This window comes from Cannabis sativa, chromosome 5, assembly GCF_029168945.1.
Source record: "Cannabis sativa cultivar Pink pepper isolate KNU-18-1 chromosome 5, ASM2916894v1, whole genome shotgun sequence".
NCBI lineage: Eukaryota > Viridiplantae > Streptophyta > Magnoliopsida > Rosales > Cannabaceae > Cannabis > Cannabis sativa.
Genome location: NC_083605.1, coordinates 20,274,144 through 20,418,322, shown reverse-complemented (window position 1 = coordinate 20,418,322; position 144,179 = coordinate 20,274,144). Strand labels below are relative to the sequence as shown.

General features: G+C 35.7%; 2 protein-coding genes across 4 annotated transcripts; both read left to right on the top strand.

The window, feature by feature from the left end:
- Nucleotides 1-27,594: 27,594 nt before the first annotated feature.
- Nucleotides 27,595-90,455, top strand: LOC115716062 (DNA-directed RNA polymerase III subunit 2). Of its 3 annotated transcripts, XM_061115495.1 has the most exons (39): nt 27,680-27,929; nt 28,040-28,163; nt 28,253-28,374; nt 28,533-28,625; nt 28,898-28,970; nt 29,056-29,146; nt 29,248-29,300; nt 29,597-29,661; nt 30,269-30,377; nt 30,469-30,579; nt 31,230-31,289; nt 42,043-42,081; nt 42,193-42,243; nt 42,319-42,417; nt 44,492-44,551; nt 44,635-44,727; nt 45,461-45,562; nt 45,943-46,053; nt 46,381-46,497; nt 64,329-64,445; nt 65,060-65,140; nt 66,063-66,167; nt 66,245-66,325; nt 66,414-66,545; nt 66,659-66,703; nt 69,744-69,821; nt 69,887-70,026; nt 70,137-70,227; nt 72,652-72,773; nt 72,859-72,994; nt 73,094-73,224; nt 74,094-74,219; nt 74,316-74,371; nt 74,541-74,675; nt 80,981-81,051; nt 82,272-82,356; nt 82,505-82,608; nt 89,687-89,815; nt 90,085-90,455. In XM_061115495.1, coding segments are annotated over exons 1-39 (3,591 nt in total). In that variant the 5' UTR covers nt 27,680-27,927; the 3' UTR covers nt 90,136-90,455. The 3 variants fall into 3 exon arrangements, with proteins under 3 accessions (XP_030500625.2, XP_060971479.1, XP_060971478.1); XM_030644765.2 differs by lacking the exon at nt 74,541-74,675 and having other exon boundaries at nt 27,595-27,929; XM_061115496.1 differs by lacking the exons at nt 74,094-74,219; nt 74,316-74,371; nt 74,541-74,675; ... (3 more) ...; nt 89,687-89,815; nt 90,085-90,455 and adding an exon at nt 73,314-74,063 and having other exon boundaries at nt 27,679-27,929.
- Nucleotides 90,456-113,833: 23,378 nt separating this feature from the next.
- On the top strand, nt 113,834-120,157 carry LOC115724635 (uncharacterized). The gene is made up of 7 exons (XM_061115494.1): nt 113,834-114,205; nt 114,406-114,560; nt 114,797-115,045; nt 115,482-115,616; nt 116,914-117,096; nt 118,061-118,222; nt 119,568-120,157. The coding sequence occupies exons 1-7, from the start codon at nt 113,881-113,883 to the stop codon at nt 119,952-119,954; spliced, it is 1,596 nt and encodes a 531-aa protein (XP_060971477.1). The 5' UTR covers nt 113,834-113,880; the 3' UTR covers nt 119,955-120,157.
- Nucleotides 120,158-144,179: the final 24,022 nt, after the last annotated feature.

Below are 144,179 nucleotides of genomic sequence, written 5' to 3'. Positions count from 1 at the left end.
TGAGATATGTATTTTTCCCCTTCCCTTTTGTTATTATAGAGTGATAGGGATGGGATCGAGATTTAAAGAGACAATGAGAAGCAGGGTTTGTGGACGTCGGTAAATGTGATGGAGCTTCGTCTGGGATGTTCGCAGAGGTCCGACAATGGAGTTTGGTCAGATTAATTTCTGGGTTTTCGGTTTGGTGAAGATGGAGGTATATTTTTTTTATTAAAAAAGTTTTAATTAATTTCACTATATTAGTTTAATGATTTTTGTACTTTAAATGTGTTTTAACATTATATTTCTTCAACAAAAAATGATTTTTTTATCTAGTTTTCTTTAATTTTTATATATTTAAATGGCTTTTTAATTTTTGTTTTAAATATTTAAATAATATTTTTATTAAAAATAAAAATTAATACATTTTGACCAATGAGAAGATGACAAGTGGACACTTACCTGCCTTTAACGGCCAAGTACCTACTGAACATCCAAAACTCTAACAGAAGGTTTTCTTACCGCCAAAAATATAACTTAGATATTTATCTGCTACTCAAAGTAAAACTTAAGTTTTTTTGCCGCAAATTACTCTTTAATAATTAATTTTGGTACAATTCAAAATAAGAATATTTTTCCTAGTATTAAACTAGAAATTAATAATTAAGCCTTCTCTATAATTAATTATTTATTTCTTGAATTTAATACATTTAATTAAATATCTAAGTTGATTTACATCATGATATTTAAATATTGTTATGTTCATGACATTTAATTAAATAGAAAATTATTTTAAGTTGGAAATTTTTTATAACAACTTAAATTTGAATAATTTTCAAAATATATTTTATTTTATTTTATTAATCTTTTTCCCACAATTTCGAAATTGCATTTCTTAAATGCAGAAATTTCGAATTTTATTTGAAAAATAGATTAAAGTTGAAAATTATTTATTTTGGACCAACTTAAATCAATGATTTTTTCATTTAATGATTAATTAAAATAGATGAACTAAAATATATTATAATTAGAAATTGAATTAATTAGTCAATGAAAGTCTAGATAGTTATTATCTGATTTGCTTAAAGTATTTTTCTAGTATATTTAATTAAATAGAATATTAATATTTAAGTTGATATTCATCATGATATTTAAATATTTGAAATTTTTCTTTAATATTTAATTAAATAGGAAAATTATATTTTTTGTTGTAAATTAATTTTATTAATTAATTTTGGGCCAACATAAAATTAGAATAATTTTTCCAAGATTTATTTTTATTTTATTTTAAAGCATTTTTCGAAAGTAGTATTCTTATAATACTTCATTTTTTTCGAAATGCAATATATATTTATAGAAAAATTAAATTTGAGTTGTAAATTAATTTAAATTAATTTTGAAACAACTTAAATTGAATAATTTTCTAAATATTTATTGGAAATTATTACTAAGATGGAAATAATTCATGTTATTTTCATATCCATCTAAGTATAATTTTATAAATATTAAATTAAAATTTATATTTAGAATTTTTCATTCTAAATTGGAACTTTTAATTAAATAAATATATATTTAAAATAAATTGATTAAAATAAATATTAGAAGAAAATACACTTTAAATAATGAGCTTTATTATTAGGATATTCGATCTCCTTTGTTGGTTTTACATAGCTATTGTTTTAGTGAGTAATCCTCCCTAATGGAGGAACGTTCATTAGCAAGTTAGCGTCGTTTAATCTCGAAAGATAAGTATTCTTGTAAGTTTCTCATATAGTATTGATCACCCTAATGATGGCGACTGTATAAGACTTGCAAGAGTATGAAATAATGGTGGAAGCTCATAAGATAGAATAGCATTGACTCTCGCCTAAATGGGACAACGCTGGATTCCAATCTTGATCGAATAAAAGGTTGCTAGAATGTTTATCATTTTAGATGAGCTGACAACTCTATTCAATGGATGGTATCACTGACTCTCGCCTAAACGGGATACTGATATCAGTTTGTTGAAGACCTTGGAAATTATTTAGGATTGTATGTTTTAGTATTTTCACTTATCATTCCTACTTGCTATTTGATTAATAATTTCTGAATTGTGTATGAATTTATATTGAACCATGTTATTTTCTGTTATTAAATTGTAGTTTAATTTCGAATCTTCATTGTTGGTCTAACTTGGTTTGTTGTTCTAATGGGATAAATCCCTAATGGATTGTCAACATTAGACAAACATAATAGTGTTAGATCTCGAAAGATAAATATTGTAAATGCAACATCTAGTTGTTCATCAATTGATTACCCCTTAGACTAGTATTTACAATATGAAACAAGAAGATTGTATAAATAAGATTACTTTGACTCTCGCTAATCGAAGCATCGTTGGATTCTTATTTAAAAACAAAATTATCCTAATTCCTCTTAGCTTATTCATTTCGAATTACCTCAATAACATATCATTGGATGAATGGTCTATAAATCATTTCATGTCATTCTATATTTTCTCTTAAGAAATTAAATGACGCATATGATAATATTCCCGAAATTCTATCCCAAAATGATATAAATCATCAATCTTAGAAATCTCCTACTTGTATGGGCAAATCAGACTTAGAGTTAAAATTAGTAGTGGTGGTCCAAGAAAGAATTACTCATTATACAGTTACACTTTCACAAGTGTTTAATAACCATTTTTATCAATGGATTCAAACTGTATGTTAGTAAGGAATATGAGTTTAGTATTCTGTGACCAGAATCCACTTGCACTATTCTAAGAACTCTTTGATGTAACTAAACCTAAGTCATCAAAAGATACAACCACATATTTTATAAATCTATGGCATTTGTATCTTGTTCATAATGGTTTTGACAAGATCAATCTCTGCAAAGAGTTAATATGCCAATATCCACTGAAAGTAAGTTCATCTCATTCGCAGATGGATGTACATTCAGGGGTGGATATGAGTTTTTCGTTGTATTCTTAAAACGATCACTCTAGATTTTACCTTATGCAAAAGAAATTTGAAATGTTTAAAAAATTTCATGAATTTCTAGCAATGGTGAAAAACCATTAAGGTAAGTGGTTAAAGATCTTGCGAACTAATAGGGGTGGAGAAATAGTTAGTAGATATGCAGTTCAAAGATCATTAAGTTGATTATTGAATTATATCCAAACTTACCTCCCCAGAAATTTCAAGTTGCATATTGATGATTAGTTACTAGTCGTTGCCTAAATCCTTCTATGGAAATACAATTTCAGAATGATGCAATGGTTGGGTACTTAGTGTAAACTATTACTAGATTCATGGATGATCTAATCGAAATCTTAAGAAAAGATAGAACTGTTAACCATGGTTTGCATGTTTGTTATCTATCCTAAGTGATTAGGGGTGGACCATCCCATAGTCATTAGATAAGAATGTGTTTGTTTAAACAAATACTACTTTTCTAAGAATATGACTAAATCTAAAAATAAAGTAGCAAATAAAGGAGATATTTTTTTTTATTCCAAAAGTGTTCTATCATCTTATTCGACATATGATGATCCCACTGCCTCTGTTGTCTTGACACAACTAAAGAGGTCAATACCATTTAGTTTTCTTAGACACAATTCACGGTACTGTAACGTCCCCGCTTCAAGCCTCCATTGGGTCCTTACACCCACGGAATGAATGACTCTTATACACGAGTACGTCACTCTGGCTGCTTCATGGACCGATGACTGACCCTACAGACCAACACGAGTGTTTCCAGCGTGCTTTGTCCTCACTCGCACGCTTCCTGGGAAAACTTCCCAGGAGGTCACCCATCCTTGAAATTGCTCCATGCCAAGCACGCTTAACTATGGAGTTCTTTCGAGATGGGCTACCGAAAAACAAGATGCACCTTGTTGATATAGGTAATACCAATCAATCCATTTAAGCCCTCTTCAACTGTGTAGTCCCATACCTACACAGTCTCAGAATCATCCCACTTGACCTTCCCCAGGCGGTGTGGGATTGTACAGCTTACCCAGTGTTTCCCCTTACGGATCACGGGACTACTGACTGTCACAATCACCCCCCCTTACGGGGTCCGACGTCCTCGTCGACCACACTTCCGGCTGGGTCAAGGCTCTGATACCATTTGTAACGTCCCCGTTTCTTGTGGTCATTAGAATATGCTCCACCTTTCTTAGATTCTCTCCTGGCAGCATTTTCCTTCCAAATTTTGTTTTCACTCCGCTCCGCCGTAAGAGCCATTTCGACAACTTGAGCATAACTGAATTGACCCCTTGACACAATTTCCACATCTCGAGCAACCATTGGTTTCAGGCCCTCCACAAATCGATGTGCTCGCACTCTATCGGTAGCAGATCTGGAGCGAATTTTGCCAATCTATCAAATTTTTGTGCATACTCAGTCACAGTAAGACTCCCTTGGACTAACCCAGTAAATTCATCGACCTTTGCTGCTAGAACTGCTGAGTTATAATACTTATCATTAAAGACCCTTTTGAAATCGTCCCAGTTCATGGTATCCACATCCTTTGTTTGTTCCACCACCTCCCACCAGATACGAGCATCTTTCCTCAGCATGTAAGATGCACACTTCACTCGGTCATTCCCATCCACCCTTAGCATCTGCAAAATGCTTTCTATGCGACTTATCCACTCCTCAGCCACTACCGGGTCTATGCCTCCCTCAAACTCAGGTGGGTGTTGTTTCCGAAATCTCTCTGCTAACAACTCATGTCTAGCCTCTGTAGCAGGGATATACCACCGCAAACTCGGTGGGTCTCTATTTTCTCGCATCCCGCCTTATTTGACCGGCGGCTCCGGTTGACGTCTCAGCTGACGAAGTTCTTCATCCTGCCTATGAATGATTCCTTCCAGTGCGGCAATGCGCTCTTCCCATCCCTGTGGTGCTTGAGGTGGTTCATTGATCCCTCCATCATCTCGGCCTTGGCCTTGGCCTCGACCTCGACCTCGACCCACTCTAACTGACCTTCTAGGAGGCATTTCTAAACTCCTGAACCACACAAACCAATACACATCAAGATCATTTTGATCATCAATTTTACATGAAAATAATGTTACCCTCTCGCATGCAGAAATTTAAGGCAACTTAATTATAAGTAATAACCACTTACAGTACAGTGAGTCGAGCTCGTCTCATGGCGGTGAACTTTACATGTTAGGGCTAACCACATTCTTTAGGACCGTATTGCTCTGATACCATATGTAACGTCCCCGCTTCAAGCCTCCATTGGGTCCTTACACCCACGTAATGAATGGCTCTTATACACGAGTACGTCACTCTGGCTGCTTCATGGACCGATGACTGACCCTACAGACCAACACGAGTGTTTCCAGCGTGCTTTGTCCTCACTCGCACGCTTCCTGGGAAAACTTCCCAGGAGGTCACCCATCCTTGAAATTGCTCCATGCCAAGCACGCTTAACTATGGAGTTCTTTCGAGATGGGCTACCGAAAAACAAGATGCACCTTGTTGATATAGGTAATACCAATCAATCCATTTAAGCCCTCTTCAACTGTGTAGTCCCATACCTACACAGTCTCAGAATCATCCCACTTGACCTTCCCCAGGCGGTGTGGGATTGTACAGCTTACCCAGTGTTTCCCCTTACGGATCACGGGACTACTGACTGTCACAGTACCTTGTCGTAGTGGGAGGGTTTCTAAGAACTCACCTTATTATGACTTGAAAGACACTAGTGATTAAAATCCATTGTGAGTTTAAACAAGTAATGGATTGTCAAGATAAGAAACTAAGAAGAAAAGCCAATAGAGCTATGGTTTGATCTATTCACATGGAGTAACCTAAAGTTTTCTATTACAAGGACATAAAAGGAGATTTTCGTTAATAAGTCTATTCAATGGACTTAACAAAACTTCCTGTTCCTAGTATTATAGGTTTGAGTTTATCTAAACCTATGGCTCGTGGTATACCTGGTTAATTACTTACTCTAGTGCAAGCAGCTTACTTTAGTAAGATACTGAAGTATTTTCTTTCTAATGGCAATCTATAGAAGCTTCTTAACTTCTAAACATAGATTTTATTTATCTAAGGAAAAGTCTCAACTGTTCCAGAAAAGATAAAGCCATGAAAGAATGTCTTAAATCAACAGTGAGAGGTCTCAGATATGCTTTAGTATGCCTTAGACCATACACCTGTTGTTGAGTGGGAGCAATGAGTAGGTATCAGATTAATCCAGGAAAGGAACATTAGAAGAAAATCAAGTAAATCTTAAGATTAAGAAGAGGAACTATATGTTAGTCAATAAGGGTGTGTTTAAAACTCTTAGACTACACCACATCAGATTTCGAGACTTGCCTTTGTGCTAGAAAGTCTACTGATAAGATGGTGATTACTCTGGGGGTGGAGTAGTGATTTTGGAGAAGTGTAAAAACCTGTCTGAAGTCTCTAGGTCTACCATATGTAGGAAAGGTACTTATTCAGTCTAAGGAAAGTTCTATACATTTGTGGCACCATTCCAACTTGTCTTAACTACTAGTTTTATTTCCTGAATAACCAAAAAGTAGTTGCCAAAAGTATAGAATCCAGCATCCCAAAAGAGTAGACATATAGAGAGGAATTTCACAATATCAAGGATTTTGTGATTAAGGAAGAGTAATGGTGGAGAGAAGGTTGTGGTTAATTCAACCTGTCAGATCCTATTACGAGGAGTTTACTACTACTACACTTGATTTGTATATCAAGGTGTTGAGATTATTTGAAATGGACTTTTTGTTTTATATTAGTCCAAGTGGGAGTTTGTTAGGTTTTGTGCTCTAAATAAAACTCATTTCAATATAATCAGATTTACTTATTAATAAAAATCAGAAATAACATTTTATGTTGCATGCTTCACATGATTTATTTCATGATTATATATATAATGTATGAATTCTATTTAAGTCCAGAACATATGAATTTGTTAAAGATTATAGTGTTGTCAGCACAGTGGAATATAATCTTAATTATATGTTCGAAAGTTTATTCCCTGATTTGTCAGTTCACTGAATTTAGACTGACATGATAATCAGCGATAGGTATTCTTACACCTTGGAAAAGTGTTATGTCCTTTCCAGGGCATTGGCAAAGTTTACCAATATCGGATGTATGGAGTATACATCGAAAGGGACCGATATTGAACTTTGATTAGATATATTAAAATTTACCGTAATATCTATTCAATTCAATATCACTCGTTGATCCTAGATCAAATGATCTTAATCCTGATATGATTAGGTTTGATCTCAAGAGTACTATACATGTTCTTTGATTTGTTAGTTAAGCCTACTTTTGGGTCAGGGTGATACGTACATTTTGGGAACATGATAGTATAGTTAAGTGGGAGCGCTAACATAAATACGGAGTCCATAACTTCTATAGGAATTTAGAAGTGAAACTATGATATCCTTCGAGCTTGGCTAAACAGAGATAAATGGTGGAGATCTCATTTCACTTCGCTAAAATATCATTTATACGGAGCTAAGTGTTTTAAGGATAAAATACATTGAAGGTGTAACGGTAACTTAGTGCCTATTCAATGTAGATCATCTATTAGAGGGTTATGATCAAATTAGGATTATAACAATAGATAACCAGTGACGTATCTATATCGTGCAACATATAAAGCGTTCTGTATGACTGAGAGTGCAATTCCAAGTTCTAAATGTGGATTCAATAAGGAATAAATAAGTTAGGGAATTTACTTGGTAAATTCGGTTTGACTTATTGGAAGCTCGGAAATATAGGCCCATGGTCCCCATACTAGTTGAGACCATATTGCTTGTAAGACTCAGTTAATTGATTTTAATTAAACAATTATAATTCTAAAGTTAGACTGTGTCTACTTTATGAATTTCACTAAGCAAGGGCGAAATTGTAAAGAAAAAGATTCTAGGTTTATTTATTAATTAAGATACTTTAAATTAATAAATATATTAAATGACAATATTATTTAATAATTTTTTTAAAGTTATTAAATAATTAGAATTCGCATTGAAATGGTTAAAATTAGAAAATTGGCATTTTTGAGAAAATGGGAATGAAAAATAACAAAATGGGAAAGTTGCAAAGTTGCAAAGTGATGCCCAATTTCCTTATATGGCCGCCCACTATGCAAAGTGTTTGCCATTTTATTTTTTCCATTATTTTAATGCCATACAATTCTAATCTAAACCTAGAAGGCATTCTATAAATAGAAAGTATTGGCTTCAGGAAACTCATGACTTGCATATTGTTTCTTTTAGAGAAAAGCCTTTGCCGCCCCTCTCTCTCTCTTTTCTTCTCTTCAAATTTTGAAATTCCCTAAGTGATAGAGTAGTGCCCACACACATCAAGTGGTATCTCAATCATCGTGTGTAAGACTGTGAAGAATCCAAACAACAAGAAGGAGAATCAGCATCAAAGGAAGGAGAGAAAGAGATCCAGAGTCAGATCTTGATTATGCTCTGCTACAGAAAGGAATCAAGGGCTAGAGATCTGAATGGAAGGAGTCATTATATTCCGCTGCACCCAATGTAAGGTTTCCTAAACTTTATATGTGTTTATTTCATTGTTTTAGAATTCATATTAGGATATTAATGAAACATACATGGTAGTAAATCTAGATCCTGGTAAAATATTTCCAACAGTATCATCAACTCCCCCTTGTCTTGATGGCAGTCTTGAGCGAAATATCACCAACCTCCTAGTACAATGCGACATACTTAGCCTCCTCCTCCTTGAGTTTGGCACGCACACGCTCCAACTCAGTGTTCAACAAGGAATAATCTTGTTTGAGCTTGACATATGATGATTTGGCAGTCTCTCCTTCCAGTTTCAAGTTCTCCACTTCCTTGCTAAGTCTAGAATGCTCCTTGTTCAAAGCCCTGTTCTTTTGATCAAGCGAAATTGTGTCACACCTCAAGTAGAGGACTGCTTGAATAGCCTACAAAAGATAAGTTGAATTATCATGAATAACACACGAAAATAACTACATATGTGTACATACAAATTCTTTCCAAACTTACTTGGTAAATTGTAGAAACACCGTAATTTGCTCACCCCGCAACTCTGATGCCCCTCAAACACTCTTCATCTCTCGGATGGAGAAGAGCCTCAACATGACCTTCGATAGAAGCAGGGTAAGCTGAAATATTAGAAGAGATGGACAAGTTGATCATACTCTCCTCAATAGACAACACGTTGTCACCCCTCAATGGAGAAGCTGCAACCAGACCATCAGTTGGCAACTGAGAGCCACCGACTTCATGTTCCTTAGCAAGAACTCGAGATTTCGCAACATAACTTGTGGTCTTCTTAGACCTCTTTGCAAGTAAATTAGTCTTACCCCTAGCAACAACATCATTCCCTCCACAAACCTTGAAAGTCATCCTCTTATAGTAACGGTCTGCAAGAAAACGTTCTTCTTCCATTAAATGACGAATCAAAGAGAAGGGACCACTAACCTTCTTTAAAGCTCAGGTCAACAAAAGGATGGGGGGGGGGGGGGGGAGGGGCGCTTGACAACGTTGAGTGAAAAAATACTACCTTCTTGACGTTGCGCACCTCTCCACAAATTTCCAATATAAGATTTATCCAAAACAAGAAGCTTGTTATGGGCTCTATGATTGGAAGGAATAGAGAGCAAGTCGTTAACTCGAGCTTCAGACTAACACCCCCTGCGAGGACATCGAGTGAGCCCCTTACCTACAATGACAAAGAGAAATAGTTAGTATTCATAGACAAATCAAGTATCAAATAAAAAACGACAACGAAATCAACACTCCTCACTCACTTAAGGTTCTCCATGAAGTAGGAACCATATAATCACTCGTTCCAAACAGGTCACCTTTGACAAAATAATATTTCTTCCTTTAACCCCTCTTGTTGCTAGCAACCAACTCTGTTACCCAAGGTTTTTTGTTTGCTCTAAGAGTGAATAGATATTGACCTTTATCTGTATCGTGTTGTTTAAGATAATAACTTGACTTGAAATCTACAAGGTCAACCCTCTTCCCCTTCACTCTAACTAAGACTTCTATACCCAACAATAACCTCCAAGCATTTGGCAAGAGTTGGCTAGGAGCTACCCCATAATAGTCCAACACTTCTTGTACAAATGGAGGGAAATGGAATCGAAAGCCAATCCTAAAAGGAAATTCATACATACAAACCCAATCTCCACTATCCCAATCGAGACGCTCAACGATAGTTGGAAGTCGCATTTGTATAGAAGAATGAATCTCATATTGATGTCGCATGCATAGGATATCGCCCTTAGTCATACTGAACCTCGGGTTGTCCCTCAAAAAGTGAAGGGACCACCCGACATACTCATTCTTGTCACCCTCATAATTATGTACCATTATCGCATACTTAAGAGCTCGAGGCTCTTCATCAATCTTACATACACTCTCATCAAAAACTTCCCCCTCATCATCACTGTCAACTAAAGTGACTTGAGGTAATGGTTGAGCATTAGGGATATCTTCATCACTATCCAACATTAAGTGAGCACCTTCTTCTATAGAAGAAGGTACCCCAATCATTAATGGTGAAGTCACACTTTCCCAAGATCACATGTCACCACTCAACAAGGGTATGGTCACAAACACTAGCAAATATTAATGATCTATGAAAACTCAAAATATACATATGCTATGATATCCAATGATCATACTACGCAACATACAAAAACATTGCATCCATGCTACACATTATTCTTGTATTAAAATTCTTATGGACGTACTATGCATCAAGTTCATACGAAATCCTACAGTCATACCACACCCACTATGCTTATCGAAAAATTCTTGTTACTTCTATACAAAAATTCTATGGTCATACTATGCAATTCATGGATAAGTTCAAAACACAAAAATTCCATTATTTGTTACAAATTCGAATCAAAGCATACAAACACTACACATCTAAGATTATGAATAATATATTGTTCTATGAACACCAAAAATATCAAGAACACCAAGAACACAATGGTGGAGAAAAGGTTATAAACACTTACCAACAAGAGAGACCTTTTAGTTCTTCACCACCTAAAGCTTCCCTCCACACCACTTGAAAATGAGAAGAAGACAAGTGACAAATAAAAACAAGATGGGCCTACTTATGTATTTATATAGTACAATAATGCCATGGAAGAAAAAAAATCTGAATTACAAAAACACAACAAATATCTCACAGCCAACCCATCATATTGCTTGTGCCAATATATCACCAATGATGCTAAGTAAGTTATAAATAGAAGCCAAAATATAAAGGTACATGATATACATGCTTTTGGTGCTATCCACACAAATAAATAGTCAACTAAAAGCTACATTAAATATATGAGGTATATGTACTATTAAATCAAACAAGCATTATGTCTTCACAAGAAGACAAAATTCTATAAACTACATTACTCCCACGTGACATCCATCCCAAAACACCAACCAATTCTACTAGTATTTGGTAATGGGGTGATTTGACACAATGCATTAACTTGTAGTATACTCTAAGTACCCATCTCATACATGCTGCCTTCCACTCAAACATAAAGGGGCACTCATCCCAACTAAACACATGTATATGATTCTCAAAAGGTGACAAGAGAAAGGTCTATGAATAGGAAAAAAGTCTATGATGGGAGATTACTATTTGACACACACATATATATATGTGTGAAATACCTCTTTGACTACAATACTCTACAACCAACTTTCTATAATCAATCTATTATATTATTCATTCACATCAAGTTTAAAACATGAAGTGACAACACATACTCATTTCATTTATATAAACTCTACTATGTGTTGTACTTTTTACTTCTCACACTACACATTAGCAAAAGACAATAATATTTTATATATCCTATGTCATGAGAAGTGGCCATAGATCACAAAAGTTTGTGTCTATAAGTTGGTCTATACAAAAAAGATATTTTGTGGAAACTACCCGTGGTCATCTAATAAGTCTACATAACTATAATATTATATAATATTTTCATAGTCAGCCTCTCTTGTAGCAGATAAACCACTGCCAGTTAAATAATTATAGCTATTGCTAGTACATGGACATACACACAATAAACATTAAATCATACTGTCCATATGAAACTATGCCCATGTACATAGCTCAATCTTCCTTTGTGGCATATATATACATAGAAATTGATACTTTACACAAAGATGAATATATATATATTGGTAGACCAAAAGCCAACTAAGCTTCACATACTTAATCCGCAACAAAATGAGACCCACACCAACGGTCAAGCTTCAATAAAGTTAACCATAAGAATGCTTGATTATACTCCTTATATATACTTATATCACTTGTCCACTCATATACCTAGCTTACACTTAACTTGTATCAGCCATACACAAGGCATCGAACAGGAGTTTATATATACTTATATCACTCATTCACTCATCTCCATTTATTCCCTTGCTCGAATTGTCTCCAACTCTAATTAGCTACAATTTTACGCTGAACAAGATGAGGCACCAACATATTGAAGATAAACAATACACTTATCTTGAAAATCACTAATGTAACAAGCCCTCATCAAAACAAAATTTCTTATAGATATATACAGTCTAACTACTTCAACTTATGTCGGCCCAATCATTCTCGATCTAAAATCACACTACAGGCACTTTGAGTCAATCATGCACGCCTACGAGTAATGCTCTTTAACTTGAGTATAACTCAACTTAAAGAGCAAGGGACAAACTGTAGTGGCCAAAAATTACTCTAAGCCCAACGAAAAGGCCCAACAATCGAAGTACTTACAAAGCCCACTTATAAGTTAGAAACAAGGTACCCGTAAAAGCCCAATGGCTCACATCGGCCACGCCCAATCCATGCCTTTCGGGTCGTACCCATATTCAAATGTCCCCCATAATAAACTTGATCTTAAAGTGTAATATTGGGGTTGACACGTGGAGGAAGAAGAACGTTAAGTTTCCCAACTAACCCACAAAAATAGCGATCCTCCCTAGCATAACGGAGCGAGAATATCAACCCTCTAAGTGATGCATTGATGTGAGGATGCTCATCCAGGAACGAACCTAAAAGATGACGCTCATGTTGGGTTTTGTGCCCTAAATAAAACCCATTTCAATATAATCAGATTTACTAATTAATAAAGATCAAAAATCGCATTTTATGTTGCATGGTTCACATGATTTATTTTATGATTATGCTTAATGTATAAATTCTATTAAGTCCAGAACATATGTATTTGTTCATGATTATAGTGTCGTCAGCACAGTGGAATATAATCATGATTATATGTTCAAAAGTTTAATTCCCTGTTTTGTCAGTTCACTGGATTTAGACTGACATGATAATCAACGATAGGTATACTTACACCTTGGATAAGTGTTATGTCCTTTTCAGAGCATTGGCAAAGTTTACCAGTATCGGATGTATGGAGTATACATTAGAAGGGACCGATATTGATCTTAGATAAGATATCCTAAACTTACCGTTATATCTTTCTAAGTCTATATCAATGATTGATCTTAGGTCTATGGATCTTAATCCTTATATGGTTAGGTTCGATCTCAAGAGTGTTATTTGTGTTCTTTGATTTGTTAGTTAAGCCTACTTTTTAGTCTAGGTGATACGTACATTTTGGGAACATGATTATACAATTGAGTGGGAGCGCTAAACATAGATATGGAATTTATAGCTTCTATTTGGAGATAGAAGTGAAACGATGATTTCCTTCGAGCTTGGCTGAATAGAGATAAATGATTGAGATCTCATTTCAGTAATTATATTAATTTACTGAAATATCATTTATAGGTAGCTAAGTGTTTTAAGGATAAAATACATTGAAGGGTAGAACGGTAAATTTATCCCTATTTAGTGTAGGTCATCTATAGAGGATCATTGACTATTAGGATTGTAACAATGAATAATCATAACGTATCTATATCGTGGTACATATAGAGCGTTCTATATAACTGAGAGTGTATTGAATTCCAAGTTCTATAGTGGTTCAATGAGGAATTAATAAGTTAGGAATTTACTTAGTGAATTCTAGATCTACTTATTGAAAGCTCAGTTACATAGGCCCATGGTCCCCTCACTAGTTGAGATAATACTGTTTGCAGACTCAGTTAATTGATTTTAATTAATCAATTATAATTTTAAAATTAGACTATGTCTTATTTAAAAATTTTCACTAAGCAATGGCTTAATTGTGAAGAAAAGAGGTTTTGGGGTCAATTTGTTAATTAAGAGACTTTGTATGGTCTAATTAATAAATTACATAAATGGAAATTTTATTTAGTAATTAATTATAATTATTAAATAAATAGTTTTGGCATTTATAAGGATTGAATTGGAAAATATGATATTATTGAAAAGAATAATAAGTGGTTGAAATAAAGTGGCAAAATTGTAACTAGAGTTGGTCCACTTATTGTGTACGACCAAGAGGTATTTTTTGCCCAATATTTTATTCTTTTTTAATCCATATATTTCAACCCTAAGCCCTAGTTGAAACACTATAAAAGGAACATGATACTCTCACTCATAATTTTATTTTTCAACTTGACTATTCAACCAAACCTAGATGAGAGAGTTCCTTCTATAGAGATTTCACCTCCTTCATTGTTCTTCTCCACATTCAAACCTTAGTGATGAGTGCCATGCCCACACATAGCAAGTCCAATACTCAATCATAGTGAGTAAGACGGTGGTAACCAAACCCAAAGGAGAGAAAGAGATCCAGGTTCAGATCTTGATAATGCCCTGCTACAGAAAGGAATCAAGGGCTAGAGATCTTGAACGGAAGGAGTCATTATATTTCACTGCAATCAATGTAAGGTTTTCTTAAACCCTTATGTGTTTATTTCATTGTTTTAGAGAATTCATATTTAGGATGTTAATTCAACATACTTGTTAGTAAATCTAGATCTGGTAAAATATTCCCAACAGCTCATCCCTGGAGAAGTGGAGGAAGACCGTTTCTCTAGGGATGGACCACGTTTCAAGAGGTAGTCGTTTTCCTTAAATAATAAAGAGGCCCACACTGGGACTGAGGGGAGGATCGAAGGATATACAAATATTCGCTCACTTTCTATAATTTTACGACAAAACTTATCATTTCTCGACGATCTGACGTACTCTTTCTCATTCCGGTGAGCAAGGTTTGACCGACGATCATCGCATAACCATAGACACATGAAGTATTTATTTATATTTCTTATTTTCTTTTCTACTTCGCACTATAAGTTTATTAACTTGATCGTCAGAGTGCCTTCGACCGGCACCACCCCGGTGTCCTAAGGTTTCATGGTCATCCTTTGTCTTTGTTCCGCAGGTTGTCGGTGCCCACAAACGCTCATTCCAATCATTGTAGATTTTAGCGTCTACAATTATTAATAATTTTTTTTCGTTCAACAACCATAAAAATAGGCATTGGTAAATCGAACAAAGACAATGCGCAATCCATTTATTCTTTATCTCCCTCTACATTTATTACTTTCTTCTCTCATTTATGAATACAAATGGTCACTCTCACTTTATAATTAGCTTCCATGAGATGAAACTCTTAATTTATTCTCTTGTGTGTACTGTTCTGTGTTTTCAACCAAAAAAACACCAATTAAACCCTATGGCTAAGGTTAATTTAGAGATTTAGACTAAACCAATTATTAGATGAGTACAAAATATAAGAATATATAATATATACTTGTTGTTGTTCTTCTTCTTCATTAGGATGAAAACATGGGTGAATAATATTATTCAAGTCAAGATAAAGGTTAACTCAACTCTGTTTGTGTTTTTGAGCTTGTATCTAAGTATTTATTCTCTCATTTAGCTTCAACGACATTTGCTACTAATTTTGGATACTTTTACACTAACCAAGATTCAGTCACTCCCATGTCTCTAGTACTCTAGCACATCTTTATATGACAATAGTTTGATATAATTAATGTGGGTATATATACATTGTATATATGCACAGAGAGAAACAGAAATATGGAGAAGATTGAAAGCCAAAACACAAAAGAAAGAGAGAGTTGACAACCTCTTTAAAATGCAATTATAGTTTCACTTTTCCAATGTGTTAAAGATTTACATTTCGTAATAATTTTAAATAAAAATTCATTCAAATTCAAAAACAATAAAATTAATTAAAAATGTTAAGGAATAGCATCTTTTGCCAATGTGCTGTATTAGCATTATGCCCTCACCAAATTGCAGCTGCTACTGCTGCACACGATTGCAGCCAATTCCTTTTCTCTTTACTGCTGAATTATCACTCGTGTGTTATTTTTGGATTGCTGAGGTGTCACATTTTCTTACCTGTCCTTATCATTGCAATCATTACGAAATCATTTCTGTTAGAATATTTCCTTTGTATTGTTTACAACTGTAAAGAGTCGTTGGATGTATTTCCTTTGTACTTATCTTGTACCAAATTTTCTATAAATGCATTTACTCTGACTCATATTGAAAATGAGCTGAGAATTAATCAAATAGTGAATACCCTATTCTTAACTTGGTATCAGAGCAAGCAAAAGGCCTCTGCCATGTCGACCCCCCAAAACCCTAGAAACGACACTCCAGCTCCCACAATAGCCTCTGAAGGATTTGTTGTACATGGTTCAACAACCAACAGAAATAACACACAACCATTACCGTCACAAAATGTCCATCCTTATCCTCAGCAACTTACAACCATGAATCAACCCTTCAGCTTGAAGCTAGACAGAAACAATTATACTATGTGGAAAACCATGGTTTCCACAATCGTTCGTGGCCATATATTACATGGTCATCTCCTTGACACACAGCCATGTCCCTTGGAATTTTTACTAGTACAAGTCACCACTGCTGATGGAGAAATCAAGGAAGAAACTCAGGTTAACCCCGAGTTTGAACATTGGATCATTAATGATCAACTTCTTATGGGATGGCTTTATAGCTCTATGATTGAGAGCATTGCAACTAAGGTAATGGGGCCTGCCTTAGCTGCAGATATGTGGCATGCCTTGGATAGCCTATATGGAGCTTACTTCATGTAAAAAATGGATGACACTCGCACACTGATTCAAACAGTGAGGAAAGGCTCAACACCTATGGCAGAGTACTTTCGACAAAAGAAAAATTGGGCAGATATACTTGCCTTGGCTGGGGATCCCTACCCTGAAGCACATTTAGTTGCTAATGTTCTTTCTGATCTTGATTTTGAATACAACTTGGCAGGAGCTCCAGGACATTCTCATAAGCTTCGACAGCAAAATCGAGAGGCTTTAAACTCTCAATGTTGTAAACAAAGCATCTGGAGCTATACCACAAGCTAATGTTGCTGCTAAAATTAACTCAGGAAACTCAGGTGGTTGTGGTCGTGGTTTTTAACACCAAAACCATAACTACAGTGGTGGTGGCTGGTTCTCGAATAACTGTGATGATGTAGGAAGGTATAGAGGAAGAGGATGCTCCAATGGTCCAAAACCTACTTGCCAAGTGTGTGGCAAGTATGGTCACTTCGCTGTCGTTTGCTACAACTGCTTTGATGAAAGCTTCATGGGAGAAGATCCTAACAACCCTTAAACTCAAGGCAAAACTAGACAAAACAGTCACAATGCCTTCATTGCCACTTCTGAAATCCTTAAGAATGATGTGTTGTTTGCCGACAGTGGAGCAAGTAGCCACATCACCTCTGAAGCATCTAATCTGAGCCAAAAACAAGAGTACACTGGTAAGGAAATGGTAGCTGTGAGCAATGATAACAAGCTCAGAATTTCTCACATTGGTAATGGTGCGTTAAACACACAAAATGGTGATTATCTTAAGTTAAAAAAGATGCTGCTTGTTCCTAAAATTTTAAAGAATTTAATTAGTGTGTCAAAACTGACTACAAACAATGATGTGCTAATTGAATTTCATTCTAACTATTGTTTGGTGAAGGACAAGGTAACAAAGAGGGTGCTGCTCCAAGGGGTGCTTAGAGATGGCCTATACCAGCTTGTCCAGCCTCATCTTCTTCCAAATTTTGCAGGTTCATCTTCTCCAAAGTCAGAAAACTTTCAGTCCTTTGTTATGTCGACTGTCACCAGTCCTAAGTGTTTGTGTGTAGCTCAGTCTCGAACTAAAAATCATGTTGTGTCTAAAGCCGATGTTTGGCATAGAAGATTGGGACATCCTTCTCTTCGTGTGTTGAGTCTAGTCATGTAACTCTTTCCAAGAATGAAATGAACCACTTCTGTGATGCTTGTCAATTTGGCAAAGCATGTGCTCTTCCCTTTAATCTGTCTCAAAACAAAGCTAGCACTGTGCTTGAACTCATACACACTGATTTATGGGGTCCAGCCCCCATTAACTCGAATACAAATCACAGATATTACATACATTTTATGGACGATTATAGCTAGCTTACCTAGCTATATCCACTCAAGTTCAAAGCTGATGCATTAAGTGCTTCTGTTGAATTCAAAGCCTTGGTAGAAAACAAGTTTGATACCAAAATCAAGTGCATCAGAACCGACTGGGGTGGTGAATATCAACCCTTCACAAATTTGGTTAAAACTCATGGAATTGAGTTTCAACACTCATGCCCACACACATCAAGCCAAAATGGTCGTGCTGAGCGAAAGCGTCGACACATTGTTGAGATGGGACTTACCGTCCTTGCACAAGCAAGCATGCCCTTAAGATATTGGACAGATGCTTTTGCTATTGCTGTGTATCTCATAAATCGACTGCCAACACTAGTTCTGCATAGCATCTCACCATTTGAAGTGCTGTTTGGTAGAAAACCTGACTATAAGTTCTTAAAAGTATTTGGTGTTTCTTGTTTTCCATGCATCTGACCCTACCAATCTCACAAGTTCCAATTCCACTCTATAAAATGTGTTAATATAGGGTATAACAATGCTCATAAAAGCTATGAGTGTCTCACTCCTACTGGTAAAATCTATATCTCATGAAATGTTGTATTTAATGAATTGGAGTTTCCTTTTAAATCGGGTTTCCTCAATAATTATCAAACACCTCCGCCTGTAATTATTCATAGTTCCACCTGGTCTTCTTTGTCTGTACCTCTTACTGATGTTAATGCAGATTCTCCTTCCCTTGGCCAATCTACACTAGCAGATCGAGAAGCACCCTCATCATGTTCCTCTTCATTTCATTGAAATTCTGATGATGTGCCTAATGGGGAGCAATTTTATGACTTTGATTTCTGATGTTGGTACACCTGCACTCACTCAAGCTCCACCACCAGAATTATCCCCTTCTCCTTCACCAAATCCATCACCATCACCTCTGCCACAGCAACAACAACAACAACCTATTGTTCAACCAAAGGTTCCTGTCACTCGTCCCATGGTGACAAGAGCATAAGCATATATATTCAAACCTCGTATCCTTCTCAGTCATGCATTAAATACTGGTGATACTAGTGAACCCATGTTGGGTTTTGTGCCCTAAATAAAACCCATTACAATCTGATTAGTTATCAATTTAGAATTTTGAAGTGATTTATGATTACATGTATGTTACATGTTTATGGTTTAATATATATGTTGGGTTTTGTGCCCTAAATAAAACTCATTTCAATATAATCAGATTTACTTATTAATAAAGATCAAAAAAAACATTTTATGTTGCATGGTTCGCATGATTTATTTCATGATTATATGTATATAATGTATGAATTCTTTTTAAGTCCAGAACATATGAGTTTGTTAAGATTATAGTGTTGTCAGCACAGTGGAATATAATCTTAATTATATGTTCAAAAGTTTATTCCATGATTTGTCAGAACACTGGATTTAGACTGACATGGTATAATCAGCGATAGGTATTCTTACACCTTGGAAAAGTGTTATGTCCTTTCCAAGACATTGGCAAAGTTTACCAGTATCGGATGTATGGAGTATACATCGAAAGGGACCGATATTGAACTTTGATTAGATATATTAAAACTTACAGTAATATCTATTCAATTCAATATCACCTGTTGATCCTAGATCAAATGATCTTAATCCTGATATGGTTAGGTTCAATCTCAAGAGTGTTATCCGTGTTCTTTGATTTGTTAGTTAAGCCTACTTTTGGGTCAAGGTGATACGTACATTTTGGGAACACGGTAGTGCAATTGAGTGGGAGCGCTAACATAAATATGGAATCTATAGCTTCTATCTCGCAAATAGAAAGTAAAAGATGATTTCCTTCGAGCTTAATCAAACGAAAATAAATGGTGGAGATCTCATTTCACTTAGCTGAAATATCATTTATACAGGGTTAAGTGTTTTAAGGATAAAATACATTGAAGGTGTAGCGGTAACAGTAGTGCCTTTTCAATGTAGATCATCTATATAGATGATCATTGATCACATTAGGGTTATAACAATGGATAACTAATGACGTGTCTATATCGTGGAACATATAGAGCGTTCTATATGACTGAGAGTGCAATTCCAAGTTCTAAGTGTGGATTCAATGAGGAATTAATAAGTTAGGGAATTTACTTGGTAAATTCAATTCGACTTATTGGAAGCTCGGTTATATAGACCCATGGTCCCCATAATAGTTGAGACCATACTACTTGTAAGACTCAGTTAATTGACTTTAATTAATCAATTAAAATTCTAAAAGTTAGACTATGTCTACTTTGTGAATTTTCACTAAGTAAGGGTAAAACAGGAAATAGAGAGTTTAAAGGGTATATTTATTAATTGAGAAACTTTGATTAGTTTTTATTAATAAATAAAAAAAATAAATGACAATATATTATTTAATAATTAATTAGTTATTAAATAATTAGATTTGACATTTATGTAGTTGAAAGAGAGAATTGGCAATCTTTGAGAAAATGGGAAACTAGAAATGATGAAATAGGAAAGTTGGAAAAAGTGGAAGGCTTGTGTTTCCTGAATACATGGCCGGCCACCTTTACCCCTATTTCTCATTTTATTTTTCAATTTTAAATGCCAAATAATTCAACTTTAACCCTATGTGGTATTCTATAAATAGAAGGTAAAGGCTTCAGGTTTGTGACACACTTTATTGATTATTTTCTCAAACACTGGCAAGCCGCCACTCTCACTCTTTCTTTCTTCTCTGTTTTCGAAATTCCTTGAGTGATGAGTAGTGCCCACACACATCAAGTGGTATCCCAATCATAGTATGAAAGACTATGGAAATTCTGCATCAAAGAAGGAGAAAAGAAGATCCATATTCAGATCTTGATTATGCTCTGCTACAGAAAGGAATCAAGGGCTAGAGATCTGAATGGAAGGAGTCATATTATTCCGCTGCACCCACTGTAAGGTTTTCTTTACTTTATATGTGTTTATTTTCATTGTTTTAGAATTCATATTAGGTTGTTAATCCAACATACTTGTTAGTAAATCTAGATCCTGTTGGGTTTTATGCCCTAAATAAAACTCATTTCAATATAATCAGATTTACTCATTAATATAGATCAGAAATAACATTTAATGTTGCATGGTTCACATGATTTATTTCATGATTATATGTACATAATGTATAAATTCATCTGAAACCCTTTTCACATACTTGATCCTGTTTATTGTGTCGTCAACACATTGGAAAGTAAACATGACTATGTGAATAAAGTTTCCTAGATTTATCAGACATAGGGTTTTACTGATATGATAATCTACAACAGAGTTTACTTGCATTTGGAGAAGTGTTATGTTCTTTCCAGAGCATTGGTTAAAGTAAAGCTCAGGTTGGATGCATGGAGTATGCATCGGAAGGGACCGATATTGAACTTTGACTTAGATTTATTAAACTTACCGTAATATCTATTCAAGTCAATATCGCCTAGTTGATCCTAGATCAAATGATCTTAATCCTGATATGATTAGGCTCAATCTCGAGAGGCTATTCGTGTTCTTTGATTTGTTAGTTAAGCCTACTTTTAGGTCCGGGTGATACGTACATTTTGGGAACACGGTAGTGCAATTGAGTGGGAGCGCTATCATAAACATGGAATCTATAGCTTCTATCTGGCGAATAGTAAGCAAAGGATGATCTCCTTCGAGCTTGACCAAACGAACATAAATGGTGGAGTACTCATTTCACATAAGCTGAAATGGGTCAAGTGTTTTAAGGATAAAATACATTGTAGGGTGTAACGGTAATCTAATCCCTTTACAATGTAGATCATTCATATAGAGGATCATTGATCAAATTAGGATTACAACAATGGATAACTAATGATGTGTCTATATGGTGGAACATATAGAGCATTCTATATACTGAGAGTGCAATTCTAAGTTCTATGCGTGGATTCAACGAAGAATTAATAAGTTAGTGAATTTTAGTGCTAAATTCTTGATCTACTTATTGGAAGCTCGGTTATATAGACCCATGGTCCCCGCACTAGTTGAGATAATATTGCTTGTAAGACTCATATAATTGGTTTTGATTAATCAATTATAATTCTCAAATTAGACTATGTCTATTTGTGAATTTTTCACTAAGTAAGGGCGAAATTGTAAAGAAAGAGTTTTAGGGGCATATTTGTTAATTGTGATACTTTGTATGGTTCAATTAATAAATATGATAAATGACAATATTATTTTATAATTCTTTATAGTTATTAAATAGTTAGAATTGGCATTTAAATGGTTGAATTAGAAAATTGGCGTTTTTGAGAAAATCATATGCAAAAAAGATAAAACTGCAAAATTGCAAAAAGTGAGGCCCAAATCCACTGTGTAGGGTCGGCCACTTTTGTAGGGTTTTTACCTCTGATATTTTCATTATTTTAATGCCAAATAATTCAAACCTAACCCTAGTGGAATGCTATAAATAGATAGTGAAGGCTTCAAGAAAATTACACACTTTTCTTCTGACACTTTCTGAATCAGAAAAACCTGAGCCTTCTCTCTCCCTATCTTTGGCCGAACCCACTCTCTCTCTCTTCCTCTTGAATTTCGAAATCCTTAGTGTATGAGTAGTGCCCACACACAGCAAGTGATACCTCAATCATAGTGAGGAAGATCGTGAAGAAAGACTTTCAGCAAGAAGGAGTTTCAGCATCAAAGATTCAGAGAAAGAGATCCAGGTTCAGATATTGATAATGCTCTGCTACAGAAAGGAATCAAGGGCTAGATATCTGAATGGAAGGAGTCATTATATTCCGCTGCACCCAATGTAAGGTTTCCTAAACTTTATATGTGTTTATTTCATCGTTTTAGAAAGTTCATATTTAGGGTGTTAATCAACATACTTGTGAGTAGATCTAAGATCCTAGTAAAATAATTTCCAACAGATCCTGGTAAACTAAATTCCAATAATATATATTTGATATATGCAAAAAATTAGTTAAATCCAGAACATATAGTTATTCACAATTACAGTATTGTCAATACAGTGGAATGTGATTGTGATTATATGATTCTAAAGATTTGGTCCCTGTTCATCAGGGTTTTGGATTTACACTGATGTGATAATCAGCGATGAAGTATACTTACACTTGGAGTAAGTGTTATGTTCTTTCCAGAACATTGGTAAAGCATACTAGTTTCGAATGTATGGAGTATACATTGGACTGGACCGATATTGAACTTGGTCAAAGATATTGTAAACTTACCGTTGTATCTTTCCAAGTCAATATCATAAGTTGATCTTAGATTAAGAGAATCTAAATCCTGATATGCTTAGGCTCAATCTCGGGAGTGCTATTCATGTTCTTTGATTTATTAGTTAAGCCTACTTTTGGGTCAGGGTGATACGTATATTTTGGAAACATGATAGCATAACTGAGTGGGAGTGCTGAACATAAATATGGAATCTATAGCTTCTACTGGTGTATAGAAGTAAAGTGTTGATTCCCTTCGAGCTTAGTTAAATAGAAGTAAATGGATGAGCTCTTGTCTCAGTGACTATATATTAGATCACTAAAACATCATTTACATGTAACTAAGTGTTCAAAGGGGCAAAATACATTGAGGGGTGTAAACGGTAAATTGGTCCCATCTTGATGTAAATCATCTATATAGAGGATCTTTTAATCACATTAAGATTATAACAATGGTTAATGAGATAGCATATTGATATCGTGAAACATATAATATGCTCTATATAAGTCTGAGAGTGCAATTCCAAGTTCTAAGAGTGGATTCAACAAGGAATTAATAAGTTAGGGATTTACTTGGTAAATCGGTTCAACTTATTAGAAGCTCAGCATATAGATCCATGGTCCCCATTCTAGTTGAGACTATACTGTTTGTAAGACTCTATAATTGATTTATGATTAATCAATTATAATTCTAAAAGTTAGACTATGTCTAATGTGTGAATTCTCACAGTTTAAGGATGAAATTGTAAATAAAAGGGTTTCTAGGTTTAATTACTAATTGAGAGACTTTGCATGTCTAATTAATAATTATATTAAATGACAATATTATTTAATAATCTATTTTAGTTATTAAATAATTAGTTTCGGCATTTAAATGATTAGAATTGGAAAAATAGCATTTTTGGTGAAATAGAAATAAAATTGAGGAAACTGTAAAATCCAAGTGAGGCCCATATCACACCATGGCCAGCCACCCTTGGCATGTTTCCCAATTATTATTTTCAATTTTAATTGCCATGCAATTGCTAATCAAAGCCTAGCAAAAATAGGAAAGTGGTGGATTACACTAAATAAGGCAGTCAATCAATTACACAGTAAAAGAGGAAACTGCTTATTTGGAAAGTTGTGCTCTCCCTTTTCCTATATATAGCCGCCCCTCTCTTCACTCTTGGCATGTCTTTGTATGCAATCACTATACACGAAATTCAAGAGAGAAAAATAGAGAGAATTTCAAAAATCCTTGTGAGAGAGAAGTGCCCACACACATCACTCAGTACCTCAATCATAGTTTGGAAGACTGTGAAGGATCACATCCAACTGAAGGAGAATCGGGCTCAGATCTTGATTATACTCTGTTACAGACAGGAATCAAGGGTTAGAGATCTGAGTGGAAGGAGACACTTAATTCCGTTGCCATCACTGTAAGTTATTCTTAACTTTTATGTGTTTTGTTTATCGTTTTAGAAGTTCATATTTAGGTTGTTAAATCAACATACTTGTGAGTAGATCTAAGTTCCTGGTAAAATATAATTCCACAACCCAACAGTGTGGAGGATGCTCTTCAACACCATGGCTGGTCAAATGCAATGGACAACGAAGTCCAGGCCTTAAAAAAGAAACAAAACATGGGTTCTAGTACCATGCACCTTCAAAGCACTACAATCTGGTTAGTAACAAATGGGTGTTCAAAGAGAAAGGAAATGCTGATGGCACACTTCAACAACTTAAGGCGAGCCTTGTGGCCAAAGGTTTTCACCAAAGGCCAGACATAGACTATGGTAAAACCTTTAGTCCAGTAATCAAGGCTGCCACAGTTCGAATTGTGTTAACTATAGCAGCTTCAAGAGGATGGGAAGTGAGGCAGCTAGACATAAACAATGCCTTCTTAAATGGAGTTCTTGAAGAGAATGTATACATGATGCAACCACAAGGCTTTGAAGAGAAAGGAAAAGAACATTTTGTGTGCAAATTCAACAAATATCTCTATGGATTGAGACAAGCACCTAGAGCCTGGTTTGAAAAACTAAGAGCAAGGCTACAACAATGGGGTTTTAAAAATTCCAAATTGGACACTTCTCTATTTTTCTACAGGTCTGGAAAAACCATAATACTAGCATTGATTTATGTCGATGACATAATTGTTACTAGTAATGACAGTGACAAAATGAAGACCTTCATTGCTGAATTGAACAAACAGTTCACACTTAAAGACTTGGGTCCATTACATTACTTTCTCGATATTGAAGTCTTTAAAGATGTCTCAGGATTCTACCTAACTCAAACTAAGTATATTGAGGATGTACTGAAGAGAGTTAACATGGGAAACATGAAGCCTTGTCCTACTCCAATGACTGCTGAAAACCAATGTCAAAAGCTGATGTCCAATGCAAAATGCAACTTTGTACATGAGCATCATTGGTGCATTGCAATATCTAAGTCATACAAGACCTGATATTCCGTATGCCACCAATAAACTAAGTCAATTCCTTCAGTCACCTACCACTGTGCATTAGAGTGGAGCCAAAAGAATTTTAACATACCTGCAAGGAACAAAACACAAAGGGCTGCATATAAGCTGCAGTGACAAACTAACCATCAATGGATTTTTCGATGTTGATTGGGCGTGTTGCCCTGATGATAGACGTTCAGTAGCAGGACACTGTGTCTATTTTGGGGATACTTTGGTCTCGTGGTCTTCCAAGAAGCAGCCAGTTGTATCAAGGTCAAGTATCGAGTAGGAGTATTGTGCCTTAGCTTGCAGTCGAAATCTCCTGGATAGAATCATTACTTAAAGAGCTTGAATTTCCACTTGTATCACACTCAATTACATGGTGCGATAACATGAGTGCAAGTGCGCTGGCTTCAAATCCAATCTTCCATGCCAGAACAAAACACACTAAAATTGACATACACTTTGACCGAGATAAAGTTCTACAGAAACAATTGGAAGTTAGATACATCCCCTCGCATGACCAAGATGTTGACTGCCTCACTAAAAGTCTATCATATTCTCAATTTGCTTTCCTTATGGACAAACTCGGTGTGAGAATCTCACCCTTTCGTTTAAGGGGAGATGTTAAGGAATAACATCTTTTGCCAATGTGCTGTATCAACATTATGCCATCACCAAATTGTAGCTACTACTGCTTCACATGATTGCAGCCAATTCTTTTTCTCTTTACTGTTGAATTATCACTTGCGTGTTATTTCTGGATTGCTGAGGTTTCACCTTTTGTTACCTGTCCTTATCATTGCAATCATTAGAAAATCATTTCTGTTAGAATATTTTTCTTGTATTGTTTACAGCTGTAAAGAGACGTTGGTTGTATTTCCTTTGTACTGGTCTTGTACCAAATTTTCTATAAATGAATTTACTCTGGGTCATATTGAAAATGAGCTGAGAATTAATCAAATAGTGAATATCATGTTTTTAACTAAAAACATTCAAGTTATATGTATTACTATGTAAATAAAAATCTAATTAAACTCCTAACTATTCAAAGAGTTTGAAAGAACATATGAATGAAAGATCCCAAAATCACAAATCAAATCAAACCAACTCAAAAATTCCAAACTTTTTCAAGACCTAAATAATCTCATAACTACCAAAATCTCATATCAGTAACAAAATAAACGACCTAATACACTTGTTAGAGGAGAGAATGTATGATCGATACAACTCTGAATTGTGTGAAGAAAAAACCTACCTACTTTCAACTTTCTTCATTTCAAAATTCAAAGTGTGAACCATCTCAATCATCTTCGTTTGTTGGACGGTTGGTAGGGTATGGCTGGCGTCGACGACTGCTTGCAATGGCAGATTTTGAGCTCCAACAATCGTGGTGTACATTGCTCACACGATTGCTTGGGTGTACCTTAAATATGGGATTTGAAAGATCATTTACAGCGGATCTAAGTCATACAAAAATCCAAAAATAACAAAATACAATAAAAAATAGTCAAACTTAAACCTACCATAGTAAAAAACTTTTCAAAATCCACATTCATGTAAATTCCTCTAAATTTAACGAGAGAGTTAACGGGTCACCCTCCTTTACCCCCACGGCCGACTCTCCTCATCAACACACTTTGTCCACATCCCCATATAAATTTAAATTGTGTTCCACAAACCACAATAGCCTTTCTCCCCATGCTTAGCAACTCTACCCGACCCGGCCATTGAAACCTTGGCCTCACTTCTCAGTGAACATTCGTTAAACCTCTCTAAAAACCTCAGTTTCACAACTCTCTGCATTCTGCCCTTAGCCGCACACCACCTGCGATTGCCGAGTGGTCTCTCACTTCCGGAATAGGGCTTTTAAGTTCACCTTGTTTTTGAATAAAACTGTAGAAGCCTCTTTCACCGAAATGTATGTTTAGTAGTTTTTTTTGTTAATGTAAATATCATTGAGATTTTGAGGTTAATTTACATGTGCTTTGATTAGACTTATTAAAATTATGAGTTTGAATTGATATGTAGGTCTAATAATGGTGGTAAAATTCCTGATTCTCCTATCAAAAGTTCCCCCATTGATAAGCAGTTTCTAGCTGCTCCAATTAAATCTGCTGTGGACAAGTTTCAATTACTTCCTGAATTTTTGAAGGTATGCTAACTGGAAGTAATTTTATTTACTTGGAACAACTTTTAAAGTTGTTATTGCCTTTTCATCTTTGCTGTTTAATGGCTTTGCAGATAAGGGGTTTGGTTAAACAACACTTGGATTCCTTTAATTACTTTATCAATACTGAAATAAAAAAGATTGTGCGTGCCAATGATCGTATTGTGTCAAGTGTCGACCCAAGTATTTATCTCAGGTTATGTTTACTGTTACATTCAAGTATTCAATATAATCATATACTCTTTCTGATGTTCGTTAATGCTCATTCAGTTTTGAAACTTTGGTTTATTTGATTGTTCGAATATCACCTCAAGGGTGCTGAAGTTTATAACTTTTTGTCTTTGTTTGGTGTAGGTTTAAAGATATTCGAATTGGCGAGCCATCTGTTACATTGGATGGTGTTAGTGAAAAACTAGAACCCCAAACATGTCGATTATCTGACATGACGTGAGCTATCTTTATCTTTATTATATTTATTTGAATACTCAATTCTGAATTTCACTTTGCTATCAAATGTGTTTTTGTTTGGAAATTGGTTTCTATTTCCCTATTTGACATGGAGTTTTATGCAATTTCTTCTAATTTCTTATTTAAATTATTACTTCACATGGTCACTCCCTATCTGTTTGAGTTGTGGATTTGCTAATGTTCAATTATTATTTTCTTCAGATTTGCATTTTTTTGGGGTATTTTGATTATATATTGAGTTATAAATTTAGGTATGCTGCTCCAATTAAAGTCGATGTTGAATATATTGAAGGAAGTCACCACTTAAAATCTAAAGTAGAAAAGGTAAGCACAAACATTTCATACATGGTAACATGGGGTTGTTTCAGAACACATATCTCTGCATTCTACTATCTTATTTGTTTTGCAGAATGACGTCATTATTGGAAGAATGCCTATCATGTTGCGTAGTTGCTGCTGTGTCTTATATGGAAAAGATGAAGCTGAACTTGCAAAACTTGGTTTGTGTGCTTGATATGAAAAATTCTTATTTGTTGAATTTGAAATACTTCACATTGACGCTTCTTAAATATCTTCTGCATGTGTTTCCTGCTGACTAAAGGGGAATGTCCACTTGATCCTGGAGGATATTTTGTAATCAAAGGAACTGAAAAGGTGAAGTTCTAGCTACAGTAGAATTGCCAATATGTAGGATCATCATAGAATTGAATTTGATTCTCAATCTTTTTCAGAAATGATTTTGTAATTTTCTTTTTGCACAAGCATCTTCTAGTTTGTGTATGAGTGTTGTTTCATATGAAAAAGAAAGTTGCATGTCATTTCTTTTCTCGAAAAATATACTAAACTTGGAGAGTTTTTGTTTTTGTTTTACATGGGGATGCTTGGTTATTGATTTGTTTCTTTGTTGATCATTCTATACTACCATGTTGTGACTAAGCCACTTCTTCCAGGTGCTTCTTATACAAGAGCAACTATCTAAAAATAGGATAATAATTGATACAGACAAGAAGGGGAAGTAAGTATTTGATTTTGATTTTTTATACCTGTTTTTAGTATAGTTTGGTTCCATTTAGTGTTCAGGCTTTTAATGGATTACTAATATAAGTCTATCATCAATTTAATATGGTTTCATTTCTTTTGCTAGTTATTTTTCCATCTCACAACTTATGTCATATATATGATTTAAAATTTTGAATCCATGCATAGTAGGTTCTGTTAAGACCTTTTCATTTTTTTTTTGAAAAGAGCAAGGAACCCCTTGTCTTAGACAGGTCCCTGCCCGTTATACATTGAAAGTCCTCACTTGTGGCAGAGGAGAACCATGGTTACAAGAATTGCAGACCTTTTCATTGTTTAGATAAAAGAAGATTTTAGACTGCTTCCCATAATCAATTACAGAAAGCAATCTGTCTAAATTTCTTTGAAAAAGAAATCCATGATGATGTACAATTATTGATTTGATTTTGCCAGTCAAGTTAGCATTTGAAAGTTATTTTTCTCCCAAACCCGTATACAATTCATCCATTGAAATTTTGTAGCTTATTTCTTCTTATTACTTGTGACTCTCAGTTTTAGTTCCTTTATGCTTTGTCACATTGGCACATGGATCTTTTCTTGTTCAGCGTAAATGCATCTGTTACAAGCAGCTCTGAGGCAGTAAGGAGCAAAACTATTATACAAATGGAAAACGGGAAGTTGTATTTGATGCTCAATCAATTTTCAACAAAAAAGGTTTAATCCTGTAAACATAATAATAATTATTATTTGCACCCCAATCTCATTATGTGACTGAATCAATTTTCTTTATGATAATTTTGTATAGATTCCTATTATGGTGGTCATGAAAGCCATGGGAATGCAGAGTGATCAAGAAGTAGTTCAAATGCTTGGAAGAGATCCTCGATATAGTGGCCTCCTTATGCCATCTATTGAGGTAGCAATCTATTTAAGGATTTGTATTTTCATCAAGCATAAAATTGAAACTTTTTTGGTCAATAGGTACATGGTAAGACCAATATCCAACCAATAATATACTACCTGGATAATTTGGTTTGTAAAAGGATATTAAATATCCCAACCCCATAAATGCATAGAAAGGTGAATGAAATTTCTCTATTTATACAGCAATGAGCTCCTCTTACCTAAAAGAAATGATCCTTTGCTCTAAAAATATATTTATAAACCTCAATTTATGCTTAACAACTAACATTCAAAGCGTCAAACCACCTTACAATAGGTAGCTTATATTTTCTCAACAAGAACCCATGTGGATCAATCTCTTATTATACTGGCATTCTAGGTCGTAAATCATGATCATGCCCTATCTTTTTTTTTTCAATACCTCTTTGTCATATACATTTTGAAATATCTTGGGCTTTTGTTTTCTTTTACATTAAAAAGTTGTAACTAGTTAGAATTTATAAATTTTAATAAGTATACTATTTTGCTTGCGACCAGTTAATAACTACGTTATGTATGACAGATTATGATGAGAGAATTTCTAGACTGTTTCTACTGTTGAGCATTTCTTTGTTTCCCAACTTCTTTGTTATTCTTACCTTTAGGATATTGCTTTGATTTCAGGAATGTGTGAAGGAAGGAATTTATACAAAAGAACAAGCTTTGGAGTACCTTGAGTCAAAGGTAAGGTTTCATTGTAATCTCTAAAGAATATGATGTCTAATGTTAAGTTCTTTCTCTACTTCTGAACTCTATAATCTTAGGGAGGAAAGTACTTAAGAAAATTACTGTCTAGGTCTTGTGAGGAATCATACCCCAAACATAAATATAATAGGGAGGAAAAACTCTATTTTAATATATTAAAACTGAAAGTAAAGCTAGAGTTTAATGGGAAAATCATGTTGTATTAAAACTGAAAGTAAAGTTAGAGTTTGATGGGAAAATCATGGCATCAGTTCTACGATTGGAACTAAACAATCCCTTAGATTAATGGATTAACTCAAAATCCAAACTTGAAGTTAAAAGAGGGATTATTGGAATTTAATGACTTTTTATAGTAAAAGCATCAAGGAAGGGGTTTGGGGAAACTTGGAGGAAATGGATTAGAGGATTTATCTCGTCAACATCATTCTCCTTATTTGTGAATGGAAGAACATGGGGAAAATTCAAAGGATCTCGTGGCCTTAGACAAGGTGACCCACTCTCACCTTTTCTTTTTACGTTAGTGGTAGACGTACTTGGAAGGATGATTGACCAAGCTGTGAATTCAAGCAATGTCTCGGGGTTTTTAGTGGGCAAGGATAAGATTCAAGTCAGTCATCTGCAATTCGTGGATGATACGCTTCTTTTTGCAGATGATGAGGCCTCACTTCATATACTAGTAAGAATTGTAGAGGCATTTTGTGCTATTTCAGGATTAAAAGTAAATATGAGTAAAAGCCAAGTGTTGGGTATCTCTATGCACGAAAGTGTGGTGGCCTTGTGTGCTAATCAGGTTGGATATGAAGTAGGGAATTGGTCTATGTCATATCTTGGAATGCCTTTAGGTGGCTCGCCCAGGAAAAAGTTGTTTTGGGCACCCATTTTGGGAAAATGTGCTAAAAGGCTTGATGGATGGAAATCCTCATTTTTATCCAGGGGTGGTAGACTTACCTTGGTTCAATCAGTTCTTTCATCTATTCCGATTTATTATCTCTCTCTTTAAAGCTCCAAAAGCGGTTTTACTCTCATTAGAAAAAATGATGAGAGATTTTCTTTGGGAAGGAGGAGATTCAATGGGTGGGGATCATTTGGTGGCCTGGGAGGAGGTGTGTAGACCTAAACATGAGGGAGGTCTCGCTATTGGGAGGTTAGACATGAGAAATAAAGGGTTACTTATGAAATGGCTTTGGTGATTCCCATTAGAATCAAACTCACTATGGCATAAAGTGATCAAAAGCCGTTATGGGAGAGCAGAAAATTGTTGGGATACTAAATCATGTCATAGACTATCTCCAAGAGGTCCTTGGAAGGATATTTCAGATCTCTATGGTGAATTTTTGGAGTTGGTAAAATTTAAAGTGGGCAATGGTACAACTATTCGGTTTTGGGAAGATATATGGATTGGAGATACAACATTAAAGAGTCGTTTTCCGGACCTGGCAGTGGTATCAAAGGTGAAAAATTCGAGTATAAAAGATCTTGTTGCCATTGAAGGAGAGGTAGGAAATTGTGTTGCAAGCTGGAATTTTAAGTTTAGAAGGAACTTGATGGAGAGGGAAATGCCTAATCTTATTGTTTTATTGCAACTACTGGAACATATTAGGCTACTCAACATCTCAGAGGATATCAGATTATGGAAACCAGATCCTAGTGGGATTTTCTCTTGTAAGTCAGCATTCAATTGGTTTACTTCAGACCAGAATTTTGGTGATTTGTTTTAAACGAAGACTTAATGGAAAAGCAGGTGTCCTATTAAAGTTAAAGTCTTTGGATGGTTGGTGGCATTAGGAAAAATTAATGTGCATCCTATGATGCAAAAAAGGCGACCGTTTATTTGCTTGTCCCCAGGGTGGTGTGTTTGTTGTAAGAAAAGTAGTGAAGAAGTGGCACATTTGTTCTTGGGGTGTTGTCTTGCTCAAAGACTTTGGATAAAGCTGCTGAACGCCTTTGAGATCCAATGGGTACTTCCCGGATCAGTCCCATTAATGATGGTGAGCAAGGTGGGGGGTAGTAAGGGTAGATTATACCTATGGAGGACAGCTGTTCTAGCAATCATTTAGGTTATTTGGCTCGAAAGAAATAACAGAATTTTTGAAGGGATTGAAGCCTCAGTTGAAGATTTATGGGAAAAAGTCAGATTTTGGGCAGCTGTTTGGATTTATAAAACTAAAAGTTACGAGCAGTTTTCGTTCTTAGATTTGAATAGAGATTGGAGATTGTTGTGTAATGTGGCTTAATAGTACCTGAATTGTTTATGTCTCGTTGGATTGGTTTTGTTTCAAATGTTTTATATGTTTTTGATATAGCACTTGTAATCATGGTATTCCTCCGCCACAAGTGAGGCTATCTATATATAACGGGGGAGGAGTCAGTCTTAGACAAAGGCCTCTTTCTCTTTTTCAAAAAAAAAATAGTAAAAGCATTTAACTCGGGAAGAAAAAGAAATAATGAAATAGTATGGTATTTTTTTTAGCAATGTTTAAAAAGGCATTTTTGAGGCGCGCCTCAACTTGAGGCGTGTGAAAAAAGCCTCAGTGCGTACACCTCAACCATTGAGGCGGTCTTGTTTGCTCTGAGGCGTTTAGGGAGAAGAGGCGTACAAACCACTGATTTAAACTTGGGTCTATTTGAGCCCTAAAAACAGGCCCAACTCATTTCATTGTTTATTTCTGCTGCTACAACTTAAAACACTTAAAAGCCCAATAAAACTTCTAAAAATAATTGAATAAAGCCCAAATAAAATTTAAAAAACATAATTCTCTCTTCTTAAACACATCTCCTTATCAGTAGCATGGCTGCTCTTCTTCTCTCTTCCACGGAGCAATGAAAAAGAAAATAGAGAAAAAAAAAACTTTCTTTGCTGCTGCCTTGTGACATTTCATTCATCTTTAGGTCTTCTAAAAGTATTCTTTCAATTTAATTTTTGAGGCTTACTGTTAGGACTAAGGTACGTTTTACCTATGTTAGGAGAGGTAAGAATGCTATTGCTCAAGGGTAATGTGGTCTTTTACTTTATGAGGGTATTATTGTAATTGTTGAGTGAGTTGTAATTGGTTATATGCTGGTTTGGGAGGTTTAAGGGGTTTATGCATGTATTGAGACTTTCTCTTTACAGCAGGGGTCCTATAGGGCTCTAAATTGTAATCCTCTGTTTTCTGAGATTAAATAACACTCACTGAAGTAATTTTCTCTCTTCATCTTCCATTGTTACTGCATTTTATTATTAATTCATAGCAGCAGGGTACATCAACTGGTATCAGAGCGGGTAATCTTGGTGAATGACGAACACGCGAAGCTCAAAGAAAGTGATGGAGCAGGTTCAATCGGTAGCAGGGGATGAGGAATCGCAAGCTTCAGAGGAATGGAATTCAATGAAGGAGAAGATCACTGCCCATGACCAAGGAATCGCGTTGATTAGGGAGAAGCTCGATTTGATGTGGCCAAGCTCGATTGCAACCGAGCTAACCGATGGTCCGCGAAGCCCGCAGGGGGAAGAATTCTCCATCTCCGATTGGGTCGAGCGGGTCGGGAAATCAAAACAGAGAGGAGGTTGGGATGCGACGGGCTGAGTTCCATCCGAGGAAGATTGAATTGCCGGTGTTCACGGGATCTGACCCCGATGACTGGACCTATCGGGCAGAGAGGTATTTTGGCTTGCAACGATTTACAATCGAGGAACAATTGGAGGCGGCGGTTCTTTGCTTGGAAGGACCGGCACTTCGTTGGTTCCGATGGGAGAACGGTCGCCGGGAAATCAGAAGCTGGGGGGAATTGAAGAATCTCCTTCTCCGACGATTCATGCCAGCGCACGAGGGAAGCACGTATGACCGGTTTCTGGCCTTGCATCAAACAACCACGGTACAAGAGTACCGCCAGCAGTTCGAAGCCTTGACGGCGACGATCGGGACAGTCGCAGAGCCATTGTTGGAGTCGGCCTTCATGAAAGGACTGAACGAGGAAATACAGGGGACTCTGCGTTTGCTGGAACCCATTGGCTTGGAGAAGACGATGGAGTTGGCGGAGGTTGTTGAAGCCAACCCAAAGGTGGTACTGCCAGGTGGGCCGACAGTGAGTGGGGGCCCAAACAAGGTAACTAATGTTAATTCAAGTGGGCCCAGTAACATTAATTCCAGTGGGCCACGAAATTGGTCTTCTTCTAAAGGACCAAATCAAAACTGGCAAGGGAATTACAGCCCAGGAAATTACAGCCGATTCCCTGCGACTACAGTGGCCAGAGACGCACCAGCAAAGGGGTATCGCCGTTTGACGGAGTCGGAGGTTCAGGAAAAGAAAGCCAGGGGGGTATGCTACAAGTGTGATGGTCCTTGGGCTCGTGGTCACCAGTGTAAGGCTCCGGAACTACAAATCATCTTGGTCCAAGATGGTTTTGAAGAATTGGAAGACATGGCAGCCATGGATGAAGCTAAGGGGGCTGAGACAGAAGCGCAGGTGGTGGAGGTCTCTTTGAACTCAGTGGTAGGTTTAACTTCCCCTAAAACTATGAAATTAATGGGGAGTGTTTATGGTCAAGAGGTGGTTGTTCTAATTGATAGTGGGGCTACTCATAACTTCATAGCTTCTTCATTGGTGGCCAAACATAACATCTCTATTTCACCTACTGACTCGTATGGAGTACAAATGGGAACTGGACAGGCAGTAAAGGGGACAGGAATTTGTGTTGGGGTACCCATTACTCTTCAATCTATCGATATTGTGGAAGATTTCCTTCCTCTGTCTTTGGGAAGTACAGATGTGATTCTGTGGGTTCAAAGGGTCGGAGACATTGGGGGAAACATATCACCATTGGAAGGAAGGGGTGATGCGATTCAAAGTGGGGGGAAGATCAGTGGAGTTGCGAGGAGACCCAACCCTCCATAAGACTCGGGTCTCTCTCAAAACCATGGTGAAAACGATACAAGTGGTGCAGGAAGGCTTGTGGGTAGAGTTGAGTCATACAAGTGCCACAGAAGGTGACGATTTAATGCCAGAACAGGTGGCTGAACTGCTTCAGCAATATTCTGGGGTTTTTGACATGCCAAACACACTGCCGCCGCCACGACCTCGTGATCATGCTATTTGCCTTCGCCCTGGAACAACCCCAATTAGTATTCGGCCATACCGGTATCCCCATATTCAAAAAGACGAGATTGAAAGATTGGTGAGTGAGATGTTGAAGGTGGGAATTTGCCAACCAAGTGTGAGTCCTTTCTCAAGTCCGGTGCTATTGGTAAAGAAGAAAGACGGAAGTTGGCGTATTTGTGTGGATTATCGGGCTCTCAATAAGGAAACCATCGCTGATAAGTTTCCTATTCCAGTGATTGATGAACTCCTTGATGAGTTGTTTGGGGCCAAGGTGTTTACGAAGCTTGACTTGAAGTCGGGATACCACCAAATTCGGGTGCGGCCCGAGGATGTTCCAAAGACAGCCTTCCTTCATGAAGAAGATTATGCGAGTTCCGTGGTTATGCCATTCGGACTCACCAATGCACCAGCAACCTTCCAAGCTAACATGAATGAGATCTTTAAGCCTTATCTCCGCCGTTTCGTGCTGGTTTTCTTCGATGACATACTGGTTTACAGCCCGACTATGGAAGCCCATATCTCTCATTTGCACGAGGTATTGGCAACCTTGGAAAAACACCAGTTCTATGCCAACCGGAAGAAGTGTTGCTTTGCTCAACGGCGCTTGGAGTACTTGGGTCACATTATTTCAGGCGAAGGAGTGAGTGTTGACTCTAGCAAGGTTCAAGCAATGCAAGATTGGCCTTTACCGACGACCTTGAAGGAGCTTCGGGGTTTTTTGGGTCTCACAGGGTATTACAGGAAGTTTGTGCAAGGGTACGGGTCCATTGCTCGTCCCCTCACCGAGCAACTTAAGAAAGACAAGTTTTGTTGGAATGCTGAAGCTACCACCGCTTTTGAAGCTCTTAAACAAGCCTTGGTGGCTGTCCCGATATTGGCTCTTCCGGATTTTTCTAAGCCTTTCGTGATTGAAGCCGATGCTTCTGGCTATGGTCTTGGGGCTGTTCTAATGCAAGAGGGCAGGCCACTCGCTTACTTCAGCCAGGTGCTGAAACCCCGCGCTCAATTGAAGTCTATTTATGAGAAGGAGCTCATGGCTATAGTGCTCGCTATTCTTAAATGGCGGCCATACTTGTTGGGTCGGAAGTTTTTGGTGCGAACTGATCAACAAAGCTTGAAATTTCTTTTGGAACAACACTTGGTGTCGCGGAACACCAAAAGTGGTTAGTCAAGTTATTGGGCTTTGATTTTGAGATCCAATACCGTCCAGGCATTGCCAACAAAGCTGCTGACGCCCTGTCCAGGGTTCTTCCAGCAACCTGTGCAGTTCTTTCCACAACTTCGTGGTTGGATTGGGATGTGGTCCACCAAGAGGTTCTGGCCGACCCCTTGTTGGCCAAGGTCCGTGCGGATTTGGAGCAAGACAAGGAAGTTCCCGGGTTTTCCCTTGACCATGGACAACTTCGGTACAAGGGAAGAGTGGTGCTCGCTGCCAATTCCACTCTCTTACCCCAGTTTTTGAAGGAGTATCATGAGACACCCATTGGTGGGCATTCCCGAGAATCACGCACCCACCAACGACTACGGGCTGATGTGTTTTGGACTGGTATGAAGCAGCAAGTTGTCAATTTTGTTCGTCATTGTGAGGTGTGTCAAAGAAACAAGACTATGGCGATGTCTCTGGCAGGCTTGCTCAGACCATTACCCTTGCCCGCCCAAGTGTGGGATGACATTACTATGGATTTCATCGAAGGGTTTCCTCGTTCTGAAGGGGTGGACACAATACTTGTGGTGGTTGATCGTTTGAGCAAGTATGGCCATTTCATTCCACTTCGCCACCCATTTACCGCCAAAACTGTGGCTGAGGCCTTCCTTGCCAATGTTGTCAAGCTCCATGGTATTCCATGTTCTATTGTGTCCGACCGAGATCGTGTTTTCCTTAGTCACTTTTGGGCAGAATTGTTCAAGCAGCAGGGCACACTTTTGAAGCATAGTACGGCATATCATCCACAAACCGATGGCCAAACAGAGGTCGTTAACCGCTGCCTTGAGACTTACTTGCGGTGTTTTGCTTCTGAGAAGCCTCGTGTTTGGGCCAAGTGGTTGTCTTGGGCGGAATACTAGTACAATACTAGCTTTCACTCCTCTTTGGGATGTACACCTTTCAAGGTGTTGTATGGCCGCGATCCTCCTTCCTTAGTGCGTTATCATTCGGGGGGCTCGGCCGTCTTAGCCGTGGACCAGTTGTTGGAGGATAGGGATTCTTTCCTTGATGACCTTAAGATGCACCTTCTCCGTGCTCAACACCGCATGAAGACCACCGCGGATCAGCACCGCCGGGAGGTCCGCTTTGAGGTTGGTGACTTGGTGTTTGTCAAGCTCCGGCCATACCGGCAGAAAACTTTGGCTGTTCGTCGTAATGAGAAGCTTGCTGCCCGCTTCTATGGGCCATTTCGAGTTTTGAGCCGTGTTGGCGAGGTGGCCTATAAGCTTGACCTTCCTCCTAGTGCTGCGGTACACCCCGTCTTTCATGTTTCCCAACTCCGAGCTGTCATTGGGGCGGCTTCCTCATCTTCCACCTTTCCTTCCCAACTCACTCCGGAGTTGGAGTTGCAAGTGGAACCCGAGGAAGTGCTGAATGTGCGCCATGGACCAAACGGACCTAGTGATGAAGTTGAAGTTTTGATTCGCTGGAAGAATCTGCCCTTGTTTGAAGCATCATGGGAGAAGTTCGAGACCATCCGACAACAGTTTCCTACTTTTAACCTTGAGGACAAGGTTCATGACATCGGGGGGGGTAATGTTAGGACTAAGGTACGTTTTACCTATGTTAGGAGAGGTAAGAATGCTATTGCTCAAGGGTAATGTGGTCTTTTACTTTATGAGGGTATTATTGTAATTGTTGAGTGAGTTGTAATTGGTTATATGCTGGTTTGGGAGGTTTAAGGGGTTTATGCATGTATTGAGACTTTCTCTTTACAGCAGGGGTCCTATAGGGCTCTAAATTGTAATCCTCTGTTTTCTGAGATTAAATAACACTCACTGAAGTAATTTTCTCTCTTCATCTTCCATTGTTACTGCATTTTATTATTAATTCATAGCAGCAGGGTACATCACTTACGCCTCGCCTCACAAAACAAAAACGCCTCAAGGCTTATTTGCGTAATTTTAAACATTGTTATTAAGTATACATTGCACATGTAATCTTGGTTTTCCTCTGCCTTACTAAGGTTTTAATAAAGTTATGGATAATGGTTTGTCTATGACATTTGACCTTGTCCTTTTTAAAAAATCTTAATAAAAATTGATCAAGGGTTGTTTGTATCTCACTTTGTTTTTATAAATGGGAGACGTTTAGTTAAGTTCCTTGGGTGCAGGGGTCTTAGACATGGAGACTCTTTATATCCTTTGTGGTGGATGTGCTAGGGAGGGTAGTAGACACGTCTTAGTGAAACAAATTCCTTTGAAGGACTCCATGTTGAAAAGGAAAAAGTTGAAGTGAGCTATCTCTAGTTCGCAGATGACATGGTCTTCTTCGTGAAAAGCTCAGTCTAAGTGTTATTGAATATTGTACAAGTCTTCAGTGCTCGTTGGAGGATGAAAGTGAAGACGAACAAAAGCCAGCTACTTGGGTTGAATATGACAGGGGAATAAGTAGAATCTTTGGCTCTCAACTTAGGTTGTGGAGTGGGCCAATGCCCCCTGAAGTATCTTGGCCTCCTGTCGGGTGGAAATCCTATGAAACAAGGGTTTCGGGAGCCATTAGTGGCCAAATTTGTTTCTCGACTTGATGGATGGAAGAGCACTTACTTGTCTCGAGGAGGATGATTGATATTAATACAATCAGTCCTCTTTCATTGCCTACTGACTGTCTATCACTTTTTAAAGCACCCAAATTGGTTGTAAACACCCTTGAGAAGTTGATGTGAGACTTCTTCTGGGAGGGAGGCGACATGGTGGGGTTAGATCACCTGGTGGCTTGGGATACCGTATGTAAGCCAAGGCTTCAAGGGGACCTTGGAATAGGTAACTTGGAGCTGAGAAACATAACATTCCTTATGAAATGGTTATCAAGGTTTTCAATGAAACATAAGTTTTTGTGGCATAAAGTTATCAAAATCAAATATGGGGTGCTCGAGAATCTTTGGGACACTAAGGAAGGTGAAAGATTGTCATCTATAGGCCCATGGTAAAGTATTGTTGCTTTATATGATGACTTCCTAAAAATGGTTCTCGTAAAAATTGGTAATAGTGAGAGGATCAGATTTGGGAGGACATATGGTAGGAATGAAAGCTCTTATGAACTTGTTTCTAAATTTGGCAATAGTGTCTACTACAAGTACTACAAGTGTCAAGGAAATGGTGGCCGAGGCTACATGAGTGTCAGCTTCCAACTTTGGATAGAATCTACTGAAGAAACCTGCAAGACACAAAGGTTAAGCCTATTCGTTCTTCTTCCGGTACTTGAGCAAAAGCCAATGTTTGGATTGCTTGAAGATTCTCGAGTTTGGATCTCATAACTTAGTGGGACATTTTCTTGCAAATCAACTTTCCAAGAATTTGTTTTTGCTTCAAAAAGTCTTTGGCTGGCTCCTTGCTCTAGGTAAGCTAAACGTCCCCGGCTCGTTGTAAAGAAGCAGGCCTTACCAATCACTATCACCGGGCTGGTGCATCTGTTGCAAGAACAGCGGGGAAACCATCTCCCATAAATTCTTAGAGTGTGTGTTTAGCCAATCACTATGGGGTAGACTGATTAGAGAATTTGGCATCCAGTGGTGCATGCCCCAGACCTGCCAACAAGTGATGCAATGCAAGTTAAAAGGAGGCACAAGGACTTTTAGGTTGTGGACGACGACAATCTTAGCTATCTTCTAGGCCTTATTGCTAGAAAGGAATGGGAGAAATTTTGAAAATTCAGCAAATAACACACATGAGGTGTGGAAAAAAGTCAAATTCTGGGTTGCTACTTGGGCCTATAAGACCAAAGGTTTTGAAGGCCTTTCCTTCCAAGACCTCATTAGAGAGTGGGGATGCATACTGCGACAAGATAATTCAGATTTGGCCTAAATTTATGTTTTTAAGCTGTTTTATTTGAGAAATACTAGGTCTTATTTATTTAATGTTATTGTGTTTCTACAGTAACAATATGTTACTACGATTTTCCTCCGCTATAAGTGAGGCTCCCTAATATATGTGGGAGGAGGTTTATTTTGACCTCTGTCTCTTTTCCAAAAAAAATTACTTGTATATATAGATATTTAAATTACATAAACAAAATAAATAACTATTGCCTATATTCTAAAAACCAAATGCTCTATGAAAGCCGACTCTTCAATTCATTTGGATAATTCAACATATTGAATTATGTTGATGGGGTAATTAGCAGCTAGAACTACTTGTTCCCACTCGTAACTAATTAGAAATGTTCTCATTGAACATGATAGATTGGCAATCTCCAGAAGATTTTTCTTTTGTTTTCTAATGTCCATAATCTTACAATTTCAACAATAATTTTTGTTAGTTAATACGTGTACTGATATTCAGATTTCTTATTTCTCTAAACTCCTGGAAAATGTATAAACGTCTATATGATTTCTTCTTTGCAGCATTTATATATTTTTATTCAACCTTTTTGAAGTTTATCTGCATCAACACTATATACATATTTATATATATTTGTTTTGCTCAAACTGCAGTTCCTTGATTCTTGTAGGTGAAAAAGTTCATGTTCTCTAATGCTTCATCTGAAAAGGTAAGTTCTTTTAATTGTGCCTGCAAATGCATGTATGTACTTTTTTGTTTTATGGATCTGCATGTACATGTTGAACTTATAATGAAGTCAGCTTTTTCCACTTTTGTTTAGGATGGTAGAGTAACACCAATCCTTCGAGATGTATTTCTTGCTAATGTTCGGGTACTTTTCTGGTTTTCTGCTCCTTCAAAGTATTTTCAACTGGATTGATATTTGACACTTGCTGTTTTCCATTAGGTGCATGATAATAACTTTCGCCCAAAATGCATATATGTTGCTGTAATGTTGAGGCGGATAATGGATGCAATTTTAAACAAGGATGCAATGGATGACAAGGTAGATCTTTTATAAAATACTGAGGTCGTTTTCCGTGTATGTTGATATGTCTTTTATCTTCGCGGAACAACCTCCTGTTGGTGAGCTGTACACTCATCTATGCATTTAAGATTTAGCTCTGATTTCTTAGGTATTACGAGGCTCCTTTTGAGGTATGATTTATATGTAAAAAGTGTTTTCTTAATATTTCTAAATCAATTATTAAATAAAAAAAATTCTAAATCAATAGTCAAATGGTGTTTATGAGCTTCACCATTAGGACTATATATTAAAATGTAATAAGAAACAATACTTAGACAAACTTTCTTGGGAATGAACAAAATATGTCGTTGATGAGAGATTGAAAAGTAGATGGAGGGATTTTTGAGGACTTCTCGTTTCTGGACTTAAGCAGAGAGTGGAAATCTCTTGAGTAAAAAACTATTCACTGATGGTGTAATTTTCTTTTTCTTAAGTCTTATCTTGTAAAAGGGTAGACAGTTTGTGTTGTTTTATCTTGTTTACCACGGTTTTCCTCCGCCATAAGTGAGGGCAATTACACTATATCAGGGGGAGGTCGGTCTAAGACTAGCGACCTCTTTCTCTTTTCAAAAAAAAAAAAGTAGATGGAGGGATCGTGAGGACGAATGGCATCACTAGAAAGTTGTACTGCCCATCATGTGTTCGAAATATATTTTTGTGAACGTCTTCAGGTTTCTTTCAAATCTGGTGATATCCTGCCTAGAGGTACAACTTTGTAAAGATGGAAACGCCATGTGGCTCGTCAAGTAGTTCGTTTATTACTATAATGGGATAGTTGTTTTAAATAGTGGCTCCATATAGAGCATGGAATTCCGCCATTGGTGGCATTCCAGTGATCACCTGGTGTGGTTCTGAGAGATTGGTGCTAGTTTGTTGCTCTGAGGTTGTCGCTCGCCCTTGGATTTCGTCCCTTTCCCTTGCTTTCTTGGATCGTTCTTGATTTTTCTTGAATTTCCAAGAGATTCTTGAATTTCCAAGAGATTCTTGAATTTCCAAGAGATTCTTGAATTTCTAAGAGATTCTTGAATTGTTGTTGCAAAGTTTCTTGTTGTGATTTTTGCAACTGTACTTGAAGCTGCCGAGCCATCTGCATTGAATCCTGAAGGGCATCCTTGATGCTCGAAACTAAGAAACCATAGAGGAATCACCTTTCTTTGGCTATTTCCAAGGTTCCATTTCCGCAGCTCACCGTACCAAATTGTTAGAAATTCCTTAGATTAGAAACTTTCTATCTTCAAATTAGACACCAGATCAAATCCTTCAAAGAATTCCTTTATTGATAATTGTGGTAAAAGTTACAGCTAGCTTTCGAGAGGCTAGTCTCTCCAATTACAACCTTTTGAGAGTGTTGTACTCTCCGCTAAGATTCAAACTCTTCTATTCCCAAGCTAACCCTAAATGAAATCCTCACCCCAAATATTTATAGGCTTTGGATACAATGTGAAAAGCCAACCCGCCCCCTCTAATTAAAACAGCCACTAAAATATAACAGAAGCAAACAGCATTAATAGGCCCTAAAAACAATTAGTCTCTATCCCAGGTTACTTTCGTGGTTTCCTACTGTAAACAAAATGCTGGGAAGCTTGTAACAAGACACCTCATAGCCTCCTGAGCCTTCCTTAGAAGGAGCTGCTATAGATCCATCCCATTTTTGCTAGGTGTAGGAAAATTTGTGTTTTCCTAATGTTAAAATAGTTCCTTGCAAGCTTTGTTGTTTCTCATAATATTAATGAATATTATCCTTTTTCTCAAAAGATTAATTAGCTGTGTGATTTTTGTTGTTTCTTAGTTCCAACGGCTCTATGAAAAGTGTCTTTTTAATGTATTAATACCAGTAAAATGAGTTGAATCATTTATGTCTTCGGACAACTATAAGACCAAAGGCTTGATGAACTTTTTAAAATTTTTGTTTTGCTCATATCAGGCTGCCAGTAATCTGTATTGCATTAATTTTTAGCTGTTGATTGAAACCTTTGATTTGAGAAATTATTACTATTGGACCTACTCTTGTTGCGTGTATAGAAGCAAACAAATTATACTGTGATGATTTCAGGATTATGTTGGGAACAAGCGACTGGAGTTATCTGGTCAACTTATTTCCCTACTTTTTGAGGTACACATATTTTCCTATCTTATGCTGTACAATGTATTATAACTAAATCTTTAACTTGGGTTGGAATTCTTTTAATGTATTAGGATTTGTTCAAGACAATGATTAGTGAGGCTAAGAAGTCTGTTGATACTATTTTATCAAAGACCAGCAGGTGTAGTCGATTTGACTTTTCTCAGGTAAGTTTTGTAAATTATGACTCGAAAAATTTGGATAGAAATGTGATGGGAAATCTTTTTATTTATTTTTTTTTTTTGAAAAAGAGAAAAGAGCCACTTGCCTTAGACTGACCCCATCCCGTTATATATTGAAAACCTCACTTGTGGTGGGGGAAAACCGTGGTTACAAGAATTTTAGCATGAAGCACACTAAAACAAGCACAAATCTTTTTATCACTAATTTTTACTTGGCTTTTCCAATGTTTTTAGGAGGTTTGCGGATATTGGAACTAAAATGATTTAACTTATAATTTATTTCTTTGTGGATACAGATGAAAAAACACTAACAAGAGTTCCATTAGTTAGATGGTCTCAAGTGAATGGTTGTTATCTAATTCTTTTCTAGGGTGCATGTTCAGTGGACAACTGCAAATGTAATTGACCTGGCTAAATTTTCTTTACTAGTGGAAGAAGAAATAATGATTACACTGGGAAAACTATATTGTTTGGTTCTATCCTTTGGCATTTTTAGGCTAGGTTTCATTTCATTCTAGTGTAGCTTTTGTCTAATTTTTCTTTTATCAGATTCATTTTTACTATATGTGCTCAATTTTTCTGCAACCTATGATTAATTTCAATACAGAAAACAGATTGAAATATGAAGTTTTGATGGAATGTAGATCTGCAATTTTCTTTTTCCTTTGTTTTATTTGCAAATTGTGTATCATTTCTTTTTTTTCTTATGCTCTTGCAGTGGATAGTGAGAGATAGTATAACATTTGGACTTGAGAGGAGCCTTTCTACTGGGAATTGGGATGTTAAGCGATTTAAGATGAGCCGGAAAGGCATGACACAGGTGTTATATGCGCTTTCAACTAATTTGTTTTTCAGCATATATGCGCTTTCATCCAATTTTTTGGTTTATACTATATTCTCTTTAGTATTTAGTACTTTGGTTGGTCCCTAAATAATGAGAAAGATCTCATAATTGTCCCTGAATTAGTTAAATTTGAAGTTTTTCCGTAAACTTTCTGGCACATTTTATCTCGATTAGTTGATAGAATTTTGTTGTTGAGGTAATTGGGGTCTTGCAAATCTGAATTCTCTGTTTTGAGGCAGGTCACATGTGTCTGCTAAAGCATAGTTAATAGTTAAGTGGAATTAGTGTGGAACTTATCAGCAAGTTATTATTGTTGACCACCAACCATGTGTATAAAACTAATAATTCTTTTACAGGTACTTGCTAGGCTATCCTTCATAGGTACTCTAGGCCACATGACCAGAATCCTCCCCCAATTTGAGAAATCAAGGAAAGTGAGTGGACCAAGAGCTTTGCAACCTAGCCAGGTAAAGTCCAATGTCCTAAGTTTATTAAAGGGAATCATATTGTGATTTGCATTTAGGGTTTGCATGGCTTATGTTTGTCCTTTTATTCTAATTAATTTGTCATGTTTCTTATCACACACCGAAAGGAAAAAAAATAAAAGATTTGGTTAAAAAGGAAAAACAGAGAAACCGAAAAATGGTGAATGATGTTGATGGTTTGTTATTTTAAAATGGATAGTGGATTTTTAATCAAAAAAAATATATATAATAAAATGGATAGTGGAGTTTTACATGTTCATCAACCGAAATTCAATATGTTTTCTGATCTTTCTTTGTTTATGTGATAAGTGGGGCATGCTTTGCCCATGTGATACTCCAGAAGGTGAAGCTTGTGGACTTGTGAAAAACTTGGCGCTGATGACACATGTAACGACTGATGAAGAAGAAGGTCCACTTATATCTCTGGTATGTTTTTTATTTATATAATATAAAATGTTGATGAAGTTTTATTTCTTTTGTAAATTAGTGTATTGAGTTTGATGGGCCAAAACCATTCTTCCTTATTATTATTTATTTTTATATTTCAATTTTCAAAAGCGCTAAAGAGTCCTTTTAATAATTTTGTCGGTGGATGAATGTTATACACATCTTAAAGAATATTTGGAATAAAATTATTCTTTTTTATTGATACATTCTGAAATAATGGTGCGTTTACTAAACTGTAATTGGAATCAGAATAATTAATAGGAGAAATGCATCGGTTTAAAATAGAAAATAATCAGAAACAATATTTTATTATGCTGTTTACTAAACTGTCCGGAAAGAAAACTAGAATAATATTATTTTGTTTACATAAGTAGGAAAGGTAGTCGGAATGCTTTAATTTGACAAAATTGTCATTATTAGAACATGTAATTATTTTCTGTTTATAGATTTTTAAAGGGTATGCTTGTCTTTTTCATTTTTAATTAATAAAATTAAAATTAAAATAAATTAAGTTAGGAAAGGGAAAGGTATTCCCTATAAAAATGGGGGGAGAACCTTTCCTTTTCTTTATTCCCTAAATTTGTGGGTCCCACTACTTTCTCCCTTTCCAAAATTTAGTAAACAATTGTATGGGAATTGTAGAAAATAGTGAATCGAATTGTGTTTTTATTTCATAGAATAGTACATATTTATATACAAAGCTAGGAGACTAAATGAGAAACTACCAATAACAAAATAGGAAACTACTAAATATCAGCTACCCTAATCCTTTTACAACTAATATACAGATAATATTCTAATACTCCCCCTCAAGCTGGAGCATAGATGTTAATCATGCCCAGCTTGCTACAAAAATAATCAACCCGCACCCATTTAAAGCCTTTGTAAAAATATCTCCTAGTTGTTCTCCGGTCTTCACATATCCTGTGGAGATCAGACCTTGTTGAATTTTCTCACGAACAAAATGACAATCGAGCTCAATGTGTTAAGTTCGCTCGTAGAATATGGGATTTGATGTAATATGAAGAGCAACTTGATTATCACACTACAATTTTGCTGGAATAGAAGTCTTAAACCCGAATTCAGTCAAAAGCTGATAAATCCATATTACCTCACACACAGACTGTGCCATAGCTCTATATTCTGATTCAACACTGGATCTAGATAGAACATTTTGTTTCTTACTCTTTCAAGAGACCAGATTGCCCCCAACAAATACACAATATCCTGAAGTGGATCGTCTATCTACCTTGGAGCCTGCCCAATCTGCATTAGAAAAACACTCAATCTGGGTATGTCCATGATCCTTGTAAATTATACCTCGTCCTGGTGTTCCTTTCAAGTAACATAAAATTTGCTCTAATGCTGCCCAATGATGAATTGTTGGAGAAGACATGAACTGACTAATGACACTAACCGGGAATGCAATATCTGGACGAGTCACAGTTAGATAATTTAACTTTCCAACTAACCTGCGATATTTCTCAGGATCTTCAAATGGTTTCCCATCACGTGTAAGATGTACAGCTGGATTCATTGGAGCATTACAAGGTTTTGCTCCCAATTTTCCTGTCTCAGTTAACAAATCAAGTACATTCTTTCTTTGAGTCAGAAAAATACCTTGTTTACTCCGAGTAACTTCAATACCCAAGAAATACTTTAGCTCCCCTAAATCTTTCATGTGAAGCTGGGTGTGAATGAAAGATTTAAGGGATGAGATGCCTCCAGTATCATTTCCAGTAATAACGATGTCATCAAGATACACCACTAACAAAATGATACCAGCAGTTGATCTTTTATAAAACACAAAATGATCTGACTTACTTTTCAACAAACCAAATTTCTCAACAGCCTGACTAAATTTACCAAACCAAGCACGAGGGCTTTGTTTCAATCCATATAAAGATTTGCGAAGATGACAAACTCGCCCTAACTCCCCCTGAGCAACAAACCCAGGAGGTTGCTTCATAGATACTTCTTCCTCAAGATCTCCATGAAGAAAAGCATTTTTAATATCTAGCTGATGTAAAGGCCAATGATGAGTAGCTGCCATGGAAATGAACAGTCGAACAGATGTGAGTTTAGCAACAGGAGAAAAAGTATCACAGTAGTCCACTCCATAGGTTTGAGCATAACCCTTGGCAACAAGACGGGCCTTTAAGCGAGCAATTGTGCCATCTGGATTGAATTTAATCGTAAACACCCATTTGCACCTGATGGCCTGTTTTCCGGAAGGTAAATTAACCAAGACCCAAGTACCATTTGCAACTAAAGCATTCATCTCTTCTATCATTGCAGCAAGCCAACCAGGATGAGACATTGCTTCACGAACAGTTTTAGGAATAGTGATAGAATCAAGAGAAGCAATAAAAGAGTAAGAAGCAGAGGAGAGATGATTATAAGACACAAAAGAAGAAATAGGAAAGTACATTGGCGTTTACCTTTACGTAGTGCAATGGAAAGATCATCTTTGATTTCCGGATCTGATGACGAAGATGCAGGTGCAGTACATGAAACAGGAGGTAGAGGAGGGGGGCGCCTAGTGTACACTATAGGAGGTCGAGGGAGTGGGAGAGGTGGAGGAGGTGGTGGAGGGGGTGGAGGTGTAGACATTGTGGGGGTTATGACCGAGGTAGGTGAAGGAACAAAAGACTCGTCAAAACATGTAGCAGACAGAGAGGATGTGACAGAATATACCAACAAATCATCATCCTCCCCCTGACTAGTAGGAGTATCACCATTAAGGATAGAGGATGGCATGCGATTTATAAGAAAGCATGCCGTGGAAACTGTATCGGCCCAAAAAGGTTTAGGAACTTTCATTTGAAACAAGAGGCCACGTGCAGTTTCAAGAAGATGTCTGTTTTTACGTTTTGCGACACCATTTTGAGGTGCAGTATCAACACAAGAAGTTTCATGAAGCATGCCATTAGAGGTCATGTTGATGTACCCTGCTGCTATGAATTAATAATAAAATGCAGTAACAATGGAAGATGAAGAGAGAAAATTACTTCAGTGAGTGTTATTTAATCTCAGAAAACAGAGGATTACAATTTAGAGCCCTATAGGACCCCTGCTGTAAAGAGAAAGTCTCAATACATGCATAAACCCCTTAAACCTCCCAAACCAGCATATAACCAATTACAACTCACTCAACAATTACAATAATACCCTCATAAAGTAAAAGACCACATTACCCTTGAGCAATAGCATTCTTACCTCTCCTAACATAGGTAAAACGTACCTTAGTCCTAACATTACCCCCCCCGATGTCATGAACCTTGTCCTCAAGGTTAAAAGTAGGAAACTGTTGTCGGATGGTCTCGAACTTCTCCCATGATGCTTCAAACAAGGGCAGATTCTTCCAGCGAATCAAAACTTCAACTTCATCACTAGGTCCGTTTGGTCCATGGCGCACATTTAGCACTTCCTCGGGTTCCACTTGCAACTCTAACTCCGGAGTGAGTTGGGAAGGAAAGGTGGAAGAGGAGGAAGCCGCCCCAATGACAGCTCGGAGTTGGGAAACATGAAAGACGGGGTGTACCGCAGCACTAGGAGGAAGGTCAAGCTTATAGGCCACCTCGCCAACACGGCTCAAAACTCGAAATGGCCCATAGAAGCGGGCAGCAAGCTTCTCGTTACGACGAATGTACTAAAGTTTTCTCACGTATGGCCGGAGCTTGACAAACACCAAGTCACCAACCTCAAAGCGGACCTCCCGGCGGTGCTGATCCGCGGTGGTCTTCATGCGGTGTTGAGCACGGAGAAGGTGCATCTTAAGGTCATCAAGGAAAGAATCCCTATCCTCCAACAACTGGTCCACGGCCAAGACTGCCGAACCACCCGGGTGATAACGCACTAAGGAAGGAGGGTCGCGACCATACAACACTTTGAAAGGTGTACATCCCAAAGAGGAGTGAAAGCTAGTATTGTACCAGTATTCTGCCCAAGACAACCACTTGGCCCAAACACGAGGCTTCTCAGAAGCAAAACACCGCAAGTAAGTCTCAAGGCAGCGGTTAACGACCTCTGTTTGGCCATCGGTTTGTGGATGATATGCCGTACTATGCTTCAAAAGTGTGCCCTGTTGCTTGAAGAGCTCGGCCCAAAAGTGGCTAAGGAAAATACGATCCCTGTCGGACACAATGGAGCAAGGAATGCCATGGAGCTTGACAACATGAGCAATGAATGCTTCAGCTACTGTTTTTGCGGAGAATGGGTGTCGGAGGGGAATGAAATGGCCATACTTGCTCAAACGATCAACCACCACAAGTATTGTGTCCACCCCTTCAGAACGAGGCAACCCTTCGATGAAATCCATAGTAATGTCATCCCACACTTGGGCGGGCAAGGGTAAGGGTTGGAGCAAGCCTGCCGGAGACATCGCCATAGTCTTGTTTCGTTGACACACCTCACAACGACGAACAAAATTGACAACTTGCTGCTTCATACCAGTCCAAAACACATCAGCCCGGAGTCGTTGGTAGGTGCGTGATTCTCCGGAATGCCCACCAATGGGTGTCTCATGATACTCAAAAACTCAAAAGAGAGTGGAATTGGCAGCGAGCACCACTCTTCCCTTGTACCGAAGTTGTCCATGGTCAAGGGAAAACCCGGGAACTTCCTTGTCTTGCTCCAAATCCGCACGGACCTTGGCCAACAAGGGGTCGGCCAGAACCTCTTGGTGGACCACATCCCAATCCAACCACGAAGTTGTGGAAAGAACTGCACAGGTTGCTGGAAGAACCCTTGACAACGCGTCCGCAGCTTTGTTGGCAATGCCTGGACGGTATTGGATCTCAAAATCAAAGCCCAATAACTTGACTAACCACTTTTGGTGTTCCGCCGACACCAAGCGCTGTTCCAAAAGAAATTTCAAGCTCTGTTGATCAGTTCGCACCACAAACTTCCGACCCAACAAGTATGGCCGCCATTTAAGAATAGCGAGCACTATAGCCATGAGTTCTTTCTCATAAATAGACTTCAATTGAGCGCGGGGTTTCAGCACCTGGCTGAAGTAAGCGAGTGGCCTGCCCTCTTGCATTAGAATGTACCCCTCTAAGACCATAGCCGTAAGCATCGGCTTCAATCACGAAAGGCTTAGAAAAATCCGGAAGAGCCAATATCGGGACAGCCACCAAGGCTTGTTTAAGAGCTTCAAAAGCGGTGGTAGCTTCAGCATTCCAACAAAACTTGTCTTTCTTAAGTTGCTCGGTGAGGGGACGAGCAATGGACCCGTACCCTTGCACAAACTTCCGGTAATACCCAGTGAGACCCAAAAAACCCCGAAGCTCCTTCAAGGTCGTCGGTAAAGGCCAATCTTGCATTGCTTGAACCTTGCTAGAGTCAACACTCACTCCTTCGCCTGAAATAATGTGACCCAAGTACTCCAAGCGCCGTTGAGCAAAGCAACACTTCTTCCGGTTGGCATAGAACTGGTGTTTTTCCAAGGTTGCCAATACCTCGTGCAAATGAGAGATATGGGCTTCCATAGTCGGGCTGTAAACCAGTATGTCATCGAAGAAAAACTAAAGACGAAACCAAGTGAGATAAGGCTTAAAGATCTCATTCATGTTAGCTTGGAAGGTTGCTGGTGCATTGGTGAGTCCGAATGGCATAACCACAAACTCATAATGTCCTTCATGAGTCCGAAAGGCTGTCTTTGGCACATCCTCGGGCCGCACCCGAATTTGGTGGTATCCCGACTTCAAGTCAAGCTTCGTAAACACCTTGGCCCCAAACAACTCATCAAGGAGTTCATCAATCACCGGAATAGGAAACTTATCAGCGATGGTTTCCTTATTGAGAGCCCGATAATCCACACAAAAACGCCAACTTCCGTCTTTCTTCTTTACCAATAGCACCGGACTTGAGAAAGGACTCACACTTGGTTGGCAAATTCCCACCTTCAACATCTCACTCACCAATCTTTCAATCTCGTCTTTTTGAATATGGGGATACCGGTATGGCCGAATACTAATTGGGGTTGTTCCAGGGCGAAGGCAAATAGCATGATCACGAGGTCGTGGCGGCGGCAGTGTGTTTGGCATGTCAAAAACCCCAGAATATTGCTGAAGCAGTTCAGCCACCTGTTCTGGCATTAAATCGTCACCTTCTGTGGCACTTGTATGACTCAACTCTACCCACAAGCCTTCCTGCACCACTTGTATCGTTTTCACCATGGTTTTGAGAGAGACCCGAGTCTTATGGAGGGTTGGGTCTCCTCGCAACTCCACTGATCTTCCCCCCACTTTGAATCGCATCACCCCTTCCTTCCAATGGTGATATGTTTCCCCCAAAGTCTCCAACCACTGAACCCCTAGAATCACATCTGTACTTCCCAAAGACAGAGGAAGGAAATCTTCCACAATATCGATAGATTGAAGAGTAATGGGTACCCCAACACAAATTCCTGTCCCCTTTACTGCCTGTCCAGTTCCCATTTGTACTCCATACGAGTCGCAGTGAACAGATGTTATGTTATGTTTGGCCACCAATGAAGAAGCTATGAAGTTATGAGTAGCCCCACTATCAATTAGAACAACCACCTCTTGACCATAAACACTCCCCATTAATTTCATAGTTTTAGGGGAAGTTAAACCTACCACTGAGTTCAAAGAGACCTCCACCACCTGCGCTTCTGTCTCAGCCTCTTTAGCTTCATCCATGGCTGCCATGTCTTCCAATTCTTCAAAACCATCTTGGACCAAGATGATTTGTAGTTCCGGAGCCTTACACTGGTGACCACGAGCCCAAGGACCATCACACTTGTAGCATACCCCCCTGGCTTTCTTTTCCTGAACCTCCGACTCCGTCAAACGGCGATACCCCTTTGCTGGTGCGTCTCTGGCCACTGTAGTCGCAGGGAATCGGCTGTAATTTCCTGGGCTGTAATTCCCTTGCCAGTTTTGATTTGGTCCTTTAGAAGAAGACCAATTTCGTGGCCCACTGGAATTAATGTTACTGGGCCCACTTGAATTAACATTAGTTACCTTGTTTGGGCCCCCACTCCTATTCGGCCCAGCACAAAAAGCCCGTACCACCTTTGGGTTGGCTTCAACAACCTCCGCCAACTCCATCGTCTTCTCCAAGCCAATGGGTTCCAACAAACGCAGAGTCCCCTGTATCTCCTCGTTCAGTCCTTTCATGAAGGCCGACTCCAACAGTGGCTCTGCGACTGTCCCGATCGTCGCCGTCAAGGCTTCGAACTGCTGGCGGTACTCTTGTACCGTGGTTGTTTGATGCAAGGCCAGAAACCGGTCATACGTGCTTCCCTCGTGCGCTGGCATGAATCGTCGGAGAAGGAGATTCTTCAATTCCCCCCAGCTTCTGATTTCCCGGCGACCGTTCTCCCATCGGAACCAACGAAGTGCCGGTCCTTCCAAGCAAAGAACCGCCGCCTCCAATTGTTCCTCGATTGTAAATCGTTGCAAGCCAAAATACCTCTCTGCCCGACAGTCCCGCCCATCGGCCGCATCCCGTGAACACCGGCAATTCAATCTTCCTCGGATGGAACTCAGCCCGTCGCATCCCAACCTCCTCTCTGTTTTGATTTCCCGACCCGCTCGACCCAATCGGAGATGGAGAATTCTTCCCTACTGGGCTTCGCGGACCATCAGTTAGCTCGGTTGCAATCCGAGCTTGGCCCCGTAAGATCAAATCGAGCTTCTCCCTAATCAACGCGATTCCTTGGTCATGGGCAGTGATCTTCTCCTTCATTGAATTCCATTCCTCTGAAGCTTGCGATTCCTCATCCCCTGCTACCGATTGAACCTGCTCCATCACTTTCTTTGAGCTTCGCGTGTTCGTCATTCACCAAGATTACCCGCTCTGATACCAGTTGATGTACCCTGCTGCTATGAATTAATAATAAAATGCAGTAACAATGGAAGATGAAGAGAGAAAATTACTTCAGTGAGTGTTATTTAATCTCAGAAAACAGAGGATTACAATTTAGAGCCCTATAGGACCCCTGCTGTAAAGAGAAAGTCTCAATACATGCATAAACCCCTTAAACCTCCCAAACCAGCATATAACCAATTACAACTCACTCAACAATTACAATAATACCCTCATAAAGTAAAAGACCACATTACCCTTGAGCAATAGCATTCTTACCTCTCCTAACATAGGTAAAACGTACCTTAGTCCTAACACATGTAAGATTGAAATTGAGCAGATGTGTACTCTTTGGCATTATCACTTCTCAAAGTACGAACAGATACATTAAATTGATTTTGAATCTCAGCACAAAAAGCACAGAATATAGAAAACAACTCAGAACGATTTTTCATTAAATATAACCAAGTTAAACGAGAATAATCATCCACAAAGGTAACAAAATACTTGAATCCAGGTTGAGACAAAATAGGAGAAGGACCCCAAACATTAGAATGAACTAACTCAAAAGGAACACTAACATGTTTATTGACTCGAGGACTCAAACTAACACGATGATATTTGGCAAATTGACATGACTCATAATCTAATGAAGATAGATTACTATATTGGGGACAAAGTTTCTTGAGCAAAGGAAGGGACGGATGACCTAAACGACAATGAGCCTAAAAAACAGAAGCAACACTCGAACAAGTAATAGAGGTTGGCGGAAGTGGGTCAAGAACATACAAGCCACCAGATTTATGTCCTTTAGCAATAATTTTCTTCGTCATAAGATCCTGAAACAAACAATGATCAGGAAAGAATGAGATGCAACAATTTAGATTACGAGTGAGTTGACTAACAGAAAGCAAATTAAAAGACAAATCAGGTAAATGTAAGACTGATGACAAAGTGAGCATAGGTGTAGGAACAATAGTGCCAGATCCAAGAACAGAAGTTGTTGATCCATCAGCTAAGGTAACAATAGAAGTGGGACTATGAGACTGAAAAGTGGAAAAGAGGCTGGAATTACCTATCATATGATCTGTGGCACCAGAATCAATGACCCATTTTGAGGATTTGGAAAGAAGGCATGCATTAGAGTTACCTGAATCAGCAATCGCAGTGACAGAAGAAGATGAAGACTTAAGTGTTTCCTGATACTTTGAGAACTTGGCAAATTCATCAGCAGAAATAAGGGTTGATTTGTCAGATGCATCACTAGTGCTTGCAATATTAGCAGAGTGTTGTTGTCGATTCTTAACCTGTAACTTCCTACACTCAAACTTGGTGTGGCCTGGTTTCTTACAATAATTGCACATGATGTTCCTAGAATTTGGTGTGCGATTATCAGGTCCTTGTGAATTACCTCCTTTAAATCCACTTGGAGTAGAATTTTTTTCCAGTGCAGAATTATTATGACTCACCAAGGCGCTATTAAGAGAAGTTGAAGAGGTAGTTTCTGTGCGAAGAACACGAGTAAACACATCTTGTAAAGAGGAGACATTAGAACCAGAGAGAACTTATGACTTTGCAGAGTCAAATTCAGATGAGAGTCCTGCAAGAAAACTCATAATAGACATTTGTTCTCGTTGGCGCTGTTGAATTTTTACATCAGGACTAAAGGGTAATAGCACATTAAGTTCTTCATTCGTTTTCTTGAAAGCCATAAAATAATTTCATATGCTCTCTTCTCTCTCCTCTTTTTGAGAAGTGTGCCCATGCATACGAGGGGTTTCCTTGGCCCTTCTGGCCATGGAAGGCACCAAAACCCCACTGGTTTTGGGAAGAAACAAGGCCATTATCCCACTGGTTTTGGCTGGAAAATTCCTTCTGATCCTTCTGTGGATCAGAATCTCCAAAAATATTGGAGTTTCAGAACTAAACACAAAGCGTTTATGTTAACATTAACGCTCGATGGAGGGTCAGTCCGCATCTGCGAACGAACAAGGCTGGCTGGATATGAAGTTGCTGTAACTATTGATGCAGTTGATTGGATCATAGACACTCTGCAGGAGCTTTTTCAAAAAACAGGGACTCAAAGAATTACTCTCAAACGCTCTTTCAGGAACAACACCATTTGTTGTTTCCTGGAATGCTTTGCAAATACTAAGGGATCTTTTTTGAAAATCTCAGTGTTAAGAAACAACAAGTTAAAGATGATAATTGTACCAGAAGAAGAAGATGAGAAGGGTTGGTCAGAATTAAAAGAATGTCTCAGCGGGGTTGTAAAGAGAAAGGTGACTAGATTTATTGAGCGAAGCAGCCAAACGAAAGTTCATCAGAGGGAAGGGGGGGACTCGACTCATCGTTCCTGGGCCAACGTCGTGAAGCAAGGGGTAAGACCTGTGATGAAAGCTCAATACAACAGAGGGAAATCTCAAGCTGTAGAAGTGAAACGGGACAGAGGAAGAATTGAATGGAAAGAGCTATATCCAGAAATCAATCTCGGATTCAGACCAAAGAATCTCTATCCATTAAAGAGATTTACACAACCTAAATTCTATGAATATATGAGTTCTAAGGCAGTGCCTAGAGATTGGAGCCTGGCAATTATCCTCACGAGGAATAACACTCACGCGGATTGGGTTACTATATTTTACAATCTTTCTAGAGAATTAGAGAGGAAGCTGGTGGTTAGCCAAATGTTTGATGATAGATGTATCATATGGGGAAAGGATGAGAAGGACAAAAAGGAACTTTTGAAGATTCAAAGCATGAAAGTCCCTGGGGCTCAATCATTAGTCACCTTTTCAGCTTGGAGCTTGGAAAACCAGATGGATAATGTGAAGGTAGAATGTAGGGGATCCTGGATAGGGGTCCATGGCTTGCCTTTGAACCTTTGGAATATGAAAACCTTCAGGAAAATTGGGGAAAGCTGCGGAGGCTTACTGGATGTGGACAAGGTTACTGCTGAGGCTAGTATGTTGGCTCACTTGAGATTACAATTGCAGGGAGATGAATTCGGGTTTATTCCTGAAGCCGTAACAATGTGTCACGATAACGTGAGTTTTGAACTGAGATTTTTTAAGCTTAACGATTTAAGCTATAGATTCCATGGCAGCTTTAATACTTGCTGGTATCAAGACTTTGACCACAAGAAGGTGTTCGGCGACGGGGAAGCGATTGAAGGGTTAGATAAAGAAGGTGCAGATCTGAAAGAGGTTGAGGAAGGACACTTTAGGGAGTCGATTACGGTGGGAGTCTCAGCCTCGGCGCCGGAGAAGATGGTCAACTCTCGAACTCAGGAGGCGGCAGCGGAAGTCGTACAGTCTCGGGCTCTGCGTCCAAAAAAAGCTTCACTGTCCTTGATTGATGGTGAGGCGGCCGAGAATGAGTCTCGTCAATTCAATATCAATTTTCGAGAAGGTATGGCTGTAACTTCTTGCGTACGTGAGCAGGGAAAAGTGGTGAGTATCCATACTGTCTTTAACCGCCTATTGAGAAGTTTGAGGGTGCCACGTGTCTGCAGAAACCCCAGGTTAAATGTTTTCCTCAATTATGATAATAGCTGTCAAATAGGGGATAAGTGTAGATTAAAGGTGGGCTTGGGTGAGTCGGGCCAAATTGCTAGGGCCCCAGAAAAGGTGGGCCTGGTTTTTTTTGGGCCCGTTAGAGGAGCATCGGGCTGGGAGGCTTTTCCTAGTTCTGGGCCGGTCAAACACATTCAAGTAAAAGATTGTTGGTATTACCGTAGGGGCCTTTTTAAGATTACCTTGGACCAATTTAGTATCCAAGATTCCTTTATTCAAAGGCCAAAGGGTTTGTTGATGAGTGATGCTATTGGGCCTAGAAGGGAGCTGAGTATGGTGGCGAAAAAGATGGATCCAGAACAAATAATACAAGAGTTCCTTCATAGTAGGCTTCGATCTATTAGTCCTAAAGGCCGAGAGAAGTTCAGGAAGGCAATCATTCAATTTTGGGAAGACTTTGCTGTGCTTAAAAGAAAAGTAACAGAGTCGGTACTCCATTATAAGGGGGAGATGGAATCAGAGAAGGAAAGTAGACCTATGTTTGCCCGTGTCTATTGCAGAAAAAGGAAATCATTTGGTCATGAGCGTATGAACCATTTCAATGAAGAAAATTATTCTCCGGAGCTCGAGGAGGACGATGAGGATCCGAAGGAGTTCGAGTTTCGAGATTTGAGCTCGGATGATGAGGAGTCTGAAGGGGAAGGAGAGGACTCAATACCGGAAGAAGGAGAAGAAACTGATGATATTATATGCAACATTAATGAGTTGTGGAGGGTGGAGGCTGAAGTATTTTCGAGGCAGGGACTAGAGGAGATGAGGCTAGGTGATGGTAGTGATGATAAGCTAGATGAACTAGAAAAGGAGGAAGTGGGGGAAGCAGATGAGATCATGATTGAGGCAACTTCTTGGTCAAATATTGTCGAATCCATGGCTGAGATGGGTATGAAAATTACACTAGAAAAAGAAGATAGTGATCAGAAGACAGAAGAGGTCAAGAAGGCTAGGAAGAAATGCAGAGAATTGAACAAACTTACTTTCAACGTAAATTATGAGAAGAGTTATAATAAACCAGGGCCACCAAACGGTTCATTATGAAGATTCTAACCTGGAACATTAGAGGTAGCGGGGACAAAGGAAAGAGAGCAGCTATCAAAGCTACAATTTGCAAAGCTAATCCAGATTTGGTAATATTACAAGAAGTGAAAAGAGCTACAGTGGATAGAAGGTTCATTGGAAGCATATGGAGGTCCAGATTCAAAGCGTGGATTCTTATTCCAGCCATAGGGAGATCGGGGGGAACGTTACTGATTTGGGACACTAGAACCATCTCGGTACTAGACTCTTTGGTTGGTGAATTCTCAATCTCAGTTTTGATTAATGCAGAAGGTAAAGAGCCTTGGTGGTTTTCGGGAGTGTATGGTCCGTGTTCGTATAAACTTAGACCTGAGTTCTGGGATGAATTAGCAGGTTTAAGTTCAATATGTGGAGAGTCGTGGTGTGTGGCGGGAGACTTTAATGTGACCAGAAGAGTAGGGGAGAAATTAAACAGTAGCTCGTTTACAAGGAGTATGAAGTTGTTTGATGGCCTGATCCGGGAATTACAGTTGATCGATCCTAAACTTGAGAACGGAAGATTTACTTGGTCGAATTTCAGAGCATCCCCTGTTTGCAGCAGACTGGACAGATTTCTTTTCACTAACAATTGGAATGTCATTTTTCCGTTTGTGAGACAAGAATTGTTGGTGAGGATAGTGTCGGACCATAGCCCTGTTGTGATCGATTCAAATCCTCCAAAGTGGGGGCCCGGACCTTTCAGGTTTGATAATCATTGGCTGGATCACAAGTCCTTTTCCAAATGTTTCGAAAGATGGTGGAAGGAGGAAATTAATGACGGGTGGCCAGGCACAAAGTTTATGAAGAAACTGAAAATACTTCAAGGGAAGGTGAAGGAGTGGAGTAAGTCCACGTTCGGACAAAATAGGGCCAAGAAGATTGCGTTGGAAGGAAGATTGGGGGTATTAGACAGACTAGAAGGAACCTCGTCCTGGAACCAATCGTTACTTGACGAAAGAAGGAAATTAAAAGAGGAATGGAAGGGGTTGAATTTTGAAGAAGAAAGAGGTACTTGGCTGAAATCTAAGTGCAAATGGGCAAGAGAAGGAGATGCAAACTCAAGATTCTTCCATAATTTATTAAATGCAAGGAAGGCCAGGAACACCATCTCGAGAATTGAAAGAGAAAATGGAGACATCATTGATAATGAGAAGGAAATTGCTGAGGAGCTAATTGCTTTTTTTTCAAAACTCTATACTTCAGAGGCAAGATTGGGGTCCGGGATTGAAGGTATTGAGTGGCAACAGATAGCGGAATCTTCAGCCGGGCAACTAGAATGCCCTTTTGAAGAAGAAGAAGTCAGAAACATTGTCTTTAGTTGTGAAGGAAATAAAGCCCCGGGGCCGGACGGCTTTAGTCTGGCGGTCCTCCAACATAATTGGGAGACGATTAAGCATGACCTCATGGAAGTGTTTACGGCTTTTCATAGAGAGGGAAGAATTGAGGGCAGTATCAATGACACGTTTATATGTCTGATCCCTAAAAGATTAAATAGCTGCAAAGTCAAAGATTTTAGACCAATCAGTCTCATCACAAGTGTGTATAAAATCATTGCCAAGACTCTTGCCACTAGGCTTCGCGGTGTTTTGGGAGAGACTATTTCCGAAACCCAATCGGCTTTCGTGGAAGGGAGACAGATCCTAGACTCGGTTCTAATGGCAAATGAAGCAGTTGAGGACTATAGGAGTCGTGGTAAAAAAGGGTTCGTGCTCAAGATCGACTTTGAAAAAGCATATGATCGTGTTGATTGGGGATTCTTAGATATGGTTTTGAGGAAAAAAGGTTTTGGAGAGCGGTGGAGAAAATGGATACGAGGATGTGTCTCGTCAACTTCATTTTCCATTTTCATTAATGGTAGGGTAAGAGGCAAGTTCAATGGCTCTAGGGGCCTAAGACAAGGAGACCCCCTCTCACCGTTTCTTTTCACAATGATTGCTGATATTCTTGGAAGAATGGTGGACAAGGCAATAGAGACAGAATCTTTGACGGGTTTCCAGATAGGTAAAGACGATATTCGGCTTAGTCATCTACAATTTGCGGATGACACTCTTTTCTTTGTAAAAGACGAGGTTTCTCTCCAGAAGTTGGTTAAGGTTGTTAAAGCATTCTGTGGAATCTCGGGACTAAAAGTAAACTTGAATAAAAGTCAGCTGCTAGGCATCTGTATGAATGAGGAAGCAGTGGCCCAAAGTGCGATTCTTATTGGGTGTGAGGTGGGTAGGTGGCCTATGACCTATTTGGGAATGCCGCTTGGTGGTTCTCCAAGGAAGAGATCTTTTTGGGAGCCTGTTCTGGATAAATGTGCTAAAAGGATGGATGGATGGAAATGCTCTTTCCTCTCTAGAGGAGGTAGGCTGACTCTCATTCAGTCTGTCCTCTCCTCACTTCCAATTTACTATCTGTCTTTATTTAAAGCTCCAAAAGTGGTCTTAAAGGAACTAGAAAAAATGATGAGAGACTTCTTTTGGGAAGGAGGAGATTTAGCAGGAGGGGATCATTTGGTGGCTTGGGATGAAGTGTGTAAACCTAGAGCGGAGGGTGGCTTAGCAATCGGAAAACTAGATATGCGGAACAAAGGATTGCTTATGAAATGGCTATGGAGATTCCCTCTAGAGCCGAACTCTCTGTGGCACAAAGTCATTAAAAGTCGATATGGCAAAGCAGACAATTTCTGGGATACAAAACAGGGGATTAGAATGTCCCCAAGAGGACCATGGAAGGATATCTCAGATCTTTACGATGAATATGGGAAGTTGGTAAAGTTTAAAATAGGGAATGGGGAACGTATTCGCTTCTGGGAAGACGAGTGGGTTGGGGGTTCTTCACTGAGGGATCAATTTCCAAATTTAGCTGTGATATCTAGGGCAAAGAATGTAAGTATTCAGGAGATGATCACCGATGAGGGCGAGGTTGGAGAGTGTGTGGCGAGCTGGGATCTTAATTTCAGAAGAAACATCATGGATAGAGAGATTCCGAGCTTGACACAATTATTACAAAAACTGGAACACGTCAGAGTACTTAACATTCTTGAAGATAGCCGGACTTGGTTACCAGACTCTTGTGGGATTTTCTCTTCTAAATCAGCGTTCAGCTGGTTTACCTCAACCGAAAACTTTGATGAGTTGTTCTGGACTAAAATACTATGGAAAAGTAGAGGTCCTTCCAAAGTCAAAGTGTTCGGTTGGTTGGTGGCTCTAGATAAATTGAACGTTCATGCTAGACTGCAAAAAAAGCGCCCACTTATGAGCATATCACCTGGATGGTGTGTTTGCTGCAAGATAAGTGGGGAAGACAACGCACACTTGTTCTTAAGATGCCGCCTTGCAAGTTCTTTATGGATATTGCTGATGAATGAATTTCAGATTCAATGGGCTATGCCTTCCTCGGTTGATTACATGTTAGTAAGTAAGGTTGGAGGCAGTAAACGGAGCACGAGCTTATGGAGAACGACGGTATTGTCTGTTCTCTGGGTTGTTTGGTTAGAACGAAATAATAGAATCTTTGAAGGGTCGGAAAGCTCAATTGAGACCCTGTGGGATAAAATCAAATTCTGGACAGCTTCATGGGTGTACAAGACTAAGCACTTCGAAAATATTTCATTCTTAGACCTAAACAGAGATTGGAGAACGCTGTTGTAAGCTGCTCTGGTGCAGCCTCAAAGCCTATTCTGTGACAGTGTCAGCTTTGCGTATGTCCCCTAGGGTGTTAGAAGTTTTATTTGTTTAGATAGGGCAGAGTGGTTTGTGTTAGTTTTCCCTAGCTTTGGTTGAAGATGTGGATCTTGCTCTATTTTTGTAACCACGGTATTCCTCCGCCACAAGTGAGGACTTTTATCCATTTAGGGGATGGGGCTAGTCTAAGACAATGGCCTCCGTCTCTTTTTTCAAAAAAAAAGAAAGCCATAAAATAATTCATAAGAGACTTATCTTGTTTTTCCGCACGATAAGAGGCTTTGCAAATATCACATATGCGAGATATGTTGTCTTTGCCAGAATACAAAAACTCAAAGTAATCCATTAGTTCTTTAACCAATTCACAATGATTAATCAAACTAATTACCTCATTATCGATAGAATTTCGAATTTGAAGGAATAAGCGAGCGTTCTCACGGCGCCATATTTTTCTTGAATCGTCTGTTTCTTCAGGAGGATCGTCAGTCAAGTGATCATCTTTGTCAATACTCCTCAAATACAGTCGAATCGTCTTACTCCATTCCAAATAATTCGAACCAATCAACTTATGGTCCGTAATTTTAGACATCACGGGAACCACATCAGAAACAACAACTGATTTTATCTCTGTCATAATCTCAAAAGTAAACACACTTGACAGAGAAAAGGAACAAAAAGAACACCAAAGAATGAACACCCTAACACGAAGAAGGCAAAAAAATACCGAATTACAACCTTAAACAGATGCGAGTAGGCTTAGAAGAACAAAGTAAAGAACCGGCAAAAAACGCCGTCACACGAGCCTCCACGCGCCGGCGCGTGGGAAAACGTTTAGAAGCTTTAGGCGGCGCGTGAGCCCCACGTGCGAGGAATCCGGTGACTGGACTTCGGGGTTTTGTAGATCGGCGGCTGGGCAACACTCCTGAGTGGGCGGTAAGAATAAATTCGCACTCAAAAAAAGATTTTTGAAAAAGAACCCTAAACTCAAACCCTAATCTCTTTTATTTTTTTTAGTGAACCCTAATTTTGAATTTCGAATTTCGAATCACAAAGCTCTGATACCATGTAAAAAATAGTGAATCGAATTGTGTTTTTATTTCATAGAATAGTACATATTTATATACAAAGCTAGGAGACTAAATGGGAAACTACCAATAACAAAATAGGAAACTACTAAATTTCAGTTACCATAATTCTTTTACAACTAATATACAGTTAATATTCTAACAGGAATCAATACCATACGATTCATTCCCATTCCCTTTAAGTAAACATACCATAAAACGTACAGAGAGTCTTTTGCAGACTTGAAGCTGTTACAACTAAGTAGCTAAGAACTAGGAAAGGTTGAGAAAAGATAGGAAAGTAGTCCGGCAAAGAATAAGTCATTAACATAATTGCCTAAATTTTTATGAATTTTAACTTTGTTATGGAATTATGTGTTGTTTGTTATGAAATTTACGACTTATAAACTTTTCTTCTTATTGTTGAGGTGTACGCCTTGATGTCCTCAAGGCTTACGCAAAATGCGTCGGTACCCGATTCTGTTTCAAAAGCTCATGGAACAATACTATTTCAAGTTACATGTGTATATTGTAACAGTTCTATATCATCGATGTACTTAATTATGATTACACTGCTTATATATGACATCTAATTGTTGTTGGCATAGTTCTATTGTCTTGGTGTTGAGGACTTGGAACTACTTTCGGGAGAAGAACTTCACTCACCAAATTCATTTCTAGTGATATTCAATGGGCATATTCTTGGCAAGCATCGGAGGCCACAGGTACGTAGTTATATCCATCTAATGTGCAAAGCATATGTAGTAAGTTGTTTCCTCTTCCAATAATTAATTTCAGCTCTTGACTTTCTATTTAGTTGTTTGGAGACATGCTCTGTTGCAACAGACTATAATAATAATATCACTCTTTTCTTATCCACCGAGTTTTAAAAGATAGCATCCTGATTCTAGCAAATTATTCACGTTACTTAGGGGGTTGAGTGTTCTCACCCATGAATTGCTCCTAGATCTCATTTCTTGTCTGCAAAACACTAAGGTTAAACTATGTTGCTTCTGAGACCGTTTGTACATTTTCCGGAATGTTTGAAGCCATGGCTGTACTGATCTTTGGTTATTGGGGCTCTCTTTTGTAATTGTTATATTTTTCATATGGGGACTCCCTGTCGTAAATATTGCTATCTTCTATATTAGTGATGATTCTTGTTCATTATCAGAGAAAACAAAATGAGGGTAAATACCTAGTATGATGAGTTTTGTTTATGCCAATTATGATGCTGCCACAAGTAATACATACGTTCTAGTAGGTTATGCTATCATGTATGATTACTATATTTGGTTGCTTCAGTCATCTCTTTCTTTTTCTTTTGTCATTCAATTAGGGTTTTGCCACAACAATTAGAATGCTACGTAGAGCTGGAAAAATTGGAGAGTTTGTCAGTGTCTTTCTCAACGAAAAACAGGCAAGTTTTCAATACTTCTCCAACAATTTTTTCTGTTTTAATGTGGCATTGTGCCCATGTTGAATTTTTTTATCTTCCATAGTATTGAATTATAAAGTTTGACAGAATCTAAAATTGGTGAAACAACAGGTTGATAAACGGAATCTTTTTTCTTGCTTGTGGTGTTAGAAAAGAGATTTGCATGGGTTTATTATAATTGTTTTTCCAAGTACACAGACTTAACATCTGTTTGATATATTTACATATGTTTCTGCATGTGCACTTATAACAAGGGAAAGACATAGACAAGTGACCTCTGTCTTTTTTTTGTTAAAGAGAAAGGTACAGAGAAACAAGTGTTTATGAGAAGGATATATCATTCAGCATGTTTGAAAGTCTACACTACATAGTTGATTCTATAAAGATGGAAAGTTCTATAGAAAGCTATGCAAACACTTTCGAAAAAACCTGCTCATAATTTCCTAGAAGAAATAAGTTTGAATGATATAATATATCATTTCGATTTAACTTGAGCATAGCAAATGTTTCCATTATTTATAATCTTCAAACGTATATTTTATATTAAGAACTGTTGTTGTTTTTTATCCTGTGTTGGGCTATAGTTTTATGTTTTGTTTATGTTTACTACGGTATTCCTCCACCACAAGTGAGGCTCTTAATAAATTCGATGGGGGGCCAGTCTAAGGCAGTGGCCTCTTTCTCTTTTTTAAATAATATTCTTATATTAAGAGCAAAGAACAAAATGCATGGGTAGATCAGAGGTCTATTTCTAATTACTGGGTGAGGTTTTATTCGAATAAGATAGTTTGTGAGACGGTATTCTCCATTTTCCATGTTTGAGGTAATATTCTTGTTGAGATCTTACTTCATATTGCAAACTAATAGTCACAAGTTCACAACTAACAAGAGCATATCATATCAGCGGTGTGTCTACATTGCTTCTGATGGAGGCCGAGTTTGTCGCCCACTTGTCATTGTTGACAAAGGCATTCCAAGAGTCAAAGAGCATCATATGAAGGAGTTGATGGTAAACTTTTATCTTTGCTCTATACTTGAAAAATAATATTGGGTCAAATCTAATATTCTTCGCGTGCACCTTTCAAGGATGGAGTACGCACATTTGATGATTTTTTACGAGAAGGGTTGATTGAGTATCTTGATGTCAACGAGGAAAACAATGCTTTGGTTTGTTCCTATTAACGACTTCTGTTGCTTTTTGGTTTAAGATGGTGAACTTCATTGAGCCTTATTAATTCATGGTTTTGTATTTTAGATTTCTTTGTATGAGCAAGATGTTAAGACAGATACAACACATCTTGAAATAGAACCATTCACCATCTTGGGTGTGATTGCTGGGTTAATACCATATCCTCATCACAACCAGTCTCCTAGAAACACTTACCAGGTTTTTATTTTTTTTAGTTGTAGTTTGTGCTTTGATCAATGTTTTCATCTTAAATTACTTCATTAATCAAGTTATATATTTTTTTTCTTTATTGTTTTTGTCCTTCATTTTAGTGTGCTATGGGAAAGCAAGCAATGGGAAACATTGCATTCAACCAGGCAAGCATTTAACATTTTTTATTTTGTTTTTCTCTTGTTTCATGTTTGGTAAATGTCTTGTATTTTTCATTATCTTTGTTGGTCTATGAAGAACTCATACTTCAATTTCTTAGGTATGTTCAGCAGCTTGGATTGTTCAATATGTTTCTTTTCTACAATTGTTAATGTGGTAGATACTCAAGCTAAAGTATCTTAACAGTGTTTTCAAGTATATGTTTTTGGAAAATTCTTCAATGCACTCTCTAAAAAGGGTATACCGATGTACCCTCATTTGTTTCGGTATCTGTGAAAATTTTTTAGTTGATTTTTTTTTTTCAAAACTTTATGGAGTGCAAATAAAATTTCTCTTTTTATAACCACACTCCTATTTACAAAATTGGGTTTCACTTTTTTTTTTTTTAACAAAAATTTGGGTTTCACTTTAAAAATAAAAATACACCCCAAATTTTCTAACTGCCCACCATCCCTCTTCATTTTTTTTTTCCTTTTTCTTTTTTCTTCTTGAATGAAATGAACCACGGAGAAGTTGAAATTACAATTAGTTAAATTTTTATGTGTATACATATAACTTTTATAATATAGGGTGATTCTACAATGCACCTCCTTAAAAGAGATGTACTGATGCACCCTCTACTTGTTTCGGCATCCAGAAGAATCTTTTAGTCTAATTTTTTTTCATATTCATGTACGTTATAGCTATTTAAGATATCTTACAAAATTTTGAGAAATTTGGAATAATTTACAATATAGAAAACAATAGGGTGATTCTACAATGCTCCCCGTAAAAAGGGATGTACTGATGCACTCTCTACTTGTTTCGGCATTCAGAAGAATTTTTTAGTCTATTTTTTTTCTTCATATTCTTGTACGTTATAGCTATTTAAGATATCTTACAAAATTTTGAGAAATTTGGAATAATTTACAATATAGAAAGCAATGTTCAAACAATCTATTTTACACGCGTACAAAATAAAGTAGTTACGCGTGCAACACACTGTTTGAACGTAGTTTTTTGGCATGTTAAATTTTTTCGAATTTCTGAAAATTTTGCAGGATATCTTCAATAACTATAATTTACATAACCATGCAAAAATAATTAACTTAAAAATTATTTCGGATACTAAAACAGATAGAGTAGAGATTTATCGGTGCATCCCTTTTAAGGGTGTGCTTTATAGAATTTTCAATTTTCTTAAGAAGAAAGAGAATTTTTTTAATCAATTTCTATATTACATGCAGTTATTCTATATACTGTGGACAAGTAATATGTTCATCTTGAAAGAAAAATAAAACTTTAGCAGTATGATCAAAAGATCATCAATGGAATTTCTTCAAAAAAAAAGTACTATTTATTATTTTTTGGAGTGTAAATGTAACTCTTTGTTTTTTTTTTTTTTTTTTTTTTTTGAGTATATTTAAGGTGGAGGAAAACTGTGGTTACAGAGCTATATTGAAAACAAACATGTCTTCTCTTAAAAATTAAAACAACACCCCCATATGATAGGATAATCTATCTTTTTTTTTGAAAGAGAAAGGAACCTCTTGTCTTTAGATAGGACCCTCCTCTTTATGTATTGAAAATCCTCGCTTGTGGTGGAGGAAAACCTTGGTTAGAAAAATCCCCCATAAACAAATAAAGCCAATAACAGTTTGCACTCAGCAGTGCTAAAGAAAAATTGCTAGGCCACTAAAATACTTCTTTTTTTTTTAGAAAAAAGAGAAAAGATCCTCTTGTCTTAGATATGATCCTCCCCGTTATATATTAAAAAGCCTCACTTGTGGCGGAGGAAAACCATGGTTACAATTCAAAGCAAAGCCAAAAGTCCTAAGACAAATATCACTCTCCAAAACTGCCCCAGAAGAGGACTAAAAAAACTAATCAAAGCCACCTACTGCCTTTATAAAATTGTTTTCCATTCTCTGCATAAATCTAGAAAAGACAGGTACTTCTAATACATCAATGATTTCCATTCTCTACATAGATCTAGAAAAGACAAATCCTTAAAAAATCTGGTCTTAAATACCCAAGTAGCTGCCCAAAACTTAACTTTCTCCCACATATCCGCTTCTGAACTTTCAACCCCTTCAAAATTTCTAGCATTTCTCTCCAACCACACAGCCCAAATTGTTGCTAAAATCGCCGTTCTGCATAGCTTTCTTCTACGTTTGCTGCCAATTAATTTACTAACTAGCATTTGTGGTACAGTAACATATCAATACAAAACCCATAGGATAATCTATCAATACAAAACTTAAAACAACTCCCCCATACGATAATCTCTCAAGTATATTATGTACCAAGAATTTGTATATTTAAGGGTGGAAAGATAGAAATAGGAGTAAAAATAGAGGGGATGAGATATCCTCAAAATCAAAGCAAAACAAAAAAGAATCAAAACAGAATTAGAAAGCAAACTAAATTCACTTAATGGTGATTTTTCATATAAGTGTAATTAAATAGAGTGGAAAGTCCTTACATTGTTTTCCCACTGTAGCCTAGTGCGTAGCGAAAGCTTTTATTCTCTATAGAAATAGCAAATCTAGCACCTTCTAGATGTCATCTCATTTTTACTATTGCCTGTTGGTTTTGGAAATGTTATCTACTCACATGTTGTTTGTAAAAGGCCATGCAATATGTTTCAAGGAGCAATTGCACATTGATCTACAGAACAAATAATCTATAGTTTCATCGTTTCTCTTACACAGCACAAATGTCATCTTTTCATTTGTATCAATGCTCGTGTTAGACTCTCTGTGAATCACCATCAATAAACTTTGATTTTGTTAGGAAATAATGATATCCAAATAAAATTATATCCATTTTAAAGCCCCCAAAAGTCATGCTTTGTTTTCTTATGTATTATCAGCAATCTATTCATTGGATATGTTGTTTTTAGGTCATTTATTTTCGACTTGGTTGTGGTCATATTCTTGCCACTGTTCAGTGTTCACTTTGCCGTTTTCGCTTTTGCAAATAATTACCCTTTATAGAATCCTTCTTATGTTTGACTAATACAAATCTATTATCTTAATTTTGTAGCTACGCCGGATGGACACATTACTTTACCTATTAGTGTATCCTCAAAGACCATTATTGACGACAAGGACAATTGAACTGGTTGGTATGTTTTCTTGGATGTTGTTTGATTGTCTGCTGTCAGTTCGTAACCATTGTGCTTCCAGGTTGGCTACGATAAACTTGGGGCAGGGCAGAATGCAACTGTTGCTGTAATGAGTTACAGTGGCTATGACATAGAGGATGCAATAGTCATGAACAAGGCTGCTCTAGATCGTGGTTTTGGCCGTTGTATTGTCATGAAAAGGTTCCTATCTTCATCAACTTTGGTGATCCCTAAGCTTTCATGCTCTTTGTTGCTGTACATGTCATAAGATTATCATAGTTGATTATATGAAGGGATTTTTTTATGAACAGATTATCTGCTGTCAATCAAAAGTATGAAAACAACACACAAGACAGGATTATTAGACCTGATAGGGAAGGATCTGATGCCGGAAGGATGCAGGTTTGACATTCTTATTAAGTCTTTCCATTGTCTTGTTACAAGTTTGTTAGTTTTGCCTTTTATCTATTGAACACTTTTTTTTAATATACACAAGTAGATGTTTGTTGTACATCTTTGTAGTCTGTTATGATTTTTCTTGGTTCAAACCAAAGAGAAACTTATTAATTCATATGGAAATTGATATATATTGGAAAAACTAGTAGTTTTAGTTTGTTATTGCTTATTGGAGTCATGTGTCCATGAGAAGATTCAGCAGAGGCAATCCTACCAAATATTATCTCCACGGGGGTGTGTTTCTTGCAAGAAGAAAGGGTAGAATATCAGTCACCTACTCTTGGAGTGGGACTTTAAGCATTATTGTCTAATGGTGCATGCCTAGGTTGTGCATTCAAATGATAGTGTAAACTGTATGGGGGAAGGAGGTTGGCCACATTACGAACAGTAGCTACTTTGGCTGTGTTCTGGGCAATAGAATTTTGGCTGGAGAGAAACAACAGATATTTAACCGAGGAGGAAACAGCTGCACTGACTTTGGAGAAAAGTTTTGTAGCAACTTGGTTTTATCAAGCTAAGGGGTTTGAGGGATTATCCTTTCTTGATCTCACTAGAAAATGGTCAAGATTTCTCTACTGAGAACAATTGTGGGTTTTTATGCCTTAGTTTGCATTGAATTTGTTAGGTTTTATTGTTTTAGGGACTGGTACTTTTCTCTACTGAGGACAATTGAGGGTTTTTATGTCTTAGTTTGTATTAAATTTCTTAGGTTTTATTGTTTAACGATTTTGTTTGTGTTACCATAGTTTTCCTCCGCCACAAGAAAGGATCCCTAATAAATTTGGGAGATCAGTCTAAATGATCCCGTCTTTCTTCAAAAAAAGAAAAAAAAAAAGAAGAAAATTAGACCCTCACTAGGAGTGAAATCATATCCAAAATAGAAAACTGTCTCATAATAAAACTAACTTTTTGAGTTAATAAGAAACTAGAATAGTTTACTTGAATACAGGGAGAATTATAGAAGATTTTGACCATAAGGATAATTATAAATTCACAATGAGCAGGAAAGATTCTTGTTCACAGAGTTAGAATCTTTCTTGCTTGTCTTTTGATCACTTAGTTTTACGTTATACCTTTGGTCAAAGAGTCTGGTAGAGGTTGTTGGTGGAGTTAAGCTGGCCATGGGCATTAAGTTGTGGTAGTGATAGGGGTAAAATGCTATGAAGTTCATCTAACCTGTGTGTCTACTGGATGATATGATGGAAAGGAAAAGGATGATCTTTAAGTTCATCAAGATGTGTTCGATCATTTATGTAACAGTTCTCTCTCGCTCTCTCTCTCTCTCTCTCTCTCTCTCTCTCTCTCTCTCTCTCTTGTTGGTGGAGTTAAGATGCTATGAAATATATCTTACCTGTCTGTCTATTGGATGATATGATGGAAAGGAATAGGATGATCTTTAACGTCATCAAGATGTGTGTGGTCATTTATTTAAAAACAGTTCTCTCTCTCTCTCTCTCTCTCTCTTGAATTCTGTTGATCCCCCCGTATGATTGTAATATATAAATATATATTTGTATATTATTGTCTTTTAATATGAAAAAGTCTGATCAATTTCTGAATAAACTAGAATTATAGGCACGAGTTCAATTAGTTGTCTTGTGAGGAGTACTCTCCTCTCCGTTGCAATTGTGGGGGTTTTGTGATTTACCTATTTATCTACGAGGAAAAAATAATTTATGTACCCTTCTGAACTAGTGTATTATGTTTGCGTAGAGCTAGATATTTTGTACCTATGTGGGTTTCTCCATTGGAGAAGTTTAGAATTGATTATATATATAAAATGTGAAGACAGTCACAAGTCCATGAGCGACCTCCTCCCAAATTTATTAACGTATTTTTGTGATGATTAGGGATTATTGCAGACCTGTTTTGTAAATTGTTACTTTTGTATGGTATCCACAGTAAGAGACTAGTTCTCTAGTACTGTTTTGTGCAAGTAAGTATGTAGTATGTACATGTTAATTTTCTCAAGAATCATGAAATGTTCTAGGACATTTTAAGGCTTTTCATTTTGTGATAAACTCCAATGCCATATTTTCTGTATCATTTTTGTTTTATTGTGGCAAGATTATCTGTGGTCATAGTGAACATTGTTTTGTACTCCTATTATTTTCTCTATAATCTAACAATACAAGTAGGGTTGTTGTTGTTTTAAGTTAACATTGTTTTGTAATGAACATCAATGTAATTATTTTTTTGGCAAAGAAGTATTCCTTGGGTTTTTTTTGGTTACTTCATACAACGTTTTAAAGTAATTTCCTTTATTGGAATATTTGAACTGGAGAGACTAATTGCCACTTAACATCCCCAACAATAGTCTAATTTTTCAAGTAATACTCAGCTGCAGAATTTGTTATCTGATTTCTTCAGGTGTTGGATGATGATGGACTTGCTGCACCTGGCGAAATTATTCGACCAAATGACATCTATATTAACAAACAATCGCCTAAAGTTACAAGGGGAGGGCAAATGAGTTCTGGACTAGCTGATAGGTGTGTTGTTCTTGACTTCTTTGTAACTTAGATCTCTGTTCTGTTCTTTGATAAGCAGTTTACTAACTATTATTTATCAATGTAGTGACTATAAACCTGCATATCAGACATTTAAAGGTCCTGAAGGAGAATCTTGTGTGGTTGATAAAGTTGCTCTTTATTCTGATAAAAATAACAATCTGTGTATAAAATTCATAATACGTCATACTCGTCGACCAGAGGTAAGAGAGTTGGGTGTTCGCATCTGATTTGGAATCTGTATCTTGTGTTATTTGCTTATTTATAGTCTAATCTTAAATCTATTTTTCTTGTCATTTTAGCTTGGTGATAAATTTAGTAGCAGACATGGACAGAAAGGTGTTTGTGGCACCATTGTCCAACAGGAGGATTTTCCTTTTTCTGAGCGTGGCGTTTGCCCTGATTTGATTATGAATCCTCATGGGTTTCCAAGGTAATTCCTTCTACTTCTATAACTATTCAATCTTACTGGTACATTGGCTTTATTGGTATGAAAAGCAAGAAATTTATATTTTTCTGTAGTTACGGCATTTCAACAAATATTGGAGACAGATTGGCTATGTGGTTCTTGCCGGACTGACTTAAGTTGTTGCTTGACTTAAATGTACCTGATAGGACACCCAAAAATCCTGTGAAAAAAAAAAAATCCCCTAAGGACTGCTTAAAATTGAATTCTATGGCCTCTCATTGCTGCATCTCTCCCCGTAGTTCTTGACCCAAGTTGTTCTTATCTCTTAACTTCATTTAAGAAGCCAAGCCTGAGATAGAATAAGAATACAACTGCGTCAGTCTATCCCTCAAGACTGCACTTTCCAGCAAAACGCATTAGAACAGCATTCCATTCCTCATTTTTGCTTGAGGAATCGCCTAATAAGTCTACCACTCGCTGAACAACTTTTTCTGATCCTCCTACATTGTGATCTGTAAGACAAATAGGTTTAGATATGTGGCACTTTCAGTGATTGTTTAATAATTAATTAATAATAAAGAAGATAGGGGCCCAAATCTCAGAAAAGAAAAAGGAAGCAGCCTAAAATAAAACCATAATAAAATCACCACCCATTTGGACCAGCTCGCTCGAACATCCTTCACCAATGTGAGAATGATTTAATGAATTGGAAGGATGTTTTGAGGACATATATGGTTCCCAAATGAAATAGAAATTGATAAGAGAGAATGCAAAACCAATTTTGCATGTTGCTTTTGTTATTTTTTTTTTTATTTTTTCATTTCCTCAACCATTTTGTATAACCATCACAAGCTTAAAATGTCTGGTAAATAATATTCTTCTGTTGTCATCAGTCGAATGACTGTAGGCAAGATGATAGAGCTTCTTGGAGGTAAAGCTGGAGTTTCATGTGGCAAGTTCCACTATGGCAGTGCCTTTGGAGAACCAAGTGGCCATGCAGACAAGGTGGAGGATATAAGGTGCTAAAGATCTCTTTGCTACCTTATTTGCTGGGCATTTATTTCGATGACTTGTTTTCTTTACCTTTGTACAATTTCCTTATTTTATTTTGGCAGTAAAACACTCGTGGAAAAAGGATTTAGCTACAGTGGCAAGGACTTCCTGTATTCAGGTTTTCTTTATTTTAAAAGCTGTTTCCATTTAAATTGAAACATAAAATAGTTAAAGATTACATATTGAATGTTGTAAACCTTCCTTTCTTTGTATAGAACTTTTATGTAACTCAGTCTATAGCGGAGTAGAAAATCTTTTTAATGAATACATATTTATGTTACGAGTAGGGATGAAAATTGGGCAGGTAATAGGCGGGGAATGCTTCCCCACTCCCATCCCTGTTAACTATTTTAATACCCATCCCAGTCTCCTACCCACATATTCCCCATCGGAGGCGAGGTGGAGAATCCTCGCCGGGGCAGGTAATACTCACGGGACCTATATGTTAATAATTTAAAATAGACAATGTTATCTAAAATAAAATGAAAATATTTAAAAATTTACTAATAATAAACGGCAAAACACATAAAGATATATATAATAATTGAAAATGTTTTTGATATAGCACTTGTAATCATGGTATTCCTCCGCCACAAGTGATCATGGTTTGGTTTTGTTTCAAATGTTTTTGATATAGCACTTGTAATCATGGTATTCCTCCGCCACAAGTGAGGCTATCTATATATAACGGGGGAGGGGTCAGTCTTAGACAAAGGCCTTAAAGAATGAAGAGAAATAATATTTTTATTATATTTCTTTTCTGTGTTCTTTGTACAACCTAGAGCTCATCTTATATAGAGTATTTACAAATCAAATAAAGACAATATATTTAATACAGAATAAGGAAAAATCCCTTAAAATATGAAACAACACAAAATTAGGAAACTAATTGATGTGATTTTATTTCCCATCTGTCAACACTCCCCCTCAAGCTGGACTATAGATATTGATGAGTCCAAGCTTGTTAACTAGGAAATCAAAGACTCGTTCAAATAACCCTTTTGTGAGAATATCAGCTAGTTGTTGATCTGTATGGACATATTTAATGTTGATAATCTCTTGATCAATTTTTTCTTTAATGAAGTGACGATCCACCTCTACATGCTTAGTTCGGTCATGATGTACAGGGTTATGAGCAATGCTGATGGTGGATTGATTATCACAATAAAGTTGAATAGGGGCCTCATACTCAATCTTCAACTCCTCTAGTAGGCGTTTGATCCATATTGCTTCACACACTCCATGGGCCATGGCTCTATACTCTGCTTCAGCGCTACTTCTTGCAACTACCGTTTGCTTTTTACTTCGCCATGTTACTACATTACCCCATACAAGAGTACAATACCCAGATGTAGACTTTCTATGATCAATTGACCCAGCCCAGTCTGCATCTGTGAAGACTTCAACCTTCCTCTCAATTGTCTTCTTGAAGAAAAGACCTTTTCCCGGTGTTTGCTTGAGGTACCTCAGAATTCTGTATACAGCATTGAGATGTCCTTGACATGGATTATGCATATATTGACTGACTAGACTTACCGCAAAGGCAATGTCAGGTCTTGTATGGGAGAGGTAGATAAGTTTCCCTACTAGTTGTTGGTACCTCTCTTTGTCAACTGGGCTTCCTTCAAACATTTTCCTCTTGTCTCCGAGCTCAATTGGAGTCTTGCTGGGCTTGCTACCAAGCATTCCTGTCTCCTCCAAGAGATCAAGAGTATATTTCCTTTGGGACACAGAAATCCCTTTTTTGCTTCTAGCGAATTCCATTCCCAAAAAATATCTGAGTGCACCAAGATCCTTGACTTCGAACTCCTTTGCCAACATTTCCTTGATTAGAATAATCTCTTCAATATGGTTTCCAGTGACAATTATGTCATCCACATATACAATCAGTACTGCCATTTTCCCTTTTCCTGAGTGTTTGATAAAAAGAGTATGATCAGTCTGACCTTGCATGTATCCAAGCCCCTTGACTACTTTTAGAAAGCGATTGAACCATGCTCGAGGAGACTGTTTTAGACCGTATAGAGATTTGTTTAACTTGCAGACTTTAGTTGTATTGGGAGATTCTTCAAAACCGGGAGGTTGACTCATGTACACTTCTTCTTCCAGCTCACCATTTAAGAATGCATTTTTTACATCAAGTTGATGCAATTCCCAATCCAAGTTAACTGCTAGTGACAACAATACTCTGATAGTATTGAGTTTGGCAACTGGAGCGAATGTTTCAGTGTAGTCAATTCCATAAGTTTGAGTAAAACCCTTGGCAACTAACCGAGCTTTATATCTTTCGATATATCCATCTGCATTATATTTTACTGAAAACACCCATTTGCACCCTACTACTTTCTTGTTTAGTGGTAACTCCACTAATATCCAGGTTCCATTATGTTTAAGTGCTCTTATCTCTTCGAGAACAGCTGTCCTCCAGTGAGGAATGCTAAGTGCCTCGTTGATGTTCCTGGGAATCACAACATCGAAAGAATTTGGAGGTAAAAGCTTTAAATGGAGATGATAATTGTGAATACGAAATGAAATTTGAAATAGGGTGTTTTGTACAAGATCTAATTCCTTTCCTTAATGCAATAGGAATGTCCGGATACGTGACTTTTGTGGGAAGAGTACCTGGATCACTTGAGGGAATTGGTTCTATCACCGGATTGGACTCTTGACTGTGAGGATTCGTGACTTGTTTACTTCTTCTAGAATACACTCGAATTTCCTTCTGCATGTTTTGATCTTGAGGAGGAAGACTTTCATTAGGAGATGGACGTTGATTGATTTCTGTTTCAGAAGAGGATGGAGGATTTTCTAGTTCTGAAGGGAATGGAATGTCAGGGGGTAATTCTAAACCCCACGACCACTGAGTTTCTTGCTTGTGATGATTGTTCTCCCCCTGAAGCGAGGTGGGAGTGAAGTACGGAGAATTTTCAAAAAAAGTAACATCACTTGAAATGTATGATTTCTTGGTGAGTGGACAATAGCAACGATAGCCTTTCTTGGTAGGAGAATAACCCAAGAAAATTGTTTTGGTAGCTCGAGGATCAAGTTTACTCCGATGTTGGGAGTGAACATGTACAAATGCAGTGCAACCAAAAACTTTTACTGGCAAAGTGTTTGTAGAAATGTGGGGATAGAGAGACTGAATAACAGAATATGGTGTCTTGAACTGGAGAGGTCGACTAGGAAGACGGTTTATTAGATAAGTAGCAGTAAGAACAGCATCGCCCCAAAGATATTTTGGAACATGCATTTTGAACATGATTGCACGGGCTACTTCTAAGAGATGACGATTTTTTCTCTCAGCTACCCCATTTTGTTGTGGAGTATCCACACACGAGCTTTGATGAACAATTCCATTTTGGAGAAAATAATTACCGAGGATGGTATTGAAGTATTCAGTACCATTGTCGGTACGGAGTATTTGAATAGGTGTTCGAAATTGTGTTTGGATCATTTTGTGAAAGTTTTGGAAGACCTGACAAGTTTCAGATTTATGCTTAAGTAGATAGACCCAAGTGACTCGTGTGTGGTCGTCAATGAATGTAATAAACCATCGCTTACCAGAAGAGGTAGTGATTTTTGAAGGTCCCCATAGATCACTATGAACAAGAGAGAAAGGGCTAGATGGTGTATACATTCTTTGAGGGTATGAAACACGAGTATGCTTAGCAAATTGACAAACATCACATTGAAAATCAGATACGTTTTTATTAATAAACAAAGAAGGAAACAAATGTTTTAAATATAAAAAACTAGGATGCCCAAGTCGACAATGCCATAACATAATAGTTTGAAAATTTGAATCAGAAACAGAAATCGAACTCGAAGTCAAACAATGCAAGGAAAGTTGCTTCTCTTTTATTGGATGTTGAAAAAAATAAAGGCCATCACGAATCCTAGCACTGCCAATCATCCTCCCCGATGATAGATCCTGAAATTGACACGAATTGGACACAAATTTAGCAAGACATCTATTATCAGAAGTTAATTTGTGAACAGAGATTAGATTGCATTTTAATGATGGAACATAAAGTACTGATTTAAGAATTAAATCAGTAGATAATTTAATGGTGCCAACTCCAACAATAGGTGAATAAGAACCATCTGCAATCTTGACACTAGATGTAGTAGAACATGGACAATAAGAATCAAACAAATGAGGTAAACCTGTCATGTGATCAGTTGCTCCAGAATCTATGACCCATGGTGTTTGGCAAGCAGAAAAGAAATTACCAGAGTGTGCAACTGAGGCACTATGAGACTCGGAACCAGATTTGGATGTCATAGAAGATTGACTGAGGAGTGTGTATAAATGTTCAAGTTGTTCCTTACTGAATGAAGGGGCATTAGTACTGCTTTCAGTCTGAGTGTGGAAGACTTTTTTGTCATGTTGGCGACGAGGAGTCCAGTTTGGTGGTTTACCATGAATTTCCCAACAAGTGGATCGAGTATGTCCGTGACGCTGGCAATGATCACACCAAGGTCGATCACCCTTACGATTAGGCCGCGGATCAGGGTTCGATTTGCCAGATGGTAGTGGTCCAGACTTTGAGACAAGAGCAGAACTTTCAATGGGTGACACATCAGGAGTTGTGAGCATAACACGACGACGTGCTTCTTCACGTCTAACCTCAGAGAATGCTTCTTCAGTGTCGGGAAATGGAGAACGACCAACCAAACGACCTCTTACTTCATCAAGATTGTTGTTTAACCCAGTAAGAAACTCAAAGACCCGCTCTTTTTCCAATTGTTGTCGCTGAATGGTGGTACATTTCGCACACAGTGGTGTAGTATCCAGATACAAATCCAGCTCCTGCCACAGATCTTGTAAGTCCGAAAAATATTGAGTAACAGTTTGATTACCTTGCTTAATCTCTTTAAGCTTGGTGCGAATTTCGAAAATCTGAGAAGCATTACCAAGATCAGAGTACATTTTTCGGGCAGCATCCCAAACCTCCTTGGCAGTCTTAAAGAATAGATATTTGCGGCTAATTTTTGGTTCCATCGAATTAATTAGCCATGCAAGAACAATAGAATTTTCAGCTTGCCATACCTTGTGTGTGGTGTCTGTTGGAGATGGTGCAGGGAGATCACCAGTGATGTACCCAAGTTTCCCACGTCCACAAATGACAAGTTTGACTGATTGTGCCCATTGCAGATAATTTTTTCCATCAAGTTTATGGGCTGTGATATGAAGAGAGTTGCTGTCATAGTTTATGGACTGAGTTGTAGTTTCTGTGGTGGTCTGAGAATTAATTTCCTCACTGGTTGACATTTCTAGAGAAAAGGAGGGCAGAGATAGATCTGGACTTTGACTAGTTGTTTGTTTTTTCCTTTTTTTTTTAAAGAGAGGGAAACTAGAAAAAAAAACTGGACAGAGAAAAAAAAACTGAATGGACAGAGTTCAAAGCAAAAAAAAAAACTGAGAAAGGAAAAAAAAACAATCAAAAGAGAGAAAAGATTGAGGTTGAGGGTGGCTGAACTGGACAGAAAAAAAAAACTGAATGGACAGAGTTCAAAGCAAAAAAAAAACTGAGAAAGGAAAAAAAAAATACAATCAAAAGAGAGAAAAGACTGAGGTTGAACTGGACAGAGGTGGCTGGAGCTGTGCTGGACAGAGATGGCTGCTGGACAGAGCCACTTGTGATCCGTTGTGAGCCCAAATTGTCACCGGTCCAAAAAGTCGTTTGTGATCCGTTGTGAGCCAAAGTGCCGCCGGTCCAAACAGATACTTCCGCTGTTTCCCTTTAACCTCCATTTGGGACCTTTCGGCCAATGTGTGCCAATTTCCAGTGTTGGGTCTTTGATCTGTTTCAAAATCCACAAATTTCCCGACGTGTACACCCACAAGTTTCCCGATATTTGGCCTTGTGGGATTCTTTCAAATGTCACGTTCGGTCCTGTGGTCTCTTAAAGGTCGTTCGTTACCCACTCTTTTTAGGCCCAAACGTGAGGAGGGTGTATTAAGAGTTAGTCCCACATTGCTAATGTGTGGAAATAAATTGTGATATATAAGATGAAAGGGCTACTCCTCCCATTGCCAATTGATTTTGGGATGGAACCTCATTCATCTTATTCCTCAAATTCTAACAGGCCTCTTTCTCTTTTTCAAAAAAAAAAAAAATATAATAATTGAAAATAATATTATAAAATAAATAAAAAATTAAATGGGTCCCTGTTGGGGTGGGGTGCTATCCCCATTCCTGCCCTTTTAACATTCGAGGATAGAAAGTTGTGCATGTTCCCGTACTCAGGGGTGCAATTCTGCTTTACTAATATCCATAATCTCCTAATTTTAATAGTTGAGAATTGAGAATTTTCACATTTGGTGAATATTGAAGCTGTGACCATTTTGACTAATTTTTACAATTCAGAAAAGAGATATTGTCGCATTTGGAGAAATATTTAAGCTGTGACAATTTTGACTCTGATTTTTCAACTTTGGCAATATATCCTCTAATATTGTTGAAAGACGGGATTCTCTCCTAGTTTGTACTTTGTAGTGATTTTATCTTTCCATTTAAATGTATTTTCAAATGAAGAGATGAAATGGTAGAAATTCTTGAATGACGCTGTTTCCCCCTATTTTTGTGTGGAGAAAAGTCACCATAAATGCTTGTATAACAAAACTCAGCATGGTTTTTGTATTTCTTTCTTTTTTTTTCCTTTTTTTTTTTGTGGCTCTCTTTTCTCTAAGTTGAAAAAGCATAATTTTGTTCTCTGCCAGGTATCACTGGTTGTCCACTGCAGGCATATATTTTCATGGGACCAATTTACTATCAGAAGCTAAAGCATATGGTGAGATTTCATTCAAGTTGTTAGTTTTTCAAAAGTTCCACCCACTTTTTTTGAATTATTATTTTTACTACTTGTTTTTATAAATTTAATGTGCATCATTTTGAAAATTTATCAGTTATCCATCCTACTTTGGAGCTCAAAATTGTGTCCTGGATATGGTTAATCTGATAGACACTTGGTACACAACTCAGCTAGAGAGAAAGGAATTTTATTGATCAAAGCCATAAGGCTGGTTACAAAACCAAAATTATTTGAGAAACTTGAAAACTCCCAAGTGTAATCTTTACTTTAAACAATCACAAAGTCAATCGCCCCTTATCTATGGACAAAGTCTTTCTATTTATTGGCTAAGACTACAACTCCTAGAAAAATCCAGGCAATAGGTATTATACAAAATGACAGCTTAATTAAACATAAATATTTGCTTCAATTAAACATAGCACCTCAGCACTTATCTAGAGTCTCATCTGATATAAAAATAACTCAGTAATTGAAGCTGACTTAAGGCCTAACATAATCGAATCAAGATCTCCTGTTAAAAAGTGGTGTGCCATGCTGTGTTAAATTAATCAAAATTTGACATGTCAACTAATTTATTATTTATAAAAAAAATTAAACCTCTAATTGAATCAACAAAAGTAGTTAACATACTTAATATAAATTAGATTAGTTGATGTGTCAAATTTTGATTAGTTTAATACAGTATGGGACACCAATTTTTAACAGGGAATCTTGATTCAACATAATCATGTTTGTTATCTGATTATATTGGCAGTTGTATGATTTATCGTCCTAATTTTCTGCGTTTCACGGTAATACTCATTAACTAATGTTATCTTAAATTTATCATAAATGTTTTCGTCCAGTTCTAAAATTTTGCAGAAAACTGAATAATTTCTCCCACAGAGTACTGTATAAAGATATTGTGTGGAATTGGAATTAGATGTTACTTCTCAAAATTTCTTGTTCTAATTTTATTATTTTCCTTCCCCAAAGCATATTCAATTTGGTATACATGCAGAATTATGATTATTACTATTAATTTATTTAAGAAACTGGGACATTCCTGATATTATTGATAATAAATATAATTATTTTACATGAATGTTATAAAAGATGACCATTTATCATTTTAATTCGCACTGAGTTGGTTTATTTATTTCTTTATTTTTAATCCTCTATTTATTCGTAGTTTATTTCTTCATCTGAATAATGTTTAGGTATTGGATAAAATGCACGCTCGTGGTAGTGGTCCTCGAGTCATGCTAACAAGACAACCTACTGAGGGGAGAGCTCGAAATGGAGGTTTGTATTCCATAATCTCAACAATTGTATTTGCATACACATGAATATATATATAGTGTTACAAACATACAAAATTATCCATTTTATGTAGTTTAGGCATAGAGTTCCAGATTTAGCAACATATGTTATGATGTTATTGGTTTCATAGGTCTACGAGTAGGAGAAATGGAGCGAGATTGTTTGATTGCCTATGGAGCAAGCATGTTGATATTTGAGCGCCTAATGATTTCTAGTGATCCTTTTGAAGTTCAGGTATGTGATTTGTAATGTGCTTTGAAATCATGCAATATATTATCCTTCAATCTCTTTTTTTTTTTTTTTTTTTGTGGCAATCTTTCAGTCATTTTAAAATACCCTAGTATTCACAAATCTTACTCACATTTGTATATTGTTCCTACAAATTACTAAACTTTACTTCATGTTATGTGAGGTAAAAGAATTGTGTTCTCTTAATTTTTATTGAAAAAAGATTTACACATATACAAAACTAGGAATCTATCCTTACTAAACTGTCGCCATGAATTTATTATTATGAACAAAACAAATATTAGTTAACGTAGAGGTAGAGGAGTAAAAATGAGAGAAAAATACAGCTAGGGACAGATAGTGGGACAAAAGTAAATATTAAACAGCAGCAGCAAACAGAGACATTATGCACTTCAAAATACTCTCAATTCCTTTCCTTTCCTTTTTTCCCTTTCATTCCAGTAGTAACAACTAACAACAATTTTGTGATAAAATTTGAACACATGATGTAAGTCCTCACACTTCTCTCAAGGCTTTCTTGATGTCATCCTCAATGGCAAGAGGAGCAGTGCTTGTGCCATAGCGCTCTATGACTTGGCCATCTTTGTCCACTAAGAACTTGGTGAATTTCCACTTTATCCTAGATCCTAAAAATCCAGATTTACTTGTTTTCAGAAATTTGTACACAGGTGCAGTGTCTGGCCCATTGACTCGTACCTAAGATAAAGAGGGTGCACTATACAATTAGGAAACTATAGTTACTGACAATTATACAACTAAATCTCCCTTCAAGTTGGAGTATAGATATTAATCATTGCCAAGTTGTTACACATATAATGAACTCGATCAATTCCTGCTGTAAGAAAACGGGGAAACGACTTCCTGCTTATTTCTAGACTGCCCCTTCAATCAATTCCTGTGGAGCAGGCTACTAGGCGAGTCAAACCTACACACAATTGCTTTTGCGTAAACTAAAAGGAAATTGGAGAGCATCTAGACTATGGAGTGCAGCCATGCTTGATGTTTCCTGGGCAGTTTGGATGGAGAGAAACAGATCAAGTTTTGGCTTGTAACAAGGTTTTATAAGTCAGAAGGTTTGGAGGGCCTTACCAGAGAATGGGGACTTATCCTGCACCAAGTTAATCCTAGTTTGGTCCAAGTTATTAGTTGATTGTATGTATTTTTCTCCAAGATAAGTGAGGCTGCCTAATAAGTTTGAGAGGAGGCTAGTCTCAACATATGACCTCCCTCCCTTTTTCAAAATATAAATAATAAGTACTAATAGTTTAAGACGGAAATAAAGTGTCTTCCATGAATGTAACATCAATGGAGATAATACTAAGACAGGGACAAAAATACTTCAAACCATTTTGAAGACGAGAATAAACAGAAAATACACATTTCAAAGACTTGGGATCTTATTTAGTGACATGCGAACGAACATCCCAAACATAATAATTACTACCAAATATGCTAGGATTAATGGAAAATAATGACTTATCGGGAAAAAATGATTTTGTTTGGGATGTCCCCATTTAGAAGAACGAATATGCGAGCGATTAATGAGAAAGCATGTTGTGGAAACGATATGAACATGCATTTGAAATAAGAGGGATCATTCTATTTTAAGAAGATGTCTCCGTTTACATTCTGCTACACTATTTTGGAATGCAATATCCACAATATAGGTTTCATGAAGCATGTCATTCTGAACCATGCATGTGTGAAATAAAGTTGATGTACTATATGCATTATCGCTTCACAAAGTACGAATGGGAACATTAAATAAATTTATAATGTTAGCACAAAATATAAAAAATTATTCATAATGATTATTCATTAATTATAATTAAGTTAACGAGAATAATCATGGCCTAAATCTAGGTTTAGACATAATAGGATAGGACTCTAAATATCATAATGAACTAATTTAAAATGAGCACTAACACGCTTATGTTTTGCAAATGGAAATGACAGGGGTTATTTTGCTTCATAATTTAAAATATGTTTTCAGTTTTTAAAAGCAGAAAACAGTTTTTAAAAACTGAAGCAAATGAGAGAAAATTGTTTTTATTTCTGATGATTTCTTTTAGTATATACAAAGGGTATATATAATACAATGTGAACACTAAATGAAAAAATACATTAAATGTAAATTTACACCTAATTGCTAGCTTGATTTCCTACACTCCCCCTCAAGCTAGATATATACTAAACATTCCTAATTTTGAACTTAGTTCCCTAAAATTAGGACGATGGAGAGCTTTGGTTAAGATATCAGCAGCTTGTTGTCTCGAGGGAATATGCTTCAAGGTGATGATCTTGTTTTCAATCTTTTCAGCGATGAAGTGACGATCAATTTTAACATGTTTGGTCTTATCATGATGAGCTTGGATTCTTTGCTATTGCTTTATGGGCGATTGATTGTCACGAGAGAACGTTTATTGGGCCTTCAAGTTTGATTCGAGTTCATCGAAGACGTTTCGGCCACATTCCTTCACAAATTCCATGTGCTAAGGCACGAAATTGCATACCCTTTAACTGCACGAGCTACCAACATTTGCTTCTTGCTTCGCCAAGATACGAGATTTCCCCGAACATAGGAGCGATTACCCCGAAGTGGATCTTCGATCGGTGAGAGAACCGGCCAATCTGCATCTGTGTATATTTGAAGATTTTTGTTGAGAGTTTTCACGAACATTAACCACTTTCTGGTGTTCCCTTGAGGTACCTAAGAATCGGTAGACGGCATCCATGTGTTCCTCGAAAGGGATTATTGAGAAATTGGCTAACAACACTCACGGCGAAGCTTATGTCGGGCGAAGTGTGAGTTAGGTATATTAGCTTTCCCACGAAGGCAATGATATCTTCCTCGGTCAACTTTTTGTTCGTCTGTACGTACTTCAAGTTTGGTATTAGGGTCCATCGGAGTTTCACTTGGCTTGCATCAGATCATCCTTTGTTTCTGTAAGAGATCAATGACATATTTGGTTAATTGGTGAGATACCTTAAATTTGGATCTTGCAACTTCCATCCCCAGAAAGTATCTTAATTGGCACAGATCTTTAATCTCGAATTCGGCGGAGAGAAGGCGCTTGAGATGAGAAATTTCTTCACGAAATTACTGTTACCACGATATCATCGACATAAACAATCAATCTTTGTTAAATTTCCACCAATGAGTGTTTTATAAACAAAGTATGATCGATTGGCATTGGGTGTAACCATCTCCTTTCAACACTTTTGTAAACTGTCAAACCGAGGCTCGAGGGATTGCTTGAGGCGGTAGAGAGATTTTTCGGTTGCACACTTTTCCTTTTGAGAATCGGTCCTCGAATCTGGAGGAATGTCCATGTATACTTCTTCCACGGAGGTCGCCGTTAAGAAACGCATTTTTTACGTCAAGGTTTGGAATAAAGGCCATTCATTGTTGGCAATGATAGACAAGAGAACTCGGATGGTGTTGACTTAGCAACGGGAGCAAATGTCTCTTGGTAATCAATACCATACGATTAGGTGAATCCTTTAGCCCTTAATCGGGCTTTGAATCTTTCAATACTCCATTGACCTTATACTTGACCAAGAATATCCATTTACTGACCAATTTGTGCGTTTGCCATTTGGCGGATACGTGATAATCCATGTTTTATTCTTTTCAAGTGCTTTTATTTCCTCCGTTGTGGCGGCATTCCAATTGGGATCTGTAGAGCTTCTGAGCCGAGATTTGGAATACGAACTTGATCAGTGGTGATAAAAGCTGTATAGGTAGGAGATAAGCTTGAGTAACTCGAATAGTTGTGAATGGGATGTTGAGTGCAAGAGCGAACACCTTTCACGAGAGCGATGGGAATGCTTAGATCGTCGAACATCTTCTTCCACAACCCGTGAGTTCAACTCAGCATCTTCTTGTGTTTGTTCGAGAATGAATGGAATCGGATTATATTCATGACTTTCTTGAGTTTGAGTGGTAGCTTGTTCAATGTGGGCAAGATTTTTCTTTTTCCTTGAGTAAACCCGGATTTCTTTGTTTGGGATGTGGACAGGAGTTTTTGGCTCATGTGAATTGGCTGAATGGTTGAGTCGGTCCTCGTTGGTAGGAATAAGACTTAAGGAAGGAGCTGGATGAGGATTTCTTGGCTCATGTGATTTGACTGAATAGTTTGGAGTATGAGTAACAGACGGATGATGAGTGTTTGAAGCAATGGTGGTGTCAGAAGAAGAATGAGGATCAGTGAGTGAAACAGGAGGATGAGTAGTTTTTGGAGCAAGGGTGTTGTCAAAAGAAGAATGAGGATCGATGAGTGAAACAAAGTCCCGATTTTGTAGTTCTTGATTATGATTCTCCCCTGACTGCAAATTTGGGATAATAAGGCTTGTTCTCGAAAGTAACATCCATGGAGTTGAACACTTTTTGTGAAACGGGACGGTTAGCATTTGTATCCCTTTTTATTAGATGAATAGCCAAGAAGGATACATTTCGTGGCTCGAGCATCAAGTTTGCTACGATGTTAGGAGTGAACATGTACAAATGCAACACAACCAAAGACACGTAAGGGAATCGAGACCTGAATGTGAGTGGGGATATGCTTTTAGGAAGATTTGCAACGGAGTTTTGAATTTTAATACACGTGATGGCATTACATTTATGAGATAGGTAGGCATGAAGCTGCTTCATGAAAATCTTTTTGGAACATGGGATGAAAAAGTAAAGATCGGGCTACCTCTAGTAAATGACGATTTTTGCGTTCGGCCACACCATTTTGTTGTGGTGTGTCGCCTTGAAACTTTGATGAACAATCCCGTTGGATTGCAAATATGATCAAGTACGAAATTGAAGAAGTCACGAGCATTGTCGGTTTTTAACACTTGGATGTTTGTTTGGAATTGAGTTTGGACCATTTTGTGAAAATTTTGAAAAATATGACTTGTTTTGATTTTTTTCTTTCATGAGGAATGTCAGACTTAGGCGAGTTGTGATCATCGAAAGTAATAAAAACCAACGTGCTCCATGATATTTTGAATTTTGGATGGTCCCCATATATCACCATGAATGAGTGAGAATGGGTGAGAGGGTTGATAGATGCTTGGAATGAAAGAGTTGCGAGAGTGCTTAGAAAATTGACAAATATCACACTTGAGAGGCGAGGATTTACATTGACAAATAGGGATGGGAACGAAGTGTTTAAGATATACAAAATTTGGATGACACAGACGGTAATGCCATAACATGATAGTATTGATTTTATTGGATTGATTTGCGAAGAAAGAGATTGACCTTGGGAGAAACAACAACGATTTCCATGATTAAACATGGGGTTCTCGATTTTTAGCGGATACGAAGCCACTTGCTTGAACTCGGCATAGCCAATCATCTTCCCCGATTCTACATCACCGAAAAACCTGAAAACTTAGCGGCAAACTTAACTTCACGATTAAGATCAACTTCTTTCAATTTGCTTACTGAAAGTAAATTGCGATCAAGTTTTGGAACGTAAAGGACGAAATTTAAGACGACTTGGTGAGATTGTTATAGTTCGATTCCATCGGTCCCAGAAGACGAACCATCGGTATGCGAACGATCCTTTCATGAGAGCAACTTACTTAGAAAAGAAAATAGAGGAATCTATCACGTCATATGGTCGAAGCACCGGAATCCACGATCCCGAGGGTCATGGGGATTTGTTACGCCATGGAGAAAGACATCGAGACAACACGAGTATATAACCCCGGAGGAGACGAATAGAGAGAGAGGACGGGAAAAAACGTGTTGGAGTTGGAGAAGAGTCTGAGATCCAGAAATCTGAGAGAGACGATGCCGAAAAAACACGCGAGGGAGGGCGCACGCGCGGCCACGCGCGGCGCGTGGAGAGGGTCGCGACGGAAGGAGGTGGCGCGTGGGGCCCACGCGCGGCTCGGATGGAGGCGGACTTTTGGGTTTTGCGATCGGAGGTGGGAATGAGCTCACACAGGTCGGAGGTGAGAATAGAAAACTACTTTTAATTAATCTTAAGGATAAAGCCTCGAAACCACAATTTTAAGAACCACAATTTTAAGGAAGGGAGTTTGAGAAGTTTCAAATGCTACGATACCATGGAAACGGAATGAGAGAAAATTGTTTTTATTTCTGATGATTTCTTTTAGTATATACAAAGGGTATATATAATACAATGTGAACACTAAATGAAAAAATACATTAAATGTAAATTTACACCTAATTGCTAGCTTGATTTCCTACAAAAACTAATAGGGATTGTTTGGCAAAAATTTTTAAAAACAGTTTTTTAAAACAGAGTTTTAAAATACTAGAAAATAGAAGACATCAAAATGTTGTTTTCTGTTTTCAAAAACAATTTTTTTGTCTAACATATTATATTTTATATTTTTGCTCACATACTCGGACTCGGACCCCAACCCCGGATTCTGGACCCGACCTAAACCCAGAATCGGACCCGAATCTTAACCCCAGACTCCAGACCCCTACCCGACCTGGACCCGGACCTAGACTCGGACCTGAATTCAGACTCCGAACTCGGGGCTAGGTTCGAGGTCTTGTCTGGGGTCCGGGTATGAGGTCCTGTGCTGGGTCCGGGTCGGGGTCTGGGGTCCGGAGTAGGATGAGTTCATGATATGGTATGGTGTAGAATATTAAATTTTTTTTTAATAAAAAAAAATCTAAAAATAGTTTTAAAAAATTTGAGTCAAACACTATTAAATTTTTAAAATGACAAAAAACCGATTTCTATTCTTATTTTTTAAAACACAATTTTGAAAACTGAAACGTAAAAATATAGTCAAACAGCCTCTTACAATCTAAACGAAGACACTATACTATATCGTGAACAAAACTCAAAATGGGACTTCCAAAATTAAACCCTAGAGGATACTAAACCTTAGAAAAAAAAAATACCTAAGTTTGTTATAAAATACTAATTTCGAAACACTGAGAGCGTCTTGATACCATGTTATGTGAAGTGAAACAAATTGTATTCTCTTAATTTTTATTAAAAATTACATATATTTAATTTTGGCTCATGCATATATCTCATGTATTCTATTATGGTTGGAAATTTTGCAACCAACACAGGTATGCAGAGTTTGTGGTCTACTAGGATACTACAATCACAAACTTAAACAAGGAATTTGTTCGTCATGCAAAAATGGAGACAATATATCAACCATGAAATTGCCTTATGCATGCAAGCTCTTGCTTCAGGTAACCACCCATTTCTCTTGAATGAGGAAAAGTATATGATCATCACTAGTAATTGAGTTCATTACAACACTTTGCTTTCCATTTTAAAGTGGTTCAATAGTGATGAAAATATGACATTTAGCTACGTATCGTAAAATGAATAACTTGCATAGTTTGCTTTTGTCACTTTGACACTTGGATAAAACTAAAAGTTTTGTTTAAAGAGAAAAGGAACAGGTTGTTTGTTTATGTATTTATTTTAATATATGATCCTTTGACTTTGCTTTCAGGAACTTCAATCTATGAACATTGTTCCTCGCTTAAAACTAGCGGAGGCATGATCTCACAACTGTTTCCATCAACGAGCTCACAAACACAGAAGGATAGTTCATCTCCAATATTAGGTTATTTTATAAATTATTGAAGAAAGTTGTATCAAGTTCTTATTCCCTTCAAAAGCGTATTTTTGTTAATTATCTGATGAGGCCAAAAACAATTGTTTTATGTACAGTGAAATCAGTTTTGATAAACAATTTTACACAAAAACAGTAAAATATATTTATAAAAATAGACAAAAAACAGAGAGTTGAAATTAGGCTATGTTATGAAATATTATTTATGGATGACCAAATCACTAAATTAATTATCATTATTAATGCTCGGTAGTATTTTTTTTTATTATATTAATTTAGTTTCTCATTTTTTTAGTCATATTCTTTTTTTGTATAATTAAGGGTTCACCCTATTGGAATAAACAATTGAGAAATTCTCATTCAGTTTCTCTTTCTCTCTTCATCTTCTTCTTCTTTTCTTCATATCTACTTTATATAATTCTATATTATTTTATAACACGTTATCAACACGAGTCTTTGCCCAAGCTTCAAGGTAAATATTTTGTTGGAGTTCTTAAGTTGTTTCAAGATCACGATACACTAAATATATATTTATATATATAATATTTATATATCTACTCATTTGATTTAAATAATTTTAAGAATCATTTTTTTTTTATCTATATATCTATATATTATATATGTGTATATATTTTTATATGTTTATTATTGAATTCATATAATTATACATATTGTATCTCTTATTGTTTATCTGTGATGTGATATCTAGAAGATTATGTATTATCGATAAAATATTACATATATCTTGAAGATTATGCGTCTTCAATAAAATCTTATATATATTCTGAAGATTATGTAAATATAATATTTATCATATAATTGGCTGATTTATAATAAAAGAGATGAGTACATATTTGTATATATGTTTTTGTATTTTTGGAGGACAATGAAAAGTAATCTAATATCGATATAGATTTTGACAAATATTTCTTAGAGTAAATATTTTCTATTTGTCAAAAATATTGTATTTATGTGAATACAACTAAAGATTATTAAAAATAATTATTATTGATGCAATTTTATAGTGGGTTTTGAATATCTAAAAAGAATGTTAAGAAAATTGCATCGAAACATAAAAAATATAAGAATAGCAATGAACATGACTAATGTTATTTAAATACATGAGACATGTATTTATTGTTCATCATTCCCTACAGAGAATGATATGAATTGAATTCAATTAATTTAAAAGAGTGTTTGTATTCTATATATTAGTCATGTTATTATACATTGTTATTATTTACAATGTTTATATTAGAAATTTTGCATACATCTTGAAGATTATGCAAAAATTATATTCAATATTCTTTGAAATATTGTAAAAGAAATTGTTAAATAATTTCTTATATTTTTATGGATGAACAATTAATAAATTTTTAAGAAATTTATAATAATGTTCTACTTGTTCAACGTCATTCCCTGAAGTGAATGCAATAATTTTAAATAATTAATGACATTGTTTACTACTAAAATATTTCTAGAAAAAATTGGAAACAACTAAAAGATGAAATACCACACACAGTCAAAGTGCATAAAATCTATATATCATGTGTGGAATTGAATAATAGTAGTCACATACCTGTAGTATGGACACACTTATAATCAAGATAAAATTATATTTAATTATTGAATAAAATACGAATTGTACATATATTTTAGTACATCACAAATTTATTGTATATTTAGAATATTTAAATAACATTTCCTGAAGAGAATGAATAGACATGAAATTCTATTTCAAATAATATAAATTTTACATATATTGGTAATGCCAGAAGCAAATTAATATATGCATATTTTATTATTTCTTAAAATCAATAGTTTCAAACTATTGTTGGTACAAGATATGTATTGTAACGCCCTAATGCTAAGGCACGCTACAGTGCTATTTCAATTACAGTGCAATCTTTGCTAATCAAAGAATTTTTCTCAAAAATCCTGTCAAATTAAAACTTTTGTATTAAATATTAAACTTTATAATATAATAAAATATTTACAATTGTCGGGATCCCGTTTTCAAACTTTTTAAAGTTAATATTCCAAAATACACAAATTACAGGTCGCACAGCGACTATCAAAATACAATCCCCATATGTCCCAAGACCGAACACTCCAGGTCGCGCTGCTTTGACATGTACAATCCTACCCGAGCTCAGGTTCACTCCTGTTCAGCCTTCGCCTTTCCTTTACCTACACATGGAAGACGGGAACGCGGGTCGACGCCTCGGTAGGAAATGCATATAACATATCATATAATTTCCGACCTGTAATTAGGCGCCCATACACCTATTTACAGGGCTTAACAGATGAGCATGAACGTTCAATATTAGGGTACAGCCGCTATACCACATACACAACGTACCTCACTGTACGAGTGTTGGTAGGGTTTATTTCGTACCCTGAGTACCACTGAGTGATATACCACATGTTGGAAATTATTTTACCAAGATCTTAGATCTACTCACAAGTATGTTGTTTAACACCCTAAATATGAACTTTCTAAAACGATAAAATAAACACATATAAAGTTAAGAAAAACTTACATTGATGCAGCGGAATTAATGTCTCCTTCCACTCAGATCTCTAACCCTTGTATCCTTTCTGTCGTAGAGTATTATCAAGATCTGAGCCCGAATGTCCTTCTCTTTGTGTATGTGATCCTTCACAGTCTTCCAATCTATGATTGAGTTACCACTTGCTGTGTGTGGGCACTTACTCTATCACTAAGGTTCGAAATTTTAGAAGAAGAAAAGAGAGAGAGAGAGAGAGAGAGAGAGAGAGAGAGAGAGAGATTTCGGCTATAGAGAGAAAAGGGAAGGCTCAGTTTTTCTGAAGAGAAATTTTCTGACAGAAAAGGTTATTTAAAGTTATATTATTTGACTGAGCCATCACTTTCTATTTATAGGCAACTACTAGGTTTAGGTTAGGAATTATTTGGCATTAAAATAATAAAAATATCAATTTGAAAAACCACTTTCAGTGGCCGGCCATGGTGTGTAATGGGCCCTACTTGGTTTTTGCAGTTTTCACAAATTTTATTTCTATTTTCTCAAAAACGCCAATTTTCCAATTCTAACCATTTAAATGCCAAAACTAATTATTTAATAACTAAAATAGATTATTAAATAATATTGCCATTTAATTTAATTATTAACAAGACGTATAAAGTCTATTAATAAATAAATAAACCTAGAATCTCTTTTCTTTACTATTTCGCCCCTGCTTAGTGAAAATTCAGAAATTAGACATAGTCTAACTTTAGAATTATAATTGATTAATCACAAATCAATTATTGAGTCTTACAAGCAGTATATTCTCAACTAGAATGGGGACCATGGATCTATATGCTGAGCTTCCAATAAGTGAACCGAATTTACTAAGTAAATTCCTACTTATTAATTCTTCGTTGAATCCACTCTTAGAACTTAGAATTGCACTCCCAGACTTATATAGAGCATATTATATGTTCCACGATATAGATATGCTATCTCATTTAACTATTGTTATAATCTTATTGTGATCAAAGATCCTCTATATAGATGATTTACATCGAGATGGGATAATTTTACCGTTCTCACCCCCTCAATGTATTTTGCCCCTTAAAACACTTAGCTACCTGTAAATGATGTTTAGTGATCTAAGAATTAGTCACTTAAACAAGAGCTCATCCATTTACTTCTATTTAGCTAAGCTCGAAGGGAATCATCACTTAACTTCTATACACCAGTAGAAGCTATAGATTCCATATTTATGTTCAGCACTCCCACTCAATCATACTATCATGTTCCCAAAATATACGTATCACCCTGGCCCAAAAGTAGGCTTAACTAATAAATCAAAGAACATGAATAGTACTCCTAAGTTGAGCCTAAGCATATAAGGATTTAGATTCTTTTAATCTTAAGATCAACTACTGATACTGACTTGGAAAGATATAACGGTAAGTTTATAATATCTCAACTAAGTTGCAATATCGGTCCAGTCCAATGTATACTCCATACATTCGAAACTAATATACTTTACTAATGTCCTGGAAAGAACATAACACTTACTCCAAGTGTAAGTACACATCATCGCTGATTATCACATTAGTGTAAATCCAAAACACTGATGAAACAGGGACTTAGTCTTTTGATTCATATGATCACAATCACATTCCACTGTGTTGACGATACTGTAATTGTGAATAAACATATGATCTGGATTTAACTGATTTTGTGTATAAATGTAATAAACATATTAAACCATTAACATGTAAAATTCATGCAAACATAAATCACTTCAAATTTCTTATATTGATAACTAATCAGATTGTAAAGGGTTTTATTTAGGGCACAAAACCCAACACCACACACCTTAGCACTTTCCCGTACTCGTGTCGGTATCACTGTGTCATACTCACAACAACAACATGTTGGGTTTTATGCCCTAAATAAAACTCATTTCAATATAATCAGATTTACTTATTAATATAGATCAGAAATAACATTTAATGTTGCATGGTTCACATGATTTATTTCATGATTATATGTACATAATGTATGAATTCATCTGAAACCCTTTTCACATACTTGATCCTGTTTATTGTGATGTCAACATATTGGAAAGTAAACATGACTATGTGAATAAAGTTTCCTAGATTTATCAGACACAAGGTTTTACTGATATGATAATCTACAACAGAGTTTACTTGCATTTGGAGAAATGCTATGTTCTTTCCAGAGCATTGGTTAAAGTAAAGCTCAGGTTGGATGCATGGAGTATGCATCGGAAGGGACCGATATTGAACTTTGACTTAGATTTATTAAACTTACCGTAATATCTATTCAAGTCAATATCGCCTAGTTGATCCTAGATCAAATGATCTTAATCCTGTTATAATTAGGCTCAATCTCAAGAGGCTATTCGTGTTCTTTGATTTGTTAGTTAAGCCTACTTTTAGGTCAAGGTAATACGTACATTTTGGGAACACGGTAGTGCAATTGAGTGGGAGCGCTAACATAAACATGGAATCTATAGCTTCTATCTGGCGAATAGTAAGTAAATGATGATCTCCTTCGAGCTTGACCAGACGAAAATAAATGGTGGAGTACTCATTTCACATAATTTGAAATATCATTTATACGGGGTTAAGTGTTTTAAGGATAAAATACATTGTAGGGTGTAACGGTAATCTAATCCCTTTACAGTGTAGATCATTCATATAGAGGATCATTGATCAAATTAGGATTATAACAATAGATAACTAATGATGTGTCTATATGGTGGAACATATAGAGCATTCTATATACTGAGAGTGAAATTCTAAGTTCTATGCGTGGATTCAACGAAGAATTAATAAGTCAGTGAATTTAGGTTATAAGTTATTGATCTGCTTATTGGAAGCTCGGTTATATAGACCCATGGTCCCCCCAGTAGTTGAGATAATATTGCTTGTAAGACTCATATAATTGGTTTTGATTAATCAATTATAATTCTCAAATTAGACTACGTCTATTTGTGAATTTTTCACTAAGTAAGGGCGAAATTGTAAAGAAAGAGTTTTTAGGGCATATTTGTTAATTATGATACTTTGTATGGTTCAATTAATAAATATGATAAATGACAATTTATTTAATAATTATTTATAGTTATTAAATAATTAGAATTGGCATTTAAATGGTTGAATTTGAAAATTGGCGTTTTTGAGAAAATGAGATGCAGAAATGATAAAACTGCAAAATTGCAAAAAGTGAGGCCCAAATCCACATTGCTTAGGGCGGGCCACTTTTATAGGGTTTTTCATCTGATATTTTCATTATTTTAATGCCAAATAATTCAAACCTAACCCTAGTGGAATGTTATAAATAGATAGTGAAGGCTTCAAGAAATTTACACTCAACTTTCTGATTTCCTTCAGAGAAAAACCTGAGCCTTTTCTCTCTAAACCTTAGCCGCCACTTCTCTCTCTTTCTTCTTCCTTGAAATTTCGAAATCTCTTAGTGATTAGAGTAGTGCCCACACACAGCAAGTGATACCTCAATCATAGTGAGGAAGATCGTGAAGAAAGACGTTCAACAAGAAGGAGATCAGTACTAAAGAAGGAGAGAAAGAGATACAGGTTCAGATATTGATAATGCTCTGATACAGAAAGGAATCAAGGGCTAGATATATGAACGGAAGGAGTCATATTATTCCGCTGCACCCAATGTAAGGTTTCTAATACTTTATATGTGTTTATTTCATAATTGTTTTAGAAGTTCATATTTAGGGTGTTAATCAACATACTTGTGAGTAGATCTAAGATCCTGGTAAAATAATTCCCAATACAACACTCACTATACCAATGCACTCTGTATCATATCCATACAAGTGTTGGTAGTGTTTATAACAATCTAAGCATGCATATACAATCACATATACATACATTCAGATAATCACATCACATATTATATTCAGTTCTTAACTGATTTCCGAATTCAAGTGTGTTGGCCGACCTGAACGGAAATCTCGTGCTAGATGGATGCGCTAATCACATTTTAAAACCGGGTAAGTTACATGATTAAAAACCTAATCCCGGGAAACCCAAAACCAAAACCCTAGGTTCTGCTATATCCCCAATGGGTTATTCTAACTCTGGAAATGGGGAAACACCCAACCAAGGCATCAAAAAGGCAAAAATTGAGAAAATGAAAGGCCCGGGGAACCCTGCCAAAACCGGCTAGCCGGTTTTTGTGGCCATGCAAATGCAAACCGGCTAGCCGGTTTGCACCAGGTTTTCCAAAACATTTCATTTGTTGCTCAATTCTCCACCAATTGCCATGAAACCTTCCAGAGTACCTAATTAGGGCATAAACAATAAATTCCAGCCAGTATTTCACAGAGCAAACCAATAAATCTCAAGTTGCCATTAAAGCTCAAAGCTCAAAATTGCATAAAACTCAAACCAATCAACAAAACCAGCTGCTAGGAACTTAAATCAACTCAAATGAACCCTAAAATTTGAACCCTAAACAACTCTAACCCTAACAGCCCCTGAAACTCAATTTCACAAGTTCAAACTAAAGAAAAACTTCAAAAACATGTAAATAATGGTCTAGGGTTTACCTCCACTTGAACCTAGCTTGAATCCTTAGCCGAAAACTCCAAAATTCAGCAGCAAATCCCCTTGGCCTTGCTGGTTTCGAAGAGAGAAAGAAGGAAGGAGAGAGAGTTCTTCTTTTTGGTATTTCTTTCTTAAGTTTTTTTTTTTACAAAATGGGATAAATCAAAATTAGGGAAAAATCAATTTCCCTTGGCTGAACATAAGTGGCCACGTGCCACACTCCTAGGCAGCCACCCAACCCCAAACAAAATTACTAATTTGCCCTTTAAGTTAATAACTTAGGTGCTCCAAAAGCTAGGGGTGAAATGGTCAAATTCCATAACCCCGCTCAATCCCAATATTTTAATTTCTCTAAAATATTTCCCACTAAGAAATAAGGTTCTAAACTTACCCATGTGATCAATCTAGCCATCCATCGCATTTTCCGTTGTCGCCGAGCAAAAATTACAAAAATTGCATATTTCACATATAAGCTAAATAATACCCCTAGAGTTTAATAAAATCTCTGGAATTGAGAAATTATAACTCTAATATTTATTTCTAAATATTGGGGTGCACAATTAAATAAATTCAAGAATAATAATAAAATAATAAAAATTAGTGTTAATTGCCTTTACTAATCCAAATTACTAAAGCAGTCATTACATGTATATATACATTTACTACTTAATTCAGTTTGCATATTGCTAGAAGTCCATATATAATTTATTAATATTTGTCTGTGATCTAATATAATCTAATATAATCAAAGTAATAAAGAATCACAAAATGATTATTTGAAAAGCTTCCTGAAGAAGTCTTACATGCAATTGCAACTTGGAGTTATAAAATATCTTTGTATGTACCTAGATGTATAATTTTTATCTAGTTATGAAAGTGACAAGTCATAATAATTAGACTGATGAATAGTCTATTAATAAATTAGATGACTTGTTAGAAAGATACGAAGAAAAATGAATGTTATATTATGGTTATATCTATTTGATCATTACAACAATATAATGAAGTTGTCATGTACTTTTTAAATTATACACTTCATTAAATTGATGATAGTGATTCTTGAAGAAATATAAAGTTTGATAAACATAATAGTGACTCCTGAAAAGTGTATATGTTTTAGAGAATAATATAATTATTTTATTCGTGTATATAAAAATAAAACTTGTAATGATTACTTATATGTTGTAGTGATTTTACATTACTTTATGAAAATTTCATTGAAATACAAATTATAGTGAACCTGAAGTTCATGAATTGAGTTATTTTGACATGATTAATCATATGCAATAAATTATCAAAGAATTTGACTAAATTTTGTTGAAGAACCAGAAGATTCTTCTCATTGTTAATTTATAAGTCTCAAAAGAAGAATGTGCATATATTTGCACATAAAAAAAATGAAAGTATATTTTCATATTTTTAATTTTTTAAAAAATATATATGTAGTATTTCATTTAGTTTATATTTTATACTTGTTTATAAGATAAATTTATATTTTTATTGATGATTATTTAGCTAATATAATTCATTTTAATATATATCATTTTATTTATTTATCTAGAAAATAAATATATTAAATTATTTTTGAAGAAAAATATTTAATTATATTTCTTTAACAATCTCGAGCCATTGTTAAGTTTTTTATTGCATAGTTTCTTATTGATGTGATAAGATCATATGATCATGGATTTATAAAATTTGTGAATTTATGTATTTCTAATTATACACGTATGAATCATTCTAAGAAATGAATTAAGTTCATAACTATTGAACTTGAACTTGAAGTTTATTGAACCTGAATTTCAATGTCATATAGTATATATGAGTTTAAACAAATATTGATTCATTGTGATATATTGAAATTCCTTCAGGTGTATTAATATTATTATATATCACAATTTTTAAAAATTCTCTCGATCAAGGGGAGAGAAGTAGTTGGGATCGATGATAATTTTTAAAAGAGGATCCTTGTACAAAGTATATAAGAACGATATAGTTCAAAATGATATATACCAACAACAAATCAATATTTCAAAGTTGAGTTAGAATGAGTTGATGAAAACGCCTAAAGCATAAATTAAAAATGTAGAAATTATGAATAAATGTTCATTTGATCTGTCCTGAAGTTGCTAAATTAGAGGTACTCATAGAGATACCTTAATGTTATAAAGTATTGATGTTTTAAAAATGATAACCGTGATGGAAACGTTTCTTTAGAAGAGACTCATAAGAGAAGTTAGACATAACACATTGGATCATAATTGAATTCCTGAAGTGGTTCTATATAGGTACCTATAAATGATAAACATATTTGAAAAATATGTAATTTAAAGAGATCTCTATAAGTTATGTCAATATTGGAGGAAATTATGATATACTGAAATTTTTGTCAACAATAGATGTTGAATGTGTGCATATGCAATAAACTAACATGAGATAGCAAGATTATGGTATTAGATTTGTCGAGAATTACCACCTTCTCTGCCTCATATTCAAATCTTTCTGGGTGTAAAAGTATTTGAGACTCTTATGATCAGTATAAATCTCACACTTCTCACCGTAAAGATAATGTCGCCAGATCTTTAGAGCAAAAACCACAGCAGCAAGTTCTAAGTCATGAGTTGGATAACACTGCTCATAATCTTTCAGTTGACGAGAGGCATAGGCTATGACTCTGTCAGCTTGCATCAAAACACATCCCAGACCCTGTGTGGATGCATCACAGTACACCACGAATTTCTCTTGATCTGATGGCAAAGCTAACACCGGAGCTGTTATCAAACGTTGCTTCAACTCCTGAAAGCTTGTTTCACACTCATCTGACCACACAAATTTTTGATTTTTCTTGGTCAATTCGGTTAGGGGCATAGAAATTTTAGAAAATCCTTCGACGAAACGCCGATAATACCCTGCTAAACCGAGAAAACTTCAAACCTCCGTCACAGACTTTGGCCTCGGCCAATTCTTCACTGATTCTACCTTGTTTGGATCAACCATAATCCCATTCTTCCCAACAATATGACCCAGAAAGGACACCTCAGACAACCAGAATTCGCACTTTTTGAACTTTGCATACAACTTGTGATCCCTAAGTCGCTGCAATACCATTCGAAGATGATGCTCGTGCTCCTCTTCTGACTGAGAGTATACAAGAATGTCATCGATAAACACTATAACGCAGTTATCAAGGAAATCCTTGAATACTCTATTCATGAGATCCATAAAGACCGCAGGAGCATTAGTCAATCCGAATGACATTACCAGAAACTCATAGTGCCCGTATCTAGTTCGAAAAGCAGTCTTCGGTATGTCCTCCTCTCGAATTCTGAGTTGATGATAACCAGATCGTAGATCAATCTTTGAAAACACTATCTTTCCCTGAAGCTGATCGAATAGATCATCAATTCTGGGCAACGGGTACTTGTTCTTAATCGTCAGCTTGTTTAGTTCCCGATAATCGATACACATTCTGAGGGAACCATCCTTCTTTTTCACGAACAGAACTGGAGCTCCCCAGGGCGACACACTGGGTCGGATAAACCCAATATCAAGCATCCCCTGAAGTTGCAACTTAAGCTCCTTGAGTTCTGCTGGAGCCATCCTATATGGAGCTTTAGAAACAGGTTTGACTCCAGGTGCCAAATCAATTACAAAATCAATCTCTCGCTGTGGCGGCAATCCCGGCAACTCCTCGGGAAACACGTTAAGAAAATCTTTCACCACCCTGACTACCTCAAGCCCAAATGTTTCAGGTCTGCTGGAGTCAATTACCACGGCTAGAAATCCTACACAGCCACTGCATAGTAAATCTCTAGCCCTTAATACAGAAATAACCGGGATCTGAGACCCCTGAACTGATCCAACATAAACAAATGGATCTTCACCTTCTGGCTGGAAAATCACCATTTTTCGCTTACAATCTATACTGGCCGAATACTTGGACAGAAAATCCATTCCCAATATAATATCAAACTCAGTTAATTTCAATTCTATAAGGTCAGCGCTCAACTCCCTATCTTCGATCCTAACCGGCATAGACCTAATGCGCCTATTAGAGATAACCAATTCCCCGCTAGGCATTAGGGTTCCAAACCCTCTTTCTAAAATATCACAAAGCCTACCCAGAAGATCAATTACTCTTGTAGCTACATATGAGTGTGTAGCTCCTGAATCAAATAAAACTGTAAACAAGGAGTTGTTGACGGGAAGCTGACCTGTCACAACAGAAGGACTGGCTGCAGCATCAGCTTGGGTGATAGCGAACACTCGAGCAGGAACCGGTTTCACCTCAGCTTTTGGCTTCTCTTTCTTTGCATGGGGGCAATCTTTCTTGAAATGCCCCACCATGCCACACAAGAAGCATGTTTTCCAGTTACACTCTCCCGGATGATGTTTCTTGCACCGTGGACACTCAGGGTAAGAGTAACCCTGGCGTCCACCTCTGCCTTGGTTCCCACGGAACCGCTTACTTTGCCGTGAGCCACTAGATGCTGGAATCACTTTCCTTTTCTGCTTAGTGGTGGAGTCACCACCGTCCCTACCATAGATAGGAGTAGGAACAGTGGGGGTTCCACCAACACTCGGAATCACCCGGGGCTCCTGAAGAAATTTCACTGCACCGTCGGCTCTCAAAGCCTTTTCAACCATTTCTGCATATGTGGTTGCCTCGGTAGTAGTAATCACCAAATCGTGCCTAATCTTTGCACTCAACCCAGCCAAATATTTCTCTTTTTTGCTAAAGTCAGTTGGCACAATTCCCGCTGCAAGCTTGGCCAGACGGTCAAACTTTGTCGTATACTCGGTAACAGACATTCCCTCAGTTTGAACCAGTTCAGTGAACTCCTTCCGCTTTGCACTGTGGACAGCTTCATTGTAATATTTGGAGTTAAACAACTCCTTGAATTCTTCCCAGGTCATCACTGTGACGTCCCGAGTGAGGGTTATCAACTCCCACCACACGAGAGCGTCTTCCTGAAACTGGAAAGTGGCGCATGTCACCCAGTCATTACCAACCACTCCCATAAAATTGAGGATACGCTCGATCACTGTGAGCCACTGCTCACCCTTCATTACATCCGGACCTCCCAGAAACACTGGAGGTGCCTGCTTCCGGAACCTTTCATACAACGGCTCCATACGGTTGCCAACAACAGGTTGTTCTGCTGGCACCGCTGGAACTGCAACGGCCTGAGTAACTTGAGGAGGCACGACAGGAGGACCCTGCTGCCTCAATCTTTGAATCTCTTCATCTTGTTGGCGGATCCGATCTTGCATTTCCGCAAATCTTTGCTCCCAGTCCGGAAGAGCTTGGGGTGGATTTATAGGGCGACCACCCTGAGCTCTGCCACGGCCACGGCTGCGACCACGAGGATTTTTGGGGATTCCTCTGACCGCCTCCGGTCTCAACCATACCACCCTGACTTCTTGTATTTCACGCGGCGTCCATTTAATAGGACTTAGCCTGAGACTCTATAAGCCAGGCAAGTTAGACAGCGATCAAAACTTAACGCCGCTCTTAAGGACTTAAAGGCAACACACTTTAAAATAATTAATTAAAATCTAATATGCTTCCTAACATGCTTTCACATTCACAATTATTTAAAATACTAAACAAGTGCGGGCTTACTGAACCGTGAACCAAGCTTTCTCTGGTGAAGATTATACATGTCTTAGCAAGCTTCGGTAGACAAACCTGGCGGCTTTGATACCAAAATTGTAACGCCCTAATGCTAAGGCACGCTACAGTGCTATTTCAATTACAGTGCAATCTTTGCTAATCAAAGAATTTTTCTCAAAAATCGTGTCAAATTCAAACTTTTGTATTAAATATTAAACTTTATAATATAATAAAATATTTACAAGTGTCGGGATCCCGTTTTCAAACTTTTTAAAGTTAATATTCCAAAATACACAAATTACAGGTCGCACAGCGACTATCAAAATACAGTCCCCTGATGTCCCGAGACCGAACACTCCAGGTCGCGCTGCTTTGACATGTACAATCCTACCCGAGCTCAGGTTCACTCCTGTTCAGCCTTCGCCTTTCCTTTACCTACACATGGAAGCAGAACTGTGAGTCGACAGACTCAGTAAGAAATGCATATAACATATCATATAATTTCCGACCTGTAATTAGGCGCCCATATACCTATTTACAGGGCTTAACAGATGAGCATGAACGTTCAATATTAGGGTACAGCCGCTATACCACATACACAACGTACCTCACTGTACGAGTGTTGGTAGGGTTTATTTCGTACCCTGAGTACCACTGAGTGATATACCACACACCTTAGCACTTTCCCGTACTCGTGTCGGTATCACTGTGTCATACTCACAACAACAACACTCACTATACCAATGCACTCTGTATCATATCCATACAAGTGTTGGTAGTGTTTATAACAATCTAAGCATGCATATACAATCACATATACATACATTCAGATAATCACATCACATATTATATTCAGTTCTTACCTAATTTCTGAATTCAAGTGTGCTGGCCAACCTGAACGGAAATCTCGTGCTAGATGGATGCCCTAATCACATTTTGAAACTGGGTAAGTTACATGATTAAAAACCTAATCCCGGGAAACTCAAAACCAAAACCCTAAGTTCTGCTATATCCCCAATGGGTTATTCTAACTCTGGAAATGGGGAAACACCCAACCGAGGCATCGAAAAGGCAAAAATTGAGAAAATAAAAGGCCCGGGGAACCCTGCCAAAACCGACTAGCCGGTTTTTGTGGCCCTGCAAACCGGCTAGCCAGTTTGCACCAGGTTTCCCAAAACCTTTCATTTTTTGCTCAATTCTCCACCAATTGCCATGAAACCTTCCAGAGTACCTAATTACGGCATAAACAATAAATTCCAGCCAGTATTTCACAGAGCAAACCAATAAATCTCAAGTTGCCACTAAACCTCAAAGCTTTGAACTCAAAGCTCAAAATTGCATAAAACTCAAACCAATCAACAAAACCAGCTGCTAGGAACTTAAATCAACTCAAATGAACCCTAAAGTTTGAACCCTAAACAACTCTAACCCTAACAGCCATTGAAACTCAATTTCACAAGTTCAAACTAAAGAAAAACTTCAAAAACATGTAAATAATGGTCTAGGGTTTACCTCCACTTGAACCTAGCTTGAATCCTTAGCTGAAAACTCCAAAATTCAGCAGCAAATCCCCTTGGCCTTGCTGGTTTCGAAGAGAGAAAGAAGGAAGGAGAGAGAGTTCTTCTTTTTGGTATTTCTTTCTTAAGTTTTTTTTTTACAAAATGAGATAAATCAAATTTGGGAAAATCCATTTCCCTTGGCTGAAAACAAGTGGCCACGTGCCACACTCCTAGGCAGCCACCCAACCCCAAACCAAATTACTAACTTGCCCTTTAAGTTAATAACTTAGGTGCTCCAAAAGCTAGGGGTAAAATGGTCAAATTCCATAACCCCGCTCAATCCCAATATTTTAATTTCTCTAAAATATTTTCCACTAAGAAATAAGGTTCTAAACTTACCCATGTGATCAATCTAGCCATCCATCGCATTTTCCGTTGTCGCCGAGCAAAAATTACAAAAATTGCATATTTCACATATAAGCTAAATAATTACCCTAGAGTTTAATAAAATCTCCGGAATTGAGAAATTATAACTCTAATACTTATTTTTAAATATTGGGGTCCACAATTAAATAAATTCATGAATAATAATAAAATAATAAAAATTAGTGCTAATTGCCTTTACTAATCCAAATTACTAAAGCGGTCATTACATGTATATATACATTTACTACTTAATTCAGTTTGCATATTCCTAGAAGTGCATTTATAATTTATTAATATTTGTCTGTGATCTAATATAATCTAATATAATCAAAGTAATAAAGAATCACAAAATGATTATTTGAAAAGCTTCCCGAAGTAGTCTTACATGCAATTGCAACTTGGAGTTATAAAATATCTTTGTATGTACCTAGATGTATAATTTTTATCTAGTTATGAAAGTGACAAGTCATAATAATTAGACAGATGAATAGTCTATTAATAAATTAGATGACTTGTTAGAAAGATACGAAGAAAAATGAAAGTTATATTATGGTTATATCTATTTGATCATTACAACAATATAATGAAGTTGTCATGTACTTTTTAAATTATACACTTCATTAAATTGATGATAGTGATTCTTGAAGAAATATAAAGTTTGATAAACATAATAGTGACTCCTGAAGAGTGTATATGTTTTAGAGAATAATATAATTATTTTATTCGTGTATATAAAAATAAAACTTGTAATGATTACTTATATGTTGTAGTGATTTTACATTACTTTATGAAAATTTCATTGAAATACAAATTATAGTGAACCTGAAGTTCATGAATTGAGTTATTTTGACATGATTAATCATATGCAATAAATTATCAAAGAATTTGACTAAATTTTATTGAAGAACCAAAAGATTCTTCTCATTGTTAATTTATAAGTCTCAAAAGAAGAATGTGCATATATTTGCACATAAAAAAATGAAAGTATATTTTCATATTTTTAATTTTTTAAAAAATATATATATGTAGTATTTCATTTAGTTTATATTTTATACTTGTTTATAAGATAAATTTATATTTTTATTGATAATTATTTAGCTAATATAATTCATTTTAATATATATGATTTTATGTATTTATCTAGAAAATAAATATATTAAATTATTTTTGAAGAAAAATATTTAATTATATTTCTTTAACAATCTCGAGCCATTGTTAATTTTTTATTGCATAGTTTCTTATTGATGTGTTAAGATCATATGATCATGGATTTACAAAATTTATGAATTTATGTATTTCTAATTATACACGTATGAATCATTCTAAGAAATGAATTAAGTTCATAACTATTGAACTTGAACTTGAAGTTTATTGAACCTGAATTTCAATGTCATATAGTATATATGAGTTTAAACAAATATTGATTCATTGTGATATATTGAAATCCCTTCACGTGTATTAATATTATTAGATATCACAATTTTTAAAAATTCTCTCGATCAAGGGGAGAGAAGTAGTTGGGATCGATGATAATTTTTAAAAGAGGATCCTTGTACAAAGTATATAAGAACGATATAGTTCAAAATGATATATACCAACAACAAATCAATATTTCAAGGTTGAGTTAGAATGAGTTGATGAAAACGCCTAAAGCATAAATTAAAAATGTAGAAATTATGAATAAATGTTCATTTGATCTGTCCTGAAGTTGTTAAATTAGAGGTACTCATAGAGATACCTTAATGTTATAAAGTATTGATGATTTAAAAATGATAACCGTGATGGAAACGTTTCTTTAGAAGAGACTCACAAGAGAAGTTAGACATAACACATTTGATCATAATTGAATCCCTGAAGTGGTTCTATATAGGTACCTATAAATGATAAACATATTTGAAAAATATGTAATTTAAAGAGATCTTTATAAGTTATGTCAATATGGGAGGAAATTATGATATACTGAAATTTTTTGTCAAAAATAGATGTTGAATGTGTGCATATGCAATAAACTAACATGAGATAGCAAGGATTATGGTATTAGATTTGTCGAGAATTATCGACATACATTTTGTTTTTGGCCAAAATATTATGACGCAGTTCAGACAAGTTTACTCGCATAAAGTGAAGTAAGACATGTAGAGTGTGCAAATAAATATTTCTAATGAGAAATTTGCATATATGTATTTGTACATAATGAATTGTTGTACAAAGTTTGCATAGACATGAGATTGATTGAAATAAGGCTTAAATATTAAGAAAATATAATCATAATTTGATTATAGCCTGTAATATGTTTTATGAAGATTTATAAGCGTCACATAAATGTTGCAACAAAAGATTATTTATTTAGAGCTCCTAATATAGTAAGAATTTGAAATAAGTCTTATTTAAAAATTCTAGAAGAATTTAATACATGTCTTAAGTGATATAAATTTAAATACGCGCACACTATATGACAAAGATCTTTGTATGAAATAAATATATGTAAGTAAATTGTTGTTTGGAAAATACGTATGGTTGTCTATGCAATATAAATTCGTTAATTGTACGTTGTGATAGACTCTTGAAGAGTTTTTGATTATATTATAAATGATTGAAGAACAAACTTTTATTTCTTTTGTATATTGAAAAATATTAAATGTATAAAGTTTGTTCATCAGTAGAGAAGTCCTGAAGTACTTCATATGCATCAAGAATTATAGATATATGATCATTTGATATGGAAATTAAGATCATAAAACAAGATGAAACAAATAGCCTTGGAGTACCATCATTCTCACAAATGAAAATTTATATTATCATTAATGTGTTATGTTCATATTTACTTAAAATTTTAAACTTTGGTACGAACAAAGTTACATACACACATGAATGATACAATTAGTTGGATAAATATTGATGTTCCAGAAACCCCTCATCCATAATTTAGAAGTTCACACATTCTTTGGAAGAGTTATAGAAAATATATGATCATAGATAATATACGTGATATTTTAAAAGTGATAACAATAATCTTATGAGATATATTATCACCAAAAATAATTGTGGATCATATGTGCATGAGGGGGAGACATATTCATGTTGCACTCTTTTTCCCTCAGCTCAGGTTTTGTCCCATTGGGTTTTTTTTGGCAAGGTTTTTAAAGAGGCAACTTGCAAATAGTTATGAATATGAAACATATATTGCACTCTTTTTTCCTTAGCTTAAGTTTTGTCCCACTGAGTTTTCCTGACAAGGTTTTTAACGAGGTAACTTTAAATCATGTTAACATACTTGCACTTTATGAAGCAAGTACAAAATGTGTGGGAGTGAGATCATTGACATAATATATTCGGGAAACATAAGGATTACACTCAATAAAGAAGTATCAACACAAGCATTTTTCTATGAAGATAACACGAAATGCATTGCTCAACTAAAGATATAATGAAGAAGATAGAGCTAAAGGTATTTTCACCAAATTCTTATTAACTCATGATCTTAAGGAGAATGACTATATTGATGTTCAACAAATTCAATCAAGTGTCAATCTTGTAAACTTATTCACAAAGTCATTACCAACATCATCATTTGAGAAGGTAGCTCACAAGATTAGAATTCGTCGATTAGAAGATCTTCACGAATGCCTAAATGAGGGAGAGTTAGTTTACACTACACTCCTTTTCTTTTGACCAAGTTTTTAGCAAGGTTTTTAATGAGACAGTTTTTTATGGACATCCAAGAGAGAGTGTTACGAAATATTATTTATGGATGTCCAAATCACCAAATTAATTATCACCATTAATGGTTGGTTGTATTTTCCTTTATTATATTAATTTAATTTCTCATTCTCTTAGTCATATATTTTTTTTTTGTATAAATAGGGGTTCACTTTATTGGAATAAACAATTAAGAAATTCTCATTCAGTTTCTCTTTCTCTCTTCATCATCTTCTTCTTTTCTTCTTATCTACTTTATATTATTCTATATTATTTTATAACAGGCTACACATTATTATTATTATTATTATTATTATTATTATTATTCAAATTTAACAATTTTTATACATAGTTTTATGAGAATAAATTTTTTTAGGGGAATTACTAGTTATACGGAAGTTTAACATTTTTTAGAGTAATTTGTGGCTAAATTCATTGAACTACGGAGTTTGGTACGATCAACCTCTCTTATTGAATTTTTTTGGGTAGAACTCCCCAAACTACAGAATTGTTTTGATTTCCACTTTTTTGTTAGTTTTTGGCTGTTAAATGCCAAATAGACCTGTCACATTGTACACGTGGCATGATTTTATTAGTCCACAGAAGAGGAGCTGAGAGAGAGAAAAATAGAAATTAGGGTTTTAGAAGAAGAAAAATATATATTTTTTAAGAATATTCTTTTATGATTTTTTAATATTTGAATAAATAAAATGATGTGGATTAATGAAATCATGCCATGTGTACAATGTGTAGGTCTATTTGATATTTTACAGCCAAAAACTAACGGAAAGGTGGAGAGCAAAACAATTCTGTGGTTTAGGGAGTTCTGCTCCCAAAACTTAAGTAAAGGGAGTTGATCATGCCAAACTCTGTTAGTTCAGAGAATTTAGCTGTAAATAACTTTTTTTTACTGTTTTACGATACATTATTTTCATTTCTAATTTTATAAAATATATTTTACATAAATAATATTGTATTACCTTCTCAAATTTCGTAGAACAATTTTGATGAATTATGCCTCTACTGCTACTATGTTGTTGGACGTACGAGTGTTGCAGCTATGGACATAGCACCAAAATTAAATTTTTAAATAATTAAAACAAAAACAAAGAACACAATCATCTTGGAATACTTACCTTCTTTAAACACTTCAACTAAAATGCAATGAAATTTGAAAATTACAGAGATGAGATTAGTGATTTGGATTTTACGGGAGGAATTCACCCTTTACAAATGAAAGCTCACATTGTTGCTAATGATTGAGGTCACTAGATTTTGATTGCTTGAAGATGGAGCTCATCGATTTTGTATTACCACTAAAGATGGAGGTTGTCGAATTTTAATTGCCGATAAAGATGGAGGTTGTTGGACTATAGTTGCAAGAAATTTGTAGAAGATCAGATTAAAAAAAATGTAATCTTAACTCTTAAGTTTTTTTAACAAGCAAAAGCTAACATAAGAAGTTAATAGTAATAATTGAAGTTCAAAAGAAATGATTAAAAAATGAAAATATCCCATCTAAGTAGGTCCTTGTGGTTCCTCTTTGAAAAACAAATAAGCTAATTAGTGGTACAAATCAACGATTTATCCTTGATCTTGACGGTAGAAATATCAGAGGTGATACCACTAGAGAAAGCCCCCAAACGAAGAAGACGACAATGCCATAAGATGAATTGAAGGTCGACAAACTACAACAACGCGAGACTGGATGAAGTTGGAGCTGAGTGATTGAATATAACTCTTGAATAAAGAGTTATTTCTTACATTTTTAAGCTTATTAATTTAGAAAAATAGAGTTGTTCGTGAATAATTTAATTAAGTTTAATTATTAAATTATTACTTAATAATTTAAATCTATTCTATATAAAATGTGACTATATAATAGAATTCTTGATTTATGAGAAATTATTGAGTGACTTTTTTTTTTAAATAAAAAAAATAACAAATTATTAGATGTTGGCACGTAAAGGGTGAGCATCGATGTAGTTAGTTAAACCTAAATATAATTAATCCACCTAAAGTGTTGCAATTAATAATAAATTTGTTCATATTGTTTATTTTTTTTATTAAAAATTATTTTCAAATTTTGATATTTAGAATTAGTTAAATTTTAATATTATTTTAAATTAAATTTGAATGTTTTGATAGTTTAACCAGATGAGCATTTTCATTAATTGCGAAGATAAATTTAGGACAAATAATAATTTTTTTAATTACTATTACAAAGTATAATAATAATTTTTGTTTTTATTTAAATCACTATTATGCTTTCAAATTTTAATGATTATCACTACATTGAATATTATTAATTTTAAAATTATAATACGTGACTTGGCACGTAACATCTATCTAGTATAGAGTATAAATATCAAAAAAATTCTTATTTAAATTTATGAAGTTGTGATCTTGTACTGGCACGAGAGAATTAAGATCCACACAATGAATTAAATAGCCAGCAACATATTAAAGTATAAAATCTTTAATCAACAGTTGCTAGTACGATTTACTAAGTGTTAAACTAAGATATGTTTCCAAGAAGGGGTGAATTAAAAATTTAAACTAATTTCGGAAACTTAAAAACCCTAAAGACAATTTATGCAAATATTCAAGTTTAATGCAATACCAAAGATAATCACATGTATAAACAAATAGCAAACTTGAAATGTAAGAAGATTAGGGGTAGAATTTGCAAACTCTCAATTTTTACAAGGTTTGGTGGAACAAAGTCACCTACGTCCTTGGTCTTCAAAGCTATAGGCCTAGTTTTAAGTTTAATTAATGAGCCAATTTAACCAGCTTGGCTAACCCTTAAAACTTTCACAATAGTTTTCTTCCAAGGATTATTAACCTCATCATATTGTTGAAGAGCCAATATCACCAACCGACTTGTTTTTCCATTTGTGCCAACTTCACCTCAACCAATAGTTTTTCAAATGACTATCAACCTCTCCGTATTTTTGAATGCCAATTTCACTCTCGGATATTTATAGTGGCATCTCATTCTATTCAAGTTGTTTACAAAGCCGGTGTCAACCTCACCTACAACTGAGTTATTTAAATACCGATGTCAATCTCACCTCAACATAATGGAAATATAATTTTGAAATACAAAGTAAATTCTCTCTAATAAGATGAAATACAATTTGAAATCTCAGAGAGAATTGTTAGCACATTATAGAAAATAAGAACAAGTTTGGCTCAAAGTGTGTGGTTGGTGTGTTTATGTTAAAATGATAAAATTTTAACTTAAAACACTTAGAATGATATGATGATATGAATAGAAGCTCAGCCACCCACAATTTTGTGTAAAAAGTAGTATTTATAGGCATGGAATGAAAAACTATCTATTTATAATTGCTATGCACGAAAACCTATGCATTCCTGCTGAAAATCGGTAGACCATTTTGGAATTGGTTTCCTATAATCAGGACAGTAGCGAAGCCCTTTTTTTTGGTCTTAAAACGCGCATGACTCTTAACTCGTTTATATTTTTTCAAAAATTCCAATTGGGTTCTCTTAGTTAAATGATAATTAATCTTAAAATCCAATTTAGAAACATTAAATTATTTAATTATTTTTTATATAAAATGGTTATTAAATTATTAATAAATAAATAATAATAATAAAAATTATCGTAGTTTACTGTATCCCACTATTAGTAGTGAGACACTGTAGACTCTTGTGATATTTAGTGTTTGGTTGGAACTAGTGCTGTAAGTTTGTGCGTGCCGTACTGGCCCGACTCGTTTTTATTCGTGCTTTTTAAAAAATAGGATGTGTCGTGTCTTCCCATAAAAAAATATGGGCCGTGTCGTGTCGTGCCAATATTTTAAAGGGTAGGCCCGACACGCCCTATAGGTTCAATATTTTCGTGACGTGCTTTGCTCGTGCCGACTCGTATTTCTTAAACAGGTCAGTCTGTTTTCATATTTAGACTTAAATTCGTGCTTTACTTTTTCATATATTTTTTTTACAATTACTAAAATAAATGTATATTTCAAAATTCTAGTTCTATTTATATAACTTTTAAACAATATTTTACAGATAATCATATAAAAAATTATCAACATCATTAGAATTTAAATATTTACTTATAAACACTCAATATTTTTATATCACATTTATAAATAAATATAATATTTAAGTTTTTTTTATTATTTTACCTTATTTATAATTTATAATCAATAAATTCATATTTTAATATTATTAATAAATTATAAGTTTTTTAATATGTTGTGCCGTACTTTTTAAGCTTATTGTGTGTCGTGCTTTTCGGGCTAGTCTATTCATATATACGTGTCGTGGCTTTCGTGCTTCTCGCGTTGTGTCGTACTTGAAGACATATTTTTTTTATGCCATGTCATGCTTATTTGTAGCATCGTGTCGTGTCGTGTCCAAGCTCGTATTTTTTTGGTATCTAATCGTGCTCTTGCCTTTTGGATTCGTATCTGTTTTTTATGAGAAAATTGCATTGTATACCCACCGCACTTTATTTATTTTAATTTTTTTCTCCATTTTTATATTCTTTAAGATATACACACTTTTATATATAATGTGCATATTAGATTCCTTAAATTAATGTAAAGTATATGCTAGACTTAAATATATAATGAATGTATATTAGACAACCCACTCATTTTATGAAATATATTTTAATAAAATATAATATAAAAATATTTTTGATTAATAAATATAAAAAAAGTACTATTTGTTATCGTGTCTAAGGACTCAACTTATATTCACCGCACTAGATAAAATAATATTGTGTCAATAACTCCACCATATTTAGCATTTTACAATCCCATTGGAGAAGCCGCGAGGAATCACGTATGTGAAAATTTATTTTTAAAAATTTGATTGGTTGTAGTGTAATTTTGTGTTTTTAAATTTTAAAAAGTTGGATTTGTGATTGGTTGAGAATCTCAAAATAAAAAAGTAAAAGAGTATTTGAAGAGCTTTTAAATTCAATGATTTGAAAACATAGAAAACATAAAATTGTTGTTTTCATTTTTTAGCTTAAAACTCAAAATCATATTTAAATTTAATTTTTGAAAACACCACACCAATTTTAAGTTTTCAAAAACATAAAATTATTTTCAAATCCCAAACAAATCAAACTATCAAAATTGAAGCATTATTATTTAAAAATAAGAAATAAAAAATAAAAAAAAATCACTTTGTGTGTTGGAAGTGTTGGTTCGAGTCCAGATTATATATCATTGTAATATATAAACGCTTACATAAAAAAAATAAAAAATAAAAAATAATAATGAAAAAAAATTGAAGCATTATTATATCAGAAATCAGGCTTATTACAGAAGCACCCGTCAAAACCAATAGCAACAAACATGGTTGCTTTGCCGACCCAAAACTGTTTCTCATTGCCCAACTCTCTTTCTTCTTACGCTCCTTTGACGCCTCTTCACTTCAGCAACATCAGGATCTCCAATCGCCGCCATGTCAAATTGCATTCTCTGGCGGTGGTCATTTCCTGTCACTCCGACACCGAGGCTTCGTCTCCTCAGGTTTTGTCTCGACTCGCTGCCTCTGCAGTTCTCTTTATTGGCATTGGCTTTGCTTTTGGGGCCCGTGCCTGCTCTACTTCTTCAGTTCAATTTCCCTCACTTCCTCCTTTGGAGTCTTCGGCACTGCGAGAAGAAGAATCAGCTCAAGGTATTTTCTTATATGTATAAGAGTTTGGGTTGTAATTGTATGCTTTTGTGCACAAAATGTAAGATATATACACACACACACACATCTCTCTCTCTCTCTCTCTCTCTCTCTCTCTCTCTCTATATAGATACTGGGTGCCGTCTTCTTTTTTAGGGCTTGGTTGATATAACTGTAACTGTATATCTTGTGACGCAAAGCAGATAATCAAGAGCTGAAAATAGTTGATAGTGTGGAAAATTTAGATGATAAAAAGTTGGAAGAAGCATTCAAAACTTGGAAATCCAAAACGTATGCTTTGACTGTACCTTTGAAAATTTCTGCTCTACGTGGCTCTGTACCTCCTTCATGGATTAAGGTCAGTAGCAACTCTCCTTTTCTTCAATTTGAACATATGTAAAATGCCTCTTTCTCTTCAGTTTGAATAAATCTCTGTTGCAAGTAGTTCCTAACTTGAGTACCTCAAAACAGTTGGTTTTTGTTTATCTTTTCAGTTTACTATTTTGTGCTTACATCTACTCTGCTGCTAGCCATGTTTCTGAGTACATTAATAGTTAATATAGTTTGTCATTTTAATTTCTTTTTGACATGAAGGAGTTTATGCAAGCCCAAGGAAAGAGATTAAAATTTCAATTGAAGTATCACGGAAATCTTGAGGGCATCTTTTCTAATCTAGCAACAGTCTTTGACAATGGTAATGTTGGGTCGTCATCTGTTGTGGCAGCTGATATGGTTAGTGTTGGTGACTCATGGCTCAGTTATGCTATTAAGAAGTCTCTACTTGAGCCCCTAGAAGGGGTAGAAGATCAAGACTGGTTTAAAGGGCTAAGCACCCAATGGAAAGTAAGAAAAGAATCTCGTCTCCTCTTCTTTTCTGAGTAGCATATTCATCTAAATTATTATTGAAATTTTGAGTTACATCATGCATGCTCCAGATAAGTATGCATCCATACATACATATATATATATATGTATATATAATATTTGTATATTATGTGTAAGTCTTATTTCTAGTTGATCTAGTCTATGTCATGCTTATCCTTTTGTCTTGTTATAGATTTTAAAAAAAAGTGGGATAAAAGACAGTCAACATTAAGATATGCAAATAAGACAGAGTTGGAATGTTATTCAACTTTGACACGTATGTCTTTTTTTAGTTGTCCAAGTTTAAAAGCAAGCTTGCTCTTCAATATTATTGGTATAACTTCACATGAGATTATTATCATTATTATTGTCATTATTGTTATCCACAATAAGCTTTTTGCTAAAAGAATCTCAGGTATATCTACGCAGGAACCATGATGGGTGTATTGATCCTGATGGTAAAATATGGGCTGCTCCGTATCGGTGGGGTTGCATGGTGATAGCCTACAAGAAGAGTAAATTTCAAAAGCAGAATCTGGCTCCAATAGAGGTAACTTCATTCACTACTCATTCGATGGTATTTGCATCGTTCTAACAGAAAATATTATGTATATATTTATCTCTTTTTATGCGTACTGCAGTTGTAATTATGTAGATTACTTTTGCTCAAGAGAATCAAGACCACATCCTCTATTATGACAGCATTGTTAGAAACTCCTTTAACCATTGAGAATTTGAGAACTAAACTATCAAGTGAATCATTTGAACCAAGTAGCAAGCATAGAATCCTAACCATGGACTTGTATGCCATGTTTGCTGCTGTACACTAAAACAATCTCTTGAGCCAACTTTCTTCCTTCTCACAGTAAATAGGGCTTCAGTTTCTCCACAACAGAAGCTACTGGTTTACTTAACAAGGAGTTCTGAAGATTCCCAAAAAAAGTTGGATAGGAAGGGCCAAATAAATCACTGTAATTTCTTTCCTCATGAATCTCCAGCATGGAGCCCAAAAACTAATGTGAATAGGACAACGGTAACCAAATTAAGTAACCCAACCAGCCTCACATACTCTCATTTGAGCTTTTAATCTCATCAAGTTAATCTTCAAACCTGAAATAGCTGATGATAATCAAACTCTGCAACATGTTTAAAATCTTATCTTGGCCTTTGCATACATAGTATATTCTATATCACATTCTTGAAAGACTAGCTCTAACTTAGATGTGCATGTGTCTGCATTATCATTGTCCTCAATTAGCTTCAATATCAAACTCCTGTTTTACCTTGTCCATCAATCCTCACAAAATCCCATCCTTAGTCACAGGAAACTTACAGAGGCATTCCATTCACTGTATGTAAATGGGTTGTTGAAGTGAGACAGCCCCTAATCCAACTTATCCTTTTTTCAAGAAGACCGCAATCTAAAACATACAGTTAGGGTCCATGATCAGTTAATTGTTGCCATATTTAATCTCAGAATGCGCAATTGATAAGAAGCTTGAGGTCATATTTTGATTGTTCATGATATATGTAGACCATACTTTATCCTCCAACTGATATGCCCCATTAAAAGAAAGTCTCCAGGAAGTTTATTCTCCTTGTATATTTGACGATTACAGAAATGGAAGATTTTACTGCATTCATGTTCTTCCAGTATCATTGTTTTCAATGAAGAGGGCGCAAGAGAATTAGTTTTTCTTTTAAAAATTTTCAAATTCAAAGTTTATTCTACTGGCTCAGGAAGGTGATGGCAACATATATCGATGTAAAAAATTGAACAACACTTTTACTAATCAAGTAAATATTACGAAGTCTGTTACTCTGACATGGCATTACTGCTACTGCAGGACTGGGCAGATTTATGGCGGCCTGAACTTCAAGGAAGGATAGCAATGGTTAATTCTCCAAGAGAGGTTGTTGGTGCAGTTCTGAAGTATATGGGAGCTTCATATAACATAAACAACATCAATTTGGATGTTGATGGTGGCACAGATGCTGTCCAGCAAAATCTAGCATTTCTTGCAAATCAGGTATAGATGACATTTAAGCCATAAAAGTTGTGCTATATTGATAATGTAGACAATACAACAGGGGTTACCATATCTTAATATGTAACTCTTTAGATCAGTAAAAATTGATTATGAAAAAGAAAGAAAATGGAAGACAGCCAAGTAAACAGATCACTTGCTCAAGGCCTCTTGGGGCTTAAATGCAGCCACTTAACATATGGGAGACTAATATATTCACAACATGGGCCACTAAATTTTGTGCACCTTTTGTTTTATTTTCAATTATGTTTCGCCTAATTTAATACATTAAACTATTTATAAGTACTAACCTATAGGTGTACTTTTCCAAAGAGGAAAAACACAATAGAATGGGAGGTCTTGATGTAATATGTAGTTGTGTTACCTTCCTGGATTTTGTGAAAAGCTGTTGTCTATGTGTGACTTTATTTTATTAATATTATAAGAAAATATTCTGATATCATGTGAAAAAGATAGATATGGCAAAGAGGAGAAGTTTGAAATTCTTCTCTATTTTTCGTATATCTTCTTGTACGTTTTATGTAAAAGATAAATGCAAACCCACAGATCAGTGCTATAAATGTGATCCTATAAACTTAGCGCAATACATAAACGTGAAATACATACAAATAAGAATTAACTAAAATATATACCCAAATTTATCTTATTATAGATATAAATCTGATATATTTACAGCTGTAAACTAATATTTCCACGTTGTTCGTACAATTTGTTTGAGTAGACTCAGGCATGTCAGCTCCATCTGTAAGTTCTTAAGTTTAATACAGTTATGATTCACTATGCTCATTCAAATTTTAAACATATATTTGAAAAGTGATGTATCTATTGGTGACAATATTTTACACACTTCTGGGTATCCAACTAGTATAAGGCTCCAAAATGGTGCTTAAGTGAACTCAATTCTGTTTTTACTTTGTATTGTTTCATCTCCATTGGCTATATGCAGGTTCGGTTATTCGATAATACACACTACCTAAAAGCATTTGGAGTTGGAGATGTTTGGGTGGCTGTTGGGTGGAGCAGTGATGTCATTCCATTTGCAAAGCGGATGTCTAATGTTGCAGTAGTTGTTCCCAAGTCTGGATCTAGTCTCTGGGCAGATCTTTGGGTATGCCTTGTTTCAAATTTTTACACTAAATTTCCTTTCTTTTTACTACAACTTCAAATGAAATAGCGTTATTTAATTTTACGTTTAAGCAGTAACAGAAAATATATATTTTTTTCTTAGTTACCATTCATATTGCCCCCGACATATGACGTATGCATTATTATGTCCTTAAATTTTTCAACGCGTTGAAATAGTCCTTGAACTATTCATGTTTTGTCACATATGACAAACAAAATGATGATTTGGCTACTTAAACTATTATCACATCATTAATTTAAAATGTTATAATTTATTTTTTACTTAATTTTTTTTAAATCATTAATTGATTTTTAGTTTAATGATTAATTAAAAATACACATTTTTTTAATTTTAAATTACACGTGTAGTGTGTGATGTGGCAATGGTATAAACATTTACGCCATCATTAGGTACAAAACCTGATAGAAAGGATTAATTTACAGCACTTTGAATAATTAGGGGACAATTTATAACGGGTTGAAAAATGTAAGGGCACAATAATGCATATTTGAGGGGCAAACTAAATAGCCTTATTTAATCATGATAACTGTCATATATGGAGGTTTTGCTTAGAGTTTGGGAGAGCAGAAACTCTAGTTGGGAGAGATCGAAATCTCTTGAAAGTTTGGAACTTTATTTGTAATTTCAGATTTTTATAAACAATAAGAGAAGTACTTTTAGATTTTGATTGAAGATTCATCTTCTTTTGAGAGATTTGATGTGGAAATTCCTAACAGTCATTATTAAATTCTCTAATTGAAGAGCTGAATGGCTACCCAATATTCGCTCTGTCCCAAGTCTCTTTTACATTATTTTTAATCTCAAACGGTCCTTCATTCCTTTTCACCCATATTGCTCACCACACTTCCGCCATCCCTGTTCTCCAAAAAATGCTTTTTTGCATCTAAATACCTTAAACTAAAAGCTCCTCGCAACACTTTGGCATGCACCAATGGATCTGAAATTCATTCAGACACCAATCCCAAATCCTTGTGGTAGTCATAAGATGATATTGATATTGAATCAATGTGTGTAGCAATTGCTATAGTTTCCCAGTCCCCAAATATTGTATGGTTAGGCGAGAATTCTAGTTGGAAAGAAAAAAAGAAGAAATTTGTCTAATATTATGCTTTTGAAAGACTATTAGAGCTTTCTGCAAGTCATGTATTTCTATTACCCTTAACAGAGAGAGATTAGTGTGTGTTCCTATTAAGGAACCAGAGTAAATCTCAGCCAACTTTCTGAATACAAATTAATAACTTAAACCATTTTATTATGAAATTTATATTTTCACTGATTTGTGACATTATGTATTATTTTTTTCAAGGCCATCCCTGCTGCATCTAGGCTCGAAACAAATCGAATTGGGGGAAGGATTCGAGGGCCATCTCCTCTCATACATCAGTGGATAGAATTTTGCTTGCAAGCTAGCAGAGCGATTCCATTTAAGCAAGAAGTAATCCCCGGCGCATCTCCATCAGCGCTCGAAAGTACTTGTCTTGAAGTGCCTAAAGAGCTTAAAAATGGTAAGCCAAAACTTGACACCAACCTTATTGCCGGAGTACCACCGCCTAATATCTTGGCCAGATGTGAGTTTTTGGAACCGTTAAGTGAGTCTTCTTTGGCAGAGTACCAACGGTTGATTACTAACATTAAGAAATCTGACCATGGCCTGATCAAGAAAATGAGTCTACGTTTTTTGTCACTTATTTAAACATGTCAGATGAAGCTGAATTTGAAGACAAGATAACCATTATCTTAATTTTTATCATGGGGTTAATTGTATTATGGCCTAATTAAATTTGTCTAAGAAGCAAAATATTCATTATTGTCGTCATCTATAGTCGCAATCAAAGAACACCAGATAAATATAAACAGTTCAGTTGCCTTCTAATAAATTTGTATAGCTTGCAATCATTCTTTTGGTGGAAATGATCTTTTTTAAAAGAATAATTAACATTTTTGCTTTTTGAACTATAGGGCTTGTTAATAATATTTTTGAGTGAAGTAGATAGTAGTTGATAAATAGATGCAAGTTAACTATTTTTTTTTCTTTTTTGTTAATGAATAATAAATGAAAAGACTTTCTTTTTTTATAAACTTTTACAGTAATGTAGGTTTTTTTATTATATTTTATTTAATTTATGGTAAAATGAGTGAAGTGAATACTAGTTGATATAGTTGATAAAAGGATGTAAATTAACTGATTTGTACTTTTTTTTTTTTTTTATGTTAATGAATGATAAAAGACAAGATTTTTTTTTCTTTTTTTATAATAATTCATATTTTTATTTTTAATTATTAAAGTGAAAAAATAAAATAAAATGTACTTAATTTGTATTCATTTATCAACTACTATTTATAACTCCACTTATTTGATGATAAAATTAAATAAAAAGTAATGAAAGGGTTCTATTGTTGTAAAAGTTATATTTTAAAGGGTATTATTAACAAGTCGTATACCACATGGGCACAACTTGTAGTATAAAAAGTTGTGAGACAAAAATTCTAATTATTTTTAATCATATTTCAAATTTAGTATATGCTTTAACCAACAGAGTCAATGTTTCAATTTAAATTTTAAATTCAAAATCAAATTGATGATCATCGTTATTATCATTGAGAAAGATTCTGAGACAGTGGTCAAGATTTTGTAAGGAGACGATTCTGTTTGGACCATTGATAATTATATACTGAATTGTAATACTTTTTAGGTATTTTTTGAGTTGTAATTTTGTCTTTATCCTTAGATTTTGTAATTTTGCAGTTCATAATAGTTTTATGTTTAAAACTTAACTAATATAGTTACAGTGCCAACTATTCCAGCTAATATTATTTGTAATAAATATGAGATCTAAATTTCTATTTTATTAATGAACGCTATTTTTCAAAATTATAAAAGATCTTCATTATTATCATTACCTTTAAATAAATAAATCAAGAATAATTTTTGACTTTCTTCATTTATTTTCTGTCACATAAATAAAATAACTATTTCATAAAATTAATTTCTTTTACTATTAAATTTGCAAAAATTTATATTTAATTAATTAAATATAATTTTGAAATTACATAATTAATTATTCAACTCAAATTATCATATAATTGTATTTTTGTCTCAAAGAACAATTTTTTTAAGAATTGCCAAATTACCATTTTAACCTTGTATCAACTCTTATCTTGATATAGTGTTGGTAGAGCCACTGTAACGCCCTAATGCTAAGGCACGCTACAGTGATTTTTCAATTACAGTGCTATCTTTGCTAACCAAAAATTTTTCTCAAACATCGTGTCAAATTAAAACTTTATATTAAATATAAAACTTTATAATCTTTACATAAATATATACAAAGCAGAGATCCTGTTTTTAAACTTTTTACAACATATTCCAAAATACATATGTCAGGTTGCACAACAACTACAAAATAACAACTCCGATGTCCTGAGATCGAACGCTCCAAGTCGCGCTGCCATGACATGTACAACCTCATCCTAGCTCAGGCTCACTCCTGTTCAGCTTTCGCCTTTCCTTTACCTACACATGGAAGCAGAACTATGAGCAGACAGACTCAGTAAGAAAAGCATATAACATATCATATAATATCGACTTGTATCTAGGCGTCCATACACCTATTTACAAGGCTTAACAGATGAGTAAGAACGTTCCATACTAGGGTACAACCACTGTACCACATACACTACGTACTTCATTGTACGAGTGTTGGTAGGGTTTATTTCGTACCCTGAGTACCACTGAGTGATATACCACACACACCTTGTACTTTCTCATACTTGTGGTGGTATCACCGTAATATACTCCTTAACAATATACAATATACCCATGCACTTTGTACCATAACCATACAAGTGTTGGTAGTGTAACAAACATAAAAGCATGCATGTATACTTAACATATACATACATTCGCATATTCATATTACACATTATACACAGTTCTTACCTTCTTTCCAGATTTAAGTGAGTTGGCCAACCTGAACGGAAAGTTGCTGGAATATGTTTTACCAAGATCTAGATTTACTAACAAGTATGTTTCATTAACATCCTAATATGAATTTCTAAAACAATGAAATTAAACACATATAAAGTTTAGGAAACCTTACATTGGGTGCAGCGGAATATAATGTCTCCTTCCGCTCAGATCTATAACCCTTGTATCCTGTCTGTCGCAGAGTATCATCAAGATCTGAGCCCGAATGTCCTTCTCTTCAATCTGGATTCTTCACAATCTTCTAGAGGTGTTTAGAAGTTAAGTGATGATTTCCTTCGAGCTTAGCTAAATAGATGTAAATGGAAGAGCTCTTGTTTCAGTGATTATATTTTAGTTCACTAAAACATCATTTACAGGTAGCTAAGTGTTTTAAGGAGCAAAATACATTGAGGGGTAAAACGGTAAATTTATCCCTACTCGATGTAAATCATTTGTATGGTGGAAAATATAGAGCGTTCCATATAACTGAGAGTGCAATTCCAAGTTCTAAGAGTTGATGCAACAAGGAATTAATAAGTTTACTTGGTAAATTCGGTTCAGCTTATTGGAAGCTCAGTAATATAGGTCCATGGTCCCCATTCTAGTTGAGACCATACTGCTTGTAAGACTCAGATAATTGATTTTGATTAATCAATTATAATTCTAAAATTAGACTATATCTAGTTTATGAATTTTCACTAAGCAAGGGCAAAATTGTGAAGAAAAGAGATTTTAGGTTTTATTTATTAATTAAGAGACTCTATATGTCTAATTAATAATTATATTAAATGACAATATTATTTAATAATTTATTTTAGTTATTAAATAATTACTTTTGGCATTTAAATGGTTAGAATTAGAAAATTGGCGTTATTGAGAAAATAGAAATGAAAATTGTCAAAATTACAAAATACCAAGTGGGGGCCATTAATACCATTGCCGGCCACTTTGAGAGGCTTTTTCTAATTATTATTTTCATTATTTTAATGCAAAGTAATTACTAACCTAAACCTAGTGGTTACCTATAAATAGATAGTGATGGCTCACACTTAAATAAGTTTGATTCAAGAGATTCAAAATTAGAAAAATTGAGCCACTCACTATCCTTCTATAGCCGAACTCCTCTCTCTCTCTCTCTCTCTCTCTCTCTGTCTCTCTCTCTCTCTTCTTCTTCAATTTTCGAAAACCTTGAGTGATAGAGCAGTGCCTACACACATCAAGTGGTATCTCAATCATAGTCTGGAAGATCGTGAAGAATCCAAACTGAAGAGAAGGACATTCGGACTCAGATCTTGGTGATACTCTGCGACAGAAAGGATACAAGGGTTAGATATCTGAGTGGAAGGAGACATATTATTCCGCTGCTACCAATGTAAGGTTTCCTAAATTTTATATGTGTTTATTATCGTTTTAGAAGTTCATATTTAGGATGTTAAACAACATACTTGTCAGTAAATCTAAGATCCTGGTAAAATATTTTTCCACCAACTTGCCTTAGAGCCATGGTAATTGATTTACTTTCAAGAAATTTGGACTTAAAACGATTTGTGTGTGATTTAGATGGTTTCATGTTGATCTGTGTGTTATATGATGATTGATTGATGCTTGTGAAATTTTGTAAAAAATAATTGAATTGTCGTTTCTCGAATTATTTTTATTGGATAGTTTGGAAAAAATTAAGCAATTCCCTTTCTTTACAAAACTTAATTTCGATTTTATTTGAATTAGTTATGATTTTTTGAAGTTTTGAAAAAAGATACGATGATCACACACACCCCATGCGCGCGGAACCGTGTTTCCCTCGGTTAAATGCGTGTTCGGACATGATTTTTTCTGAGCGACACGCCCAGGGGTGTCTCATACCCCTTTCCGCCCTCAGAAATCATGCAAGGGACTCCTTGCGCCGAGTTTTCTCGGCTGATCTCCTTGTGGCGTGCGCGGATGAGTATGCAACTGCATACCATCCGTACAACTCACAATTTTTTTGATTTTCTTCGTTTTTTCGTGCTATTTCATGGAATTAAATTCCGATTTTTTGTGTAGTTTTGTATTTTGATTTATACTTTTCATATTTCAAATCTAATTATCAGAAATAAATTATTTTTTTTTAAAATTAATTTAAGATATTAGTGTAATTTGAACTTGATAATAGGTAAAAATCTATCTTTTTTGCTTGATTTTTTATCTTATTTTTAAATTTAATTATTTTATCTTATTTTTAAATTTAAGGTCAGATTTTATTTTTTTAAAATTATTTAACCTTAATTAAATTTAAAATAAGATTACTATAATCATGATATTTTGAATAGAAATAAGATATTTTGTTAACTTTTAAATTTTGTTATTTTTTTATTTAAATTAAATTATAAAATCAGAAAAGAATATTTATTATCATTTTATTTTATTGAATATTTAATTTATAAAATAACATGAAATTTAAAAGATGGTTAGCCAATTTTTTTTTTTTTATATTTAGGTTAGTTGAAACCTAATTTTTCAAAATTATAGGTTTAATTTTGAATATTAATGTATTTTATTTAAATTTATTTAAAAACTGAAAAAATATATTTTATTTATTTATTATTTTTTTGAAATTTTTTAAATTAATTTAAAATTAAATAAATCCTACATCCAACTATCCAATTCAACTTGTTGCAGGAGTATGTGTTTTAGCTTGTGTGTAAGTTTAATAAAACCTATTATTGCTTGATCTAAATTGCCATGGTTATCTTGTGACAGATCCAATGATCTAATTTTAACCCATGGTTCAATTGTCAATAGGTCAAGTAAATAATTTGTAACAGGTAAATTTTACATTCTTCTTTCATCTGTGAATGACCTAGTAACATGATAGGATCCATCCGAATTTGTGTGCCTGTGTGAGCCTATATGTTTACTTCATGTTTAGATGCATATAGGTTGTTCATTTAATTTTTAAATTAGATGAACTAGGTTGCTAAATAAAATGTCACACCATGATAAATTTTATTTAGGCCCATTTAGTTTTTTTTTGGGCCTATCCAATTAATAACAGTTGTTCATTTTAAGGTTAAATTCCTCTCTTTTGGGCCTTGTGTGAGAGTTAGGGGGCCAATAGAAGTGGGTACGACATACTGAACCCAACTCTCCCTCACATGAACAACCCCAACTGTGAAGGTCCATTTGCCTGATTTGGATAACTGTACTAGGTTAATTAAATTACTTTAACCTAATAAAATTGATTAGCAACATAATTAACTTTTAAAATATATGAAATTTATTTTTCATTTTAATATTTTAAAGTTAATTTTAAGAAAAACACTCTTAGTTTAATGAAATTATTTCTAGATAAACTATCTGTATTTTTCTTATATTTAATTAAATAAAGAATTATAACTAACTAGATTCTTTCTGAAGCTTAATTTTATTTCATTAAATATTCCTATTTAAGTTGTAAATTAGTTATTTCTAACTAATTTTTTTTATCAACTTAAGTTTGAATATCTTTTGAATTTAAAATTAAGTTAAGGAATTCTAGGAATTGGTTATTGAAGATTCTTAAATATTTTTTAAGTTGATATTTTTAAATTTTAAATCAACTTAAAATGGAATATTTTTAAAATTAGGTGATTACAACTTAATTTTGATATTTAATTAAATTTATTTGAAAATATTTAAGTTGGATATTTTAGATTTCTTCTATAACAACTTAATTTTTTTTTTTTCAAATTTTAGAAAACACTTAGTTAAATTGAAATATATTCTAGATAGTTATTTCTAGTACTAGTTATTTTTCTAATATTAAAATAGGAAAATATTTTAGATTGAAAATTAATTGTTTAATAATTAATTTTTGGTACAATTTAAGTATATTTTCTTAGTATTAAACTAGAATTAATAATTAAGTCTCATCTATACTTAATTATTTAGTTCTTGAATTTAATACATTTAATTAAATTGAAAATTAAATATCTAAGTTGATTTTCATCATGATACTTAAATATTATTATTTTCATGATATTTAATTAAATTGAAAATTATTTTAAGTTGGATTTTTTTTTAAAAAAAAATTTCATACCAACTTATTTTTTTTTTGAATAATTTTCAAATATATATTTTTTTATTTTATTAATCAACTTTCGAAATTGCATTTAATTATACAAGATAATTTTGATTTTTTTTTTTTGAAAGATGGATTAAAGTTGTAAATTAATTATTTATTTTAATTAATTTTGAACCAACTTAAATCAAGGATTTTTTCATTTAATGATTAATTTAAAATAAATGAACTAAAATATATTATGATTAGAAAATGAATTAATTAGTCAATGAAAATCTAGATAGATATTTTTTTTGCATGAAGTATTTTTCTAGTAGTGTTTAATTTATTTTTTTATTTTATTTTAGAGCATTTCAAAAATTGTATTATTATATACTTTAATTTTTCGAAATGCAAAATATATTTATAGAAAATTAAATTTGAGTTGCAAATTAATATAAATTAATACAACTTAAATTAAATAATTTTCTTAATATTTATTGAAAGATTATTACTAAGATGGAAATAATTTATTTTATTTTCATATCCATCTAAGTATAATTTTATAATTATTAAATTAAATTTTATTTAGAATTTTATTCTAAATTGGAAATTATAATTAAATAAATATATATTTAAAATAAATAGATTAAAATAAATAATAAAAGAAAATACATTTTAAATAATGAGCTTTATTATTATTATTAGGATATTCGATCTCCATTGTTGATTTTACATAGTTATTATTTTAGTGAGTAATCCTCCCTAATGGAGGAACGTTCATTAGCAACTTAACGCCGTAGAATCTCGAAAGATAAGTACTATTTGTAAGTGTTTATTTTAGTATGGATCACCCTAATGGTGGCGACTTTAATAGGGCTTACAAAAGTATGAAACAATGGTGGAAGCTCATAAGAATGAATAGCCTTGACTCTCGCCTAAACGGGACAACGCTGAATTCACATCTTGATCGAATAAAAGGTTGCTAGAATGTTTATCATTTTAGATGAGCTGACAACTCTATTCAATGGATGGTAGCTTTGACTCTTGCCTAAACGAGACACTGATATCAGTTTGTTAAAAACCTTGGAAATTATTTAGGATTGTATGTTTTTGTATTTTCACTTGTCATTCCTACTTGCTATGTGCTAATAATTTCTAAATGAGATTGTGTGTTAAACCTTACTTGATTTCTATTTATTGTTGTTTGTAGTATCCAATATGACCATGGCCAATCCCATGTTATCACTGTTGACTGATAATAAGCTGACTGGATCTAACTTCCCTAAATGGAGAGAGAACATTAACATTGCTCTCATAGGTGAAAGTGCCTTGTTTTGTGTTAACTAAACTGTCTCCTGAACAGCCGGGTGACAATGCAACCGAAGCTGTAAAAGAGAAGTATGAGCGTTGGCAGAATGCTAACAACAAAGCTCGCTACTTCATGCTTTCCAGCATGGTTGACACCTTGAAAATAAGGTTTGCAAACAGTGTCATGGCTGCAGAAATCATGACACAGTTAATCGAGCTATTCGGAATGGCATCAATTCAGTCTCGCTTTGATGCGACAAAGAATTTATCAATGCACGGATGGAACCCCATCAGAATGTGCGTGATCACCTTCTCCAGATGGCAAGGTATTTCCAGGAATCCCAGAATCATGGGGCTGAAATGGATCAGACAACTCAAGTGAGTCTTATCTTGAATTGTCTGACTCCAGCTTTTCTGCCCTACACCTCAAATTATGTCATGAATAAGAAGGAACAAGACTTTCACACGTTAGTCAATGACCTTCAGACATATGAAAATTTGATTGGAGGACCCAAGAGAAAGGGAGTAAACCTCATAATTCTGGAAATGGTAATGGGACGATTAAAGCTGAGGCAAACTTTGCCTCTACTTCCAAACCCAAGACAAAGAAGAAGTGGAAGAATAGTAAGAAGCCTGTTCAAGCTGTGAAAACAGTTAAAAAGAAAAAGGTTGCTACTGCTGGTGATACACTAAAAGGAAAATGCTTCTATTGCAATGAAAAAGGACACTAAAAACCCCAATGTCTTAAACTTCTTGCAAAGAAACAAGGTATTTCTTTTCCTATAAACTGGTGTGTTTTAGTGAATTATTATCCATTTGAATTATTGATTCTGGACCTACTAACCATGTTTATTTGTTTTTTTTTCTTATTACAGCCCAAGCTGCTTGAACTCAATTGCTATCTTAGCGAGTTGAATCGGAAGGTTGGACAAAGGGGTGGAGTTTGTCCAAGATAAAATGAAGCTCGTTTTTTTTTATTTATTTTTGAATTAATTGTTTTAGTTTCAGAACAGTTTGGATTTCAATTATTAGTTTGGGATTTTATTCCCTATTTTTTATATTGTTGCAAACAATTCCTTTAATTTTGGAGAATTTTATAATAAATTTTCTATTTTGGAAATAAATTGCATTTATGAATTGAGCTTCATTTACTTTATCTTGTGTATGCCAGTACCAATTATATTTATATGCTTTAATGATTGTATGTGTATGTGTTTTTATTATTGATACAAATTCTATAGTATTTTAAACTCTTCAAAGAGTTAATACTACAAAAACACTTAGAATTTCTTTTCTATGTTTATGAATAATTGTTAATTCTAAAAACAATTATTAAGAATTTGTTTAATAGAAAGATCTTTCGATCTGATAGGGGTGGAGAAAAAGTTTAAGAATAATATGCAGTTCACCGATCTTTTATATCTATTGAACTCTGGATTATATTCATAACTCCATATGATCTCTATAACACTTAGAGAATCGTGATCTCTATATCCTTTAGGGGTGGATCATAATCTCTATATACTTAGGGGTGGACTATACTATTGAAATATGTAGTTCATTTGGAACTCTAAACTATATTCAATGTACGACAATACTCTTTGTCACACATATTTTAAACATGAAAGTAATATAATGAATTAGCAATTATCAGAATAAATTCTTGATCTTGATTTATGTTCTAGTTTATATTTACTGTTGTAATAGAAATTGATACCAATAAAGTTCTTTGACAATGTATCACATTACCTTAATTGAGTGGGAGGATTTTAAAATTCGTTACCCATCTTCATTTAGTAGACACTTGTGATAGGAACTTAAGAATACTACTGAGAAAGTAAATCTAACCATTCATGTGGATAGAAACAACTTATTAGAATTATGAGAATAAGATAGTAGAATTCTTGCATAGTCTATTCGAATGACTTGAGCAAAGATTTCTAATCCTCATAAAATTTTATGGTATCTCAATTTGATTACTTAATCTCTAATAAGTATTTTATACTCCATTTAAAATACTAAATTACTATGTTCATGACTTAGTCTAGAAGTTTCAGACTAAGATAGTATGTCACAACTAGATATCCCTCAAAACAATAGTAAGAGGTGAAATGTACTTTTATGTATAATTTAACCAGACATCTACGGTTGAGTGGGAGCCATCTGAGATGTAATCAAATAAGGAACATTAGGGGACAGTCAACAAAGATTTATGAAAGTGACCTATATGTTAAATAATAAGGAACTATATAATAGTAATCCTTATATCTACACCAACTCATTAAGAATTCGAGATGGTGGTTACTCTGGGGGTGGAGGAGTTATTACCCATCTATAATAATTTAAGCTCCATCAGTGAAGATATATAACTTTGTAAATTGGAAATTACCAGAAAGTTATTCAACTGAAAAAAATTCTACACTGTATTATCTCTATTTCATTCTTTAAAGAATGAGAGATATGTCTTCTGTTCATTCAGATGTACTTTATAAGCAGCAAGGATTTCAGTATCCCTTGATGAGTAATGCATATAGTAAAGGATGTTGCATAATGTTTTATGAAAATAGATCCAGAAATTTGGGTTGAGTCAAATATACTACAATTGATCTGAAGATCAAGGCAATAGATTGATTAAAATGCACAACTTGTTAGTGCAAGTGGGAGTTTGTTGGGATTTTATGCCCAAAGTAAAACCCATTACAATCTAATATGATTTGTTATCAATAAGAGATTAGAAGTGATTTATGTTAACATGTAGTTTTCATGTTTATGGTTTAATATATGTACAAAATCTATTAAGTCCAGAACATATAGTCATTCACAATTATAGTGATGTCAACACAGTGGAATGTGATTGTGATTATATGATTCGAAAGACAAAGTCCCTGTTTCATCAATGCTTTGGATTTACACTGATGTGGTAATCAGCGATGAAGTGTACTTACACTTGGCGTAAGTGTTATGTTCTTTCTAGAACATTGGCAAAGTATACTAGCTTCGAATGTATGGAGTATACATTGGACTGGACCGATAGTGATCTTAGTTAAGATATTATAATACTTACCGCTGTATCTTTCCAAGTCAATATCACTAGTTGATCTTAGATCAAAAGATCTAAATCCCGATATGCTTAGGCTCAATCTCAGGAGTACTATTCATGTTCTTTGATTTGTTAGTTGAGCCTACTTTTGGGTCAAGGTAATACGTACATTTTGGGAACATGATAGTATGATTGAGTGGGAGCGCTAAACATAAATATGGAATCTATAGCTTCTATAGGTGTTTAGAAGTTAAATGATGATTTCCTTCGAGCTTAGCTAAATAGATGTAAATGGAAGAGCTCTTATTTCAGTGATTATATTTTAGTTCACTAAAACATCATTTACAGGTAGCTAAGTGTTTTAAGGAGCAAAATACTTTGAGGGGTGAAACGGTAAATTTATCCCTACTCGATGTAAATCATCTTTATGGTGGAAAATATAGAGCGTTCTATATAACTGAGAGTGCAATTCCAAGTTCTAAATAGATAGTGATGGCTCACACTTAAATAAGTTTGATTCAAGAGATTTAAAATAAGAAAAATTGAGCCACTCACTATCCTTCTATAGCCGACCTCATCTCTTTCTCTCTCTCTCTCTCTCTCTCTCTCTCTCTCTCTCTCTCTCTCTCTCTCTCTCTCTCTCTCTCTCTCTCTCTCTTTTCTTCTTCAATTTTCAAAAACCTTGAGTGATAGAGTAGTGCCCACACACATCAAGTGGTATCTCAATCATAGTTTGGAAGATCGTGAAGAATCCAAACTGAAGAGAAGGACATTCGGACTCAGATCTTGGTAATACTCTGCGACAGAAAGGATACAAGGGTTAGAGATATGAGTGGAAGGAGACATATTATTCCGCTGCTACCAATGTAAGGTTTCGTAAACTTTATATGTGTTTATTATCGTTTTAGAAGTTTATATTTAGGATGTTAAACAACATACTTGTTAGTAAATCTAAGATCCTGGTAAAATATTTTTCCAACAAGAACTATGGTTAAAATCATTCATATGGAACAACCAAAAGTTTTCTATTACAAGGACGAGATAAGAAATTTTGTTAGTAAGTCTATTCAATGGACTTAACAAAACTTCATGTTCCTAGTATTATAGGTTTGAGCTTATCTAAACCTATGGCTTGTGGTATACCTGGTGATTTAATTACTCTAGTGCTAGCAACTTACTTTCGTAAGATGCTGAAGCATTTTTCTAATGGCAATCTATAGAAGTTTCTCGACTTCTAGATATAGATTTTATTTATCTAAGGAAAATTTTCATCTATTCCAGAAAAGATAAAGGCCAATGAAAGAATTCCTCAGAATCAACAGTGAGAGGTATCAGATATGCTTTAGTATGAATTAGACCAGACACCTACTGTTGAGTGGGAGTAATGAGTAGGTATCAAATTAATCCAGGAAAGGAATATTGGAAGACAATCAAGTAAATCTTAAGATCAAGAAGAGGAACTATATGTTAGTCGATAAGGGTGGTATTTAATACTCTTAGACTACACCAAATTAGGTTTCTAGACTTGCCTTAGTGCTAGAAAGTCTACTGATAAGATGGTGATTACTCTGGGGGTGGAGTAGTGATTTTGGAGAAGTGTAATGTAACACCCTAACTAGCATAGGCGTGTTAGCGTGATTTTAAACATACTGTGCAGCTCGTTGCTAATCAACGAGGTTATTGAAAATCGTGAATAATTAAAATTTGCTTATTTAATTAAAACTTAAAGTATTACATATATAACATTTCAGGATCCCGTTTACAAAATACTTTACAAAAGTTTGCTATTCATTTATAAAATATTTGTCACCCAGCGACTAAACAACAAAAGTCCCGATGTCCCGAGGATCGTACGCTCCAGGCCTAACCACCCCGACATGTACAATCTTCACCTGCTCCTACTCACGGCTCTTGAACTTTAGCCTTGCCCTTACCTACACATAAACATAGCACTCTGAGTCGACAGACTCAGTAAGAAAAGCATAACATATAACATACAAATAATCCGGGTTATAACCTGGCGCCCATACACCCGATCATAACCCTAATCCCCGTGTCCCACACGGTACTGAGTCTAGAACATTCATAAGACAATACTATTGACCATAATGCCAACCTATACTCAATATGCTAGTCATACTCTAGCCATATTGATGTGACAGCATCGATCAGTATTTCAGCCATCATACATTTATCAGTAATCAATACAACTCTATGTATACTACTACTGTTATCAATGTAATCTAACAGGCAATAACACATGTACGCTAAACATGTAATAACATATGCATGATATTATACTAATCTTACCTCAATTCTGAATTCAGGTGTGCCAGTCAACCTAAGTGGAACAACTGCTCGGTGAATTATAGGCTCCTAAATCACATCGATATCAAGACACATAAGTGACTCGCTAAATCACAACCGGGACTAAGGTTTAAAACCAAAACCCTATCTACTGCAACTTAATATAATAATATCCCAATCTAGCAGAAAATCAACTAACTAGAAACATGAAACTGACACGAAATGACAAGCTGAAAAACCAGTTTTCCCCTGCTAGAAAATCCGGGTAACCGGTTTTACAAGCATTGTAACCCGTTTCACCCAGAAAACCTACAAAATTTCATACCCTAACCAAATCATTTCCAAACTCAATCAAACTTTCCAAATCTGCATATTATACCCCCAATAAACATATTCCAAGCAACAAAACAACAATCAAAGCTCAGAATTAATTTTCACCATTAAAGCTTCAAGCTTGAGTTCTTAAACTCAAAACTTGGTTAAGCCTTCTAAGAACTACCAAATCCTACTTAAATCAACATAATAAACCATAACGAAACCTCTGAAAACAATAACAAACAACTACAGCAACTACAACAACAAAACTATCAATTCAAGGAAAAATTCCATTTCTTTAAATTCAAGAAAACTAGAGAGGAAAGTGCTAGAGCTTACCTTTGCTTGGAATCACTAAGAACTTACTGGAAATTACAGCAATTTGAAGAAGAAAACAAAGAACCCTAGCTGCCGTAGGATTTTTCGAGAGAGAGAAAGAGAGAGTTGCAAGAGAGAAAGCCTTCCCCATTTTTTTCTTTCTAATTTTTGTAAAATGGATAAAACTTAGCTTTTCTAAAAACAATTTCAGCTAAATCAACTAATAAAAATCAGATCATCAATAATAAATTTAATTCACTAAAGACAAAAAGACTAACGGCCAAAATGACCATTTTACCATTTTCCCACAAAACAACATAAAAGGGCACTTTTTAGGGGTAATTTGGGAAAGTCTAAAAATTCCGACTAATCTCGACATTCTCAATGTCTAAAATATTGTCCTGCTATACTAAAAATACTAAGATGTGATTTTAATAGCCATACATCGCGTTCCAATGTTGTCGAGCACAAAATATGCAAAATTATGAAATTTCTATATGTGACATAAAAATGCATTCTGAATTCAAATAAATCATCATAAATAATTAATTCAATACTAATAAATAATTTTCATAATTAAAACCCTAATTCTCTGCTAATTAGATTAAAGCTAAGCGGTCTTTACAATTATCCCCCCTTAGAAGGATTTTGTCCTCGAAATCTAACCTGAATAACTCTGGATATTGAGCTCTCATGTCTGATTCTAACTTCCAGGTGGCTTCCTCCACCTCGCTACTTCTCCAGAGTACTTTGACCAGAACTATGGTCTTGTTCCGAAGAACCTTATCCTTTCTGTCAAGGATCTGAACTGGTTGTTCTTCATAGGATATATCTGGTTGCAGCTCAAGATTCTCGTAACTAAGTACATGAGCAGAGTCTGAAATGTATTTTCTCAACATCGAGACATGGAATACGTTGTGAACTACTGAAAGAGCTGGAGGGAAAGCTAATCGATATGCCACTTGTCCAACCTTCACGAGAATCTTGAAAGGTCCAATAAATCTAGGGCATAACTTGCCTCTTTTCCCGAAATTCTTGATCCCCTTCATAGGAGACACCCGTAGGAACATATGATCCCCTACTTGAAATTCTACATCTCTACATTTCGAATCTCCATAACTCTTTCGCCTGCTCTGGGAAGCAAGCATTCTGGCTTTAATCTTCTCAATTGCTTCATTAGTCTGTTGCACTGATTTTGGACCTAGATATTTCCTCTCCCCTGTCTCATCCCAGTGAATGGGAGATCTACACTTTCTGCCATATAACAGTTCATATGGAGCCATCCCTATCGTACTCTAATAACTGTTATTGTACGAAAATTCTATCAACGGTAGGTACTTAATCCAGGAGCCTTTGAAATCCATAACACAGGCTTGTAACATATCTTCCAGAATCTGAATCGTCCTTTCAGACTGTCCATCTATCTGAGGATGGAAAGCGGTACTGAACTTCAGTTTGGTACCCATAGCCCGTTGTAAACTCTGCCAAAACTTCGAAGTAAACTTCAGATCTCTATCTAAAACTATGGATTTTGGCACACCATGCAACCTTACTATTTCCTTGACATACAAATCTACGTATTGATCCACTGAAAAGGTTGTTTTAACTAGTAAAAAGTGTGCAGACTTCGTAAATCGATCCACCACAAGCCAAATAGAATCAAACAAACCCGTGGTTCTAGGTAACCCAACCACAAAGTCCATCGTGATATCTTCCCATTTCCATTCAGGTAGGATTAAAGGCTGTAACAACCCTGCCGATCTCTGATGTTCAGCCTTAATCTGCTGACAAGTTAGGCATCTCGATACAAATGCTACCACATTCTTCTTCATTCCGCTCCACCAGAAGTAAGGTTTAAGATCTTGATACATCTTGGTGGTGCCGGGATGCAAGGAATATGAAGTAGTATGAGCTTCTTCGAGAATTTCATTTTTGAGTTCCATACTATTAGGAACACAGACTCTGGTCTTAAACAATAGCATTCCACTATCTGACACTGTAAAGTCTTTGGCTTGACCAGCTGAAACTTCTTCTCTGACTTTTACTAACTCGGGATCAGTTAACTGAGAAACTTTAATACATTCTAATAGATCAGATTGCAGCGTCAAGTTATGAAGTTTACCCACAAAAAACTCGATGCTTGCTCTGACTAGATCTTCTGCTAACTGAGGCAAAATTTCAATCATGCTAGCTACCTGTCCGGGACCCTTTCGGCTCAGTGTATCAACCACTATATTGGCTTTCTCAGGATGGTAAAGGATCTCACAATCGTAATCCTTAACCAACTCTAACCAACGCCTCTGTCTCATATTCAAATCTTTCTGAGTAAAGAAATATTTGAGACTTTTATGGTCAGTGTAATTTTCACATCTCTCTCCATAGAGATAATGCCGCCAAATTTTCAAAGCAAACACTACTGCGGCAAGTTCTAGGTCATGAGTCGGGTATCGCTGTTCATAATCTTTCAAATGACGGGAGGCATAAATAATAACCCGATCGGCTGGCATCAGAACACACCCCAGACCCTGCCTGGATGCATCACAATAAACTACAAACTTCTCTTTATCAGAAGGCAGAGCTAACACTGGAGCTGTAATTAGCCTCTGCTTTAGCTCCTGAAAACTTGATTCACACTTCTGTTGGGTTTTATGCCCTAAATAAAACTCATTTCAATATAATCAGATTTACTTATTAATATAGATCAGAAATAGCATTTAATGTTGCATGGTTCACATGATTTATTTCATGATTATATGTACATAATGTATGAATTCATCTGAAACCCTTTTCACATACTTGATCCTGTTTATTGTGCTGTCAACACATTGGAAAGTAAACATGACTATGTGAATAAAGATTCCTAGATTTATCAGACATAGGGTTTTACTGATATGATAATCTACAACAAGAGTTCACTTGCATTTGGAGAAATGCTATGTTCTTTCCAGAGCATTGGTTAAAGTAAATCTCAGGTTGGATGCATGGAGTATGCATCGGAAGGGACCGATATTGAACTTTGACTTAGATTTATTAAACTTACCGTAATATCTATTCAAGTCAATATCGCCTAGTTGATCCTAGATCAAATGATCTTAATCCTGTTATGATTAGGCTCAATCTCGAGAGGTTATTCGTGTTCTTTGATTTGTTAGTTAAGCCTACTTTTAGGTCAGGGTGATACGTACATTTTGGGAACACGGTAGTGCAATTGAGTAGGAGCGCTAACATAAACATGGAATCTATAGCTTCTATCTGGCGAATAGTAAGTAAAGGATGATCTCCTTCGAGCTTGAGCAAACGAAAATAAATGGTGGAGATCTCATTTCACATAAGCTGAAATATCATTTATACGGGGTTAAGTGTTTTAAGGATAAAATACATTGTCGGGTGTAACGGTAATCTAATCCCTTTAGAGTGTAGATCATTCATATAGAGGATCATTGATCAAATTAGGATTATAACAATGGATAACTAATGATGTGTCTATATGGTGGAACATATAGAGCATTCTATATACTGAGAGTGCAATTCTAAGTTCTATGCGTGGGTTCAACGAAGAATTAATAAGTTAGTGAATTTTAGTAATAAATTCTTGATCTGCTTATTGGAAGCTCGGTTATATAGACCCATGGTCCCCGCACTAGTTGAGATAATATTGCTTGTAAGACTCATATAATTGGTTTTGATTAATCAATTATAATTCTCAAATTAGACTATGTCTATTTGTGAATTTTTCACTAAGTAATGGCGAAATTGTAAAGAAAACGTTTTAGGGGCATATTTGTTAATTATGATACTTTGTATGGTTCAATTAATAAATATGATAAATGACAATATTATTTAATAATTATTTATAGTTATTAAATAGTTAGAATTGGCATTTAAATGGTTGAATTAGAAAATTGGCGTTTTTGAGAAAATTATATGCAGAAAAGATAAAACTGCAAAATTGCAAAAAGTGAGGCCCAAATCCACTATGCATGGCCGGCCACTTTTGTAGGATTTTCCCTCTGATATTTTCATTATTTTAATGCAAAATAATTCAAACCTAGTGGAATGCTATAAATAGATAGTGAAGGCTTCAGGAAATTTACACTTAAATTTTCTATTTTTCCTTCAGAGAAAAAACTGAGCCTCTCTCTCTATCTATCTTTAGCCGCCACCTTGCTCTCTTCCTTCCCTCTTCAATTTCGAAATTCTTAGTGTTAGAGTAGTGCCCACACACAGCAAGTGATACCTCAATCATAGTGAGGAAGATCGTGAAGAAAGACTTTCAGCAAGAAGGAGTTTCAGCACTAAAGAATCAGAGAAAGAGATCCAGGTTCAGATATTGATAATGCTCTGCTACAGAAAGGAATCAAGGGCTAGATATCTGAACGGAAGGAGACATTATATTCCGCTGCACCCAATGTAAGGTTTACTAAACTTTATATGTGTTTATATCATCGTTTTGGAAAGTTCATATTTAGGGTGTTAATCAACATACTTGTGAGTAGATCTAAGATCCTGGTAAAATAAATTTCCAACAACTTATCCGTCCATATAAAACGCTGATTCATTTTAGTGAGCTCGGTTAAGGGTGTTGAAATTTTAGAGAACCCTTCTACGAACCGACGATAATAACCGGCCAGACCCAAGAAACTTCTAACTTCTGTCACTGTTTTCGGTCTTGGCCAATCTCTGACGGATTCTATCTTTCCTGGATCCACTTTGATCCCATCTTTACTAACAATGTGTCCAAGAAAAGACACCTGAGACAACCAAAATTTGCACTTCTTGAATTTGTCATATAACTTATGTTCCCGAAGTCGCTGTAGAACCATCCGGAGATGTTGCTCATACTCCTCTTCTGACTGAGAGTACACAAGGATGTCGTCGATAAATACAATAACACAAATATCAAGGAATTCCTTGAATACCCTATTCATCAAATCCATAAAAGTTGCAGGAGCATTGGTCAGTCCAAAAGACATAACCAGAAATTCATAATGTCCATACCTAGTGCGGAAAGGTGTCTTTGGGATATCCTCCTCTCGGATCCTCAACTGATGATAGCCCGATCGGAGATCAATCTTTGAAAAAACAGTCTTCCGTTGAAGTTGATCAAAAAGATCGTGTATCCTAGGTAAAGGATTTTTATTTCTCAGTAGTCAATGCACATCCGCAAAGATCCATCTTTTTTCTTAACAAACAATACCGGAGCTCCCCAGGGTGACACACTGGGTCGAGTAAACCCTATGGCAAGCAACCCCTGGAGTTGAATTTTCAATTCTTTAAGCTCAGCTGGAGCCATTCTATAGGGAGCCTTAGAAATTGGTTCTGCTCCAAGTGCTAAGTCAATAACAAAATCAATTTCTCTTTGAGGTGGTAAACCCGGAAGTTCATCGAGAAAAACATCTAGAAATTCCCCAACCATCTTATGTCTTCTGGCTGAACAGGGTCAGGCCGAGTGGTATCTAATACAACGGCCAGAAACCCTAGACATCCCTCTCGTAATAATTGCCTAGCTGTTAGCACCGAGATTACTGGGATCCGAGATCCTTGAACCGAACCGACAAAAACAAACGATTCTTCACCTTCAGGTTGGAAGATTACCATCTTCCTCTTACAATCAATACTGGCTGAGTACTTGGACAAGAAATCCATTCCCAGTATAATATAAAAATCCACTAAATTCATCTCTATCAAATCAGCACTCAACTCTCTATCCTCTATTCTGATCGGCATAGACCTAATCCACCTTTTGGAGATAACTAACTCTCTGCCAGGCAGCAGGGTTCCAAACCCTGTTTCATAGCTATCATGCGGTCTACCCAATTTACTAAAAGTTTTGGCCGCCACATAAGAGTGAGTGGCCCTAGAGTCAAACAACACAGAGAAATAAGAGTTGTTGAGACCAAGAGCTGACCTGTTACCACAGAGGGGCTGGCTTCTGCATCAGCCTGAGTTATCGCGAACACCCTGGCTGGAGTGGGTTTCGCTGCAGTCTTCGTTGCCTCAGTTCTGAGCTGGGGACAATCTCTCTTGTAATGCCCTGGCATGCCGCACTGAAAGCACCCTTGCCGTTTACACTCCCCTAGATGGTGCTTTTTACAACTGGGGCACTCTAGGTAAGTGTATCGGGTTTCAGTGCCACTTTGGCGATTGCCTCGACCCTGGTTCCCCCGGAACCTCTTGTTCTGACCCGAGCCACTGGTTGCAGTCAATGCTTTTCTTTTCTGATCCATGGTCGAACCACTACCTCCCCTGCTAAAACCTGATGCAGGAGGGGTAGGAGCCCCGCCAACAACTGGAGTCCCACCAAACTCTATCATGCATCCTACTGGCCCTCAGCCCGCAGCGCCTTATCCACCATTTCAGCATAGGTGGTTCTGTCGTCAATAGTAATCATTAGATCGTGCCTGATCTTTGCATTTAACCCATCCAGGTATTTCTCTTTCTTACTGAAGTCAGTTGGCACAATTCCCGAGGCCAATCTCGCCAAACGGTCAAATTGGGCTTTGTACTCAGTAACACTCATATTTTCTTTCTGAGTCAAATGAGTGAATTCTTTTCTCTTAGCAATTCTAACTGCTTCATTGTAATACTTAGCATTGAAAAGTTCCTGGAACCTTTCCGAAGTCATCATCATGACATCGTGAATCATGGACACCATGTCCCACCAGACCAGTGCGTCTTCTTGAAATTGGAAGGTGACACAGACCACCCTATCATTACCAGTGACGCCCATAAAATTTAGGATTCTATTAATCACTGTTAGCCATTGCTCGGCTTTCATGACATCCGGGCCTCCCAAAAAACTGGAGGTGCTTGCTTGCGGAACCTTTCATACAGAGGTTCCATCCGATTCACTGCCACCACTGGTTCGGCCTGGACAGCAGGGGCAGGTGCCACTGGAATTTTTAGAGCAGGCAATGCAGGAGCACCCTGCTGTCTCAACCATTGAATTTCATTATCATGTTCCTCGATCCTGGCTTGCATTGCTGCAAACCTATTTTCCCAATTTTGGGCATCCTGAGCAGCTTGGGCAACCTGTGGTGGGTTAACATCACCCCGGCCACGTGCACTGCCCCTGAGACCTCTACCTCGGCCACAAACGTTTAGGGGAAACTGAGCTCCCTAACCAGCATTAGATCCAACTGACCTCTACCTGGTATTTCGCTTGGCGTCCATACTAATCTGAACAGCCTGCGTAACCAAGAGCTAGTCTGGTCAGATTGTGATCAAAGAAAAACTTACTAATGCCGCTTATTTGGAAATTAAAAACATGCACATATTCTACTATCAGGCTACTAACATGCTTCCTAACAGGCTTTTCTTAAATCATACTATAGAAAATAAACTACTAAGCAATAAAAGCTTACTCAACCGTGAAACGAGCTGACTCCTGATGATGATTGTACATGTCGTGACAATCTTCAAAAGACAACCTGGCGGCTCTGATACCAAATTGTAACACCCTAACTAACATAGGCATGTTAGCATGATTTTAAACATACTGTGCAGCTCGTTGCTAATCAACGAGGTTATTGAAAATCGTGAATAATTAAAATTTTCTTATTTTATTAAAACTTAAAGTATTAGATATATAATATTTTGGGATCCCGTTTACAAAATACTTTACAAAAGTTTGCTATTCATTTATAAAATATTTGTCGCCCAGTGACTAAACAACAAAAGCCCTGATGTCTCGAGGATCGTACGCTCTAGGCCTAACCGCCCCGACATGTACAATCTTCACCTGCTCGTACTCACGGCTCTTCAACTTTAGCCTTATCCTTACCTACACATAAACATAGCACTATGAGTCGACAGACTCAGTAAGAAAAGTATAACATATAACATACAAATAACCCGGGTTATAACTTGGCGCCCATACACTCGATCATAACTCTAATCCCCGTGTCCCACACGGTACTGAGTCTAAAACATTCATAAGACAATACTATCGACCATAATGTCAGCCTATACTCAATATGCTAGTCATACTCTAGCCATATTGATGTGACAACATCGATCAGTATTTCAGCCAACATACATTTATCAGTAATCAATACAACACTATGTATATTATTACTGTTATCAATGTAATCTAACATGCAATAACACATGTACGCTAGACATGTAATAACATATGCATGATATTATACTAATCTCACCTCAACCCCGGATTTAGGTGTGTCGGTCAACCTGAGTGGAACAACTGCTCGGCGAATTATAGGCTCCTAAATCACATCGATATCAACACACATAAGTGACTCGCTAAATTGCAACCGGGACTAAGGTTTAAAACCAAAACCCTATCTACTGCAACTTAATATAATAATATCCCAATCTAGCAGGAAATCAACTAACTAGAAACCTGAAACTGACACGAAACGACAAGCTGAAAAACCAGTTTTCCCCCCTGCTGCAAAATCCGGGTAACCGGTTTTACAAGCAGTGTAAAACCGGTTAACCGGTTTCACCCAGAAAACCTACAAAATTTCATACCCTAACCAAATCATTTCCAAACTCAATCAAACTTTCCAGACCTGCATATTATACCCCAATAAACATATTCCAAGAAACAAAACAACAATCAAAGCTCAGAATTAATTTTTCACCATTAAAGCTTCAAGCTTGAGTTCTTAAACTCAAAACTTGGTTAAACCTTCTAAAAACTACCAAATCCTACTTAAATCAACATAATAAACCATAACTAAACCTCTGAAAACAATAACAAAAAACTACAGCAACTACAGCAACAATACTATCAATTCAAGGAAAAATTCCATTTCTTTAAATTCAAGAAAACTAGAGAGGAAAGTGATAGAGCTTACCTTGGCTTGGAATCACTAAGAACTTGCTGGAAATTACAGCAATTTGAAGAAGAAAACAAAGAACCCTAGCTGCCGTAGGATTTTTCGAGAGAGAGAAAGAGAGAGTTGCAAGAGAGAAAGTCTTCCCCCTTTTTTTTTTCTAATTTTTGTAAAATGGATAAAACTTAGCTTTTCTAAAAAACAATTTCAGCTAAATCAACTAATAAAAATCAGATCATTAACAATAAATTTAATTCACTAAAGACAAAAAGACTAGTGGCTGAAATGACCATTTTACCCTTTTCCCACAAAACAACATAAAAGGGCACTTAGGGGTAATTTGGGAAAGTCTAAAAATCCCAACTAATCCCGACATTCCCAATGTCTAAAATATTATCCCGCTATACTAAAAATACTAAGATGTGATTCTAATAGCCATACACCGCGTAACAATATTGCCGGGCACAAAATATGCAAAATTATGAAATTTCTATATGTGACATAAAAATGCATTCTGAATTCAAATGAATTATCATAAATAATTAATTCAATACTAATAAATAATTTTCATAATTAAAACCCTAATTATCTGCTAATTTCTAGATTAAAGCTAAGCTGTCTTTACATGTAAAAACCTATCTGAAGTCTCTAAGTCTGCCAGAAAGACTGAATGTTAAAGTTACTGGAAAGATACTTATTCAGTCTAAGGAAAGTTCTATGCATTTTTGGCATAATACCAATAATTTATTAACTACTAGTGTTACTTCCTGACTAACACAGAAGTAGTTGCCAAAAAGTAAAGAATCTAGTATCTCTACAGGAGTAGACATATAGAGAGGAATTTCACAATATCAAGGATTTTGTGATTAAGGAAATGTAATGGTGGAGGAAAGGTTGTATTGAGTACAACCTGTCAGATCCTATTAGGGAGAGAATACTACATACTACTCTTGATCTGGATATCAATGTGTAGAGATTATTTAAAATGCACTTTTATTTTATATTAGTGCAAGTGGGAGTTTATTGAGTTTTGTGCCCTAAATAAAACCCGTTTCAATATAATTAGATTTACTAATTAATAAAGATCAAAAACTACATTTTATGTTGCATAGTTCACATGATTTATTTCATGATTATGTTTAATGTATAAATTCTATTAAGTCCAGAACATATGTATTTGTTCATGATTATAGTGTCGTTAGCACAGTGGAATATAATCATGATTATATGTTCAAAAGTTTAATTTCCTGATTTGTCAGTTCACTCGATTTAGACTGGCATGATAATCAGCGATAGGTATACTTAGACCTTAGATAAGTGTTATGTCCTTTCCAGGGTATTAGCAAAGTTTACCAGTATCGGATGTATGGAGTATACATTGGAAGTCACCGATGTTGATCTTAGATAAGATATCCTAAACTTACGGTTATATCTTTCTAAGTCAATATCAATGGTTGATCTTAGGTCTATGGATCTTAATCTTGACATGGTTAGGTTCAACCTCAAGATTGTTATTTGTGTTCTTTGATTTGTTAGTTAAGTCTACTTTTTGGTCTGGGTGATACGTACATTTTGGAACATGATAGTATAATTGAGTGTGAGCGCTAATCATACATATGGAATCTATGGCTTCTATCTGGACATAGAAGTAAAACGATGATCTCCTTCAAGCTTGGCTGAATAGGAATAAATGATTGAGGCCTCATTTCAGTAATTATATTAGTTTACTGAAGTATCATTTATAGGTAGCTAAGTGTTTTAAGAATAAAATACATTGAAGGGTAGAACGGTAAATTTATCCCTATTCAGTGTAGATCATCTATAGAGGATCCTTGACTATT

Excerpts from the sequence above, each read along its gene's own strand:
- LOC115716062 (XM_061115495.1), top strand. Across the intron at positions 69,822-69,886 it reads CGACAAGGACAATTGAACTG|GTTGGCTACGATAAACTTGG; the intron begins GTTGGTATGTTT and ends TTGTGCTTCCAG. Across the intron at positions 74,220-74,315 it reads GACAAGGTGGAGGATATAAG|TAAAACACTCGTGGAAAAAG; the intron begins GTGCTAAAGATC and ends TTATTTTGGCAG.
- LOC115724635 (XM_061115494.1), top strand. The coding sequence starts at position 113,881 with ATGGTTGCTTTGCCGACCCAAAACTGTTTCTCATTGCCCAACTCTCTT. Across the intron at positions 114,561-114,796 it reads TACCTCCTTCATGGATTAAG|GAGTTTATGCAAGCCCAAGG; the intron begins GTCAGTAGCAAC and ends TTTGACATGAAG. Across the intron at positions 118,223-119,567 it reads GTCTCTGGGCAGATCTTTGG|GCCATCCCTGCTGCATCTAG; the intron begins GTATGCCTTGTT and ends ATTTTTTTCAAG.